Raw genomic sequence first — 144179 nt, 5'->3', positions numbered from 1 at the left:
GTGCGCAAATGCAACCTGAGTTTGTTTGTTTTTTGCACTTGAGTGGATATTTTAAATCAAAATTATCTCAAAATGCCGTGATTATAGTAGTAAAAAGTATTTTACACATTAAATAAATATAAGCAGTTGAGAAATAAAATGTGTGTGTTACAATATATCGAATCCATGCATTTAAAGTGACAGTACAACAATTTTTAGAGTATAAACCTGATGCTGCTTTTAATGTTAATCAAACCACAAAGAAAATCATCATTTTCTTGTCATGACTGAATAACCTTTGTAACTTTAATAAGAATTAATTCCTAATACACAGACTATGCAGTATTATCTGATTACTTTATTTAGTTTCTGTACTCTACCTGAAAATTACAGACCAACCTGAAAACATGAACAGCACTGTTTATTTCTGTAATGGTTTTGTTATGTGTTCTGGTTGTATTCTGTGTATTTTTGTATTTTGGACTTTTATTTTGACATCCTGTTCTGTTCTGGCTTTTATTTTGATATACATCCTGCCATGTTTCACTTCTCACTTCCTGTTTGTTCTTGTATATAAGTCACATCCTGTTCACCTGCTCCGGGCTGATTATTACATCGCCCCATCCTGTCTGTATCTGCCTGTTAACTGTATCTGTTTCTGTTAATCTGTATCTGCCTGTTTTTTGACCTGTGCCTGTTTATTTGGATTTTGCCTGTATTGCCGCCTGCCCTGATATATTTTGCCTGTCTTTGGATTTACGATTGTGGATTACCCTCTGGATTTGTTTGCTGGCCCTTTTTGGGATTTTACAATAAACACCTTTTGCACATGGATTCTCCTTTTCTCCACTTTCTTTAAAGCAACCCGTTTACAATTTCATTTGTATGTTTGATCTATTGTATTTATTTGTGCTATTGCTCATAATCAGATTTTTTTATTTCTGACCATTTACTTGTCTTTAACAATATTTGAAATGTATATGAGTTAGTATTCATTTATAAGGGTTACATGAGTTAAAACAATAACAAGGCATATTTTATTTTATATACAGTACTGTGCAAAAGTCTTAGGCCACCATGCCAGAATTAGATTTGTTGTTTTTGCAATGTTATAGTGATCATATATAATTATTAATATAATACATTCAGAAAATACAGGAAATGTGTATGTAGTTTTAAAAACTGTATAAAAATGTAAACTGATGTGTCAAGTTTTTAGGGTAAACTCCCCTTCCACTTGAGCAGTAGCAGGAAACTGCAGGATCTCTTAAACCTAAATGAAATTAAATCCTATTTTTTAATTTTAAAGAAATGTGTCTTTTTACTTCATTCTGCTCAAAAAAGCTCAAGATGTGTTTAGTGCCAAGAGAGGTCACACTAAACACAGACGATGCCAAAAGACGAAATTTTGTCCTGAAAATGTAATATATATATATTATAGTCTGGTGCTGTTGGCCTAAGACTTTTGCACAGTACTGTACATCATCATCTACCATGTTTAAACCAAAGAGATATGGCGAAAGAGAGTAGTCAGGAGATAAGTGATGATGTCAGCATGTACCTGTAGGATGTCGGTGCTATGAATAATGTGAGTACCAAGCAACATCTCCAGGTGCTCCTTTGAGAACTAGGACAAAAAAACGTATGTGCACCCCTGACTATGACCTAAACAGTGAAAGGGTTGCTATTGCTTGCTGGGACTGCCTGCAGTTATTCTAATTCAGACCATCCAGGTTAAAAAAGCATCTCAAATCAGTACTGTTTACTCAACTCATGCATTCAAGATGAATGAAACACTACTTAAAATCACTTGCTCTCTGCTATAGTTCTAGTAAGCCTTTGTTTCACTGTGTTTTTGGCACATCAAGAATTCAAGAGAAAAACTTGTCTGCAAATCCAGTTGGCTGGCAGCCTAAAACGTGTCTTTGATTCCCAAAACTGCCGTCCAGGTAGGTAGATCATTTAATTTTAAGACACAGCCTTATGCTGCAGCAATTAAAATTCGATGTGGGCTATTCCAACTTGTCTATGAGCCAATGTTGCAAAAGAAATCCATGTGGTTAGATGGTAATGTTGTTACAGAAACTTGCAAAAATGACAAAATGGCAACGTTAGCATTTATTCAGCAGGTTATTCTCAACAGAAAACATCATTAAAGGGGACATACCATGAAAATCTGACTTTTTCCATGTTTAAGTGCTATAATTGGGTCCCCAGTGCTTCTATCAACCTAGAAAATGTGAATAAGATCAACGCAGTAACTTAGTTTGGTAAACCATTCTCTGCAAGCATGTGAATAAACAGGTAATAGAAATTTGGCTACCCTTGTGATGTCAGAGGGGGAAAATACCACACCTTAACTGCACTTTCAAACCACGGCACTGGATTTAGTACAGAGATCAGCTCATTTGCATATTAAATGATACACCCAAAACGGCACATTTTTGCACTCAAAGTGGATATTTTAACATGTTATAATAAATTATCTATATGCTATTTTTAGCTAAAACTTCACATGTGTACTCTGGGGACACCAAAGATTTATTTGACATCTTGAAAAAGTCTTGTCAAATGTCCCTTTAAACTAAAAAATGTCTCTATGTTTGCTAAACAGATTTTATTTGTGTGTCTTATGTTTTCTAAAAGTGAATGTTTTGGGTGCCATCATGCTCTTTTGAAGTCACATATCTGCAAGATTGCGGGTAAGTTTACACAATAACAATGTACCACAAATGCTGTATTTTTAGTAGGCCTGGTTGTGTATAGTAGTTGGCAATGTCACTTAAAGGTGCTCTAAGCGAATTTACGCATTTTAGACCATAAAACATTTTTTGTTACATACAGCAAACATCTCACTATCTGTTTGCTGCCTGTCCGCTGATCAAACTGTAAAAAAACGCGATCTCTGTAGACAGCCTAGGCTCCACAAACTGCAATAAAAAAGTGGCCAAACCTACCACCAGAAACCATAACAAAGTGTTCCAGCCAATAAACGACAAGAATGATTTGGGGGTGGGGGTTAGGCGTGTTCATGAAAGCACGGAAGGGAAAGGGAGGGGGAGGAGTTAGCTACGCTCCGTTTGTTTGAAAACAGTTCAAACATCAACAAAAAGTAACGTCACACAGATTTTGCTTAGAGCACCTTTACATAAAGAAAAAATGTGCATGCGCAAACTGCAACATTTTCACAAATTCACGTTTTTTGTTGACATGGAGATGATAATGATAAACTTGCACTTTGAAGCACTTTGACACTTTCAGACCCCAAAACATTGTTGTGTAAATGCATGACACAATTATTTTTAGTATTTGTTGTCATTTTGAGACATTCTTGTGATCCATTTAGAACTCTTCTGGTTGTTTTTGCTACATACTTATGGTGTTTTTCCATTGCATAGTACACCACGGTTTAGGTCGCGTCAGCTCACCTCACTTTGGCTTGGTTAACAGTGGGAGGGATTATAGGCATGTCGTTATATTTGCGCTGCCTACTGCTGTGACATCATACAAGTGAACGCGTAGTTGTACATTTCCATACATTCATTTATTTCTCAGTCCACCACAAATGTTTGCACATCGCGTTTATCACTATCTCCGTCTCAAATGACCGTTTCTGTACAAACACCTGTGGCGTGAGTCTGCTGAGCCTCATTTAAGTCGCATTTAAGCATATGCGGACGTGCGTGTTTTGAAAGTGCCACCACAAACTGCAACTCTGGAAAAAACTGTTATGGTGTTCCTGATTCTCTACCTGTGGATGTTTTTCATCGATAAAATGCAGTTTGGATGATAGATGATAACAGGTTTACTCGAGACAACGCAAGCTAGGTCCTGTCCCAAATGACACACTCCGGACTTGTGGTCCTCCTCAGAGTCCACACTTTGATGACATCACGTAGTCCAGACTTTAGGGACCCTTAATGCGAGTCCACGTGGGTGCAACGGAGTCATATTTTGGGACAGACTCGAGCGTCACACTGGAAATAGGTAGAGAAGTTGCCCGTCAGTGTGAGCTCCTCCCTTCCATCGTCTCATTGGTCTGATTGCTCTTTCGCAAGGACTTCTGGGTTGGTAAAGTGCGCGAAGCCTGCTGCGGTGCGGGCTTCGCTGAAGACCGCATCAAGGGGGCAAAGGAGGCGCTGATGCGCACACTTCAAAGTGTAAAAATGACAGATGGGACACCCTACGGACTCGTGGACTAAGCGAGCACGCGCAATTTAAGGCCACGAGACCGAAAGTCCACATGAAGTGCGCCATTTGGGACAGGGCCCTAGCATGAAGGTACAGCTAATCTTTTACATTATAGCGATGACGCTGGTAGTGACGATTCTCTCAGACCAATCAGTAATCTACAGTGTTTTCGCGTCACGTTTTGGTATCAGCTCGGGTCGCTTGGAACCGCGACAGAGGTGGTACGAAAAAAATATCGGGTCCGACCCAAACCGTGTGGTATTATGCAATGGAAAAGTGCCATTAATAAACTTCAGACAATTTTTAATATTCATACTGTAACTTGCACTGCTCAAGGCAGTTGGAGTTCGACCCTAGTGTGAACACTGGAAGTTCTGCTTGTTCATTAGCATTTTTATGTATGTGTGTGTGTGCAGATTTTCCTGACACAGGCCAGCCCTGGCCTTGCTGATTGCTGATGACGCTTGCTGTTTTGGGAGCTGAGCAGACTGCAGTGTTGTGGTACTGTTCGTTCCTGGAAACTCAGATAAAGTTCTGTTCTTACACAAGCACGAGACATCGGATAGCACCGGGGCTCGTCCCTTTTATCTGCTGTTCTATTACACATTAATATTCATAGAGGAATAAAATACCAATGCACCCCCTCCTCATTTTTTCTCTTCCTCTAAAGGCGATGACAATAGTCATGCATGATCACTCTTAAGAGTTCAAAACAGATGAACCAACACACGCTGAGACGTGCTGCTTTAACATTTACAATTTCCACTGTACATTCTTGGTCTTTTAAGCATACAATCATCTGCAATGACTGGAAATTACTTATTTTCATGTAATGCTGGCAATGGGGATGCAATGTGCACATTTCAAGTCGATATAGCTGAAAGAAGTTTTATCTAGATGCAAATGAGCAGTGATGTAATGTGATGACACGGCCTTTTATGAAGAATTGTTATTCTGGGTTATTTTATTGTTCAGTATGATTTAGCTTTATTCATTGCTTTTCACTCCAGAATGTAAATTTGTATCAGCAAGGACTCCTTGCCAATTCATTTTTTTTAGCAATTCAGTCAAATTTTGACTGTAAATTTTGACTGCAGAGTTGTGCAATCCACCATTAACATTATAGGACATGGTGATCCATTTGACTTCCACTGTATGTTCCTACAGAAACATTTTTAGGTATTTTTGTTTAAGGAAGTTACTTCAGATATTTCCTGGCAGAGCTTGTACACACACACACACACACACACACGCACACACACACACACACACACACACACACACACACACACACACACACGCTTACTTTCATAATCCTTTTCTCACTATCGTGGTATTAATACACTGCCTGTCTCACGACGGGGTTAACACTTCAGAACACTAAACACTGTTGACATGGCGACACCCCATGAACTGTAACCTGAAACGACTTTGTTACTATCACAGAGAGAGAGAGAGAGAGAGAGAGAGAGAGAGAGAGAGAGAGAGAGAGAGAGAGAGAGAGAGAGAGAGAGAATGATAAATGAATAATACAGAGCTGAAGAGGTCTTGAGATGGTTGGACCTTCACAAAAAACATAAACACGAGGTGAATTCAGCAAATTTACTACTCTGCTGTAACTGTTTGTGATTTGTCTCTTCTTCACAGTCATTCACTAACCGTCTACTAACCAGTTTAACCAGGTGCTCATTGTGTCATAAATATTTATAAAGTTATTTATCTATGTAAATTTGGCTAATAACTGTATAGAGTGCACACCATTGACAAAAAAACCCACAATGCTATTTGCCTTGAATACCAAACTATATTAGTGTCAGCAGAACATTTACACCAAATTAACTTCTTCCCTGTCAGCCCACCATTATTTTTTGTGATTTTCACAAAAGTTTTACAACAAGAAAATTTTCTTTTAAAAATATATAAACATACAAATATATCAAATGAAAGAACAGACCCTCTGCTTTCAAACAAATAAACAAACAAACAGACAAAACAGGAAAAAAACCTTTCATCCTATCTATATTTATCTATTAACTCTTAAATATGGGAATTTTTCTTTAAAAATATATTTTTTTAGCAAAAAGCTTAAATAATTGCATTATGGTAAAGGAATTTTGTTAGAGATCAGATTCAGAACGATTATCAAAACATACACAGAGTTTGCAATTAGTAAATAACGTTTTTGCTTCATTTTTTTTCATAAATTGGATAATGTAAATAAACTTTTATGCAAATGTTTTCTCTTAATTGACAAGATAACTTGTCAATGGTGGGGAAAGAGTTAAGATTGTGTGCCTTTTATAGTGATCATAGCAGCAGTTCTTAATGTGTGTTTTAGGGAAAGGCAGGATAGGCAGGAATTATCTAAAAAACTTTTTTACAAATTTGTTTAAACTGTCTTTATATACCAATACATAATTCAAATGTAAGTACTCTAAAAAAGAGAGTATAAAACGCGAGTGTCTGTAGACCTTTCACGACGAAACAAATGATTGGCTTGCGCGACTGTCACTCTCTCTCGCAACTATGGCTACCACCCCTGTTGCTACGGGATCTGCCCACACATGCGCACACCCGATTGATTTGAACGTGCACAAGGCACTCTAGTAAGAGCAAAAGTATGGCAGAGAAAGTGCATTCAGAACTCACAGTACCTGCATATCCAGTCGGCGAAGGCAAACAAGGCAAAGAAGGAATAAACGAAGAAATCAAACGAGAAGCGTGGCTTTTCCTCAAGTCGACGATGCGGCAGCAGTATTTTATTCGGTGTGTAGTCCTCATCAGAGTCAACAATGCTTTCATCATGGAAACTCTTACATGCAAAACACAGTTTATGTTATGAATCTTCCACGAAATTCAACTTCATCATGGTGTAATTGATGGTAATGAAAAAACTATCAATGCAACCTGTTTTTAGCTTTGTCTTATAAATATAACTAGCTCATTTGTTACCGAATCAAACAAAATATATTTTAAACTTTACCAGTATCGATATGCTAGCTTAATAGTGAGTACTTAAAGCTATCGTATTTGTTTATATTCATAGTGATAAAGTTAGGTGTATTATTACATGTGATTGTGACATGATGTTACTAAATGCACCGCGCCCCCTTCTCTCCGCTCATCTCAGGTAAATGCTTCTCCCAGCAGAGCCGGTCAGCGTCAGGCGTTCATGTGTTTTGGGGGCGTGGCTTTACAAGAAGTAACCCAGAAGGGAGGGGGTGGAGTGAATGGAAAAATTAGCTGTGATTAAAACAGTCGTGAGAGGTCTACAGACACTCGATTTTATACTCCCTTTTTCAGAGTACTTACATTTTACTTATGTATTGGTATATAAAGACAGTTTAAACAAATTTGGAAAAAAGTGTTTTAGACTTTTTTAGACTTAAACCTGCCTACTCTGCCTTTAACTAAACAGGCAGACCACAATTTAAGAAGTGAGTAATAATGATTACTGTAACAACATAGGGTTAAGGTTTGGTTTAGGGTTAGCTGCATGTAATTATGCATAATTTACTGTCATTACTGTATGTAACATGCAACAAACCCACTGTAAACTAAAGTGTTACCAAATTTGAATTCATTTTCTTCTACACATTAATTGAAAGGTCGTGTTAGATCTGGTCTCCACACCACAGACAAAATAAAAAAACGATCCAGCCCCGGACACCAGATCACGTCAGAAAATAAACGTTTACTTTGTTAAAGCATCTGTCAGATACAGAACTGATCAATCGTTGCTAGAGGAGAGCATAAACAGAGTCGTAAACAGAGTCGTGAGACGGAGGTTTTAGATGATAAAATAGAACAGAGTTTTATTGATGGACAGTTAGTTTCAGTTGCATATGCCTCAATGTTCAAACCTCGTCTACCCAGGAATACAGCATGCAACTTGTTATATCCAAATTTGCTCAGCTGCATCATCCCTTAGACCTTGGGCTTTCATAAACATTCTCTTTATCTATCTTGTTTACACACAGACAGAACAGTTCTATGAAACTTCCCAAATGTGAAACTGAACCACCAAGAGACATATAAAATATAGAAATACAATGAATTAATGAATGATATGATAAAATACAGAAATATAATAATGAAAAAATGAATAAAAAACAATAATGAATAAATGAATTAATAAACAAAAATGTAATAATAAAAATGATAATAATGAAATTGATAATGATAAAATAATATTAAATAATCAAATAAAATAATTAAATGGATAATAACTAATGATTATAAAATGATTATGATGATTATGTAAATAAATGATTAAACATTAAAAAAACACAATAATAAAAACATTCGGCACGTGAGGATCTAAGGTAGGATCCTTCACTCCCCCCTCTTAATCATATATGACAAAATTAAATGATTATTGCAAGCAACCCTTCATAATCTTTATCAAAATGTATCTTTAAAAAGCTTGGATGGCGCCTATCCATACTTTTCCATTCTACATATTCTTAAAAGAACAGGTCATTTCCGTCATTCCGCATACCAGCGTCGGTTGAGGGAGTGTGTCTTACACTGGATAATGGCCTTGATGGGCCTGTCACAGTCAAGTGTCTAATAAGACAAATCAACACTTTTATAGCAATGTACAAGAGCAAGATGATAAACACTCCTGAAATTACAACTACCAAAGGTGCCTTCAAATGATTCCACAGTGGTCCTAATATTGATGTAAACCATACGTCCCAATCAGATGAGAAAAGACCATGGTCTTCATTTAGTTTAGCTATTTGTTCGTGTAAAACTTTAGCCAGATTATGAACCACTTTCCCGGAAGCGTCCGGAATATAAAGGCAACATTCGGCTGCAATTACCTTACATGTGCCCCCCTGAGAAGCCAACAGCATGTCAAGTGCCATTCGATTTTGCAAAACAACCTTTCTAATTGCATTTACTTCGTCCAAAATATTAGCAATAGAAATGAGAGTGGCGTTCGCTGTAGCCTCAAATGCTTCATGTAAAGCTTGTACTTCATTTTGTAAATCAGTTACCCCTAAGAATGGAAAAAGTCTTCTTAACCATTTCTCAGTATCAGAAATCAAACGTTAAGTATGTCTTATGATTAAGTGCATAATCCTCTGACACTACTCACATCGCTGATAAAAGGTACAAATAACAGGTTACCTTTCAGCCCATAGGAAGAAATGGATAAGCTTTTTTACCACAAACGAAGTGTGTACCATTAGGAGCAAATAGTGTTTCATTTGTCATTATCAGAAGAGCTTTGTCACATCTGGAAAACTGGAAACGCATTTCTAGTTTGTAATGTTTACCCCGTTTCCTTCAATATCAGAAAGAATTCCCTTTAAATTTTACATTTATAGCAAATAGATGGTTTGATTCAGTACTGTTGTACGCAGACCAATACTAGGAATTACTTGGATAAGATTACTTTTTGTAGTAGCAAACACTGCTTATGAATAGCAGACTGCTTTTCCATGAATAATCGACAACCTTAAAAACACATCTGTAAGGATTTAACATTATCAGTGGTTCAATAATAATACACTTGACACCAACTTCGCCTTGTGATTTGGTACAATTAGAATCCCCCAAAGATTATGAAAATATACTCTTTACCATCCCTAAATGCTTATGCTATGGCCATTTCCAACTTTAACAATTTCAGCCATTTTCAGCATCTCTTCCCAGCAATAGGGCATAGTAAGATAAACAAATTGTCTGGTAAGGTTGCAACTTTGATAGCAAAACCATCAACTGGTGATTACCAGTTTTCAAAGATGGAATAGAGATGTCGATTATCAAATCAATTACTGTAGAATTTTACAAATGTTACCCATGTTACTTTGTTCAATGATGGAGACTAAATCAGACAGCGGTAATGGACGTACATACAGATGTCGATTTTTGAAGAAAAGATTAACATACCCAACAATTGGAAATATTAAGCATCTTAGCGTATGTATGAGCTAGAGTTACTGCCGAATTAAGATTACTGTGATTTCTTATCATGAATGGAATAATGGATCTGAATCGTGATCAGAAATCAACACAGCAAAAACATTGTTTTTGTGTTAATTTGGCTCATACACTTCAATGTCATAATTAAAAATGACCCATTTACCTAGTTTTAATCTGGATAAATCTTGTAAAACAGCCAAATGGCTTAAATTTTAAAACAAAACCATGTGTTAATTAATAGCCAATACAAATACTGAGTGCATACAGTTAGAGTGAATCCATGAATCATTCTGAACAGATGTGAAACACACATCACATCTAATATATCTCTGACTCTGTGTCATGTCATGAAGACAACACTTGCAACCATGTCAGTTGTGATTCTTGAAACTCAGAATGTCTCTGTTCATGGAATCAACCGGAATCCACGAAGTCTCGCCAGTCTGTCCTTCCGGCAGAATCTCGAAGTACAGCGGAGTTCCAACTGCTGTCTGCTGGAGGTTGGCACCAAGTAGACTCGTAAACATGATAAGGCTTTATTTTTCAGCGATTTTCTTGAAGGCCGCCGACATATATCTCTGCAAAAACATAAAAACAAAAGAAAGGAAAACAAGAGAGCTCCATGGCCAAAAAACAACTTTGTATAAACAGATTTGTTAGGAAATATCTTGTTTTGACTATTGCTAGGAAACAACTAGTTTTGACTATTGCTAGTAAATAACTAGCTTTGACTCCCATAGAAACTATAGACACCCTCAGACGACTAGGCTGGTTCTGGAGGAGCTAAACATTTGCCCCCCACCCCCCTATCTTCAACATGAGGGTGACCCCCTCGTCCTAAAAAAAACGAGGTTCTTCTCATGCACTACTCCATCCCACAGCATTTCGTCTGTCTAAGATTTGGGGAGTATAAGCTAATTTTGCATCTAGGTTTACCTAGCAACTTCACTGCTGATTTTTATTGTTGAATTTTATTGTTTTATTGCTGAAGGGGTACCTAGTAGGACCGCATAAGGATCGTCCCATCTTGGTTTTAGACCTGAGTGTTGTAAATTTTTATAAATTATTTGCCCTGGCACAATATTATGTTGTCCATAATTTTTACAGCATCCTGAACCTAATTTTGCTTTTTGTACCACTTCAGTCAAAGCCATACAAAATGTAAAAAGAGAATCTGATATTAAATGTAAGTTTACTTCTGCAAGGTCTGAAGTTCATGGCAGCTATGCCATTGAATCTCCAAAAGCCTACAGACTTCCTGACATACCTGACCAGTAAAGCATTTACCCTGATCAGAATCAATGTTTCATTTCATCTGGAATGATGTCTCGAACCAGCATATTAGCCATAAAGGCAGCAAAGCCTTTCTTTGTGAGGAAAACCTTTACACCAAACGAGAAAATTATCAGTTATAATTGTAATATCTTGACAACCCTCGCACTTAGGTAAGGTTATAAAGTCACTCTGCAATTCACCAAACAGCCCTGAGGTGTTCTGCTTACAACTGATAGAATTTGGGTGCAGAATTGTGTTTTGAGAAGTTACGCATCCGCAAACAATTTCTTTTGCTTGTTTCCTATTTCCTAAAACCCTTCGCCCACCAATTTGCCTTAAAATGTGAACACATTTGAAAAACGCCTAAGCGTCCGACACTGTGTATCTGTGTGACCAAATAAGGAAAAGACTATTTGGATTTACATATTGGTGTTAAAATTTCCAAATATTGTCATTTGCCAATTTGCAACTATTTTCAAACCATTCTCATTTCTCCTCTCTGGAGCATTGAATTTGAAAATCATCTTCTCATCTATGTCTGTGAGCTGTTTGTCACCATAGATGACACTTCTGAGCAGTAAGAGTTTCTCTGCCGTTCATGCGGCTGGCAACCGTAGCTGCCTGGTCAGCAAGGTATTCCCTTTAATCTCACTAGAAACTCCCTTCAGGTGGGCTTTTACCACAACCTGTTCCCGGGACATCTCAGGAAACCTCTCTGCTGCCAACCTGCTCGAGATATATGCACAGCTCCACAGGCATAACAAAATATTAAAATATAAATGTTAGTTTTGTTACTAGCCAATTCACATGTTTTTGTGATTTTGCCTTTCATTTCCCTTTTGTCCACAAAGATACACATCATTGTAACAAATTGGAATTTTTAAGTGGCAAATTGTCTAAGAACACTTAATATTTGTATAATATCTATACAGTCACAATCATGGCTGTTTGGAATTGCTTCAGACAGACCAAGTTATTTAGCTGGATTTGATGGTGTGCCTTTTTCAATGTCATACGAGCAGCTCTCTCTAAAGATAATAAAGCATAAACAGAATATGGCAGATAATGGTTATCTTTTGACCAAGCAAGGCCAAATGCACTGCCTGAATCGCTCGTAAACAAGACCCCAGCTTTGTAAAACAAAGTCAAGTTATTGTGAATAATACCCATACAGTACAGGCTTATTTCTATCTTCTTGTATTAAAACAGATGTCATATAACCCCTTTGTTTCCTTTACATACAATGTAAAAGACTTTCTGTGATTAATCATGTCAAGTGCAGGAGCTTCGCATAAGGCTTCTTTCAATCCCTCAAAAGCTATGTTAGCTTCAGGAGTCTAGTTAACTGAGTCTTGGGCCTTTGGATGACCTTTGTTTAAGGGTTGTGATTTTTCTGCATACCCTTTAATCCAGTTATGACTGTAATTACTTAAACCAAAAAAAAGAAGAAATCTCAGCTCTTGAATAGTTGTTAATAGATGCTTTTTTATTGCCTCACAGCGACTAGGTGTTTTTTTGTCTTTTACCCTGCGATACACTTTGAATTTGGGTCAAAGATTACTACTGTTACTTCTTTATTGTACAAGAAATCAAATAGCCTGACGTCTCTCTCATGTTCAGGTTTGTCTTCTGAACAAATCAATATATCATCAATATATTGAAAGATGACTGATGTTAAATCAAAATCTTTCAAATGTCTTTGATGTCTTAAATGTATTTTGCAAGACTGCTGATATCAGGTTGACCTTAATTGTAAAAGCAAATAATGATAGAATTTCTTTTACAATAGGTACAGACCAAAATCCATTAGTCATATCAAACACTGTAAACCATTTGTGTTCCGGTTTAATTAAGCTGGAAATCGTTGATGAGTCAGACACAAAAGGTCTTATCTTATCAATGTATTGGTTTGCTTAGCTACTCTATAATCAACTGTGAGTCTCCATGATCCATAACTGCTATGTTACATTTCAACTTTTAAATTAATCTGAATTCAAATTGATCAACACATTCAAACCCAAACGGCTGAATAATATCACTTACTACACTGCAACAGTGACTACATGTGGGACAAACTGAAAAATGAGAGGAAGATTTAAATATCATGGATGAGTTCACATTTATGTTACGAACCCCTGTTTAAAATATGCTTGTTGAAAAGGGTTAAGCAACATAAATGACACGTGACACTCACTCACACATCTCATTTCCCCTATTCTCGACAGGTGATTAAACTTAAATTATACTTAAACCGAAAAAACTTAACACAGAGAAACATCAAAATAAAACTCAAGTTATCTCGATTGGCCAACATCATGACGTACACAGAATTCACAGCTGCATACCGCACAGCAAAGCTGCTGCCTAGGCCATAACACCGAGTTTCTCTGAGAAATGTCAAAACAAACTTTCTCCTGTTGCATGAATAGTTTAGTTTCTGATGTTAAAGAAACTTCTGTAAGAAAATCAGATGGAAAGATTGTTATCTCTGCTTCTTATCAATTGGAAAATAAAATATGTATTTAAAATATGGACCCTAACATATAGAGTAGGCACATAAGCACTCTCTCTCAAAGCTTTAAAGAGAGAAGAGAAAAGCTTATCGTTGTTTTGTTTTTGCTTCAGCAATTGCTGGAAGAACAGATACAGCGCCTCTCAAACCACCCCCTTTGCTCACACAAACGTTCAGTGATTCTTCAACACTTTCATTTATCCTTCATTTACAACTTGCAAATTCATTCTAAACTACTTACTGTTTTATCTTCCTACATCAAACCAAACCTAAAGTTTTATCCAAACATCTCTTTTAGCTCTATCGTCAGTTAAACGTTCACTACTCAAAGTTTCACCAAGAACTTCTTCAAACTTTTTCTGTCTGCTCATGGCAGATTGACTGAAACTATGCTGAACCATCTCTGACCAATAAAGAAAAATAAATCTCTTTCAGAGCTTCCAAACAGTTAAAACTGATCATGGATTTAACATTCCCTACTTCCTTTGACCATCATAAACTTACTCCACTTACTCTAACCTTCATACACTTACTTTGAGCCCTCAACTCTATGAAAAACAGCACACTGTCTTTCACACACACACCATTCGTATCTGAACATAAATTTATTGAGCATATTTTATTTAGTTAACAAAATGAGAGTTGAAACACTTTATCATTTATTTTACCCATCAAAATTTTAGAGAAATATTCTGTGGTTGTGTACGCTCCTGTGGAGCTTAATGAAATAGTCCTTTTATCAGACAGTGGATAGCAGCTGTAATCTTAACAATAATTTGGAAGATTCAACCACAAACTTATAATCCTGTCCCTTAACTGTTATGTTTATACATGGCAAATTTCGAAAAGCAACTTCCTTAAACATTGTACAATTAGACGGCATATATCATATATATTATGGTATAACTGGCATTTGCAAAGGCAGATCTTCATTGCCAAGCACAGCATAGAAGTAGCAAAACCAAAATACTCATCTGAACTCACAAAGGACATGATTTACCCTTTTTACAAACATCATTGTCTGTGTCAAAATCTGAAACTGGTTGTATCGATGTCACTACCAGTGTCGCATGTATCGATGTCACTACCGGTGTCGCATACATTTAAAATCTGGTAAAACCGACGTAATTTGCTTTTGATCAACAAAGAGTTGTAACTTAAACATAAGCCATTTTAGATTTTAGTTTATTTTCAACTGAGATTTTAACTTTTGACTATCTATCTTATAACCCCTTCAGCATTCCCTCCATAACTTCTTTTATCTCTGTTATGTTTGTCTTGATTTTACATTTTCACTTTTCAATTTCTACATTTAGACAAAGTGACAAAAATCCAAGGGATACGCTTCAATTCTCGGGTTTTCATTTTTTGAACTTTACACATGTTTTTTAACTATTTAGATACGTCTTTAATATGTCTTTATTTTTGTCTTTGTAACCTAAAGACCGCCCAACATACTTTTGATGTTATATTATATTTGATGTTATATTTAGCAACTGAATTTTTCTTTTTCCTCTTGTTTGATCTTAAAGCACTCTTTCAGCTGTTGTTTTAGCTTTTTAATTATATCATCTAGCTTGATTTCAGTCTCTGACTGCTCCATTATCAAAGTAATATAATCTGACCAGTAGACAAGCTACCAAACACAGTACGTACTGAATTTTCCAAAATGTCAGAACAGAACACACTCACTCTTGCTTTTGCTTAAGTGGATGAGTCAGGAGAGAGGACACCGGACCAGCCGAGGTTAACACTCCGTCTTCACTCGCGGCTTGGAGTCAGAAGCCAGTGGTCTGGAAACATTTACATCTGGATGTGCGAGAGAAAATCCCGACTCCTCGTTCGGATAGAGACAACAAAACTTGTTATTCTATCCTGCCGACTACGCCAAAACTGTTAGATCTGGTCTCCACACCACAGAAAAAATAAAAAAACGATCCAGCCCCGGACACCAGATCACGTCAGAAAATATACGTTTACTTTGTTAAAGCATCTGTCAGATACAGAACTGATCAATCATTGCTAGAGGAGAGCATAAACAGAGTCGTAAACAGAGTCGTGAGACGGAGGTTTTAGATGATAAAATAGAACAGAGTTTTATTGATGGACAGTTAGTTTCAGTTGCATATGCCTCAATGTTCAAACCTCGTCTACCCAGGAATACAGCATGCACCTTGTTATATCCAAATTTGCTCAGCTGCATCATCCCTTAGACCTTGGGCTTTCATAAACATTCTCTTTATCTATCTTGTTTACACACAGACAGAACAGCTCTATGAAACTTCCCAAATGTGAAACTGAACCACCAAGAGACATATAAAATATAGAAATACAATGAATTAATGAATGATATGATAAAATACAGAAATATAATAATGAAAAAATGAATAAAATATAGCTGCAAGCAGCGATACCGGGGTCAAGCCAAACATGGCAAAAAATGATTCATACGTGATGACTGTCATGATTTAAGATCTAAGTTTGCAAAGTTTTATGAAAAAATAACATTTTTTGTATCTTGAGACCACTAGGTGGCGCTTTGCCGAAACAATAGATGGTGACTCAGGTCTTGATTGTGATGACACCCACCAAATTTGGTGTAAATACAATAAAGAGATGCAGAGATATAGCCTTTAAATGACTTGACCACTAGGGGGCACTGACCAAAAAATAAATTGTGACTCAGGTCTTGATTGTGATGACACACACCAAATTTGGTGTAAATACAATAAAGAGTTGCAGAGATATAGCCTTAAATGACTTGACCACTAGGGGGCACTGACCAAAAAATAAATTGTGACTCAGGTCTTGATTGTGATGACAAACACCAAATTTGGTGTAAATACGATAAAGAGATGCAGAGATATAGCTTCAAATCTCTTGACCACTAGGGGGCACCGGAAAGTTTACAAGTCCTCCCAGAACATGTTGCTGATGAACCATACCAAGTTTCATAACAATACGCAATTGCGTTTCTGAAATACTTGAACTTAAAGAAAAATTCAAAATGGCCGACACACAAAATGGCCGACCAAAAACCATTTTGTATAGTTTGAATCGCCATGTCTCACGAAATCTAACAAGACCAGTCTCATAATTTTACATTCAAATTTGCAGTAGTTATAAGCAAAAATAGACATTTTGTATATCTCGTGACCAGTAGGGGGCAGTGTGACGAAATGGTACATGCACCCTTACGTCATCACTGTTATGATATATACCAAGTCTCATATTAATACACAAAAGTTTTGCGAAGATACAGGCTCAAACACATTTTGGCGTGCTCGCCCTCGCATTCTTTGATGCTTTATACGACAACGGATAGGTCTACCGAAAAGCTTTTGATAACTTTTTATCTGGAGTGTCTCTAGATGATGCCTACCAAAAATCAAGCCAATCAAACGAGTGCTCTAGGAGGAGTTCGAAAAAGTAGGTGTTCAATATAATTCAAAATGGCCGACAGGAAGTAGGTTTGACTCAGACATATTTGGTACAGTAGGACTCAGCACGAGCCAAGGAATCAATAGAGTGAAGTCTCATGTCAGTGTGGCAATTTAATCAAATGAAATAAAGATTTTAAACAATTTCTTTACATATCCTGACCACTAGGTGGCGCTGTCCTAAAGATTTATAGGTCCGCTTAGAACATGTCACTGATGAACCATGCCAAATTTCATAGCGATACGCCATTCTGTTTGTGAAATACTGAACTTAATGGGAAAATTCAAAATGGCCGACACCCAAAATGGCCGACCGAAAACCGTTTGATATCGTTTGACTCGGCATGCCTCAAGGAATCTAACAAGACCAACTTCATGATTTTAGACTCAAGTTTGAAGTAGTTATAAGCAAAAATAGGCATTTTTTGAATCTCGTGACCACTAGGTGGCGCTGTGACGAAATGTTGCAGGCACCCTCTGGTCATGACTGTAATGACATATACCAATTTTCGTGTCGATACACCAAAGTGTTGCGAAGATACGGCCTCACGTCCGTTTTGGCGTGCTCGCCGCCGTATATGTTGTCACGGTATACGAGAACGCATTGGTCTATCAAAAAGCTTTTGATAACTTTTTGTCAGGGGTGTCTCTAGATGCTAGATACCAAAGGACATGCAAATCGGACAAACGCTCTAGGAGGAGTTCGAAAAAGTAGGTTTTACGGAAAATTCAAAATGGCGGAAAGATGTGCATGACACAAATGACATCAATGTGTGCATTTGAATCATCATGAGCCAAGGATTCAGAGGAAACAAGAATTTAGTTTCTAGGACCGATGGGTCAGAAGTTATGAGCATGAACATAAGTGGATTTTTGGACTGTTGGTGGCGCTAGAGGGTTTGAGTCAGACACACCAAAGTTGCTATAGTAACTTCTGAGACTGTCCTCTACATGTGTGCCAAATTTCATAACTTTCCTACGTACGGTTCTATGGGCTGCCATTGACTTCAATGGCGGAAGAACAAGAAACTGAATAATAAATATAGCTGCAAGCAGCGATACCGGGGTCAAGCCAAACATGGCAAAAAATGATTCATAAGTGATGACTGTCATGATTTTAGATCTAAGTTTGCATTAGTTTTATGAAAAAAATAGCATTTTTTGTATCTTGAGACCACTAGGTGGCGCTTTGCCGAAACAATAGATGGTGCCTCAGGTCATGACTGTGATGACACATACCAAATTTAGTGTAAATACGATAAAGCAATATGGAGATATAGCCTTAAATGACTTGACCACTAGGGGGCTTTGACCAAACAATAAATTGTGACTCAGGTCTTGATTGTGATGACACCCACCAAATTTGGTGTAAATACAATAAAGAGATGCAGAGATATTGCTTCAAATCTCTTGACCACTAGGGGGCGCCGAAAAGTTTACAAGTCCTCTCAGAACATGTTGCTGATGAACCATACCAAGTTTCATAACAATACGCAATTGCGTTTCTGAAATACTTGAACTTTCAATACTTGAAAAAATTCAAAATGGCCGACACACAAAATGGCTGACCAAAAACCATATGGTATTGTTTGACTCGGCATGCCTCACGAAATCTAACAAGACCACTCTCATAATTTTACATTCAAGTTTGCAGTAGTTATAAGCAAAAATAGACATTTTTTATATCTCGTGACCAGTAGGGGGCAGTGTGACGAAATGGTGCATGCACCCTCAGGTCATCACTGTTATGACATATACCAAGTCTCATATCAATACGCAAAAGTTTTGCGAAGATACAGGCTCAAACACATTTTGGCGTGCTTGCCCTCACATTCTTTGATGCGTTATACAACAATGGATAGGTCTACCGAAAAGCTTTTGATAACTTTTTGTCTAGAGTGTCTCTAGATGATGCGTACCAAAAATCAAGCCAATCAAACAAGCGCTCTAGGAGGAGTTCGAAAAAGTAGGTGTGCAATATAATTCAAAATGGCCAACAGGAAGTAGGCTTGACACTGACATATTTGGTACAGTCGGACTCAGCATGAGCCAAGGAATCAGTAGAGTGAAGTCTCATGTCAGTGTGGCAAATGAATCAAAGGCTTTAAAGATTTTAAACAATTTCTTTACATATCCTGGCCACTAGGTGGCGCTGTCCTAAAGATTTATAGGTGCGCTCAGAACATGTCACTGATGAACCACGCCAAATATCGTAGCAATACGCCATTCTGTTTGTGAAATACTGAACTTAATGAGAAAATTCAAAATGGCCGACACCCAAAATGGCCGACCGAAAACCGTTTGATATCGTTTGACTCGGCATGCCTCAAGGAATCTAACAAGACCACCTTCATGATTTTAGACTCAAGTTTGAAGTAGTTATAAGCAAAAATAGGCATTTTTCGAATCTCGTGACCACTAGGTGGCGCTGTGACGAAACGTTGCAGGCACCCTCAGGTCATGACTGTAATGACATATACCAAGTTTCGTGTCAATACACAAAAGTTTTGCGAAGATACGGCCTCACGTCTGTTTTGGCGTGCTCACCGCCTTATATGGTGTCACTGTATACGAAAACGCATTGGTCTAACAAAAAGCTTTTGATAACTTTTTGTCTGGGGTGTCTCTAGATGTTACATACCAAAGGACATGCAAATCGGACGAACGGTCTAGGAGGAGTTCGAAAAAGTAGGTTTTACGGAAAATTCAAAATGGCGGAAAGATGTGCATGACACAAATGACATCAATGTGTGCAATTGAATCATCATGAGCCAAGGATTCAGAGGAAACAAGAATTTAGTTTCTAGGACTCACGGGTCAGAAGTTATGAGCATGAACATAAGTGGATTTTTGGACTGTTGGTGGCGCTAGAGGGTTTGAGTTAGACACACCTTTGTTGCTATAGTAACTTCTTAGACTGTCCTCTACATGTGTGCCAAATTACACAACTTTCCTACGTACGGTTCTATAAGCTGCCATTGACTTCAATGGCGGAAGAACTAGGATGAATAATAATAAGAAAACTAACAGATACAATAGGTGTCTACGCCACTTCGTGGCTTGACCCCTAAATATAGCTGCAAGCAGCGATACCGGGGTCAAGCCAAACATGGCCAAAAATGATTCATACGTGATGACTGTCATGATTTAAGATCTAAGTCTGTATTATTTTTAGTAAAAAATAGCAATTTTTTGTATCTTGAGACCACTAGGTGGCACTGTGCCGAAACAATAGATGGTGCCTCAGGTAATGACTGTGATGACACATACCAAATTTGGTGTAAATACGATAAAGCGATACGGAGATATAGCCTTAAATTATTTGACCACTAGGGGGCACTGACCAAAACAATAGATGGTGATTCAGGTCATGATTGTGATGACACTCACCAAATTTGGTGTAAATACGATAAAGAGGTGCAGAGATATAGCTTCAAATCTCTTGACCACTAGGGGGCGCCGAAAAGTTTACAAGCCCTCTCAGAACATGTTGCTGATGAACCATACCAAGTTTCATAACAATACGCAATTGCGTTTCTGAAATACTTGAACTTAAAGAAAAAATTCAAAATGGCCGACACACAAAATGGCCGACCAAAAACCATTTGGTATCGTTTGACTCGGCATGCCTCACGAAATCTAAAAAGACTAGTCTCATAATTTTACATTCAAGTTTGCAGTAGTTATAAGCAAAAATAGACATATTTTATATCTCATGACCAGTAGGGGGCAGTGTGACGAAATGGTGCATGCACCCTCAGGTCATCACTGTTATGACATATACCAAGTCTCATATTAATACGCAAAAGTTTTGCGAAGATACAGGCTCAAACACATTTTGGCGTGCTCGCCCTCGCACTCTTTGATACGTTATACGACAACGGATAGGTCTACTGAAAATCTTTTGATAACTTTTTGTCTAGAGTGACTCTAGATGATGCCTACCAAAATTCAAGCCAATCAATCAAGCGCTCTAGGAGGAGTTCGAAAAAGTAGGTCTTCAATATAATTCAAAATGGCCGACAGGAAGTAGGTTTGACTCAGACATACTTGGTACAGTCGGACTCAGCATGAGCCAACGAATCAATAGAGTGAAGTCTTATGTCATAGTGGCAATTTAATCAAATTAAATAAAGATTTTAAACAATTTATTTACATATCCTGACCACTAGGTGGCGCCGTCCTAAAGATTTATAGGTGCGCTCAGAACATGTCACTGATGAACCATGCCAAATTTCGTAGCGATACACCATTCTGTTTGTGAAATACTGAACTTAATGAGAAAATTCAAAATGGCCGACACCCAAAATGGCCGACCGAAAACCGTTTGGTATCGTTTGACTCGGCATGCCTCAAGGAATCTAACAAGACCACCTTCATGATTTTAGACTCAAGTTTGAAGTAGTTATAAGCGAAAATAGGCATTTTTCGAATCTCGTGACCACTAGGTGGCGCTGTGACGAAACGTTGCAGGCACCCTCAGGTCATGACTGTAATGACATATACCAAGTTTCGTGTCGATACACCAAAGTGTTGCGAAGATACGGCCTCACGTCCGTTTTGGCGTGCTCGCCGCCGTATATGTTGTCACGGTATACGAGAACGCATTGGTCTATCAAAAAGCTTTTGATAACTTTTTGTCAGGGGTGTCTATAGATGCTAGATACCAAAGGACATGCAAATCGGACAAATGGTCTAGGAGGAGTTCGAAAAAGTAGGTTTTACGGAAAATTCAAAATGGCGGAAAGATGTGCATGACACAAATTACATCAATGTGTGCATTTGAATCATCATGAGCCAAGGATTCAGAGGAAACAAGAATTTAGTTTCTAGGACTCAGGGGTCAGAAGTTATGAGCATGAACATAAGTGGATTTTTGGACTGTTGGTGGCGCTAGAGGGTTTGAGTCAGACACACCAAAGTTGCTATAGTAACTTCTGAGACTGTCCTCTACATGTGTGCCAAATTTCATAACTTTCCTATGTACGGTTCTATGGGCTGCCATTGACTTTCGGCGGAAGAACGAGGAAGAAAAATAATAATAAATATAGCTGCAAGCAGCGATACCGGGGTCAAGCCAAACATGGCAAAAAATGATTCATACGTGATGACTGTCATGATTTCACATCTAAGTTTGCAATATTTTTATGAAAAAATAGCAATTTGTTTGTATCTTGAAACCACTAGGTGGCGCTGTGCCGAAACAATAGATGGTGCCTCAGGTCATGACTGTGATGACACATACCAAATTTAGTGTAAATACGATAAAGCGATATGGAGATATAGCCTTAAATGACTTGACCACTAGGGGACACTGACCAAACCATAAATTATGACTCAGGTCTTGATTGTGATGACACCCACCAAATTTGGTGTAAATACGATAAAGCGATACGGAGATATAGCCTTAAATGACTTGACCACTAGGGGGCACTGACCAAACCATAAATTATGACTCAGGTCTTGATTGTGATGACACCCACCAAATTTGGTGTAAATACGATAAAGACATGCAGAGATATAGCTTCAAATCTCTTGACCACTAGGGGGTGCCAAAAGGTTTACAAGTTCTGCCAGAACATGTTGCTGATGAACCGTACCAAGTTTCATAACTATACGCAATTGCGTTTCTGAAATACTTGAATTTAAAGAAAAAATTCAAAATGGCCGACACACAAAATGGCCGACCAAAAACCATTTGTTATCGTTTGACTCGGCATGCCTCACGAAATCTAACAAGACCAGTCTCATAATTTTACATTCAAATTTGCAGTAGTTATAAGCAAAAATAGACATTTTTTATATCTCGTGACCAGTAGGGGGCAGTGTGACAAAATGGTGCATGCACCCTCAGGTCATCACTGTTATGACATTTACCAAGTCTCATATTAATACGCAAAAGTTTTGCGAAGATACAGGCTCAAACACATTTTGGCGTGCTCGCCCTCGCATTCTTTGATGCGTTATACGACAACGGATAGGTCTACCGAAAAGCTTTTGATAACTTTTTGTCTAGAGTGTCTCTAGATGATGCATACCAAAAATCAAGCCAATCACACGAGCGCTCTAGGAGGAGTTCGAAAAAGTAGGTGTTCAATATAATTCAAAATGGCCGACAGGAAGTAGGTTTGACTCTATCATATTTGGTACAGTCGGACTCAGCACGAGCCAAGGAATCAATAGAGTGAAGTCTCATTTCAGTGTGGCAAATGAATCAAATGCTATAAAGATTTTAAACAATTTATTTATATATCCTGACCACTAGGTGGCGCTGTCCTAAAGATTTATAGGTGCGCTCAGAACATGTCACTGATGAACCATGCCAAATTTCGTAGCGATACGTCATTCTGTTTGTGAAATACTGAACTTAATGAGAAAATTCAAAATGGCCGACACCCAAAATGGCCGACCGAAAACCGTTTGTTATCGTTTGACTCGGCATGCCTCAAGGAATCTTACAAGACCACCTTCATGATTTTAGACTCAAGTTTGAAGTAGTTATAAGCGAAAATAGGCATTTTTCGAATCTCGTGACCACTAGGTGGCGCTGTGACGAAACGTTGCAGGCACCCTCAGGTCATGACTGTAATGACATATACCAAGTTTCGTGTCGATACAATAAAGTTTTGCGAAGATACGGCCTCACGTCCGTTTTGGCGTGCTCGCCGCCATATATGTTGTCACTGTATACGAGAACGCATTGGTCTATCAAAAAGCTTTTGATAACTTTTTGTCTGGGGTGTCTCTAGATGCTACATACCAAAGGACATGCAAATCGGACGAACGGTCTAGGAGGAGTTCGAAAAAGTAGGTTTTACGGAAAATTCAAAATGGCGGAAAGATGTGCATGACACAAATGACATCAATGTGTGCAATTGAATCATCATGAGCAAAGGATTCAGAGGAAAGAAGAATTTAGTTTCTAGGTCTCACGGGTCAGAAGTTATGAGCATGAACATAAGTGGATTTTTGGACTGTTGGTGGCGCTAGAGGGTTTGAGTCAGACACACCAATGTTGCTATAGTAACTTCTGAGACTGTCCTCTACATGTGTGCCAAATTTCATAACTTTCCTACGTACGGTTCTATGGGCTGCCATTGACTTTTGGGTGGAAGAACGGGGAACAAGAATAATAATAATAATAATAAGAAAACTAACAATAACAATAGGGTTCTACGCCCCTTCGGGGCTTGACCCCTAAATATAGCTGCAAGCAGCAATACCGGGGTCAAGCCAAACATGGCAAAAAATGATTCATACGTGATGACTGTCATGATTTAAGATCTAAGTTTGCATTACTTTTATGAAAAAAAAATAGCAATTTTTTTGTATCTTGAGACCACTAGGTGGCGCTTTGCCGAAACAATAGATGGTGCCTCAGGTCATGACTGTGATGACACACCAAATTTAGTGTAAATACGATAAAGCGATACGGAGATATAGCCTTAAATGACTTGACCACTAGGGGGCTCTGACCAAACAATAAATTGTGACTCAGGTCTTGATTGTGATGACACCCACCAAATTTGGTGTAAATACGATAAAGAGATGCAGAGATATAGCTTCAAATCTCTTGACCACTAGGGGGCGCCGAAAAGTTTACAAGTCCTCCCAGAACATGTTGCTGATGAACCATACCAAGTTTCATAACAATACGCAATTGCGTTTCTTAAATACTTGAACTCATAGAAAAAATTCAAAATGGCCGACACCCAAAATGGCCGACTGAAAACCGTTTGGTATCGTTTGACTCGGCATGCCTCAAGGAATCTAACAAGACCACCTTCGTGATTTTAGGCTCAAGTTTGAAGTAGTTATAAGCGAGAATAGGCATTTTTCGAATCTCGTGACCACTAGGTGGCGCTGTGACGAAAGGTTGCAGGCACCCTCAGGTCATGACTGTAATGACATATACCAAGTTTCGTGTCGATACAATAAAGTTTTGCGAAGATACGGCCTCACGTCCGTTTTGGCGTGCTCGCCGCCATATATGTTGTCAATTTATACGAGAACGCATTGGTCTATCAAAAAGCTTTTGATAACTTTTTGTCTGTGGTGTCTCTAGATGCTACATACCAAAGGACATGCAAATCGGACGGACGGTCTAGGAGGAGTTCGAAAAAGTAGGTTTTACGGAAAATTCAAAATGGCGGAAAGATGTGCATGACACAAATGACATCAACATGTGCAATTGAATCATCATGAGCCAAGGATTCAGAGGAAACAAGAATTTATTTTCTAGGACTCACGGGTCAGAAGTTGTGAGCATGAACATAAGTGGATTTTTGGACTGTTGGTGGCGCTAGAGGGTTTGAGTCAGACACACCAATGTTGCTATAGTAACTTCTGAGACTGTCCTCTACATGTGTGCCAAATTTCATAACTTTCCTACGTATGGTTCTATGGGCTGCCATTGACTTCAATGGCGGAAGAGGAAACATAATAATAATAATAATAATAATAATAATAATAATAAGAAAACTAACAATAACAATAGGGTTCTACGCCCCTTCGGGGCTTGACCCCTAATAATAATAAGAAAACTAACAATAACAATAGGGTTCTACGCCCCTTCGGGGCTTGACCCCTAATAAATATAGCTGCAAGCAGCGATACCGGGGTCAAGCCAAACATGGCAAAAAATGATTCATACGTGATGACTGTCATGATTTAAGATCTAAGTTTGCATTAGTTTTATGAAAAAATAGCAATTTTTTCATATCTTGAGACCACTAGGGGGCGCTGTGCCAAAACAATAGATGGTGCCTCAGGGAATGACTGTGATGACACATACCAAATTTAGTGTAAATACAATAAAGCGATACAGAGATATAGCCTTAGATGGCTTGACCACTAGGGGGCACTGACCAAACAATAAATTGTGACTCAGGTCTTGATTGTGATGACACCCACCAAAATTGGTGTAAATACGATAAAGAGATGCAGAGATATAGCTTCAAATCTCTTGACCACTAGGGGGCGCCGAAAAGTTTACAAGTCCTCCCGGAACATGTTGCTGATGAACCATACCAAGTTTCATAACAATACGCAATTGCGTTTCTGAAATACTTGAACTTAAAGAAAAAATTCAAAATGGCCGACACACAAAATGGCCGACCAAAAACCATTTGGTATCGTTTGACTCGGCATGCCTCACGAAATCTAACAAGACCAGTCTCATAATTTTACATTCAAGTTTGCAGTAGTTATAAGCAAAATTAGAAATGTTTAATATCTCATGACCAGTAGGGGGCAGTGTGACGAAATGGTGCATGCACCCTCAGGTCATCACTGTTATGACATATACCAAGTCTCATATTAATACACAAAAGTTTTGCGAAGATACAGGCTCAAACACATTTTGGCGTGCTCGCCCTCGCATTCTTTGATGCGTTATACGACAATAAATAGGTCTACCGAAAAGCTTTTGATAACTTTTTGTCTAGAGTGTCTCTAGATGATGCATACCAAAAATCAAGCCAATCACACGAGCGCTCTAGGAGGAGTTCGAAAAAGTAGGTGTTCAATATAATTCAAAATGGCCGACAGGAAGTAGGTTTGACTCAGACATATTTGGTACAGTCGGACTCAGCATGAGCCAAGGAATCAATAGAGTGAAGTCTCATGTCATAGTGGCAATTTAATCAAATGATATAAACATTTTAAACAATTTATTTACATATCCTGACCACTAGGTGGCGCTGTCCTAAAGATTTATAAGTGCGCTCAGAACATGTCACTGATGAACCATGCCAAATTTCGTAGCGATACGCCATTCTGTTTGTGAAATACTGAACTTAATGAGAAAATTCAAAATGGCCGACACCCAAAATGGCCGACCGAAAACCGTTTGGTATCGTTTGACTCGGCATGCCTCAAGGAATCTAACAAGACCACCTTCGTGATTTTAGGCTCAAGTTTGAAGTAGTTATAAGCGAGAATAGGCATTTTTCGAATCTCGTGACCACTAGGTGGCGCTGTGACGAAACGTTGCAGGCACCCTCAGGTCATGACTGTAATGACATATACCAAGTTTCGTGTCGATACAATAAAGTTTTGCGAAGATACGACCTCACGTCCATTTTGGCGTGCTCGCCGCCATATATGTTGTCAATTTATACGAGAACGCATTGGTCTATCAAAAAGCTTTTGATAACTTTTTGTCTGGGGTGTCTCTAGATGCTACATACCAAAGGACATGCAAATCGGACGGACGGTCTAGGAGGAGTTCGAAAAAGTAGGTTTTACGGAAAATTCAAAATGGCGGAAAGATGTGCATGACACAAATGACATCAACATGTGCAATTGAATCATCATGAGCCAAGGATTCAGAGGAAACAAGAATTTATTTTCTAGGACTCACGGGTCAGAAGTTGTGAGCATGAACATAAGTGGATTTTTGGACTGTTGGTGGCGCTAGAGGGTTTGAGTCAGACACACCAAATTTGCTATAGTAACTTCTGAGACTGTCCTCTACATGTGTGCCAAATTTCATAACTTTCCTACGTACGGTTCTATGGGCTGCCATTGACTTCAATGGCGGAAGAGGAAACATAATAATAAATATAGCTGCAAGCAGCGATACCGGGGTCAAGCCAAACATGGCAAAAAATTATTCATACGTGATGACTGTCATGATTTAAGATCTAAGTTTGCATTAGTTTTATGAAAAAATAGCAATTTTTTGTATCTTGAGACCACTAGGTGGCGCGGTGCAGAATTAATAGATGGTGCCTCAGGTCATGACTGTGATGACACACACCAAATTTAGTGTAAATACGATAAAGCAATACAGAGATATAGCCTTAAATGACTTGACCACTAGGGGGCACTAACCAAACAATAAATTGTGACTCAGGTCTTGATTGTGATGACACCCACCAAATTTGGTGTAAATACAATAAAGAGATGCAGAGATATAGCCTTAAATGACTTGACCACTAGGGGGCACTGACCAAAAAATAAATTGTGACTTAGGTCTTGATTGTGATGACACCCACCAAATTTGGTGTAAATACGATAAAGAGATGCAGAGATATAGCTTCAAATCTCTTGACCACTAGGGGGCACCGAAAAGTTTACAAGTCCTCCCAGAACATGTAGGTAATGAACCATACCAAGTTTCATAACAATACACAGTTTCGTTTCTGAAATACTTGAACTTAAAGAAAAATTCAAAATGGCCGACACACAAAATGGCCAACCAAAAACCATTTGGTATCGTTTGACTCGGCATGCCTCACGTAATCTAACAAGACTAATCTCATAATTTTACATTCAATTTTGAAGTAGTTATAAGCAAAAATAGACATTTTTTATATCTCGTGACCAGTAGGGGGCAGTATGACGAAATGGTGCATGCACCCTCAGGTCATCACTGTTATGACATATACCAAGTCTCATATTAATACGCAAAAGTTTTGCAAAGATACAGGCTCAAACACATTTTGGCGTGCTCGCCCTCGCATTCTTTGATGCGTTATACGACAACGGATAGGTCTACCGAAAATCTTTTGATAACTTTTTGTCTAGAGTGTCTCTAGATGATGCATACCAAAAATCAAGCCAATCACACGAGCGCTCTAGGAGGAGTTCGAAAAAGTAGGTGTTCAATATAATTCAAAATGGCCGACAGGAAGTAGGTTTGACTCAGACATATTTGGTACAGTCGGACTCAGCATGAGCCAAGGAATCAATAGAGTGAAGTCTTATGTCATAGTGGCAATTTAATCAAATGATATAAAGATTTTAAACAATTTATTTACATATCCTGACCACTAGGTGGCGCCGTCCTAAAGATTTATAGGTGCGCTCAGAACATGTCACTGATGAACCATGCCAAATTTCGTAGCGATACGCCATTCTGTTTGTGAAATACTGAACTTAATGAGAAAATTCAAAATGGCCGACACCCAAAATGGCCGACCGAAAACGGTTTGGTATCGTTTGACTCGGCATGCCTCAAGGAATCTAACAAGACCTCCTTCATGATTTTAGACTTAAGTTTGAAGTAGTTATAAGCGAAAATAGGCATTTTTCGAATCTCGTGACCACTAGGTGGCGCTGTGACGAAACGTTGCAGGCACCCTCAGGTCATGACTGTTATGACATATACCAAGTTTCGTGTCGATACACAAAAGTTTTGCGAAGATACGGCCTCACGTCCGTTTTGGCGTGCTCGCCGCCATATATGTTGTCAATTTATATGAGAACGCATTGGTCTATCAAAAAGCTTTTGATAACTTTTTGTCTTGGGTGTCTCTAGATGCTACATACCAAAGGACATGCAAATCGGACAAACGGTCTAGGAGGAGTTCGAAAAAGTAGGTTTTACGAAAAATTCAAAATGGCGGAAAGATGTGCATGACACAAATGACATCAATGTGTGCAATTGAATCATCATGAGCCAAGGATTCAGAGGAAACAAGAATTTAGTTTATAGGACTCACGGGTCAGAAGTTGTGAGCATGAACATAAGTGGATTTTTGGACTGTTGGTGGCGCTAGAGGGTTTGAGTCAGACACACCAATGTTGCTATAGTAACTTCTGAGACTGTCCTCTACATGTGTGCCAAATTTCATAACTTTCCTACGTACGGTTCTATGGGCTGCCATTGACTTCAATGGCGGAAGAACAAGAAACAGAATAATAATAAGAAAACTAACAATAACAATAGGGTTCTACGCCCCTTCGGGGCTTGACCCCTAAATATAGCTGCAAGCAGCGATACCGGGGTCAAGCCAAACATGGCAAAAAATGATTCATACGTGATGACTGTCATGATTTCACATCTAAGTTTGCAATATTTTTATGAAAAAATAGCAATTTGTTTGTATCTTGAAACCACTAGGTGGCGCTGTGCCGAAACAATAGATGGTGCCTCAGGTCATGACTGTGATGACACATACCAAATTTAGTGTAAATACGATAAAGCGATATGGAGATATAGCCTTAAATGACTTGACCACTAGGGGACACTGACCAAACCATAAATTATGACTCAGGTCTTGATTGTGATGACACCCACCAAATTTGGTGTAAATACGATAAAGCGATACGGAGATATAGCCTTAAATGACTTGACCACTAGGGGGCACTGACCAAACCATAAATTATGACTCAGGTCTTGATTGTGATGACACCCACCAAATTTGGTGTAAATACGATAAAGACATGCAGAGATATAGCTTCAAATCTCTTGACCACTAGGGGGTGCCAAAAGGTTTACAAGTTCTGCCAGAACATGTTGCTGATGAACCATACCAAGTTTCATAACTATACGCAATTGCGTTTCTGAAATACTTGAATTTAAAGAAAAAATTCAAAATGGCCGAGACACAAAATGGCCGACCAAAAACCATTTGTTATCGTTTGACTCGGCATGCCTCACGAAATCTAACAAGACCAGTCTCATAATTTTACATTCAAATTTGCAGTAGTTATAAGCAAAAATAGACATTTTTTATATCTCGTGACCAGTAGGGGGCAGTGTGACAAAATGGTGCATGCACCCTCAGGTCATCACTGTTATGACATTTACCAAGTCTCATATTAATCCGCAAAAGTTTTGCGAAGATACAGGCTCAAACACATTTTGGCGTGCTCGCCCTCGCATTCTTTGATGCATTATACGACAACGGATAGGTCTACCGAAAATCTTTTGATAACTTTTTGTCTAGAGTGTCTCTAGATGATGCATACCAAAAATCAAGCCAATCACACGAGCGCTCTAGGAGGAGTTCGAAAAAGTAGGTGTTCAATATAATTCAAAATGGCCGACAGGAAGTAGGTTTGACTCTATCATATTTGGTACAGTCGGACTCAGCACGAGCCAAGGAATCAATAGAGTGAAGTCTCATTTCAGTGTGGCAAATGAATCAAATGCTATAAAGATTTTAAACAATTTATTTATATATCCTGACCACTAGGTGGCGCTGTCCTAAAGATTTATAGGTGCGCTCAGAACATGTCACTGATGAACCATGCCAAATTTCGTAGCGATACGTCATTCTGTTTGTGAAATGCTGAACTTAATGAGAAAATTCAAAATGGCCGACACCCAAAATGGCCGACCGAAAACCGTTTGTTATCGTTTGACTCGGCATGCCTCAAGGAATCTTACAAGACCACCTTCATGATTTTAGACTCAAGTTTGAAGTAGTTATAAGCGAAAATAGGCATTTTTCGAATCTCGTGACCACTAGGTGGCGCTGTGACGAAAAGTTGCAGGCACCCTCAGGTCATGACTGTAATGACATATACCAAGTTTCGTGTCGATACAATAAAGTTTTGCGAAGATACGGCCTCACGTCCGTTTTGGCGTGCTCGCCGCCATATATGTTGTCACTGTATACGAGAACGCATTGGTCTATCAAAAAGCTTTTGATAACTTTTTGTCTGGGGTGTCTCTAGATGCTACATACCAAAGGACATGCAAATCGGACGAACGGTCTAGGAGGAGTTCGAAAAAGTAGGTTTTACGGAAAATTCAAAATGGCGGAAAGATGTGCATGACACAAATGACATCAATGTGTGCAATTGAATCATCATGAGCCAAGGATTCAGAGGAAAGAAGAATTTAGTTTCTAGGTCTCACGGGTCAGAAGTTATGAGCATGAACATAAGTGGATTTTTGGACTGTTGGTGGCGCTAGAGGGTTTGAGTCAGACACACCAATGTTGCTATAGTAACTTCTGAGACTGTCCTCTACATGTGTGCCAAATTTCATAACTTTCCTACGTACGGTTCTATGGGCTGCCATTGACTTTTGGGTGGAAGAACGCGGAACAAGAATAATAATAATAATAATAAGAAAACTAACAATAACAATAGGGTTCTACGCCCCTTCGGGGCTTGACCCCTAAATATAGCTGCAAGCAGCAATGCCGGGGTCAAGCCAAAAAGGGCACAGAAGAAAGTAAAGTTTAATTGGATAAGCAGATTGAAGAACCTAGATAAACCTAATCATTTTAGATGAAAAAAACAAAAAAGTTATCAACCAAAATAATTTAAGTTCTTGTCTACTGCAATCATTCTTCTGTTATTGACAATCATGGAACATTAGAGCACTGAAAGACATGTGAGTGGTGTTTGCAGTGGCAAAACATGGGTCACATCATGTTACAACAAGTTTAATTAGTCAAAAGAGACCATGCCCGTGTCTCTACGATGTTCTGATGCAGAGATATAGCTTTTGCAAAAACGGTTGATAAGGTATTCTCAATGGTTGCTAGGGAGTGAATTGGCAACATCCAGTGATTATAGTCAAAGCCATGAAAGGAATAATCCATGATGACTCATGGTTTTAGATGTGTTGTTGCAGTAGTTTTAGGCAAAAATACCATATTCTATCTCAAAACCAGTAGGTGGCGCAATGAAAAAATTGTGCATGCAACATCAGGTCATGATTGTGTTACATCTAGCTAGTTTTATGACTATACACTTTAGTTTAGTTAAGAAACAGTTGTATGACCATAAGGCTGGCTTGTTATCAAAGGTTTTTTTCAATAATAAGGCCATCTAGTGGTGCAAGTATACAATTTTTGTTGTGTAGCCTCAGAATGTGCTCATGCATCAGCGTATCAAATCTGGTGAAAAAATATATTTTCGTTACGAAGTTACAACAATTTAGGTGTAAAAAACACAAAATTTGAAGGTAATTTTTGGTTTTTTGCAATTTTTGGCCATTTCTGATGGAAATTTTAATATAATGCCAATAGAACTTTTTGTTCAGAAGGTAAGGTTAGTTTCTTCCTATGGTGTTTTCGAGTCGATCGGAAAAACGTTCGCGGAGATATTCACGTGTGTTTTTTAAGCGCTATTTTGCTGCGCAGGGTTAACCATAAGGCGAATTCTGGCATGTTTGGTATCGTTGCACTCGGCAACTATTCAGAACTCCAAAGAAACAAGTCCCGTGAAAATACGTCAATCGGAGCCAAAGTTATAGGCGTGTAAAACTTAAGTCTGACCACTAGGTGGCGCTGCAACAAAACTGTGCATGCACCCTCAGTTCCTGACTGGCATCAAAAGTACCAAGTGTCGTGTCAATAGGCATAAGTTTGACGAAGATACAGCCTAAAATCTGTTTTTTTGCGCTCTACGTAAAATTCGTTAAGGCGGTATACGACAACGGATTGCTGTATCGAAATTCTTTTGATAACTTTTTGCCATGAGGTTCTCAAGATGATACATACAAATTTTCGTGGCAATTGGACAAAAGCTCTAGGACGAGTTCGAAAAAGTAGGTTCTACGAATAATTCAAAATGGCGAAAAATGTTCATGACGGACAATGATGTCATAGGGTCCTCTCTAATCGTCTTGAGCCAAGGAATCAGAGGAAATAAGAATTTCGTTCCTAGGACTTACGGATCAAAAGTTATACGCAAAAACGTAAGTGCAAATTTGGACTGTTGGTGGCGCTAGCGGGTTAGAGATAGAGACTCCAAATTTGCTGTGGGGACACATTTGACTGTCCTTTATCAGTGTGCCAAATTTCATAACTTTCCTACGTACGGTTCTATGGGCTGCCATAGACCGCAATGGCGGAAGAAGAAAAATTTACTAACAGAAACAATTGCCAATATAGCTGCAAGCAGCAATGCCGGGGTCAAGCCGAAAAGGGCACAAAAGGATGTAAAATTGACATTGGATAAGCAGATTGAAGAACCTAGGTAAACCTAATAATTTTAGATGAAAAAACAAAAAAGTTAACAACAAAAATAATCTAAGTTCTTGTCTACTGCAATCGTCTTTCTGTTATTGACAATCATGGAACATTAGAGCACTGAAGGACATGTGAGTTGTGTTTGCAGTGGCAAAACATGGGTTACGTCAGGTTACAACATGTTTAATTAGTCAAAAGAGACCATCCCCATGTCTCTACGATGTTCTGATGCAGAGATATAGCTTTTGCAAAAACGGTTAATAAGGTATTCTCAATGGTTGCTAGAGAGTGAATTGGCAACCACCAGTGATTATAGTCAAAGCCATGAAAGGAATAATCCATGATGACTCATGGTTTTAGATGTGTTGTTGCAGTAGTTTTAGGCAAAAATACCATCTCAAAACCAGTAGGTGGCGCAATGACAAAATTGTGCATGCAACATCAGGTCATGATTGTGTTACGTCTAGCTAGTTTTATGTCTATACACTTTAGTTTAGTAAAGAAACAGTTGTATGACCATAGGGCTGTCTTGTTATCAAAGGTTTTGTTCAATTATAAGGCCATCTAGTGGTGCAAGCATACAATTTTTTTTGTGTAGCCTGAGAATGTGCTCATGCATCAGCGTATCAAATCTGGTGAAAAAATATATTTTCGTTACGAAGTTACAACCATTTATGTGTAAAAAAACACAAAATTTGAAGTTACTTTTTCGTTTTTTGCAATTTTCGGCAATTTCTGATGAAAATTTTAATATAACGCCAATAGAACTTTTTGTTCAGAAGGTAAGGTTAGTTTCTTCCTATGGTGTTTTCGAGTCGATCGGAAAAACGTTCGCGGAGATATTCACACGTGTTTTTTAAGCGCTATTTTGCTGCGCAGGGTTAACCGTAAGGCGGATTCTGGCATGTTTGGTATCGTTGGACTCGGCAACTATTCAAAACTCCAAGAAAATAAGTCCCGTGAAAAAACTTTGCTCATAGCCAAAGTTATTGGCGTATAAAACATTTGTCTGGCCACTAGGTGGCGCTGCAACAAAACTGTGCATGCACCCTCAGTTCCTGACTGGCATCACAAGTACTAAGTTTCGTTTCAATGGGCCTTAGTCTGTCAAAGATACAGCCTAATATCAGTTTTTTTGCGCTCTACGTAAAGTTCGTTAAGGCGGTATACGACAACGGATTGATGTATCAAAATTCTTTTGATAACTTTTTGCCCTGAGCGTCTCTAGATGACACATACCGATTTTCGTCGGAATCGGACAAAAGCTCTAGGACGAGTTCGAAAAAGTAGGTTTTACGAATAATTCAAAATGGTGGGAAATTTTTCATGACGGAAAATGACGTCATAGGGTCACTTCGAATCGCCTTGAGCCAAGGAATCAGAGGAAGCAAGAATTTTGTCTCTAGGACTTACGGATCAGAAGTTATAAGTAAAAATATAAGTGCAAATTTGGACTGTTGGTGGCGCTAGCGGGTTAGACATAGAGACTCCAAATTTGCTGTGGGGACACATTGTAGTGTCCTTTATAAGTGTGCCAAATTTCATAACTTTCCTATGTACGGTTCTATGGGCTGCCATAGACCGCAATGGCGGAAGAAGAACCAGAATAACAATAATAAGAAAACTAACAAATACAATAGGGTTCTACGCCCCTTCGGGGCTTGACCCCTAAATATAGCTGCAAGCAGCAATGCCGGGGTCAAGCCGAAAAGGGCACAGAAAGATGTAAAGTTGCGTTTGGATAAGCAGACTAAAGAACCTAGGGAAACCTTATGATTTCAGATGAAAAAAACGCAAAAGTAATCAACAAAAATAATCTATGTTCTTGTCTACTGCAATCGTCCTTCTGTTATTGACAATCATGGAACATTAGAGCACTGAAAGACATGTATGTGATGTTTGCAGTGGCAAAACATGGGTCACAACATGTTACAGCAAGTTAAATGAGTCAAAAGAGACCATCCCCATGTCTCTACGCTGTTCTGATGCAGAGAAAAAGCTGTTGCAAAAACAGTTGATAAGGTATTCTCATTGGTTGCTAGACAGTAAATTGACATCCACCAGTGATTATAATCCAAGCCATGAAATGAATAATCCATGATGATTTATGGTTTTAGATGTGTTTGTTGCAGTAGTTTTAGGCAAAAATTACCATTTTTTATCTCAAAACCACTAGGTGGCGCTGTGACAAAATTGTGCATGCAACTTCAGGTCATGATTACGTTACATTGAGCTAGTTTTATGTCTATACACTTTACTTTAGTGAAGAAACAGTTGTATGACCATAGGGCTGGCTTGATATCACAGGTTTTGTTCAATTATAACGCAAACTAGTGGTGCAAGCAAGCAATTTTTTTTGTGTAGCCTCAGACTGTGGTCGTACATCAGCGTATCAAATCTGGTGAAAAAATCTCTTTTCGTTGCGAAGTTATAACCATTTATGTGTAAAAAATAAAAAATTTAAAGGTAATTTTTCGTTTTTTGCATTTTTCGGCCATTTCTGATGAAAATTTTAATATAACGCCAATAGAACTTTTTGTTCAGAAGGTAAGGTTAGTTTCTTCCTATGGTGTTTTTGAGTCGATCAGAATTACGCTCGCGGAGATATTCGCGCGTGTTTTTTAAGCGCTATTTTGCTGCGCAGGGTTAACTGTAAGGCGAATTCTGGCAAGTTTGGTATCGTTGGACTCGGCAACTATTCAAAACTCCAAGGAAACAAGTCCCGTGACAATACATTGACTGCAGCCAAAGTTATAGGCGTGTAATACATTAATCTGACCACTAGGTGGCGCTGCAACGAAACTGTGCATGCACCCTCAGTTCCTGACTGGCATCACAAGTACCAAGTGTCATGTCAATAGGCCTAAGTTTGACGAAGATACAGCCTAAAATCAGTTTTTTTGCACTCTACGTAAAATTTGTTAAGGCGGTATACGACAACGGATTGGTGTATTGAAATTCTTTTGATAACTTTTTGCCATGAGTGTCTCTAGATGCTACGTGCCGATTTTCGTGGCAATCGGACAAAAGCTCTAGGACAAGTTCGAAAAAGTAGGTTTTACGAATAATTCAAAATAGTGGAAAAATTTTCAGGACGGAAAATGACGTCATAGGGTCCTGTCGAATCGTCTTGAGCCAAGGAATCAGAGGAAACGAAAATTGTGTTTCTAGGACATACGGACCAGAAGTTATAAGCAAAAACATAAGTGCAACTTTGGACTGTTGGTGGCGCTAGCGGGTTAGACATCGAGACTCCAAATTTGCTGTGGGGACACACTGGAGTGTCCTTTATCAGTGTGCCAAATTTCATAACTTTCCTACGTACGGTTCTATGGGCTGCCATAGACCGCAATGGCGGAAGAAGAATAACTAATAATAATTGTAAAAAGAAAACTAACAAATACAATAGGGGTCTTCGCCCCTTCGGGGCTTGACCCCTAAATATAGCTGCAAGCAGCGATACCGGGGTCAAGCCAAACATGGCAAATAATGAATCATACGTGATGACTGTCATGATTTAAGATCTAAGTTTGCATTAGTTTTATGAAAAAAATAGCAATTTTTTCGTATCTTGAGACCACTAGGTGGCGCTGTGCCAAAACAATAGATGGTGCCTCAGGGCATGATTGTGATGACACATACCAAATTTAGTGTAAATACAATAAAGCGATATGGAGATATAGCCTTAAATGACTTGACCACTAGGGGGCACTGACCAAACAATAAATTGTGACTCAGGTCTTGATTGTGATGACACCCACCAAATTTGGTGTAAATACAATAAAGCGATACGGAGATATAGCTTCAAATCTCTTGACCACTAGGGGGCGCCGAAAAGTTTACAATTCCTCCCAGAACATGTTGTTGATAAACCATACCAAGTTTCATAACAATATGCAATTGCGTTTCTGAAATACTTGAACTTAAAGAAAAAATTCAAAATGGCCGACACACAAAATGGCCGACCAAAAACATTTGGTATCGTTTGACTCGGCATGCCTCAAGAAATCTAACAAGACCAGTCTCATAATTTTACATTCAAGTTTGCAGTAGTTATAAGCAAAAATAGACATTTTTTATATCTCGTGACCAGTAGGGGGCAGTGTGACGAAATGGTGCATGCACCCTCAGGTCATCACTGTTATGACATATACCAAGTCTCATATCAATACGCAAAAGTTTTGCGAAGATACAGGCTCAAACACATTTTGGCGTGCTCGCCCTCGCATTCTTTGATGCGTTATACGACAACGGATAGGTCTACCGAAAAGCTTTTGATAACTTTTTGTCTAGAGTGTCTCTAGAAGATGCATACCAAAAATCAAGCCAATCAGACGAGCGCTCCAGGAGGAGTTCGAAAAAGTAGGTGTTCAATATAATTCAAAATGGCCGACAGGAAGTAGGTTTGACTCAGACATATTTGGTACAGTCAGACTCAGCATGAGCCAAGGAATCAATAGAGTGAAGTCTTATGTCACTGTGGCAATTTAATCAAATGATATAAAGATTTTAAACAATGTATTTACATATCCTGACCACTAGGTGGCGCTGTCTTAAAGATTTATAGGTGCGCTCAGAACATGTCACTGATGAACCATGCCAAATTTCGTAGCGATACGCCATTCTGTTTGTGAAATACAGAACTTAATGAGAAAATTCAAAATGGCCGAAACCCAAAATGGCCGACCGAAAACCGTTTGGTATCATTTGACTCGGCATGCCTCAAGGAATCTTACAAAACCACCTTCATGATTTTAGACTCAAGTTTGAAGTAGTTATAAGCGAAAATAAGCATTTTTCGAATCTCGTGACCACTAGGTGGCGCTGTGACGAAACGTTGCAGGCACCCTCAGGTCATGACTGTAATGACATATACCAAGTTTCGTGTCGATACAATAAAGTTTTGCGAAGATACGGCCTCACGTCCGTTTTGTCGTGCTCGCCGCCATATATGTTGTGAATTTATACGAGAACGCATTGGTCTATCAAAAAGCTTTTGATAACTTTTTGTCTGGGGTGTCTCTAGATGCTACATACCAAAGGACATGCAAATCGGACGGACGGTCTAGGAGGAGTTCGAAAAAGTAGGTTTTACGGAAAATTCAAAATGGCGGAAAGATGTGCATGACACAAATGACATCAACATGTGCAACTGAATCATCATGAGCCAAGGATTCAGAGGAAACAAGAATTTATTTTTTAGGACTCACGGGTCACAAGTTGTGAGCATGAACATAAGTGGATTTTTGGACTGTTGGTGGCGCTAGAGGGTTTGAGTCAGACACACCAATGTTGCTATAGTAACTTCTGAGACTGTCCTCTACATGTGTGCCAAATTTCATAACTTTCCTATGTACGGTTCTATGGGCTGCCATTGACTTTTGGGTGGAAGAACGAGGAACAAGAATAACAATAATAATAATAATAATAATAATAATAATAAGAAAACTAACAATAACAATAGGGTTCTACGCCCCTTCGGGGCTTGACCCCTAATAATAAATATAGCTGCAAGCAGCGATACCGGGGTCAAGCCAAACATGGCAAAAAATGATTCATACGTGATGACTGTCATGATTTAAGATCTAAGTTTGCATTAGTTTTATGAAACAATAGAATTTTTTGTATCTTGAGACCACTAGGTGGCGCTTTGCCGAAACAATAGATGGTGCCTCAGGTCATGACTGTGATGACACATACCAAATTTAGTGTAAATACAATAAAGCGATACGGAGATATAGCCTTAAATGACTTGACCACTAGGGGGCACTGACCAAAAAATAAATTGTGACTCAGGTCTTGATTGTGATGACACCCACCAAATTTGGTGTAAATACAATAAAGAGATGCAGAGATATAGCCTTAAATGACTTGACCACTAGGGGGCACTGACCAAAAAATAAATTGTGACTCAGGTCTTGATTGTGATGACACCCACCAAATTTGGTGTAAATACAATAAAGAGATGCAGAGATATAGCCTTAAATGACTTGACCACTAGGGGGCACTGACCAAAAAATAAATTGTGACTCAGGTCTTGATTGTGATGACACCCACCAAATTTGGTGTAAATACGATAAAGAGATGAAGAGATATAGCTTCAAATCTCTTGACCACTAGGGGGCACCTGAAAGTTTACAAGTCCTCCCAGAACATGTTGCTGATGAACCATACCAAGTTTCATAACAATACGCAATTGCGTTTCTGAAATACTTGAACTTAAAGAAAAATTCAAAATGGCCGACACACAAAATGGCTGACCAAAAATCATTTGGTATCGTTTGACTCGCCATGCCTCACGAAATCTTACAAGACCAGTCTCATAATTTTACATTCAAATTTGCAGTAGTTATAAGCAAAAATAGACATTTTTTATATCTCGTGACCAGTAGGGGGCAGTGTGACGAAATGGTGCATGCACCCTCAGGTCATCACTGTTATGACATATACCAAGTCTCATATTAATACGCAAAAGTTTTGCGAAGATACAGGCTCAAACACATTTTGGCGTGCTCGCCCTCGCATTCTTTGATGCGTTATACGACAACGGATAGGTCTACCGAAAAGCTTTTGATAACTTTTTGTCTGGAGTGTCTCTAGATGATGCATACCAAAAATCAAGCCAATCACACGAGCACTCTAGGAGGAGTTCGAAAAAGTAGGTGTTCAATATAATTCAAAATGGCCGACAGGAAGTAGGTTTGACTCAGACATATTTGGTACAGTCTGACTCAGCATGAGCCAAGGAATCAAAAGAGTGAAGTCTTATGTCATAGTGGCAATTTAATCAAATGATATAAAGATTTTAAACAATTTATTTACATATCCTGACCACTAGGTGGCACTGTCCTAAAGATTTATAGGTGCGCTCAGAACATGTCACTGATGAACCATGCCAAATTTCATAGCAATACGCCATTCTGTTTGTGAAATACTGAACTTAATGAGAAAATTCAAAATGGCCGACACCCAAAATGGCCGACCGAAAACCGTTTAATATCGTTTGACTCTGCATACCTCAAGGAATCTAACAAGACCACCTTCATGATTTTAGACTCAAGTTTGAAGTAGTTATAAGCGAAAATAGGCATTTTTCGAATCTCGTGACCACTAGGTGGCGCTGTGACGAAACATTGCAGGCACCCTCAGGTCATGACTGTTATGACATATACCAAGTTTCGTGTCGATACAATACAGTTTTGCGAAGATACGGCCTCACGTCCGTTTTGGCGTGCTCGCCGCCATATATGTTGTCAATTTATACAAGAACGCATTGGTCTATCAAAAAGCTTTTGATAACTTTTTGTCTGGGGTGTCTCTAGATGCTACATACCAAAGGACATGCGAATCGGACAAACGCTCTAGGAGGAGTTCGAAAAAGTAGGTTTTACGGAAAATTCAAAATGGCGGAAAGATTTGCATGACACAAATGACATCAATGTGTGCAATTGAATCATCATGAGCAAAGGATTCAGGGGAAACAAGAATTTAGTTTCTAGGACTCACGGGTCAGCAGTTATGAGCATGAACATAAGTGGATTTTTGGACTGTTGGTGGCGCTAGAGGGTTTGAGTCAGACACACCAATGTTGCTATAGTAACTTCTGAGACTGTCCTCTACATGTGTGCCAAATTTCATAACTTTCCTACGTACGGTTCTATGGGCTGCCATTGACTTTTGGGTGGAAGAACGAGGAACAAGAATAATAATAAGAAAACTAACAATAACAATAGGGGTCAAGCCCCGCTAGGGGGCACTGACCAAAAAATAAATTGTGACTCAGGTCTTGATTGTGATGACACCCACCAAATTTGGTGTAAATACAATAAAGAGATGCAGAGATATAGCCTTAAATGACTTGACCACTAGGGGGCACTGACCAAAAAATAAATTGTGACTCAGGTCTTGATTGTGATGACACCCACCAAATTTGGTGTAAATACAATAAAGAGATGCAGAGATATAGCCTTAAATGACTTGACCACTAGGGGGCACTGACCAAAAAATAAATTGTGACTCAGGTCTTGATTGTGATGACACCCACCAAATTTGGTGTAAATACGATAAAGAGATGAAGAGATATAGCTTCAAATCTCTTGACCACTAGGGGGCACCTGAAAGTTTACAAGTCCTCCCAGAACATGTTGCTGATGAACCATACCAAGTTTCATAACAATACGCAATTGCGTTTCTGAAATACTTGAACTTAAAGAAAAATTCAAAATGGCCGACACACAAAATGGCTGACCAAAAATCATTTGGTATCGTTTGACTCGCCATGCCTCACGAAATCTTACAAGACCAGTCTCATAATTTTACATTCAAATTTGCAGTAGTTATAAGCAAAAATAGACATTTTTTATATCTCGTGACCAGTAGGGGGCAGTGTGACGAAATGGTGCATGCACCCTCAGGTCATCACTGTTATGACATATACCAAGTCTCATATTAATACGCAAAAGTTTTGCGAAGATACAGGCTCAAACACATTTTGGCGTGCTCGCCCTCGCATTCTTTGATGCGTTATACGACAACGGATAGGTCTACCGAAAAGCTTTTGATAACTTTTTGTCTGGAGTGTCTCTAGATGATGCATACCAAAAATCAAGCCAATCACACGAGCACTCTAGGAGGAGTTCGAAAAAGTAGGTGTTCAATATAATTCAAAATGGCCGACAGGAAGTAGGTTTGACTCAGACATATTTGGTACAGTCTGACTCAGCATGAGCCAAGGAATCAAAAGAGTGAAGTCTTATGTCATAGTGGCAATTTAATCAAATGATATAAAGATTTTAAACAATTTATTTACATATCCTGACCACTAGGTGGCACTGTCCTAAAGATTTATAGGTGCGCTCAGAACATGTCACTGATGAACCATGCCAAATTTCATAGCAATACGCCATTCTGTTTGTGAAATACTGAACTTAATGAGAAAATTCAAAATGGCCGACACCCAAAATGGCCGACCGAAAACCGTTTAATATCGTTTGACTCTGCATACCTCAAGGAATCTAACAAGACCACCTTCATGATTTTAGACTCAAGTTTGAAGTAGTTATAAGCGAAAATAGGCATTTTTCGAATCTCGTGACCACTAGGTGGCGCTGTGACGAAACATTGCAGGCACCCTCAGGTCATGACTGTTATGACATATACCAAGTTTCGTGTCGATACAATACAGTTTTGCGAAGATACGGCCTCACGTCCGTTTTGGCGTGCTCGCCGCCATATATGTTGTCAATTTATACAAGAACGCATTGGTCTATCAAAAAGCTTTTGATAACTTTTTGTCTGGGGTGTCTCTAGATGCTACATACCAAAGGACATGCAAATCGGACAAACGCTCTAGGAGGAGTTCGAAAAAGTAGGTTTTACGGAAAATTCAAAATGGCGGAAAGATTTGCATGACACAAATGACATCAATGTGTGCAATTGAATCATCATGAGCAAAGGATTCAGGGGAAACAAGAATTTAGTTTCTAGGACTCACGGGTCAGCAGTTATGAGCATGAACATAAGTGGATTTTTGGACTGTTGGTGGCGCTAGAGGGTTTGAGTCAGACACACCAATGTTGCTATAGTAACTTCTGAGACTGTCCTCTACATGTGTGCCAAATTTCATAACTTTCCTACGTACGGTTCTATGGGCTGCCATTGACTTTTGGGTGGAAGAACGAGGAACAAGAATAATAATAAGAAAACTAACAATAACAATAGGGTTCTACGCCCCTTCGGGGCTTGACCCCTAATAAATATAGCTGCAAGCAGCGATACCGGGGTCAAGCCGAACATGGCAAAAAATGATTCATACGTGATGACTGCCATGATTTAACATCTAAGTTTGCATTAGTTTTATGAAAAAAAAGCATTTTTTTCCTATCTTGAGACCACTAGGTGGCACTGTGCCAAAAGAACAGATGGTGCCTCAGGTCATAACTGTGATGACACATACCAAATTTAGTGTAAATACAATAAGGCGATACGGAGATATAGCCTTAAATGACTTGACCACTAGGGGGCACTGACCAAAAAATAAATTGTGACTCAGGTCTTGATTGTGATGACACCCACCAAATTTGGTGTAAATACAATAAAGAGATGCAGAGATATAGCCTTAAATAACTTGACCACTAGGGGGCACTGACCAAAAAATTAATTGTGACTCAGGTCTTGATAGAGGGTTTTCACGACGCGTCATCAGAGCGGAAGACGCCATATTGGAGGCACTCCGCATCACAAAGAGCACAGACATGTATATGCCGAACGTCGACAAGGAAAATGGTTAATTATTGCCGTGTTTGAGATGGTACCAACAGCACATATTGAGAAAAACATTTGGATTATTATCGACATCCAAAAGTTATTAAAAACCAGGGAAAGGAATGCAAGAAATGATCAGAGGCGGCGCTTGTGGTTGGTAAAGCTCAGGAAAAAGGGTAGTATTGTATTAGAAATATGATTGAAGTACATAAAGTATAAAACAATTATGCTTCTACTTGTGCTTTATTTAAAGAGTATTTAATATGTACTTTAGTGTATGCACAAAATGTACTTAAACACAAATAAAATTTGCGCTGCTATGCCTTAATGCCAGTGTGCTTAATTGCTCATAACACATTTTCTATTGTAATGATAATAATATTTTTAATAGTAAATGGTAAAAACAATTATTGCTTTTATTTTTTACTGTGCTTATTTTACTGTAAAGCACTTTGGTAGGACACTGGCTATTTTAAATTTGCTATATAAATAAAGCTGACATTGACATATGGGCTCTGCATGAAAACTAGGTAGGTCACTAACTTATATCGGGATATGCAACTGAAGGAAGAATCGCCGGGTCGTCACGGATCCTAGAAGAGGGAGCTCGTAGGAATCTGCATCGCCTATAAATTGTAATTTCTCGAAATATCGTGCCTTTTCTTGTGGTCCAAGTCCTTCCCTATATGCCTTTGCATCTTGGACGCGTTTTCTGTTGTTTAGACATGTCTACATTCACTTAAAGTATCCAAAGCGCATAATATTCCATTGTACTCCGTTCAGTTCTTTACACCGAGTGCCTCCACGATGGCCGCGCATCCGGGTTACCGCCCAGAACGTGACGTCGGTGAAAACCCTCTATTGTGATGACACCCACCAAATTTGGTGTAAATACAATAAAGAGATGCAGAGATATAGCCTTAAATGACTTGACCACTAGGGGGCACTGACCAAAAAATAAATTGTGACTCAGGTCTTGATTGTGATGACACCCACCAAATTTGGTGTAAATACAATAAAGAGATGCAGAGATATAGCCTTAAATAACTTGACCACTAGGGGGCACTGACCAAAAAATAAATTGTGACTCAAGTCTTGATTGTGATGACACCCACTAAATTTGGTGTAAATACGATAAAGAGATGCAGAGATATAGCTTCAAATCTCTTGACCACTAGGGGGCACCGGAAAGTTTACAAGTCCTCCCAGAACATGTTGCTGATGAACCATACCAAGTTTCATAACAATACGCAATTGCGTTTCTGAAATACTTGAACTTAAAGAAAAATTCAAAATGGCCGACACACAAAATGGCCGACCAAAAACCATTTGGTATCGTTTGACTCGGCATGCCTCACGAAATCTAACAAGACCACTCTCATAATTTTACATTCAAGTTTGCAGTAGTTATAAGCAAAAATAGACATTTTTTATATCTCGTGACCAGTAGGGGGCAGTGTGACGAAATGGTGCATGCACCCTCAGGTCATCACTGTTATGACATATACCAAGTCTCATATCAATACACAAAAGTTTTGCGAAGATACAGGCTCAAACACATTTTGGCGTGCTCGCCCTCGCATTCTTTGATGCGTTATACGACAACAAATAGGTCTACCGAAAAGCTTTTGATAACTTTTTGTCTAGAGTGTCTCTAGATGATGCATACCAAAAATCAAGCCAATCACACGAGCGCTCTAGGAGGAGTTCGAAAAAGTAGGTGTTCAATATAATTCAAAATGGCCGACAGGAAGTAGGTTTGACTCAGACATATTTGGTACAGTCGGACTCAGCATGAGCCAAGGAATCAATAGAGTGAAGTCTTATGTCATAGTGGCAATTTAATCAAATGATATAAACATTTTAAACAATTTATTTACATATCCTGACCACTAGGTGGCGCTGTCCTAAAGATTTATAAGTGCGCTCAGAACATGTCACTGATGAACCATGCCAAATTTCGTAGCGATACGCCATTCTGTTTGTGAAAAACTGAACTTAATGAGAAAATTCAAAATGGCCGACACCCAAAATGGCCGACCGAAAACCGTTTGGTATCGTTTGACTCGGCATGCCTCAAGGAATCTAACAAGACCACCTTCGTGATTTTAGGCTCAAGTTTGAAGTAGTTATATGCGAGAATATGCATTTTTCGAATCTCGTGACCACTAGGTGGCGCTGTGACGAAACGTTGCAGGCACCCTCAGGTCATGACTGTAATGACATATACCAAGTTTCGTGTCGATACAATAAAGTTTTGCGAAGATACGGCTTCACGTCCGTTTTGGCGTGCTCGCCGCCATATATGTTGTCAATTTATACGAGAACGCATTGGTCTATCAAAAAGCTTTTGATAACTTTTTGTCTGGGGTGTCTCTAGATGCTACATACCAAAGGACATGCAAATCGGACGGACGGTCTAGGAGGAGTTCGAAAAAGTAGGTTTTACGGAAAATTCAAAATGGCGGAAAGATGTGCATGACACAAATGACATCAACATGTGCAATTGAATCATCATGAGCCAAGGATTCAGAGGAAACAAGAATTTATTTTCTAGGACTCACGGGTCAGAAGTTGTGAGCATGAACATAAGTGGATTTTTGGACTGTTGGTGGCGCTAGAGGGTTTGAGTCAGACACACCAAATTTGCTATAGTAACTTCTGAGACTGTCCTCTACATGTGTGCCAAATTTCATAACTTTCCTACGTACGGTTCTATGGGCTGCCATTGACTTCAATGGCGGAAGAGGAAACATAATAATAATAATAATAATAATAATAAATATAGCTGCAAGCAGCGATACCGGGGTCAAGCCAAACATGGCAAAAAATGATTCATACGTGATGACTGCCATGATTTAACATCTAAGTTTGCATTAGTTTTATGAAAAAAAGCAATTTTTTTGTATCTTGAGACCACTAGGTGGCACTGTGCCAAAAGAATAGATGGTGCCTCAGGTCATGACTGTGATGACACCTACCAAATTTAGTGTAAATACAATAAAGCGATACGGAGATATAACCTTTAATTGCATTGACCACTAGGGGTCACTGACCAAAAAATAAATTGTGACTCAGGTCTTGATTGTGATGACACCCACCAAATTTGGTGTGAATACAATAAAGAGATGCAGAGATATATCCTTAAATGACTTGACCACTAGGGGGCACTCACCAAAAAATAAATTGTGACTCAGGTCTTGATTGTGATGACACCCACCAAATTTGGTGTAAATACAATAAAGAGATGCAGAGATATAGCCTTAAATGACTTGACCACTAGGGGGCACTGACCAAAAAATTAATTGTGACTCAGGTCTTGATTGTGATGACACCCACCAAATTTGGTGTAAATACGATAAAGAGATGCAGAGATATAGCTTCAAATCTCTTGACCACTAGGGGGCACCGGAAAGTTTACAAGTCCTCCCAGAACATGTTGCTGATGAACTATACCAAGTTTCATAACAATACGCAATTGCGTTTCTGAAATACTTGAACTTAAAGAAAAATTCAAAATGGCCGACACACAAAATGGCCGACCAAAAACCATTTGGTATCGTTTGACTCGCCATGCCTCACGAAATCTTACAAGACCAGCCTCATAATTTTACATTCAAATTTGCAGTAGTTATAAGCAAAAATAGACATTTTTATATCTCGTGACCAGTAGGGGGCAGTGTGACGAAATGGTGCATGCACCCTCAGGTCATCACTGTTATGACATATACCAAGTCTCATATTAATACGCAAAAGTTTTGCGAAGATACAGGCTCAAACACATTTTGGCGTGCTCGCCCTCGCATTCTTTGATGCGTTATACGACAATGGATAGGTCTACCGAAAAGCTTTTGATAACTTTTTGTCTGGAGTGTCTCTAGATGATGCCTACCAAAAATCAAGCCAATCAAAGGAGCGCTCTAGGAGGAGTTCGAAAAAGTAGGTGTTCAATATAATTTAAAATGGCCGACAGGAAGTAGGTTTGACTCAGACATATTTGGTACAGTCGGACTCAGCATGAGCCAAGGAATCAATTGAGTGAAGTCTTATGTCATAGTGGCAATTTAATCAAATGATATAAAGATTTTAAACAATTGATTTACATATCCTGACCACTAGGTGGCGCCGTCCTAAAGATTTATAGGTGCGCTCAGAACATGTCACTGATAAACCATGCCAAATTTCGTAGCGATACGCCATTCTGTTTGTGAAATACTGAACTTAATGAGAAAATTCAAAATGGCCGACACCCAAAATGGTCGACCGAAAACCGTTTGGTATTGTTTGACTCGGCATGCCTCAAGGAATCTAACAAGACCACCTTCATGATTTTAGACTCAAGTTTGAAGTAGTTATATGCGAAAATAGGCATTTTTCGAATCTCGTGACCACTAGGTGGCGCTGTGACGAAACGTTGCAGGCACCCTCAGGTCAAGACTGTAATGACATATACCAAGTTTCGTGTCGATACAATAAAGTTTTGCAAAGATACAGCCTCACGTCCGTTTTGGCGTGCTCGCCGCCATATATGTTGTCAATTTATACGAGAACGCATTGGTCTATAAAAAAGCTTTTGATAACTTTTTGTCTGGGGTGTCTCTAGATGCTACATACCAAAGGACATGCAAATCGGACGAACGCTCTAGGAGGAGTTCGAAAAAGTAGGTTTTACGGAAAATTCAAAATGGCGGAAAGATGTGCATGACACAAATGACATCAATGTGTGCAATTGAATCAACATGAGCCAAGGATTCAGAGGAAACAAGAATTTAGTTTCTAGGACTCACGGGTCAGAAGTTATGAGCATGAACATAAGTGGACTTTTGGACTGTTGGTGGCGCTAGAGAGTTTGAGTTAGACACACCGAATTTGCTATAGTAACTTCTGAGACTGTCCTGTACATGTGTGCCAAATTTCATAACTTTCCTATGTACGGTTCTATGGGCTGCCATTGACTTCAATGGCGGAAGAGGAAGAATAATAATAATAATAATAATAAGAAAACTAACAATAACAATAGGGTTCTACGCCCCTTCGGGGCTTGACCCCTAATAATAAATATAGCTGCAAGCAGCAATTACCGGGGTCAAGCCAAAAAGGGCACAGAATGAAGTAAAGTTGAGTTTGGATAAGCAGACTAAAGAACCTATGTAAACCTAATGATTTCAGATGAAAAAACGCAAAAGTAATCAACAAAAATAATCTATGTTCTTGTCTACTGCAATTGTCCTTCTGTTATTGACAATCATGGAACATTAGATCACTGAAAAACATGTGAGTGGTGTTTGCAGTGACAAAACGTGTCACAACATGTTACAACAACTTAAATGAGTGAAAAGAGACCATCGCCATGTCTCTCTGATGTTCTGATGCAGAGAAAAAGCTTTTGCAAAAATGGTTAATAAGGTATTCTCATTGGTTGCTAGAGAGTAAATGGACATTCACCAGTGATTATAGTTCAATCCTTGAAAGGAATAATCCATGAAGACTCATGGTTTTAGATGTGTTGTTGCAGTAGTTTTAGGCAAAAATACCATATTCTATGTCAAAACCAGTAGGTGGCGCAATGAAAAAATTGTGCATGCAACATCAGGTCATGATTGTGTTACATCTAGCTAGTTTTATGACAATACACTTTAGTTTAGTTAAGAAACAGTTGTATGACCATAAGGCTGGCTTGTTATCAAAGGTTTTGTTCAATTATAAGGCCATCTAGTGGTGCAAGCACACAATTTTTTTTGTGTAGCCTCAGAATGGGCTCATGCATCAGCGTATCAAATCTGGTGAAAAAATATGTTTTCGTTACGAAGTTACAACCATTTATGTCTAAAAAACACAAAATTTGAAGGTAATTTTTCGTTTTTTGCAATTTTCGGCCATTTCTGATGAAAATTTTAATATAACGCCAATAGAACTTTTTGTTCAGAAGGTAAGGTTAGTTTCTTCCTATGGTATTTTCGAGTCGATCGGAAAAACGCTCGCGGAGATATTCACGCGTGTTTTTTAAGCACTATTTTGCTGCGCAGGGTTAACCGTAAGGCGAATTCTGGCATGTTTGGTATCGTTGGACTCGGCAACTATTCAGAACTCCAAAGAAACAAGTCCCGTGAAAATACGTCAATCGGAGCCAAAGTTATAGGCATGTAAAGCATATGTCTGACCACTAGGTGGCGCTGTGACGAAACTCTGCATGCACCCTTAGTTCCTGACTGGCATCACAAGTACCAAGTGTCATGTCAATAGGCCTAAGTTTCACGAAAATACAGCCTAAAATCTGTTTTTTTGCGCTCTACGTAAAATTCGTTAAGGCGGTATACGACAAAGGATTGCTGTATCGACATTCTTTTGATAACTTTTTGCCATGAGTGTCTCAAGATGATACATAGATGGTGCCTCAGGTCATGACTGTGATGACACATACCAAATTTAGTGTAAATACGATAAAGCGATACGGAAATATAGCCTTAAATGACTTGACCACTAGGGGGCACTGACCAAACAATAAATTGTGACTCAGGTCTTGATTGTGATGACACCCACCAAATTTGGTGTAAATACGATAAAGAGATGCAGAGATATAGCTTCAAATCTCTTGACCCCTAGGGGGCGCCGAAAAGTTTACAAGTCCTCCCAGAAGATGTTGCTGATGAACCATACCAAGTTTCATAACAATACGTAATTGCGTTTCTGAAATACTTGAACTTAAAGAAAAAATTCAAAATGGCCGACACACAAAATGGCCGACCAAAAACCATTTGGTATCGTTTGACTCGGCATGCCTCAAGAAATCTAACAAGACCAGTCTCATAATTTTACTTTCAAGTTTGCAGTAGTTATAAACAGAAATAGACATTTTTTATATCTCGTGACCAGTAGGGGGCAGTGTGACGAAATGGTGCATGCACCCTCAGGTCATCACTGTTATGACATATACCAAGTCTCATATCAATACGCGAAAGTTTTGCGAAGATACAGGCTCAAACACATTTTGGCGTGCTCGCCCTCTCATTCTTTGATGCGTGATACGACAACGGATAGGTCTACCGAAAAGCTTTTGATAACTTTTTGTCTAGAGTGTCTGTAGATGATGCATACCAAAAATCAAGCCAATCACACGAGCGCTCTAGGAGGAGTTCGAAAAAGTAGGTGTTCAATATAATTCAAAATGGCCGACAGGAAGTAGGTTTGACTCAGACATATTTGGTACGGTCGGACTCAGCATGAGCCAAGGAATCAATAGAGTGAAGTCTTATGTCAGTGTGGCAATTTAATCAAATGATATAAAGATTTTAAACAATTTATTTACATATCCTGACCACTAGGTGGCGCTGTCCTAAAGATTTATAGGTGCGCTCAGAACATGTCACTGATGAACCATGCCAAATTTCGTAGCGATACGCCATTCTGTTTGTGAAATACTGAACTTAATAAGAAAATTCAAAATGGCCGACACCCAAAATGGCCGACCGAAAACCGTTTGGTATCGTTTGACTCGGCATGCCTCAAGGAATCTTACAAGACCACCTTCATGATTTTAGACTCAAGTTTGAAGTAGTTATAAGCGAAAATAAGCATTTTTCGAATCTCGTGACCACTAGGTGGCGCTGTGACGAAACGTTGCAGGCACCCTCAGGTCATGACTGTAATGACATAAACCAAGTTTCGTGTCGATACAATAAAGTTTTGCGAAGATACGGCCACACGTCCGTTTTGGCGTGCTCGCCGCCATATATGTTGTGAATTTATACGAGAACGCATTGGTCTATCAAACAGCTTTTGATAACTTTTTGTCTGGGGTGTCTCTAGATGCTACATACCAAAGGACATGCAAATCGGACGGACGGTCTAGGAGGAGTTCGAAAAAGTAGGTTTTACGGAAAATTCAAAATGGCGGAAAGATGTGCATGACACAAATGACATCAACATGTGCAACTGAATCATCATGAGCCAAGGATTCAGAGGAAACAAGAATTTATTTTCTAGGACTCACGGGTCACAAGTTGTGAGCATGAACATAAGTGGATTTTTGGACTGTTGGTGGCGCTAGAGGGTTTGAGTCAGACACACCAATGTTGCTATAGTAACTTCTGTGACTGTCCTCTACATGTGTGCCAAATTTCATAACTTTCCTATGTATGGTTCTATGGGCTGCCATTGACTTTTGGGTGGAAGAACGAGGAACAAGAATAACAATAATAATAATAATAATAAGAAAACTAACAATAACAATAGGGTTCTACGCCCCTTCGGGGCTTGACCCCTAAATATAGCTGCAAGCAGCGATACCGGGGTCAAGCCAAACATGGCAAAAAATGATTCATACGTGATGACTGTCATGATTTAAGATCTAAGTTTGCATTAGTTTTATGAAAAAATAGCAATTTTTTCGTATCTTGAGACCACTAGGTGGCGCTGTGCCGAAACAATAGATGGTACCTCAGGTCATGACTGTGATGACACATACCAAATTTAGTGTAAATACAATAAAGCGATATGGAGATATAGCCTTAAATGACTTGACCACTAGGGGGCACTGACCAAACAATAAATTGTGACTAAGGTCTTGATTGTGATGACACCCACCAAATTTGGTGTTAATACGATAAAGAGATGAAGAGATATAGCTTCAAATCTTTTGACCACTAGGGGGTGCCGAAAAGTTTACAAGTCTTCCCAGAACATGTTGCTGACGAACCATACCAAGTTTCATAACAATACGCAATTGTGTTTCTGAAATACTTCAATTTAAAGAAAAAAATTCAAAATGGCCGACACACAAAATGGCCGACCAAAAACCATTTGGTATCGTTTGACTCGGCATGCCTCACGAAATCTAAAAAGACTAGTCTCATAATTTTACATTCAAGTTTGCAGTAGTTATAAGCAAAAATAGACATTATTTATATCTCGTGACCACTAGGGGGCGCTGTGACGAAACGGTGCATGCACCCTTACGTCATCACTGTTATGACATATACCAAGTCTCATATCAATACGCAAAAGTTTTGCAAAGATACAGGCTCAAACACATTTTGGCGTGTTCGCCCTCGCATTCTTTGATGCGTTATACGACAACGGATAGGTCTACCGAAAAGCTTTTGATAACTTTTTGTCTGGAGTTTCTCTAGATGATGCATACCAAAAATCAAGCCAATCACACGAGCGCTCTAGGAGGAGTTCGAAAAAGTAGGTGTTCAATATAATTCAAAATGGCCGACAGGAAGTAGGTTTGACTCGGACATATTTGGTACAGTCGGACTCAGCACGAGCCAAGGAATCAATAGAGTGAAGTCTCATGTCTGTGTGGCAATTTAATCAAATGATATAAAGATTTTAAACAATTTCTTTACATATCCTGACCACTAGGTGGCGCCGTCCTAAAGATTTATAAGTGCGCTCAGAACATGTCACTGATGAACCATGCCAAATTTCGTAGCGATACGCCATTCTGTTTGTGAAATACTGAACTTAATGAGAAAATTCAAAATGGCCGACACCCAAAATGGCCGACCGAAAACCGTTTGGTATCGTTTGACTTGGCATGCCTCAAGGAATCTAACAAGACCACCTTCATGATTTTAGACTCAAGTTTGAAGTAGTTATAAGCGAAAATAGGCATTTTTCGAATCTCGTGACCACTAGGTGGCGCTGTGACGAAACGTTGCAGGCACCCTCAGGTCAAGACTGTAATGACATATACCAAGTATCGTGTCGATACACCAAAGTGTTGCGAAGATACAGCCTCACGTCCGTTTTGGCGTGCTCGCCGCCGTATATGTTGTCACGGTACACGAGAACGCATTGGTCTATCAAAAAGCTTTTGATAACTTTTTGTCTGGGGTGTCTCTAGATGCTAGATACCAAAGGACATGCAAATCGGACAAACGCTCGAGGAGGAGTTCGAAAAAGTAGGTTATACGGAAAATTCAAAATTGCGGAAAGATGTGGATGACACAAATGACATCAATGTGTGCAATTGAATCATCATGAGCCAAGGATTCAGAGGAAACAAGAATTTAGTTTCTAGGTCTCACGGGTCAGAAGTTATGAGCATGAACATGAGTGGATTTTTGGACTGTTGGTGGCGCTAGAGGGTTTGAGTTAGACACACCAATGTTGCTATAGTAACTTCTAAGACTGTCCTCTACATGTGTGCCAAATTTTATAACTTTCCTACGTACGGTTCTATGGGCTGCCATTGACTTCAATGGCGGAAGAACAAGGATGAATAATAATAATAATAAGAATATAGCTGCAAGCAGCGATACCGGGGTCAAGCCAAACATGGCAAAAAATTATTCATACGTGATGACTGTCATGATTTAAGATCTAAGTTTGCATTAGTTTTAGGAAAAAAATTCAATTTTTTCGTATCTTGAGACCACTAGGTGGCGCTCTGTCGAAACAATAGATGGTGCCTCAGGTCATGACTGTGATGACACATACCAAATTTAGTGTAAATACGATAAAGCGATACGGAGATATAGCCTTAAATGACTTGACCACTAGGGGGCTCTGACCAAACAATAAATTGTGACTCAGGTCTTGATTGTGATGACACCCACCAAATTTGGTGTAAATACGATAAAGAGATGCAGAGATATAGCTTCAAATCTCTTGACCACTAGGGGGCGCCGAAAAGTTTACAAGTCCTCCCAGAACATGTTGCTGATGAACCATACCAAGTTTCATAACAATACGCAATTGCGTTTCTGAAATACTTGAACTTAAAGAAAAAATTCAAATTGGCCGACACACAAAATGGCCGACCAAAAACCATTTGGTATCGTTTGACTCGGCATGCCTCAAGAAATCTAACAAGACCAGTCTCATAATTTTACATTCAAGTTTGCAGTAGTTATATACAAAACTTGACATTTTTAATATCTCGTGACCAGTAGGGGGCAGTGTGACGATATGGTGCATTTACCCTCAGGTCATCACTGTTATGACATATACCAAGTCTCATATAAATACGCAAAAGTTTTGCGAAGATACAGCCTCAAATACATTTTGGCGTGCTCGCCCTCGCATTATTTGATGCGTTATATGACAACGGATAGATCTACCGAAAAGTTTTTGATAACTTTTTGTCTAGAGTGTCTGTAGATGATGCATACCAAAAATCAAGCCAATCACACGAGCGCTCTAGGAGGAGTTCGAAAAAGTAGGTGTTCAATATAATTCAAAATGGCCGACAGGAAGTAGGTTTGACTCAGACATATTTGGTACAGTCGGACTCAACATGAGCCAAGGAATCAATAGAGTGAATTCTTATGTCATAGTGGCAATTTAATCAAATGATATAAAGATTTAAAACAATTTATTTACATATCTTGACCACTAGGTGGCGCTGTTCTAAAGATTTATGGGTGCGCTCAGAACATGTCACTGATGAACCATGCTAAATTTCGTAGCGATACGCCATTCTGTTTGTGAAATACTGAACTTAATGAGAAAATGCAAAATGGCCGACACTAAAAATGGCCGACCGAAAACCGTTTGGTATCGTTTGACTCGGCATGCTTCAAGGAATCTAACAAGACCACCTTCATGATTTTAGACTCAAGTTTGAAGTAGTTATAAGCGAAAATAGGCATTTTTCGAATCTCGTGACCACTAGGTGGCGCTGTGACGAAACGTTGCAGGCACCCTCAGGTCATGACTGTAATGACATATACCAAGTTTCGTGTCGATACAATAAAGTTTTGCGAAGATACGGCCTCACGTCCGTTTTGGCGTGCTCGCCGCCTTGTATGTTGTCACTGTATACGAGAACGCATTGGTCTATCAAAAAGCTTTTGATAACTTTTTGTCTGGGGTGTCTCTAGATGCTATATACCAAAGGACATGAAAATCAGACGCACGCTGTAGGAGGAGTTCGAAAAAGTAGGTTTTACGGAAAATTCAAAATGGCGGAAAGATGTGCATGACACAAATGACATCAATGTGTGCATTTGAATCAACATGAGCCAAGGATTCAGAGGAAACAAGAATTTAGTTTCTAGGACTCACGGGTCAGAAGTTGTGAGCATGAACATTAGTGGATTTTTGGACTGTTGGTGGCGCTAGAGGGTTTGTGTCAGACACACCAATGTTGCTATAGTAACTTCTGAGACTGTCCTCTACATGTGTGCCAAATTTCATAACTTTCCTATGTACGGTTCTATGGGCTGCCATTGACTTTCGGCGGAAGAACGAGGAAGAAAAATAATAATAATAATAATAAGAAAACTAAATATAGCTGCAAGCAGCGATACCGGGGTCAAGCCGAACATGGCAAAAAATGATTCATACGTGATGACTGCCATGATTTAACATCTAAGTTTGCATTAGTTTTATGAAAAAAAGCATTTTTTTCCTATCTTGAGACCACTAGGTGGCACTGTGCCAAAAGAACAGATGGTGCCTCAGGTCATAACTGTGATGACACATACCAAATTTAGTGTAAATACAATAAAGAGATGCAGAGATATAGCCTTAAATGACTTGACCACTAGGGGGCACTGACCAAAAAATTAATTGTGACTCAGGTCTTGATTGTGATGACACCCACCAAATTGGGTGTAAATACAATAAAGAGATGCAGAGATATAGCCTTAAATGACTTGACCACTAGGGGGCACTGACCAAAAAATAAATTGTGACTCAGGTCTTGAATGTGATGACACCCACCAAATTTGGTGTAAATACAATAAAGTGATGCAGAGATATAGCCTTAAATAACTTGACCACTAGGGGGCACTGACCAAAAAATAAATTGTGACTCAGGTCTTGATTGTGATGACACCCACCAAATTTGGTGTAAATACGATAAAGAGATGCAGAGATATAGCTTCAAATCTCTTGACCACTAGGGGGCACCGGAAAGTTTACAAGTCCTCCCAGAACATGTTGCTGATGAACCATACCAAGTTTCATAACAATACGCAATTGCGTTTCTGAAATACTTGAACTTAAAGAAAAATTCAAAATGGCCGACACACAAAATGGCCGACCAAAAACCATTTGGTATCGTTTGACTCGGCATGCCTCACGAAATCTAACAAGACCACTCTCATAATTTTACATTCAAGTTTGCATTAGTTATAAGCAAAAATAGAAATTTTTTATATCTCGTGACCAGTAGGGGGCAGTGTGACGAAATGGTGCATGCACCCTCAGGTCATCACTGTTATGACATATACCAAGTCTCATATTAATACACAAAAGTTTTGCGAAGATACAGGCTCAAACACATTTTGGCGTGCTCGCCCTCGCATTCTTTGATGCGTTATACGACAACAAATAGGTCTACCGAAAAGCTTTTGATAACTTTTTGTCTAGAGTGTCTCTAGATGATGCATACCAAAAATCAAGCCAATCACACGAGCGCTCTAGGAGGAGTTCGAAAAAGTAGGTGTTCAATATAATTCAAAATGGCCGACAGGAAGTAGGTTTGACTCAGACATATTTGGTACAGTCGGACTCAGCATGAGCCAAGGAATCAATAGAGTGAAGTCTTATGTCATAGTGGCAATTTAATCAAATGATATAAACATTTTAAACAATTTATTTACATATCCTGACCACTAGGTGGCGCTGTCCTAAAGATTTATAAGTGCGCTCAGAACATGTCACTGATGAACCATGCCAAATTTCGTAGCGATACGCCATTCTGTTTGTGAAATACTGAACTTAATGAGAAAATTCAAAATGGCCGACACCCAAAATGGCCGACCGAAAACCGTTTGGTATCGTTTGACTCGGCATGCCTCAAGGAATCTAACAAGACCACCTTCGTGATTTTAGGCTCAAGTTTGAAGTAGTTATAAGCGAGAATAGGCATTTTTCGAATCTCGTGACCACTAGGTGGCGCTGTGACGAAACGTTGCAGGCACCCTCAGGTCATGACTGTAATGACATATACCAAGTTTCGTGTCGATACAATAAAGTTTTGCGAAGATACGGCCTCACGTCCGTTTTGGCGTGCTCGCCGCCATATATGTTGTCAATTTATACGAGAACGCATTGGTCTATCAAAAAGCTTTTGATAACTTTTTGTCTGGGGTGTCTCTAGATGCTACATACCAAAGGACATGCAAATCGGACGGACGGTCTAGGAGGAGTTCGAAAAAGTAGGTTTTACGGAAAATTCAAAATGGCGGAAAGATGTGCATGACACAAATGACATCAACATGTGCAATTGAATCATCATGAGCCAAGGATTCAGAGGAAACAAGAATTTATTTTCTAGGACTCACGGGTCAGAAGTTGTGAGCATGAACATAAGTGGATTTTTGGACTGTTGGTGGCGCTAGAGGGTTTGAGTCAGACACACCAAATGTGCTATAGTAACTTCTGAGACTGTCCTCTACATGTGTGCCAAATTTCATAACTTTCCTACGTACGGTTCTATGGGCTGCCATTGACTTCAATGGCGGAAGAGGAAACATAATAATAATAATAATAATAATAATAATAAGAAAACTAACAATAACAATAGGGTTCTACGCCCCTTCGGGGCTTGACCCCTAACAATAACAATAGGGTTCTACGCCCCTTCGGGGCTTGACCCCTAAAAACTAACAATAACAATAGGGTTCTACGCCCCTTCGGGGCTTGACCCCTAATAAGAAAACTAACAATAACAATAGGGTTCTACGCCCCTTCGGGGCTTGACCCCTAATAATAAGAAAACTAACAATAACAATAGGGTTCTACGCCCCTTCGGGGCTTGACCCCTAAATATAGCTGCAAGCAGCAATGCCGGGGTCAAGCCGAAAAGGGCACAAAAGGATGTAAAATTGAGATTGGATAAGCAGATTGAAGAATCTAGGTAAACCTAATTATTTTAGATGAAAAAACAAAAAAGTTATCAACAAAAATAATCTAAGTTCTTGTCTACTGCAATCGTCCTTTTGTTATTGACAATCATGGAACATTAGAGCACTGAAGGACATGTGCAAAACATGGGTCACATTATGTTATAACAAGTTTAATTAGTAAAAAAAGAGACCATCCCCGTGTCTCTACGATGTTCTGATGCAGAGATATAGCTTTTGCAAAAACGGTTAATAAGGTATTCTCAATGGTTGCTAGGGAGTGAATTGGCAACCACCAGTGATCATAGTCAAAGCCATGAAAGGAATAATCCATGATGACTCATGGTTTTAGATGTGTTGTTGCAGTAGTTTTAGGCAAAAATACCATATTCTATCTTAAAACCAGTAGGTGGCGCAATGACAAAATTGTGCATGCAACTTCAGGTCATGATTGCGTTACATCGAGCTAGTTTTATGGCTATACACTTTAGTTTAGTAAAGAAACAGTTGTATGACCATAGGGCTGGCTTGATATCACAGGTTTTGTTCAATTGTAACGCCAACTAGTGGTGCAAGCATACAATTTTTTTTGTGTGGCCTCAGAATGTGCTCATACATCAGCGTATCAAATCTGGTGAAAAAATATCTTTTCGTTACGAAGTTACAATCATTTATGTGTAAAAAACACAAAATTTGAAGGTAATGTTTCGTTTTTTGCAATTTTCGGCCATTTCTGATGAAAATTTTAATATAACGCCAATAGAACTTTTTGTTCAGAAGGTAAAGTTAGTTTCTTCCTATGGTGTTTTCGAGTCGATCGGAATAACGCTCGCAGAGATATTCACGCATGTTTTTTAAGCGCTATTTTGCTGCGCAGGGTTAATCGTAAGGCGAATTCTGGCATGTTTGGTATCGTTTGACTCGGCAACTATTCAGAACTCCAAAGAAGCAAGTCCCATGAAAATACGTCAATCGGAGCCAAAGTTATAGGTGTATAAAACATTTCTCTGGCCACTAGGTGGCGCTGCAACGAAACTATGCATGCACCCTCGGTTCCTGACTGGCATCTCAAGTACCAAGTGTCGTGTCAATAGGCCTAAGTTTGACGAAGATACAGCCTAAAATCTGTTTTTTCGCGCTCTACGTAAAATTCGTTAAGGCGGTATACGACAACGGATTGGTGTATCGAAATTCTTTTGATAACTTTTTGCCGTAAGTGTCTCAAGATGATACATACCAATTTTCGTGGCAATTGGACAAAAGCTCTAGGACGAGTTCGAAAAAGTAGGTTTTACGAATAATTCAAAATGGCGGAAAATTTTCATGTCGAAAAAAGACGCCATAGGGTCCAATCGAATCGTCTTGAGCCAATGAATAAGAGAAAGCAATAATTTTGTTTCTAGGACTTACGGATCAGAAGTTATAAGCAAAAACATAAGTGCAACTTTGGACTGTTGGTGGCGCTAGCGGGTTAGACATAGAGACTCCAAATTTGCTGTGGGGACACATTGGACTGTCCTCTATCAGTGTGCCAAATTTCATAACTTTCCTACGTACGGTTCTATGGGCTGCCATAGACCGCAATGGCGGAAGAAGAAGAAGAATAACTAATAATAAATATAGCTGCAAGCAGCAATGCCGGGGTCAAGCCAAAAAGGGCACAGAAGAAGGTAAACTTGAGTCCGGATGAGCAGTTTAAAAAACCTAGCAAAACCTCCTGATTTCAGACAAATTAATATAACAGTAATCAGCAAAAAAGCTGTGTTCTTATTCAGTGAAATCTCTCCCTCACGTCTTGAGGAGCATTGACAACTAGAACACTGAAGGAAATGTGAGTGGTGCTTGCAGTGGTAATACTCAGCTCACAAAATGTTACTGTGGTGTTAATGAGTCAAAAGAGCCCACCCCCATGTCTCTACGCTGTTCTGATGAAGAGATATAGCTCTTGCAAAAACAGTTGATAAGGTATTCTCATTGGTTGCTAGACAGTAAATTGACATCCACCAGTGATTATAATCCAAGCCATGAAATGAATAATCCATGATGACTTGTGGTTTTAGATGTGTTGTTGCAGTAGTTTTAGGCAAAATTTTCAATTTTCTATCTCAAAACCACTAGGTGGCGCTGTGACAAAATTGTACATGCAACTTCAGGTCATGATTACGTTACATCGAGCTAGTTTTATGACTATACACTTTAGTTTAGTGAAGAAACAGTTGTATGACCATAGGGCTGGCTTGATATCACAGGTTTTGTTCAATTATAACGCCAACTAGTGGTGCAAGCAAGCAATTTTTTTTGTGTAGCCTCAGACTGTGGTCGTACATCAGCGTATCAAATCTGGTGAAAAAATCTCTTTTCGTTGCGAAGTTATAACCATTTATGTGTAAAAAATACAAAATTTAAAAGGTAATTTTTCGTTTTTTGCATTTTTCGGTCATTTCTGATGAAAATTTTAATATAACGCCAATAGAACTTTTTGTTCAGAAGGTAAGGTTAGTTTCTTTCTATGGTGTTTTTGAGTCGATCAGAATTACGGTCGCGGAGATATTCGCGCGTGTTTTTTAAGCACTATTTTGCCGCACAGGGTTAACCGTAAGGCGAATCCTGGCATGTTTGGTATCGTTGGACTCGGCAACTATTCAAAACTCCAAGGAAACAAGTCCCTTGTAAATATGATGATCATAGCCAAAGTTATAGGCCTATAAAACATTCGTCTGGCCACTAGGTGGCGCTGCAACGAAACTGTGCATGCTCCCTCAGTTCCTGACTGGCATCTCAAGTACCAAGATTTGTGTCAATAGGCCTAAGTTTGGAGAAGATACAGCCTAAAATCTGTTTTTTTGCGCTCTATGTAAAATTTGTTGACGCGCTATACGACAACGGATTGGTTTATCGAAATTCTTTTAATAACTTTTTGCCATGAGTGTCTCAAGATGATACATACCAATTTTCGTGGCAATTGGAGGAAAGCCCTAGGACGAGTTCGAAAAAGTAGGTTTTACGAATAATTCAAAATGGCGGAACAATTTTTATGACGGAAAATAACGACATAGGGTCCAATCGAATCGTCTTGAGCCAAGGAATCAGAGGAAGTAAGAATTTTGTTTCTAGGGCTTACGGATCAGAAGTTATAAGCAAAAACATAAGTGCAACTTTGGACTGTTGGTGGCGCTAGTGGGTTAGACATAGAGACTCCAAATTTGCTGTGGGGACACATTGGACTGTCCTTTATCAGTGTGCCAAATTTCATAACTTTCCTACGTACGGTTCTATGGGCTGCCATAGACCGCAATGGCGGAAGAAGAATAACTAATAATAAATATAGCTGCAAGCAGCAATACCGGGGTCAAGCCGAAAAAGGCACAAAAGGATGTAAAATTGAGATTGGATAAGGAGATTGAAGAACCTAGGTAAACCTAATGATAACGGATAAAAAACCGGCAATGTAACCAAAAAAAAAAATTTATGTTCTTGTCTACTGTGATTGTCCTTCTGTTATTGACAGTCATGGATTATTAGAGCCCTGAAGGACATGTGAGTGGTGTTTGCAGTGCTAAAACGTAGGTCACATCATGTTACAGCAAGTTAAATGAGTCAAAAGAGACCACCCCCGTGTCTCTACGATGTTCTGATGCAGAGATATAGCTCTTGCAAAAAACGGTTGATAAGGTATTCTCATTGGTTGCTAGGGATTGAATTGGCAACTACCAATGGTTATACTCCAAGCCATGGAGGAATAATCAAGGAATAATCCATGAAGACTCATGGTTTTAGATGTGTTGTTGCAGTAGTTATAAGCAAAAATAGCCATTTTCTATCTCAAAACCACTAGGTGGCGCTATGACAAAACTGTGCATGCAACCTTAAGTCATGACTACGTTACATCTAGCTAGTTTCATGACTATACACTTTAGTTTAGTTAAGAAACAGTTGTATGACCATAAGGTTGGCTTGTTATCAAAGGTTTTGTTCAATTATAAGGCCATCTAGTGGTGCAAGCATACAATTTTTTTTGTGTAGCCTCAGAATGTGCTCATGCATCAGCGTATCAAATCTGGTGAAAAAATATATTTTCGTTACGAAGTTGCAGTCATTTATGTGTAAAAAACACCAAATGTAAAGGTAATTTTTCGTTTTTTGCATTTTTCGGCCATTTCTGATGAAAATTTTAATATAACGCCAATAGAACTTTTTGTTCAGAAGGTAAGGTTAGTTTCTTCCTATGGTGTTTTCGAGTCGATCGGAAAAACGTTCGCGGAGATATTTACGCGTGTTTCTTAAGTGCTATTTTGCTGCGCAGGGTTAACCGTAAGGCGAATTCGGGTATGTTTGGTATCGTTGGACTCGGCAACTATTTAGAACTCAAAGGAAACAAGTCCTGTGAAAATATGTCAATCGGAGCCAAAGTTATAGGCATTTAAAACATAAGTCTGACCACTAGGTGGCGCTGTGACGAAACTCTGCATGCACCCTTAGTTCCTGACTGGCATCACAAATACAAAGTATCGTGTCAATAGGCTTAAGTTTGGCGAAGATACAGCCTCAAATCCGTTTTTTTGAGCTCTACGTAAAATTTGTTGACGCGCTATACGACAACGGATTGGTTTATCAAAATTCTTTTAATAACTTTTTGCCTTGAGTGTCTCTAGATGGTGCATACCGATTTTCAAGGCAATCCGGCAAAAGCTCTAGGACGAGTTCGCAAAAGTAGGTTTTATGAATATTTAAAAATGGCGGGAAAATTTTCATGACGGAAAATGACGTCATAGGGTCCAATCGAATCGTCTTGAGCCAAGGAATCAGAGGAAACAAGAATTTAATTTCTAGGACGTACGGGTCAGAAGTTATAGGCAAAAACATAAGTGCATTTTTGGACTGTTGGTGGCGCTAGTGGGTTAGATATAGAGACTCCAAATTTGCTGTGGGGACACATTGGACTGTCGTTTATCAGTGTGCCAAATTTCATAACTTTCCTACGTACGGTTCTATGGGCTGCCATAGACCGCAATGGCGGAAGAAGAATAACTAATAATAATAATAATAAAATTAAGAAAACTAACAAATACAATAGGGTTCTACGCCCCTTCGGGGCTTGACCCCTAAATATAGCTGCAAGCAGCGATACCGGGGTCAAGCCAAACATGGTAAAAAATGATTCATACGTGATGACTGTCATGATTTAAGATCTAAGTTTGCATTAGTTTTATGAAAAAATAGCAATTTTTTCGTATCTTGAGACCACTAGGTGGCGTTGTGCCGAAACAATAGATGGTACCTCAGGTCATGACTGTGATGACACCCACCAAATTTAGTGTAAATACAATAAAGCGATATGGAGATATAGCCTTAAATGACTTGACCACTAGGGGGCACTGACCAAAAAATAAATTGTGACTCAGGTCTTGATTGTGATGATACCCACCAAATTTGGTGTAAATACGATAAAGAGATGCAGAGATATAGATTCAAATCTCTTGACCACTAGGGGGCACCGGAAAGTTTACAAGTCCTCCCAGAACATGTTGCTGATGAACCATACCAAGTTTCATAACAATACGCAATTGCGTTTCTGAAATACTTGAACTTAAAGAAAAATTCAAAATGGCCGACACACAAAATGGCCGACCAAAAACCATTTGGTATCGTTTGTCTCGCCATGCCTCACGAAATCTAACAAGACCATTCTCATAATTTTACATTCAAATTTGCAGTAGTTATAAGCAAAAATAGACATTTTTTATATCTCGTGACCAGTAGGGTGCAGTGTGACGAAATGGTGCATGCACCCTCAGGTCATCACTGTTATGACATATACCAAGTCTCATATTAATACGCAAAAGTTTTGCGAAGATACAGGCTCAAACACATTTTGGCGTGCTCGCCCTCGCATTCTTTGATGCGTTATACGACAACGGATAGGTCTACCAAAAAGCTTTTGATAACTTTTTGTCTGGAGTGTCTCTAGATGATGCCTACCAAAAATCAAGCCAATCAAACGAGCGCTCTAGGAGGAGTTCGAAAAAGTAGGTGTTCAATATAATTCAAAATGGCCGACAGGAAGTAGGTTTGACTCAGACATATTTGGTACAGTCGGACTCAGCACGAGCCAAGGAATCAATAGAGTGAAGTCTCATGTCAGTGTAGCAATTTAATCAAATGAAATAAAGATTTTAAACAATTTCTTTACATATCCTGACCACTAGGTGGCGCCGTCCTAAAGATTTATATGTGCGCTCAGAACATGTCTCTGATGAACCATGCCAAATTTCGTAGCGATAGGCCATTCTGTTTGTGAAATACTGAACTTAATGGGAAAATTCAAAATGGCCGACACCTAAAATGGCCGACCGAAAACCGTTTGATATCGTTTGACTCGGCATGCCTCAAGGAATCTAACAAGACCAACTTCATGATTTTAGACTCAAGTTTGAAGTAGTTATAAGTAAAAATAGGCATTTTTTGAATCTCGTGACCACTAGGTGGCGCTGTGACGAAATGTTGCAGGCACCCTCAGGTCATGACTGGTATGACATATACCAAGATTCGTGTCGATACACCAAAGTATTGCGAAGATACGGCCTCACGTCCGTTTTGGCGTGCTCGCCGCCATATATGTTGTCACTGTATACGAGAACGCATTGGTCTATCAAAAAGCTTTTGATAACTTTTTGTCAGGGGTGTCTCTAGATGCTAGATACCAAAGGACATGCAAATCGGACAAACGCTCTAGGAGGAGTTCGAAAAAGTAGGTTTTACGGAAAATTCAAAATGGCGGAAAGATGTGCATGACACAAATGACATCAATGTGTGCATTTGAATCATCATGAGCCAAGGATTCAGAGGAAACAAGAATTTAGTTTCTAGGACTGATGGGTCAGAAGTTATGAGCATGAACATAAGTGGGTTTTTGGACTGTTGGTGGCGCTAGAGGGTTTGAGTCAGACACACCAAAGTTGCTATAGTAATTTTTGAGACTGTCCTCTACATGTGTGCCAAATTTCATAACTTTCCTACGTACGGTTCTATGGGCTGCCATTGACTTCAATGGCGGAAGAACAAGAAGCAGAATAATAATAAATATAGCTGCAAGCAGCGATACCGGGGTCAAGCCAAAAATGGCAAAAAATGATTAATACGTGATGACTTTCATGATTTAAAATCTAAGTTTGCATTAGTTTTATGAAAAAATAGCATTTTTTTCGTATCTTGAGACCACTAGGTGGCGCTGTGCCAAAATAATATATGGTGCCTCAGGTCATGACTGTGATGACACATACCAAATTTAGTGTAAATACGATAAAGCGATACGGAGATATAGCCTTAAATGACTTGACCACTAGGGGGCACTGACCAAACAATAAATTGTGACTCAGGTCTTGATTCTGATGGCACCCACCAAATTTGGTGTAAATACGATAAAGAGATGCAGAGATATAGCTTCAAATCTCTTGACCACTAGGGGGCGCCAAAAAGTTTACAAGTCCTCCCGGAACATGTTGCTGATGAACCATACCAAGTTTCATAACAATACGCAATTGCGTTTCTGAAAAACTTGAACTTAAAGAAAAAATTCAAAATGGTCGACACACAAAATGGCCGACCAAAAACCATTTGGTATCGTTTGACTCGGCATGCCTCAAGAAATCTAACAAGACCAGTCTCATAATTTTACATTTAAGTTTGCAGTAGTTATAAGCAAAAATAAACATTTTTTATATCTCGTGACCAGTAGGGGGCAGTGTGACGAAATGGTGCATGCACCCTCAGGTCATCACTGTTATGACATATACCAAGTCTCATATTAATACGCAAAAGTTTTGCAAAGATACAGGCTCAAACACATTTTGGCGTGCTCGCCCTCGCATTCTTTAATGCGTTATACGACAACGCATAGGTCCACCGAAAATCTTTTGATAACTTTTTGTCTAGAGTGTCTCTAGATGATGCATACCAAAAATCAAGCCAATCACACAAGCGCTCTAGGAGGAGTTTGAAAAAGTAGGTGTTCAATATCATTCAAAATGGCCGACAGGAAGTAGGTTTGACTCAGACATATTTGGTACAGTCGGACTCAGCATGAGCCAAGGGATCAATAGACTGAAGTTGTATGTCATAGTGGCAATTTAATCAAATGATATAAAGATTTTAAAAAAATTTTTACATATCCTGACCACTAGGTGGCGCCGTCCTAAAGATTTATAGGTGCGCTCAGAACATGTCACTGATGAACCATGCCAAATTTCGTAGCGATACGCCATTCTGTTTGTGAAATACTAAACTTAATGAGAAAATTCAAAATGGCCGACACCCAAAATGGCCGACCAAAAACCGTTTGGTATCGTTTGACTCGGCATGCCTCAAGGAATCTAACAAGACCACCTTCATGATTTTAGACTCAAGTTTGAAGTAGTTATAAGCGAAAATAGGCATTTTTCGAATCTCGTGACCACTAGGTGGCGCTGTGACGAAACGTTGCAGTCACCCTCAGGTCATGACTGTTATGACATATACCAACTTTCGTGTCGATACAATAAAGTTTTGGGAAGATAAGGCCTCACGTCCGTTTTGGCGTGCTCGCCGCCATATATGTTGTCAATTTATATGAGAACGCATTGGTCTATCAAAAAGCTTTTGATAACTTTTTGTCTTGGGTGTCTCTAGATGCTACATACCAAAGGACATGCAAATCGGACAAACGGTCTAGGAGGAGTTCGAAAAAGTAGGTTTTACGAAAAATTCAAAATGGCGGAAAGATGTGCATGACACAAATGACATCAATGTGTGCATTTGAATCATCATGAGCCAAGGATTCAGAGGAAACAAGAATTTAGTTTCTAGGACTCACGGGTCAGAAGTTATGAGCATGAACATAAGTGGATTTTTGGACTGTTGGTGGCGCTAGAGGGTTTGAGTCAGACACACCAATGTTGCTATAGTAACTTCTAAGACCGTCCTCTACATGTGTGCCAAATTTCATAACTTTCCTATTTACGGTTCTATGGGCTGCCATTGACTTCAATGGCGGAAGAACAAGAAGAAGAATAATATATAATAAATATAGCTGCAAGCAGCGATACCGGGGTCAAGCCAAACATGGCAAAACATGATTCATACGTGATGACTGTCATGATTTAAGATCTAAGTTTGCATTAGTTTTATGAAAAAATAGCAATTTTTTCGTATCTTGAGACCACTAGGTGGCGCTGTGCCGAAACAATAGATGGTACCTCAGGTCATGACTGTGATGACACATACCAAATTTAGTGTAAATACAATAGAGCGATATGGAGATATAGCCTTAAATGACTTGACCACTAGGGGGCACTGACCAAACAATAAATTGTGACTAAGGTCTTGATTGTGATGACACCCACCAAATTTGGTGTTAATACGATAAAGAGATGAAGAGATATAGCTTCAAATCTTTTGACCACTAGGGGGTGCCAAAAAGTTTACAAGTCCTTCCAGAACATGTTGCTGACGAACCATACCAAGTTTCATAACAATACGCAATTGTGTTTCTGAAATACTTCAATTTAAAGAAAAAATTCAAAATGGCCGACACACAAAATGGCCGACCAAAAACCATTTGGTATCGTTTGACTCGGCATGCCTCACGAAATCTAAAAAGACTAGTCTCATAATTTTACATTCAAGTTTGCAGTAGTTATAAGCAAAAATAGACATTATTTATATCTCGTGACCACTAGGGGGCGCTGTGACGAAACGGTGCATGCACCCTTACGTCATCACTGTTATGACATATACCAAGTCTCATATCAATACGCAAAAGTTTTGCAAAGATACAGGCTCAAACACATTTTGGCGTGTTCGCCCTCGCATTCTTTGATGTGTTATACGACAACGGATAGGTCTACCGAAAAGCTTTTGATAACTTTTTGTCTGGAGTGTCTCTAGATGATGCATACCAAAAATCAAGCCAATCACACGAGCGCTCTAGGAGGAGTTCGAAAAAGTAGGTGTTCAATATAATTCAAAATGGCCGACAGGAAGTAGGTTTGACTCAGACATATTTGGTACAGTCGGACTCAGCACGAGCCAAGGAATCAATAGAGTGAAGTCTCATGTCTGTGTGGCAATTTAATCAAATGATATAAAGATTTTAAACAATTTCTTTACATATCCTGACCACTAGGTGGCGCCGTCCTAAAGATTTATAGGTGCGCTCAGAACATGTCACTGATGAACCATGCCAAATTTCGTAGCGATACGCCATTCTGTTTGTGAAATACTGAACTTAATGAGAAAATTCAAAATGGCCGACACCCAAAATGGCCGACTGAAAACCGTTTGGTATCGTTTGACTCGGCATGCCTCAAGGAATCTAACAAGACCACCTTCATGATTTTAGACTCAAGTTTGAAGTAGTTATAAGCGAAAATAGGCATTTTTCGAATCTCGTGACCACTAGGTGGCGCTGTGACGAAACGTTGCAGGCACCCTCAGGTCAAGACTGTAATGACATATACCAAGTTTCGTGTCGATACACCAAAGTGTTGCGAAGATACAGCCTCACGTCCGTTTTGGCGTGCTCGCCGCCGTATATGTTGTCACGGTATACGAGAACGCATTGGTCTATCAAAAAGCTTTTGATAACTTTTTGTCTGGGGTGTCTCTAGATGCTAGATACCAAAGGACATGCAAATCGGACAAACGCTCTAGGAGGAGTTCGAAAAAGTAGGTTTTACGGAAAATTCAAAATGGCGGAAAGATGTGCATGACACAAATGACATCAATGTGTGCAATTGAATCATCATGAGCCAAGGATTCAGAGGAAACAAGAATTTAGTTTCTAGGTCTCACGGGTCAGAAGTTATGACCATGAACATGAGTGGATTTTTGGACTGTTGGTGGCGCTAGAGGGTTTGAGTTAGACACACCAATGTTGCTATAGTAACTTCTAAGACTGTCCTCTACATGTGTGCCAAATTTTATAACTTTCCTACGTACGGTTCTATGGGCTGCCATTGACTTCAATGGCGGAAGAACAAGGATGAATAATAATAATAATAAGAAAACTAACAATAACAATAGGGTTCTACGCCCCTTCGGGGCTTGACCCCTAATAATAATAATAAGAAAACTAACAATAACAATAGGGTTCTACGCCCCTTCGGGGCTTGACCCCTAATAATAAGAAAACTAACAATAACAATAGGTGTCTACGCCACTTCGTGGCTTGACCCCTAAATATAGCTGCAAGCAGCAATGCTGGGGTCAAGCCGAAAAGGGCACAAAAGGATTTAAATTGAGATTGGATAAGCAGATTGAAGAACCTAGGTAAACCTAATTATTTTAGATGAAAAAACAAAAAAGTTATCAACAAAAATAATCTAAGTTCTTGTCTACTGCAATCGTCCTTTTGTTATTGACAATCATGGAACATGAGAGCACTGAAGGACATGTGAGTGGTGTTTGCAGTGGCAAAACATGGGTCACATTATGTTATAACAAGTTTAATTAGTAAAAAAAGAGACCATCCCCGTGTCTCTACGATGTTCTGATGCAGAGATATAGTTTTTGTAAAAGTGGTTGATAAGGTATTCTCAATGGTTGCTGGGGAGTGAATTGGCAACCATCAGTGATTATAGTCAAAGCTATGAAAGGAATAATCCATGATAACTCATGGTTTTAGATGTGTTGTTGCAGTAGTTTTAGGCAAAAATACCATATTCTATCTAAAAACCAGTAGGTGGCGCAATGACAAAATTGTGCATGCAACATTAGGTCATGATTGTGTTACATCTAGCTAGTTTTATGACTATACACTTAGTTTAGTTAAGAAACAGTTGTATGACCATAAGGCTGGCTTGTTATCAAAGATTTTGTTCAATTATAAGGCCATCTAGTGGTGCAAGCATACAATTTTTTTTGTGTGGTCTCAGAATGTGCTCATGCATCAGCGTATCAAATCTGGTGTAAAAATCTCATTTTGTTGCAGAGTTATAACCATTTATGTGTAAAAAACACCAAATTAAAAGGTAATTTTTCGTTTTTTGCAATTTTCGGCAATTTCTGATGGAAATTTTAATATAACGCCAATAGAACTTTTTGTTCAGAAGGTAAGGTTAGTTTCTTCCTATGGTGTTTTCGAGTCGATCGGAAAAACGCTCGCGGAGATATTCACGCGTGTTTTTTAAGCGCTATTTTGCTGCGCAGGGTTAACCGTAAGGCGAATTCTGACAAGTTTGGTATCGTTGGACTCGGCAACTATTCAAAACTCCAAGGAAACAAGTCCCGTGACAATACATTGACCACAGCCAAAGTTATAGGCGTGTAATACATTAATCTGACCACTAGGTGGCGCTGCGACGAAACTGTGCATGCACCCTCAGTTCCTGACTGGCATCACAAGTACCAAGTGTCATGTCAATAGGCCTAAGTTTGACGAAGGTACAGCCTAAAATCAGTTTTTTTGCACTCTATGTAAAATTTGTTAAGGCGGTATACGACAACGGATTGGTGTATTGAAATTCTTTTGATAACTTTTTGCCATGAGTGTCTCTAGATGCTACGTGCCGATTTTCGTGGCATTCGGACAAAAGCTCTAGGACGAGTTCGAAAAAGTAGGTTTTACGAATAATTCAAAATAGTGGAAAAATTTTCATGACGGAAAATGACGTCATAGGGTCCTTTCGAATCGTCTTGAGCCAAGGAATCAGAGAAAATGAGAATTGTGTTTCTAGGACATACGGACCAGAAGTTATAAGCAAAAACATAAGTGCAACTTTGGACTGTTGGTGGCGCTAGCGGGTTAGACATAGAGACTCCAAATTTGCTGTGGGGACACACTGGAGTGTCCTTTATCAGTGTGCCAAATTTCATAACTTTCCTACGTACGGTTCTATGGGCTGCCATAGACCGCAATGGCGGAAGAAGAATAACTAATAATAATTGTAAAAAGAAAACTAACAAATACAATAGGGGTCTTCGCCCCTTCGGGGCTTGACCCCTAATAATAATTATTATAAAAAGAAAACTAACAAATACAATAGGGTTCTACGCCCCTTCGGGGCTTGACCCCTAATAATAAGAAAACTAACAAATACAATAGGGTTCTACGCCCCTTCGGGGCTTGACCCCTAATAATAAGAAAACTAACAGATACAATAGGTGTCTACGCCACTTCGTGGCTTGACCCCTAAAAACAATAATGAATAAATGAATTAATAAACAAAAATGTAATAATAAAAATGATAATAATGAAATTGATAATGATAAAATAATATTAAATAATCAAATAAAATAATTAAATGGATAATAACTAATGATTATAAAATGATTATGATGATTATGTAAATAAATGATTAAACATTAAAAAAACACAATAATAAAAACATTCGGCACGTGAGGATCTAAGGTAGGATCCTTCACTCGTGACCCTAAAGCGGAGAATGTTCGAATGTTTACGTGTTCAAATGAAAAACATATCTGATCACCATAGCTGTTGTGTTTTAAATGCTCATCTCTAGGAGGCTGGTGTGCTGCTAGCTGGTAACTATAGGATCCATAACTAGCTTAACCAGCTTTACTGGTGAAAACATGCCTATGCAGATCCTACCAGCATCAGCACTAGAATTTATCATCCTACACCACCATGGAAATCCATTATTTAACAGGTTTTAATGAAATGTTTCATTTCTGTGACACTACTGGCATAAAAGAGAAAATGTAACCTGTTTGTTTCAGTGGCCTGACATTAAACTTAAAAATTTTGTAAAGAATTGTTTACAGTGCGGTGTTTAAATCAATGAGGATTTAACTTATTATTATTTACGTGTATCTCGACCTTTAAGACCAAGTCCGGACCCTATGTTACACGTGCGTTTTCTCTTTTAGCTGTTCACTTTCTTTTAAGCCCTAAATGGTCGTGTTTATGAAGATACTCGCAAAGACCAGAATTTGAATGACGCATATATGTATTTAAGGCCAATGAAGCGGCAAAAATGCTCACAAGCTTAATGAGCAGCGGTTGCGCGACTTGCACGCTCAGAGCCGATCCTGACCTCCCTGGGGCCCTAAGCAAAATTCTGCTAAGGGGCCCTCCTACCTGACCCATGAGCCATGGTACCTGACCCGGGCCGTGAGCCATGACCTGTGAGCTCTGACACACATTCACACTTGAGACCCTACTGCTCTCACTACATACAAAATATGGTTACCAGTGTTGGGAGTAACGCATTACAAAATATAATATATTACAGTAATATATTAGTTTTTGCTGTAACGCATTAATATAACGCATTACTAATAAAATTTTGGTAATATTGTACTTGTTACAGTCTTAGAAACGCACGTTACAACAATGCATTTCAAAATTAGACTGTGTTATTTAATTTTTTTATTTTTGACCAATGCCGCGCGACCAGCATCCACACAGGAAAAAGCTGTGGGTAAAATGGTATGTCTGTTTCCGGTGCTGTATGCAGCATGTTCATTTTTCTTTAATTTTGTATTTAAACTGCGTTTTGGACACACTGTGCGTCAAATATACACGCGTATCTTAAAGAGCCGCTTCTGGGAAGTCCGCGGCTGTATAAGCATTGACTAAAAAGGCCGCAATCAGGTCCAGCACTGCTGCACACGCATGTAGGGTAAAAAATAATTCTGCGAATGAGAGCACTAAGTAAAAGCAACAGAAAGTCTCACATGCTGCTTGAAGACTTTTAGAAAGCTTGTCAGTAAAATCCATATCAACACCAGCAATGACAAGGTAAGCTAACATTGCTATGGTTACAGTCCATATAATAGATGGCTATTCCTATGCTATCTACAGTTTTATTACAAACAGCAACCTAAACTACAACGTAACATTAATGTAGACTTAAACATGGTTATCTAAATATAATTTAGTACATTTAAACATCACTGTTTAAAGTTTTTACCAGCCTTTTTATGGTAGCCTATATGCATTGTTTGGCAAAAAGCAGTGTTCCTCTGTTTGTCTGTGTTTATGTTAGTCTACATGTAATCCTTATATTGTACTGAAATGAGCTGTATTCCTTGAGGGCTAATCCTCCAATAGCACTTTTTCATAAGTTGTGTCAACCCAGTCCATGACAGGTTTGTGCTGTGAATCTGAAAGTAATCACTTAAGAATAGAAATGAAAAGAGGTGTCTTGCCATGTTATTAGGCTATAGGTTGCATTATAGTGGGCTCTATTGTGTTTGGTATGTGTACCATAATTTACCAGACTTTTACCAGATCATTTGTCTATGTTTATGATTCTGACAGTGATTTTTACTGTATTTTGCCATAAGTCTTCACTCTGCCTATTAAAGCTCGAGGGCCAACATAACATAACTTCTAGATTTATAAGCAGCAATAAACTACATTTTAACATTTTGTAATGCCTAGTCATACTTCTGTTATTTTGATGAAAGTAACGCAAAAGTAGTGTAACTCATTACAGTTCAGAGACAGTTATATTGTAATGTAACTAATTACTTTCAAATGACAGTAATTTGTGATATATAATGTATAACACTTTGGAAGTAACTTGCCCAACACTGATGGTTACTACTATAAATCACACTCTTAATATTTATATTTTAAGTAGTGAAAACTGAATTCTTGATATCAAAAATCCATATCATGTGAATGTATTAAAGCTAAATGGCTTGCCATACCTAACTGTTTATAGTTTGCATAAGAGCAATACTTGATACCTGATGGTTAGGGTACTTACTGAGGGATGTGCATTCATTTTGACCTAAATCCATTGGTTTCCATATTGCATTAACGTTGTCATTTAGGAGTGCTATCGCGCTATTTTTGTTATGTTCCCCACAGATGTTGCTGCTGAAAAAACGCGTGTGTTATTTCTTGCACAATTGCACGCGCATATGAACGCATATTCACGCGCGGCGCGTTATCGAGTGTTTATGTTTATAAATGGCACACGGATAACCGCGCTACGCGTGAATATGCGTTCATATGCACGTCATTTGGCGTTTATTCACGCGAATATTCACGCAATAAATTGTTGTGTGACAGACAGGCTAAGAGATCCACTGGCACCACCACACACAGCTAATTTAGCAAGTCAGATAGAGAGAGACCGAATCACATCAACTTAACTTTACTGTTTGCTCTTGCTGACATGACATCAAACTTGAAGAGAACACAAGTTTACCTGATTGCTGTTCTCGCATTTCACTCTCATTTTGGTTCCTTTTTCTTTTATCATGGCCAGATGGATAGCTCCTCCGCTTCATATTATCATCTCAGTAAACAGTAACACGCGCTGTAAAATGAGGCAGGGGGAGGCGGGGCCCTACGTCATATGCGGGGCCCTACGCAGTCTGCGTAGTACGCGTATAGGGCCGATCGGCTCTGTGCACGCTCATCACATACAGAAAGAGCCCACGCATATTGATATGTTGTTTGTGTTTCAATGGCTTATAATAACTTGTTTTAAAACTGCAGTGCTTAAATACGTGTACAAACGTTAAGTTTCCGTGACCACGCCCACAGGAGCGTGACTTGGGCGCGTTACCTCGATAGAGACGATAGTCCAAAATCTCTACCGGTTGACAAATTTCTACCGGTTAATAATGTCTACCGGTTTATCGCCCACCCCTACTTACTAAATGTAAATTCAATTTGGTTAAACTTAAAAATTGAAGGCAGCAAAGATTTTTTTTACAGTATGGGGAAAATATGGGAATATGTGGCAGGACATTCTTTTTCTCTGACCATTGGAAGACAGTGGTAATGTTTGGGGAAACCATCTGAAACCATATTCCGTTAAGTGATGCTAATGACCCAGAAATTACACAGCGGTAAAAGAAGGGAGAACTGGAAGTAAAAACTATTATTTGTTGAAGTTATAACAGCAGCATAGATGTTTTTTAAGTGCAGCACATTCCACCAGCATCATCCCTTAAGCAACCCATTACAGTCGGATTTAGCAAACTCAAATCACACTACACCCCAACGCTTCTCTTCTGAAGTTAAATAAAGAATAAAATACAGGAGAAGATCATGTTTATGGTGCAGTGTGAGGAGAGGGGGTGACTTTAGCTCTGCCCTTGAGTGACGTGTTTCATTTGAATAAAAAAATTAAAGCCATGCCAAAATTAAAGAATGCTGACATACTTTAATCTTTCCCACATACAGTGATTTTGCAGCAGCGAGCCACACACACTAACACATTCACACACATCCCTATTGCTCTCAGTATCACCTGGAGTTGTGTTATTGCTGGACGGGTTACATCTTGTGTGTAAGGCTTTTCGGTGCAGTGCATACAGGCTTACTGAGATCAATAATATCACATCCAATACAGGGCTCAACAATAAAGATGGCCAGTTGACAGAACTGTCACAATTCTCATAACAAATGCGTTTTTATGTCTTGAGCAAAATAATGATAATGATATTAATGACCATAATGATAATAACAACAACAACCACAACAACAACAACAACAAAACTAAATCAACTTAACTAAATTAGGTTAAACCAATCATATAAACTATTAAAAAGTATGGGTTAGATCAGGTAAAACTAGAGGTCGACACGGGTCCAAAAATTTGTATCCGAACTCTAAGAGACCTATAGCCTGGTTAAAACCAGACCATTCTCAGTAGTAACTGAGTTATGGTCTGGCAAAGCTTCATAGACAAATAATTTCCAAAGGGGCGTCACCAACGGACGTCTCTCAAATGACTCTGTGTCCAATTGGATAGACCTAAAACCAATCACAGTGATGAAGGAGATGAGTAGATATGAAGACTTCAAGTGTTGTTCTTTGCTCGGGTTTTAACAAAAAGAAAAAGTTTAAATCGCTTAAAACAGACGCGATAGCTGATTCGAACGAGTGATGTTCCACGGCGGCATCCATCTTTGTGATGTACAAAATCTGCTTCACCATAACTTTGCTGTCCTCATCGTGTAAAGCCCGCCCCAACGTTTCTGATTGGTGCCGCGATTTCGACGGATTAGAAATGGGCTTGAATGGGCTCTTTGCCAGACTTACTTGCAGAGCAAATCTAAATTTGCCGAAAGTTATCTGGGCTTTTCCAGGCTCAGAGACCTATGAATGTGCTACATGAAACTAACCTGGACCTGTCTAATATTTGATAGTTGAACCTGCCCCTGTGCAGAACTGAGAAATGCTATTAATTCACTACCCGAAACCAACACGGACCAGTCTATTTTTTCAAATCTGGACCCAAACCAAGCCGGAAAGACAGAACAAATTAAAAAATAACTGAAGATTGCATCAAAAAAAAAAAAAAATTTCCACATGACCTTGCATACTTTAGATGCGACATGCCTGTTTTTAATTAACCGTACTTTAAAGGCGGCACAATGTTTGAAAAACGCTTTGGAAAAGGGAGTCGGGCCGATTACCAAAACACACTTGTAGCCAATCAGTAGCAAGGGGCGTGTCTACTAACCGATATCCTTGCCGGGGTTGCGTATGTGTGGGGCGGGTCTATCAAAAGAAGGTCCAGATTCTATTGGGGTAGGGACATGTATGTTTAGGTGATTTCTAATATCAACATTGGCTTTCAAACATTGTGCACTCCGCCTTAAGTATGCACTGCATGTAATAAACGTAACAATCTGCTTTAGAAGGTCCAAACAGAAGAGGTGCCCTCTTTATACTCCTTTTCTTTGTGCATTTTTATATCCTTCATAAAGGTCGTCTGGGTTTTCTCAGATCGCCTGGGGTATTACAGACCCGAGACCCGAAGTAATTAAACTGGGACCCATCCAGAACCGGCTGACCATTTCAAATATACACCCGAACCCGTACGGGTCCTCCGTGAAGACCTCTAGAAAAAACTGATCCTAAAGGTATTTTATATTACCACTTTTAAAAGGTTTGCGAGGTCTGTAAGAATTACTTGTAATGCCTTTTGGGTTTAACAAAACAGTTGTTTTGCATGGTCATTTTACGGCAAAAATTATTTAAAATACTATCTAGCTACTTACAATACTATCTTTCTGTGCCTTTTAAACAGAATGAAAGAATCTGCCAATTGATACATGCAGTCGAAATGTGCCAAATATGTTGCTAAAGGGATGTTTATAATATTTGTTGTGAGACCACTGGAAATATTGGCAGGGTCAGTAAATATCTGAATTACTGCCCTGATCTGGCCCAAAAAAATAAATCTTTATTGTTGAGTCCTGAAATGTAATGTCCTCAATCCATCATAGAGCATTTTACCCTACTGTTGAGTTGTGCAGACAGTTCAGAAGAATTTTCCATCATACTTTCTCTCAAAATACACTGCACAAGTCTTGAGAGGCTGTCCTGTACATTGTCCAATTGTCTTACCAAGCTGAATAAAAACTGAGATAGTATACAGGATTAGATAAATAATTCTGTTCACTTCAAAAAAAAAAAAGGTTTCGTTTTGCCTTATTGATTCTTCACCTTCGCAACTTTCTCTCTTAGGTGCCTAATGCATCACCCTGGCCTAAGTATTTTACTAATACTAGAGCATTGTTTGTGAGCTAATATGCATACTAATGCACACTAATATGCATTTAACCAAGGCAAGACCCCAGATTCCTCAGAACGAAAGAGGCTGGGATCTTTGACCCAATCAAGTCCCTTTCTGTCTTTCTTGTCTTCTGCTCCTCATCTTAACCTAAAAGCAATACGTTGACACATTCTAAAAAAGTGCACTTAAAAATCCCAAATCCTTTAAGAAGGTGCAGCTCAATCTTTGCTCCTGGCATGTAATGTTAAAGTTTTCAAGCATTCCTCTGTCCTCAGGTCACACCTGCATGCCTGGTTTGTTAAGGTCCCCATTGCCATGGTTACCCCCACCTCCGCCCCGGTTGACCATCTCCTCATCCTCGCTGTCTAGCTGCTCACTCTTCCTCTTGCTGTACCGCTCGTACAGGACCATAAGCACGCCCATCACCCACGCTGACACCGTGCCAGCGCTGAAAATGACGAAACCGATGGCGATGAAGAACAGGTAGTCCCAGTAACCCAGGCCCTGGTGGCATTCTGATCGGAGCTGCATTCCCACTTCGGCTAGTCGCTGGCCCAGCATGTCCGGAGGTCCCTGGCACACTGTCTGCCCCTCATCTAGACAACACAATAAGTGGGGTAGGGTGTTACAAAGATTTACATTATTTTACATTAGAGAAATAACCGTCTAACATGCTTACTAAAATGGGTCAGGGTAAGGTTCAGGGCTGGTGCCAAGAAATTACACAGTACACTAATTAACTAGGACTGTAAAATAAAGTTCTACCAAAAAGCATTTGATACATTGTACTTATTATGCACTGATGTGTTTTTCTGGGTTGGTTTAAGAATAGGGACAGGTTTAGGGTTAGGGGTGGGTTTAAAGCAGGGATGGGCAACTTCTGTCCTGGAGGGCCAGTGTCTTGCAGAGTTTAGCTCAGACTTGCCTCAGCACACCTGCCTAAAAGTTTCTAGGATGCATAGTAAAACCTGTATTGGGTGCTTCAGGTGTGTTTCATTATGATTGGAGCTAAACTCTGCAGGACACCGGCCCTCCAGGACCGAAGTTGCAAATCCCTGGTTTAAAGGGATAGTTTGCTCCACAATGAATGAAAATGAACAATGAACCAAAAAGTCCAAGTGCCATCAGTGGTTCCCTCAGAATATTGTGAAGTGACAAGAGCACTTCATGCACAAAAAAATAACTAACCACTTAATTCAACAATTAGTTGTCCCTTTGGGCGTTCACGAGCAGACTCCTGACAAAGTTGCCAAGCAACCACTGATAGCACATGGACTTTTTTGGGCTTGAATAGTGACTATTGAATAACAGTCTATGGGACAGTCACAAGCCTGCTGGTTTTAATAAAAATACCTAAAAATGTTTTCTGAAGATGATCTAAGGACTTACAGGTTTGGAACAACACGGGTAAGTGATTTATGATAAACATTTTCATTCTGGAGTGAACTATCCCTTTAAGATTTGGGTTAAGATCAAGAAAGTAACTAAAAGCAGATACTTTAAATGTACAACAAGTACAGTAAAACACATACACTATGTACAGATTTGTATGTTTTTCTTTTGTAGAAAAATACCGGGTAAGAACACTATATAAAGTAGGTACAAGCTTTCTTACGAATCCTGTTTAACTCTTTCCCCACCATTGACGAGTTAAACATGATTCGGAAGAAAGCTTTGACCTACTTTATATACACCGGTCTCGTCAATAAGAGAAAACATTTGCTTAAAAAAGTGTTCCTGATGAATTTTTATTTGAATCTGTAATACCGCATTTATCCACTAGATTTATTAAAAAAACAGAAGCAAAAACGTTAAATGGGTGGTTCAATGGTATTTCAAGCATTCTGACTTATTAACACAGTTATAGAGTTGTTTCCTCATGCTAAACGTAGGCAAAGTGTCAAAAAAGCAGCTTGTTACAGAGTATTTCTGTGCCGAATGCACTTTGCCAGGGTTCGTACAAGTTTCGGGAAGTTTTTTTCGATTACAGGTCCAGCTGACGTTTCAGGGGTTTTCTATACGTATCACTTCTTTATATGGGCACTTCCCCCGGAAAACCCCACCCACCTGTCAATCAGTGGGAGACGCTAGCACTTATCACATGACACAGCTTAGTTTAAATTTCAAAACTCAACAATGGCACGAAAGAAGAAGTGTGTTTTTGGATGTAAGGAGAAGAAAGCCAGCATTATGGAAACAATTGATATAGTTTATTATCTGGGGTAGCAGCGGAGTCTTGCGTGTGTGTTTGATGCGCTGGATTTTCCCAACCGGGTCATGACGAGTTGAACGCGGTAAGTAAGACTTCTGTCTTATGTTGGAAATAGGCGCGTGCATATTTTATAAATGACACGAACATTGTGAATCATTAAGTTAAACAGTGTTGTATAGTGTTGCATGACTCGTACTCGCTCCTCCTGCGGTATAACTCCTCCTTCTTCATTTTTTCGTACGTTATCAGAAAGATTCGGTAAAGCTAATCTTTCTTTTATAAATCTGATTAAACTAAAGACTCTTCTGAGATATAAAGTATGTAATACTACTCTATAGGTACTCCAGATTAACATCAGAAATGCAGAAACAGCGTGTGTTACGTGAGCTTTAATTACTCATTTTAAACACTATGTATGTTTTGATAATCGTTCTGAATCTGATCTCTAACAAAATTCCTTCACAAAAATGCAATTATTTCAGCTTTTTGCAATTTTTTTTTTAAAGAAAAATACCCATGTTTAAGAGTTTATATGCAAAGAAATAAATATAGATAGGAAAAAAGTTTTTTCCCGTTTTGTTTGTTTGTTTGAAAGCAGAAGGTCTGTTCTTTCATTTGATATATTTGTATGTTTATACATTTTTAGAAGTGCATTTTCCTGGAAGGCATTTTGTGAAACTTTTGTGAAAATTTCCAAAAATGCTGGCGGGCAACTTTTCCAAAAATGGCTGGCGTTGAATGAGTTAATAGCATGTGGTAGACAACAAAGAGCTCTCAAAAAACAATTTATGGAATAACGCACTCATGGATTTGGCTTTTATCCGAAGCAACTCACTGAATTCCATTTCGTTACTGCTTGGCCTACAGCCGTGTTCTTCACATCCAACCCTGGAGAGCCAGTGCCATGCAGAGTTTAGCGCCAACTTTAATTAAACACACCTACCTGTGATTTTCTAGTGATCGTGAAGACATTGATTAGCTTGCTCAGTTGTGTTTGATTAGTTGGAGCTAAACTCTGCAGGGCACCGGCTCTCCAGGGTTGGATGTGAAGAACACTGACCTACATTAATGCTGTAGCATGTTATCGTTTTTTTTTTTACAGCTTTGTACAGAGTTTCTGTCCATGAAAAAACCCACCTAACCCAAATTAGCCAACACACACACACTCTCTGGCCCTCCAGCAGTGCCCCTAAGGAGGAAACAGGTCAGTAAACATCATCCCCATCTTACAGTCCAAAGCCCAACAGACCATCAGCCTGTCAGCTTAACATATCAGCCTGACAAAGATTTGCACAGTCACACACTAAATCACACACAGACTGACACCGGCCAAAGCTGAAGTTCATCTGTAATCTTTTCTAAATCCACCAGCAGTTGTTTCTCATTACATACGATATGTCATTTCTAAAATGAACAAGGAATGAATGAATAGCTCAGATGCAAAACCCTCTAAGTGCGTCTGACATGTTTTCTTGTAAATAGCCATTCTTATTCGACTCTGAATAGATTCTGCCAACAAATTTCTGAATGACCGGAAGCTGAGATAAAGTGCAAAATATTTGTCCAGAGTTTACTTAAATAGAAATGTTACAGAACTAGTTGAAGAACCAGTTTTCGGATACCTTTTCAATCTGTTGGTTATTGCAGCAAAGGTTCAGCAGTTGAAGAAATTATACTTTTTTTATACAGTATGTTTAACTTTACTACTCAACATTTTAAGTGGATCAAAAATGTTCATCAAAGTTGTCATAAGAAAAGAAAAGGTATTGGGTATTGGAGACAACTTTTAGGATCCCCTTTCAAATGTTGACTAGTGTAGTCTGGTCCTCTGGATGTTGTGTTCTACATCAAGGACCAGCTCGAAGTTTTCAGGAATAGGCTTTTTACTGAAAATTGTGGTGCAGAAATTACAAATATGAAAATCGCACAGTCAGCATGTCATTTAAAAAAAAAACGGTTATTTGACATGGTAGGAAAAACCAACCCATTAGACTCATGTTTGACAGACAAAGATGTGTGGGAAGTGAGTTCAGATCACTGATTTGCAGGCTTTGTGCTAAATTAAAGAGATTAGAGGTAGATAATGTCCTCTCATACAGTCAAAAATAGCAGAGAGACATTATGTAAGTCATTATGATGATTAGTGCGTCTCACACCCTGTGAAATGGGCCAGGAACAACCACCTGCCCCGGCAGAGACACTGTGACCTCTTGCTATAATTCATCTATTACCAAATCCATAAGGTCATATCAGGTCAGATACGGAAACAACATAAATTATTTAAAGCTTTTTGAAGTACTTTAGACAAGCCTCAAGGCATCTAAAGGGGTTTTCTGGGATAAATGCAAGTTAAGCTCCCATGAATTACTACAGAAAATAATTTCAATCAAAGCAAGTAGATTTACAGAATGTTAATGCTCCTACAATAGTGGTCTATCGTATATCAAAGTATATCTACAAAATACACTTTGGGCCAGATTTACTAACAGCTTACGACAGCCCAAATGCCTCTTTTGCCATTAAAACTACTTTCAGGAATTACTAAAGACACGCAGTGAAAAATAAGCATTATAAAGACCTAATCGTATATGCATTTTTAGGAGTTTCCCTTTCAGACGCAAAAATTATGGGAGGAGAGTATAAATCGTAGGAGTTTAAATGAATCACACAATACAATTTACTAAGGTTTGCGGTCATCAATTTAGTGGTATTTGCGCCATTATTTAACACCTAAAAATGTCTTTGAAGTCACCATGGAAGTAGCAATTGATTTATTTTCCCAGTGGTGACTTTTGAAAGAAAAAAGGTAGGGCTGGACTTGAATTCATCCATGGAGAACTGATTGGATCGTTTGAAGTTGGTGTCACGGCTAGTCCGTGACATGTTTTGTGTTTTGCACTTATCCGTTTCACCTGGACTCTCATGGACTCATTACGCCAACACACCACACCTGTTGTATGTTTGATTGTGTTTGTATTTATACGCCTTTGTTCTGTCAGCCTGTGCCGGATTGTTGTCATTGCTACCTCGTCTGTTCCCTGTATTGATGTTCCTGTGTTCCCTGTATTCACTGTGTCATTCCTCGTGTTTTTGTCATTAAATGTTATTTATTTTTGAACTTTGCATTTGGGTCCTGTCACTCCTCCCGAGTCATGACAGAATAATCCGGCCAAACTGGACGCAGCAAGTTCACGGAGGGCGGCTCCCCCAGGAGTTTCGTCGAGGGGGAGTAGTGACATCGGGGTTCATTCCCCATCAGCCCCGATGTCTCTTGGGGACCACCGTGAGCGATCGCTCGCTCCTGCGGGTCTGCGGGAGGAGGATCGGCTCAGGCGGTCCCCCAACGGTTGAGTTCGCCAGGGTTCCTACAAGTTTCAGAAAGTTTTTTTCCGATTACAGGTCCAACTGACGTTTCAGGGGTTTTCTATACGTATCACTTCTTTATATGGGCACTTCCCCCGGAAAACCCCGCCCACCCGTCAATCAGCGGGAGACGCTAGCACTTATCACGCGACACAGCTTTGTTTAATTTCAAAACTCAATAATGGCACGAAAGAAGAAGTGTGTTTTTGGATGTAAGGAGAAGACAGTCAGCCTTATGAAAACAATGAATATAGTTTATTATCCGGGGTAGCAGCGTGTGTGTTTGATGCACTGGTTTTTCCCAACCAGGTCACGAGTTGCATGCAGTCAGTAAGACTTCTGTCTTATGTTGGAAATAGGCGCGTGCATATTATATAAATGACACGAACATGTAGATACATAAGTTATAAGTGTTGTATAGTGTTGCATGACTCGTACTCGCTCCACCCGCGGTAGTAACTCCTCCTTCTTCATTTTTTCGTATGTTTCGTATGTTATACGTTACCGTTCGATTCGGTAAAGCTAATCTTTCTTTTATAAATCTGATTAAACTAAAGACTCTTCGGAGATATAAAAGATGTAATACTACTCTATAGGTTCTCCAGATTAACATCAGAAATGCAGAAACAGTGTGTGTTACGTGAGCTTTAATCGCTCCAATCTTTCCCAGACCCCGCCCACCTGCCATATCATATGACCAGAAGTAAAGATAGATCGTTTTGAGGAGGGAAGGAGATTTGCGTTTTTAATTGAAGATTGAGGGCACATACATAAAAAATATATTTAAAAATAATGAAGCTCATAGATAAGTCATTTGTAAAAAAATACCAGAATATTCCAAAACAAATAAATATTTTAAATTTTAATTTCATTGCGACTTAAATCCTACACTAGTTTGCGCTGCTTTTGCAAGATTGTATTTGTCCAACGCTATCTCATGGCAATTTGTATGTATTTTACGAGGTGGCCAGTCATTAATTCATACAACCACATTCATACATTTTTGTACGATTTTCATTTGCCCCAGTGATGTTGGGGTTAGTTGGGGTTGGTGTGTAAGTGTGTATTCAAAAGGTACAAACCCCAAAATAAACAATGATGCGAGTTATTGTCTCCAACGTAAATCTCTTTTCTAGGACTACAACAAACACACGGATTGTAGGCAACAGTTTACTCCCTGGGGTTTATGTTGTAGTAAAGACTGACATTATCATAAATCCTCCTGCTTTGACTCATAGCCTAAAAGTTAACTCCTGTTAGCATTGCATTGTGCACAAATCTTTTAAACATGGTAAGGAGCGTCACATTTCCGGCTGACGTCAGAGGTATTCAGGCCAATCACAACGTACAGATTAGGTGGCCAATCAGAGACACAGCGCTTTTTAGATGGGCTTCGTACAAAATCAAAGCGTTTGAGGAAGGCAGAGATATCTGGAGCTACAAAAGTGTACGGTATGTGGAAAATAAACCACGTGAACACATTGTATTATACCAATTACACAAAAAACATTGTATTTTAGCAATGAAATAGGTGCACTTTAATAATGATATGTTTTTGTGTGATTTACTTCGTATGAATTCCTTCGAATTAGACAACTTGTACAATACATACAAATTCATATTATATCAGGCTAGTTTGTCATTATGGAAACTATATTTTTGTGCCTATGTTCTTTAATGTGTGCCTTGTCAGTAAATCACCCGCAGAAATTTCCACTTACATTGAGAGGTACGTTGAGGAAAGATGTTTGGTACTAAAAGAGGTCATCTACATCCTTTTTTGTGACTATAACACTGCAGTGTGGGAGTGTAGAGTTAACACAACAATATGGTTTAGTGGTTGTAATGTAGTTATAGTTGCCGATACAGTCATAGTGTGAATGGCTCATAACTCCTTTAAATCTGCTTCTTTCTCATTTAATATCCTAACTCAAAATAGGCCTGTGCATTAGTTTTTCAAACCCCTGCCCAATGTGCCATATGACCTTACATGACATTCCAGACTGGAGGGGTTTCTCTGTGTGAGAACACATCACTTTCTCTCATTATCTTTTTTATTACCTCCATAACTGTGTTCTCACATAATCTCAGTTCCTCCCTCAATGATTATCTTTCTTGCTCTTTTTCTCTCTCTCGATTCATCCTACATTCCTTGAGGGCAAATTAGCTCAAAACACAGTCTCTCGCATCGTTCTTCGTCATTGCGCGAACATACACACACATTGAAGGATGGTACTCATTATAGGTTCATCAGAAATGTGCCATTACAGAAATAATCTCACTCTTTAACTTTACTCAGCTTCCAGTCTTCAAGATGACCAAATGTAAAGAGGAATAAGTGCAATAAAAGGTTAACCTTGAAGGTTGATCTTCCACTTAATATCTCACCAGGCTTTTGGACTAAAAATGAACAGGGCGGCAAAATATGCTGCTCTTCTGGGCCAGTCCAGTCAACCTGTGTGCAACGTAAGATGAAACATGGCCAGAAAAGGGAAATATTTTAGTTGAACACCCTGCATGGGCATAATAACACCCCGATAAATCCGTACAGAGAGTTATGTCCTGCTTGGGCTGTACAGCTACAGTCAGCTGTAATAATTAAAGTCCTGGAGAGGGGTTGCTTCTGGCAATGCCAATGCGCACACTCCTGTCAGATTCACCTTCTTTTAAATGACCTGGATACTTTGAGGGCAAACAAAGCTGTAAAATGTTTATGTATGGTATGAGATAGTGTCTGTCAATGTGGTTTGTTTAGGTGACCACATGCATACACAGATTTTCGACTTTTTTAGCTCAAACATGTCAGACCTCAGTTGTTTAAGTTAAGTAGATTTTTCTGCAGATTCTCCCAAAAATTTAAGGATAAATAAAAAATAAACAGTGACATACATTAAAAGTAAATCAATAACAGTTATTTTAAAAGCCTATTTGTTTGGGAACTACTTTCTTCCACCACGGATTTAAGGGTCGGAATGACAGGTAACACTTTCGGCTGTTTTGAATTTCATAATAACTCAATAGACGAAATAGCCATTTCTTAATATTACCGTTTCTTGGTTATAAAGTGTAGTTTTAAGATTAGTTCAGTTGAGAATATATATTTATAATATTCAAATCTGCAGTCGATTAGTAAAGATAGCGCCTATTTGAACATTTGCTTAGAAAGATTCGGTACGTGAGAACCAGACGCATCAGCAGACTCTGTGCACTGTTAACCCTGATATTGTCTTTACCTAAAGAAGTGAAGTAAACATCACTTAAATATTTTGTGTTTTGAAGCCAAAGCTTAAAAATGTTTAGTTGATTTAACTTTTACGCTTATAAAATCCATTAAACTAAAACATTCAAGTAGAATGAACTTAAAATTATTAGTTTATGTTGTGAGGAATACACATAATCCTTTGCGCCTGAATATTTGGATTATTTTCTGCTTTTTCACAGAATAAAACTGATACGAACTTTCACTACTTAAATATTTGTTAATAAAATGTCATATAGGTTTAAGCTCTTATATTATTGATGTTGTTTTGTTGTAAATTATAATTTTGTAAAGTCACTGTTCAGGTGATCAGTGTTTCCGTACATGAACAGTGTTCAGAACATTTTATTGTATTTCCCTCCACAGTACTGACAATGCATGTCAAAAACACAGTTTTGTGTGTGTTTCTGTGGAGAATCACGTTTATTCAATGACTGACTTAAAATCAGTCATCAATTTTGTGTTACAATACCATTTATAACATCAAAAGTAATATAAAGTGTTAAAACTAAAGTTATTTAGTGCAATGGGTTTCCTTGCCAATTTCTAGTAATGTCAACTAATCTGGGTTAAGAGTGCAGGAAAATGAGAAGAAATTAAAATATTAAGTCTATTCAACTTAAAATTGTTGTTAGAACAGTTTATATGTTTAAGTAAACTTCACTTAAAGTTGTTAAGTAATAATTACTTACATTTTTTAGGGCAACAAGTTTGCTTCATTTTTTTTAAGTATATTCAACTTATCCGGGCTTACAGTGTGTTCACTCACCCCGCAGATCACTGCCCTATCTGGGCTACATCTCTGACAGGGATGTAGGCCTATCTGTGTTCAATAATTAGATTAAACCCGCAGTATTTGGTGTCATGAAACTATTCCTTGTTTTTTTCATATTTAGGGTCTTTTGTGTTGTTATTGTTTTGGCGCGAAGTAAAAGTTAATAAAACTATATTTATATACTATTGCTTTTCCATTTAATCTTAACACGGTACGAGCACTCGCTTTATTGCTGGACTTTGTTCTTGTCAGTACTACATAAAACACCTTTTATAAGTCAGAGAGATGTTTCTGCTTCTGTTTTAATAGTCACGTCACGCGAAAATAAATTATCAAGTGTCCCAATGTAAAAGCTGCAGTGCTTACCTGCAGTTCCAAACAGTGGTTTTGTGTCCTTTTAATGGGAGAAGAGACGAATAAACAGATAGCTCCAGAGAAAATGATTGTTTTATTCCAAGTGTATTTTAATCATCCACACATCGTGCACTTAAAGCAACAATAAAAAGTTTTTGCTCTTTGCTCCCCCTACAGGTTGGAAGCGGAATTGTCTATTACCACTGTCGTAAATAATTTTACAATGCATTCTACAAAAAAAGAGATAAGGGCGGCATGTTTAGTATCTATAAACCGGTATTACAAAGCCAGGTCTTGCAACTCCTAGCCTCCTTCAGCTCTCGCCAACGAGTATAAGCCCGCCCGAGGTTCACTCTAGTTCGAGCTCTTTCTCTATCGTGCTCCCGTTTTCTTTCCTTCGCCTCCTCAGAAATTAAACCCTTCTTTTTCTTTGCAGGCTCCGCCATGATAACAATTGAAAATCTTGCATGAACGCTAGATAATGGTATCTTTCTTTTATACCTGCCAAGTATGCTCCACCCACAGCCTGCAGGGTGCTCCACTGCCGTAAAGCAAGTTTTTGTAGTTTTCACTCGAACTACAGGACCGCAACCCGACAGTTGGAAACTTCTTCAGTGCGGTTTTGTCCGAAAGAGGGCTGCAAAGTGAATGTGAAAGTGCAGTTCACCCTGTTTCGAGTGGATAAACGACGTTTGGAAATGTTATTTTAAGGTAAAAAAACTCTTTGGTGTTGCTTTAAGTTTACATCCAAGAGAGCTGATCTTCGACGGGATAATAACTTCCGATTGGGATTCACAGATTCACAAGCTAGTGAAATTATTAGACACACAGAGAGTGTTTAAAAACAGCGCATGTGTCTGTGTGTGCTCTGTTATCAGCTTTTCCAGTCGCAGATGAGTGAATAGCTCCTAAAGAAGCCCCGCTCACTAATACTAAAATGACCAGTAGGTGGTGAAATGATACAAACCAGGTTTTCTTGCAGCACTTTTCAGTTCGGGTGGCCCGCCTAAGCTGGGAAACCCTACCGCCTTAACTAGGTCGTTAAAAAAAAAGTCTGTCAAGTGCATCGCGGAGAATAGCGCAGATGCTCTTCTGCCCGCTCGCGACATGGTCAAAATGAGAAAGATGTGGTCCGTCATGTCTGTAAGATAGCCAGATGATAAAACATGCGTCCGTAGCATAGACCGTAAAAAAATATGGACGTAGTGTCCGTGACGTAACCCATTGGTTTGTGAAGATCGCTTTTGAAGCTTAAAGTAGGCGTTGCCTGCCGTCGCCATCTTGGCCGCACATCCCCGCGAATTACTCGCGGAAAACGGGTAAAGAGGCGGGACATGGGTGAAGCTGAGGTGAAACCACGCCCGCCTAGCGCGAGTCTAGTGACAGCAGTGGCTGTTCAACCGAAACTCAAGCGGCCACGCCCTTAATTATGCAGAAGTTTAAGGCTTAATATAATTTAAACGGATGCGTTACAAAAAAATTCACCCCCCTCACAGTTGTCATGAAGGGCAAAATTAGCTATATAGGCCAAAAACACTTTTTGTACCAGGCTGTAAACATATTATTTTCTACTGTAAAGTTGGTCATTTTTAACATGGGAGTTTATGGGAATTGACTCCTTTTGAAGCCAGCCTCAAGCGGCCAGTCGATGAATTGCAGTTTAAGTCACTTCCGTGTTGGCTTCATTAGAGCGATCGGAAGGTTGCCCCTCTGTCCGTAGTTACACTCCTTTAAGATAATGTAATTAATAGTGGGAAATAATCAGTTTTTACAATTTTTGCGCTATCTATCATCGTTCGCCAGACGTTCTACAACATCTGCTTTAGTTTGTGTTTATTAACCCTTTAGTTTCACTTCATCACGAAGCTATTCCCGTTAGAGGTAAAAACATTTAATTCATTAATAATCTAGTATGTGTTTATTTTCTGTCATAGTTTCTTTAAAATTAAGTTTTATTTGAGTGTTTTAAATAAAAATATTTTAATTTTGACCCCCCCACCCAACCCTACCACCTTAACACATTTTCTGCAGGAAACCCTGCAAACGGTGAAGCGGTTACTGTTATGTTATCAGTTCAAAATCGCATGTCTGGGAAGAGCTCTTAGCCAAACCAGAAAGAACTGTTGAACAAATATTTATATATATTTACACCACCTAGTTGTTGTTATCAGGATGTAAAAAGCAGCATAACAAAAGATGTGTCTTCAATGAAACGCCTATCCCATATTTCATTTAAAATGTAGTAGATTTTAAAAGTTTCCATTTAAACTTATTGCTGTAAAGAACTCTGCTTCAGCATCTGAGACGACGACAAAGTATTTTTCTCACACGTGCACTCAATATGTATCCTCTGGGTGCTAGTACTGCTAATTGGTATTGGCCATAAAGTGTACCATGGGTCTAATTAGATCATTAATACTTTATTATTAGCACATTAAGGATGTAGTGATGCAAATGATGTGTGACAGTCAGAGCTGCTTCACACACAGTACCTTCAAACACACACACACACGCAAAAAAGTTAACATTTGCTGCCATTGAGAAATATCTTATTATGAGTATTTTAACACTTTTATTATGCCTATTACTATAAATGTTTTACCAATTTCCATAATTGCAGGTCGTGTGTTGTGATAATTATAGTCCACTGTTGAACTTGGTAGATAAGTGCAGGCTGCAGGTCTTGTCCTTGTAAGAAGTCTGTATAATTATATTAAAGCAGGTTTTTATTTTAAAGTTGTATGAACCTTATGTAATTCCACATAACCAGGCTGGCTGTCATTGTAGCTTTTTTGACAAAGAAAAATGATTTCAATAACCACCACACATCTGATAAATCGAGTTCATTTCTACAGAGGTCTTTTTCATCAAACCCCACTCTTTACCAGGGGAATTCCCAAAATACAACAATAAACGATCTTGTACATCAGCTACAGGGAGTACCAACTCCACATGGAGTTTTCAAATCCAATTAGCTCCTCGAATACATTTAAAAATTTCATATTATGCGGCTAAGCAATCTGATTGTAATGTATTTTACATTATTAAAAGTATGTGCATGTAATGAGCTATCAACAGTGCTATTTTATTGAAAATTTCTGCTTTATTATAATTAAATAAATTTTTGTTTGTATTGCTTAACACTTTAGCCAAGCACAATGTCATCATAATTAAAGCTATCTATAAGAGAGGCTTTCACCAAAAATTTATGCAGTGATACCGTAAGTACACACTAAGCTATGAAACACATGGTGCCTATTCATTCATTCTGTCACTTCAACATAATGTAAATGCGCTTATCTCTTTTCCCATCAAACATGAAAAACATGAAAGTTTATTACAACTGAGCTTTTTATTTCATTTAAACTTTACTTTCCTCTTATTCTTGATTACCAGTTAGAGGTTTAGTAAGAGGTTTTAGTATTTTGAATTGATCTCACCAGTGTTTTCTATAGGCAGAGGAGTAGTTTGTGTATTTGTTAGGTCTGTGCATCATCTCAGACAAAAGTTTGACTGTACTGTATATAAACTGTACAGTAACAGTATCAGGCTATACAGTACAATTTACATGAACAGGTTGGAGTAGCATAGCACATATTGTTAGGTCTTGGAAGTTTATGATGATAAAATAATATCCTGGCAACTTTTGTTAAGATCTTTTTATAACTCCAGGAAACAATGTGACACTATTACAATCTATTTCTAAGAGATACAAATGAAAGAAAGTTAAAGCAGCAGTCTGTATAGTTTTGGCCTCTCTGAGGCTGTTTACACCTGATATTAAAATGCATTCTGGTAGACTGGATCAACAGGTGTAAAAAAAGAAAATTACTCAATAACTGATTTTTGTTTATTTTTTAATGAAAAAATGTTACGGATTGCAGCTTGTTAAAATCCCACATTTCTCTAAATTCATTCTCATTGCTGTTTAGGAAAAACAACTGAGGTCTGTTCCATAAATCAATCCTTAAAGACTGAACCAAACTTTTTCCCATTCAGCATAAACTTTGTGAAAACCCACAGGGGTGTTAATAGCTGTGAATTATTTATCTAGCCACAGTGTTTGCATCTAGCAAAGTGGGCTTGTGTCAATACTGCAGTGTAAAAACTGTCCCTACAGCTTAAATATTTAACTATGCAGAACTTTATCAGTCAGGTTTCTTCTTTTTTAGGCTTTTTCAAGTTCTTCCTCATCTTCTTTAGTTGGATGATGGATGGGCTATTATACCTATGCTATTGGTTAGCATTCCAATTCAAATTGCTGCATGACCTCGATTTGAAGACACATTTAAATTCCACCATCTTTGCCTAAGCCATTAGTGGTATGTAACTAAATATAGGAGTGCTTAAAAACAAGGTCTTTATGTGAACCCTGTAAAACAACTTCATAAGGGTCATTCCACCAAATCGGTGCCATTTCTGTCCACATAAAAATGCAAGAAAAATAATTATAAAATACATTTTATTATTAAGCAAAGTGTCCTGCATGTTAATCTAAAACCAAATTTAAACTAAATATTTTTAAAACTACACAGAACACTGAAAATTTAGATTTTTTATCTGTCCCTGCATGCTTTCTATCTCTATACTTTACCTTTAAATACAGTATAAAGCAAACAATTCTTTAGATATCTTTAATTTTTTGCATTTTGTGTGGGACCATATCCCATCTTTGCTTTAAATATTTTTTACCATTAAAAAGTCATAATATTTTAGATAAATGCACATTTTAGTTATGTCCCTAGGATATCACTCAGTCCTGTTACCCAACATGTTCCCCCCTCTGAAAATTTAGGAATATCCTGCAAGTCACATTTTCAAGAGGAAGTGACATCATTTGGATATTCTGAAGGTCATGTGAAGATCAAAAGTAACTTATCTCATCTTCTTTTCTGTATATTTTATAATATTGATGCTATGACTGTGAATGTCAATCTAAAGGAGGTCGCACACCGGGCGCGCAGCTCAGCACCTCGTCAAGTCGCCTCTAGGACAACTCGGAGGTATCGTACACTGGAATTGCACATTAAATAGCGCAAGCTTAGTCAGATCAAAATGCAAAATATGTTAGCAGCCAATGTTAATCTTTAATGATTTGGGACAAATATGATGTTATTTAACGTTAAACTATGTGAGTGGCGCTGTGTGGCGCGACAGGGATTTGAGCAACTTCCTGAGTCGTAGCTGGGCGCCGTGGACTGACGCCACCTGTCGGTGCCGGTGTGCGTAGACTCATAGAAAACAATATGTTCGATTTTTTTAGAAAGCGCGGTGCTGAGCTGCACGTCCGGTGTGCGACCCCCTTTAATGTTCAGTCCTGTTATATATTATTTCTTTGATGTTATCAGATTATTTTAAAATAAAACATTTTGGTAAATCACTAGAATTTGCTTAGTGTCTTAATGCTTTTAGCACTGCAGCTATATTTCATGTATTTGCTAAAACTTTGTTAAAATCTCAGTCCTGCTACTTTAAGTCCTGTTATCAAAATGCCTCCATATTAAAAAATCAACTAGTTCCCTTAGATTGACCAATACTCATTTTGAAAAGTAAAACATGTGTGTTATTAGATTTAGTGTTAAAAAAAGAAAAATATCAACTTTAATTTTGACAAGTTACAACATGCAAATGGCACCGATTCGTTGGAATGACCCATATACTGTAAAAAAAAGTGTTAACCAGCAAAACCTTGACTCTTCGTTGTCCAGAAGTTGATATGTTGGACCTCTCAAATGCAATAGGAAAAAGCCTTTTAATGTCAACAAAATCCAACACAAACACATTTTTTAAACATTCCTTGCACGTCTCCTGCAATATTGAAACTGCAGGTATTAACCCTACGGCTAAGTTTAAATGCATTCGGCTGAGCGGGCAGCTATATTTTAAGCCTGCCAATTATGTAATTGCAAACGTTAATCTTTAAAAGGTTAAAGTAGTAGGAGGTGGGAGACTTTTTGCATCTCAATGAGGAATGACTTTCTGTTAAGTGTGTTCTTTGGGTGTGTGTGTGTGTGTGTGTGTGTGTGTGTGTGTGTGTGTGTGTGTGTGTGTGTTATGTTATTGTACAGTTATTACACTCTGTATTGCATTTGCTTTATGCTACATTGACCTTTTTGCACAAGTCAAATGTGTACATCTGTGTTTTTCTGCTTTGCTGTTTTGAATTGTGTGATCTTTGTTTACCACGATGTCTCCAAATAGGACATGTTTCTGTATCACAACATTTTTATCAACATATCGGATTTTAAAGTTCGAGTTACAATTAAGCCTGAATTTTAGGTTGGGACTCGAATAACATTACATAAGATTTTATGCGTAGGTAATGGTTAGGGTTTCAAGGATCTTAGTTTCTTGAAAGCAACCTGTGTGTGTGTGTGTGTGTGTGTGTACCTGGTAATCCCTACGGTGTTAGTTAACACCCTTACTATTACCACATAAAGGACACATTCTTACCAAACACATCAGAGGAGACCATGAGGTAAATTATGATCATTGCCTGTCTGGTGACCTTCCTCTCAGTCTAAGGAGTATAAGCTTTCACATTATCTGCTAAGGTTACCAAACACATCATAGACCTCTTCAGTGCCTGTCTCAATGTCAATAGCAGAATAAAAGAGGTTCACAGATGAGGCAAAGTATATACTGCATATACATACACTGTGTAAACCCTTATCTATTTTTCTCTTCTCTCTAACACCGTTTTTCTTATGCTGCTGTGATCCCTTTCTTCATGAATATTTAACTTTTACCCTGGGCCCGCCCACTTCTCTGGCACAGTGCCTGTTTTATGCTGAGCTGACCCGGCCTGGCAAGCATTTAGTCAATCAGTGCAGCACATCATAAAGAGACTGGCAAAGTAATAGAAGAACATGCAAAGGATACTGAGGATTTAGGACAGAAGAAGTCTGAGATAGGACATGAGCAATAACACTGCAGAAAACAAACTGACACAAACTGTAAATGTTGCTGTCTTTCCCTTCATATAAATCTCGCTTAAGGGCATAATTCATACTGCTGCAGATATGAATCTCATCTCTCCACATCTGCCTCCTCAAAAATCTCGTACACACAACCACAATTGTGCATGCAAATATCATAGAACAGTGAAAGGATGAAGGTCATGTGACTTGTCTATTGTTTTTTTTAAACATTTCCCACTGACTAAGAAAAATTCACTAAGCCAAATTTGTAATGCATTTTATGATTGCATGCAATGCTGCCAGCTTTTGACAGATTTTAGACAAAAAATCCCACATATTATCCAATATTTACTTGTACAGGGTGTTTGGACAAATGTGTGTTGAGAGTGTGTGAACACAACCACCCTACAATGAAAACACGCTGTTTTCATTTTCTTGTTAATGTGATGTCACACTAACAAAGCCCTGCCCACAGCCGCTGATTGACTGGTTGTCTTTTCCCAAAAGCTTTTCTAAATGTGTTTGTAAGCATGTTGTAGCACTAATGCGGCTAAAGATAGTATTGTCCCAGACTGTATATTCACGAGAATCAGATCTATTTTTAACCGAAAGCTGTAGTTCAATTGCATTTAAAGGTACACACATGAAAACAGCACGTTGTTGCTCCCACCCAAATAATAATGGTACACAAGTTGTCACTGGGACAGTACCCTTTCAAAAAGGTACACTTTTGTACCCAAATGGTGCATATTAGTATTTCAAAGGTACATATTGGTAGTTCAAAGATACATATTTGTAACTAAATGGTACATATTTAGGACCTTTTTCAAAGGGTACTGCCCCAGTGACAGCTTTTGTACCTTTATTTTTGACAGTGTAGGGGCATTTTGGACATGCTATAATAAATTATTTGTGGGGTATTTTGAGCTGAAACTTTACATACACATTCTAGGCACACCTGAGATTTAGCATCTTGTAAAAATGGCCCTTTAAAATGCATCCTATACAGTAGGGGTTCTTAACCTTTCAAACTTCAAGGCCCCTCTACTGCCCACAACAATTTTTGAAGCCCACCCACTTACAGTTTCTAACGAATAAAATATACAAGAGCTTGGCATAACTAGACAGATGTATATTACAAAAAAAAAACACTACGGTACATTCACACAGGGCGAAAGCGTTAACGCTTCTTCTTTACTTTTAATGGGTGATGTCATGCATTGCCGAACTGAAATGTGGATTCGTCAACGTAACGTCACTGCTGTCGCTCGCAACTTTTAGGCACCAACGTGTGCGTCAGCCAATCAAATCGACTTATGCAAATAACCTAGTGCGAGCCATCCAATTACGTTAATGCAAGACCGGAGCATGTGTTGACGCCACTGTGATTGGCGGTACGCTTCAGACAAGCCTTCCGTCAAGCGTTAACGGTACATTCACACAGGGCGTAAGCGTTAATGCTTAACTGAAGGCTTGTCTGAAGCGTGGCCAACAGCCAATCACAGTGGCCGCTACACATGCTCCGGTCTTCCATAAACGTTATTGCCTGGCTCTGCCTAGGTTATTTGCATAAGGCGATCTGATTGGCTGACGCACGCGTTAAGAGGCATAACCTCTCTAAACTCGTGTTACCAAGTAAATGAATGACGTGTTTGTATTATAATCCAAAGTGAAAAATGAAACCAAGACCACCCAGCCCAGTTGGATCGGCATGGGATGGAACGAGAATGATTTGACAATGCAATGGAAAGCAGCTATAATTTTGCCACCTGCTGTCTGAAACAGTGATGATGATGAAGATTATGACAAAAAGTCTAACAACTTAGGCAGGTCTTTAAGGTTTGTAACAGAACTAGTAAACAGCAAAGTGAAAATTTCCACAAATTGTGTTGATCAGAATGAATTTTTTTAGTGTTTGTCAAGTTTCATGAATGATGCAGTTAGTTCTTGCTCTACCACATGGTCTCTCTCTTTCTCTTTGTGCTAGTCAACACTGTAAAACTGCTGACAGAGGAATCATCTCCCCAGCAGCTGATCCAGAAACAGTGTTGGCACTGAGAAATGTCATCATGCATTATAGACAAACTATATCACAATTATAAGGAGTCAAACCACTATTTACTATAGTTTATTATGAAACGCAATAGATTCATGCTTAATAATCTCTCTCTCTCTCTCTCTCTCTCTCTCTCTCTCTCTCTCTCTCTCTCTCTCTCTCTCTCTCTCTCTCTCTCTCTCTCTCTCTCTCTCTCTCTCTCTCTCTCATATATATATATATATATATATATATATATATATATATATATATAAAATTTGAGATGTTAAGCTAGCGGCTAGTTTCCTATTCTGATTAGACTTTTGCTTATAATTTCTATTAGAGCAAGGCAGTGAGACGTGTACAGTAAGCTGCCATGAGCCAGTCAACAGTCAGAAATGAGGACACATCAGGACAAACTGTGAATCCACAGTACAATTTAATGATGTGCACTCAGAATGCAAATGCACTGGCAAAACTCAACCTTAATGAGGATAAAGAACATGGCAACATGCTTATAAGCTATATAACTTATAACTAAAGCATCCAGAGCACAGTTAGCAGTTGCCATTAGTGGTCATTGTAATTACATGTGTAATAGCAGTAATGACAATTTATCCAGTTGGCTACTTTTGTTAAAGACATATGTAACATGCACAAAGACATATGTAACATGCCAAGTGGTGGCCATAACCTGACTACCAAGTAACTAGTCTCATGTAACCAGATCATCTTTTTTAAACAAATTTTTTGTGTGTCAAATATTGTCACATACTTTAGTGCAACTATTAATTTTTTTTTCATTATATCTAAATAAACAAAAAATAAATAGAAAATAATAAACATTAGGGTATTATAGAGAAATTGGTCTATAACAACCACAATCAGTGTGCGACTTGTCCATGTAACTAGACCTTTAAACTGTAAAGCGTCGCCGTCCAGAATACGGGACACCTAAGTTTGGATTAATATTGTTGATGTTAATTTTTATCTATCACTACAAACTATATATAGTTGGAAAGGTCTAATCCTCCAGAATATACATTTCAACAGTGTTTTATAAAATAAATTATGTAGGGAGAGTAATTGATTCATTTATGAAGAGAGAGTGCCTCAAAAAATTAATTTTCTGCTAAATGTCACTGTCCCACCAGCAGGACGACTACATTTACTTCAGTGTTTGCATATGAATTCTTATCTAATCATGACAAACTGTATATTGTTTGAAAGCTCCAAGAGTGTAGATTTAACTCAACAGGGTGGGGTGACGCTTAAACGGTTAAGGGGGTCGCACACCAGGACGTGCAGCTTAGCGCCGCGTCGCGTCTAGGACAACTCGGAGGTATCGTAAACCAGAAGTGCACATTAAATAGCGCGAACTTCGTCAGATAGCGTACTTCAAAATGCAAAATATACGTTAGCAGCCAATGTTAATCGTTAATGATTTTATGATGTTATTTAATGTTAAACTATGTGAGTGGCGCTCTGTGGCGCGACAGGCCCCATCTGTCGGCGCCGGTGTGTGTATACTCATAGAAAACAATGTGTTCGATTTTTTTATAACGGCGCGGCGCTGAGCTGGGCGTCCGTTGTGCGACCCCCTTTAGACTAAGGGCACATTCACATGACAACAAGTGTACAATAAGTTGCATTTTTTTTATTTCACGTACACACACAGGGCTGTCAAAATGATCCCGTTCACACGGATCTGTGAAAATGTCTAAAACACTCTTTCATATCGTGCCAGGCCACTACTTTGCAAATAAACACAAAAAGTGTCAAACAAGGAGAGACAATGAATGCACAGAATTTGTATTCACAGATTATGAGCTCAGGAGCTTGTCAACATGATGTTGTTTCCCTGTGGACCGATAAAAACCTGTACACCCTGACTCCCGTAAATTGCATAAAGGCAGCCAATCAGATTGAAGATTGTGTCCGCCAGCTCTTGCTATTTTTGTGTGCATCTGAATGGACTGTGATCAGTCTGTGGGTGTCTGAGGTTAATATAAAAGCTCTCGGTGATCCACTACCCTACTGTCCACTTTCTCACACAAAGCACTGAACTCTTAGATAATAATAGATGGTAACTGCAATTTATGTCCAAGAGCACACAATTAATATAGTTATATTACTTTATTCAGAGTCATTGATCTGTAGGATGTAGGATGTTTTATTAAAGGACCAGTATGTAAGAAATTTATATCAATTAATCAAAAATTGGCCCTGATATGTCACTAGACATTAAGAAATCATTTTCATTTCAAATACTTATATCTTCTTATGTAAACTTTGTGCATGCAAAAGACCACTGAGAAACAGGCTAATCTCAACATAACACCGACTGTGACTTACACAAATTACACACTAATTTAATTACAATGCTGTTACAAAGCAAAACACAAAGCTTTGACTGCAGAGTTAGCCCTATATGCTAGTTAATGCTATATGCTAACGTTTAGGCTGAAGTTTATGACATTACAGTTACGTTTTGCAGGTCCATACTGAATAAACACAAATACTACCATATACTTTATTGTTTCTTACCACTCAGAAACGTCCATAAATAATCTCCAAACAATTGGTTGTTCCAAAATCTGTATCTTTGTCTGATACAGGCTCAAACATATGTCTGTTTACTTAATTTGAGCCTCGCTGTGAAACAGCCAATCAGAGCCGAGCTCAACATTATTATTCATGACCCTTCCAAATAAGGTAATAACGGTCCATTTTATTTTAGAGAAAAATATTAGGGTTGTTTCTAAATAATTTTTGCACTTTTTTTTTCATTTTTGTTACATACCTTCCATAGATATGTATAAAGGCTAGATGTCTTGCTGGCCAATTGAGTGGCCAATTGAATGGAACGTCCGCATTTGGCGGCCATCTTACCACAGGGCACTCGCTCACTCGTAGCATTGAGTTGTAATGGTGCAGGTACTTTTAAATGACCATAACTTGCTTAATTTTTTACCGATAGCCATGTTAATAACGTTTGTAAGAAACGTCTCGGTTACGTATGTAACCCTCGTTCCCTGAAGGAAAGGGAACCAAACCGTTTGAAAATTGGTAGACAATTTAGCAAGTTATGGTCATTTAAAAGTACCTGCACCATTAAACTCAATGCTACGAGTGAGTGAGTTGTCTGAGGTAAGATGGCCGCCAGGTGATGACGTTAGAGACTCCGCCGTAACACATCTAGCCTTTATACATATCTATGCATACCTTATATGTAGATATCAGAGAACAATTTAACATCAATGCATTCGTTGGCACCTTTAATACAACAATTTCATCAAAGAAGGTTATTATATATTATAAGTAACTTGAATCCCAAATATAGACAAACCAAATTAGGCAATTTTTATGTTGTTTCGGTTAAAGGGATAGTTCACCCAAAAATGAAAACTTTGTCATTATTTACTAACCATTCTGTTATTTTTTGCCCTTCCGAACCCATATTTTTTTTTAGAAAATGTTGTTTTGGATTTTCTGGTTACTATGGGAGTGGATGGTCAGCACAGTGGTTCAGTGGCAAGAAGGTCCCCAGTTTGAGACTCAGGTAGGTGTGTGTTTTGAAAGTGTACTTCCCCTAGTGACAGCTTTTGTAGTATTTTTTATGTGTGGTGGCCACGTCTTCAAACATCGAAAGGACTAAAAGTGTTAAACAAATAATTCCACGCGCTGTATATTTATATATTTAATTTTGGTTCTGATACTGATATTATATCACTTACAATGACATCTACCAATACCAGTCATACCCCATAAACACAGACAAAAGGAGTGATACAAGCACAGAAATGTCCCTCTGCTGTTATACTAATTGTAAACGTTTTAGATCATTGCTTAACCAATCAAATTACAGGACAGGAACTAAGTGTGGTATAATTGTTTTTCACATACTCTACATATTCTGTTTTCATGCACTGTGTGCCCACAGAATGAGGTGGCACCTAGCAAACGTACCTTGAGCCCCAGGCTCGCCTTTAAATCAGACCCTATTAGCAGAAGCATCTGGCATCGCCACATGCCTCTGCATCCACTCAGTATGCAACACCCACACTCCCATACGCTGCATTTACTATGCCAGAGGACTCACAATTACCCCTCACATCTGATCATCCAAACACAAGCATCTATGTGTCAACACTTCAGCACACCACAGAAGGAAACAGAGTTCAATGATTAGCCAACCCCCTTTGTTTCTTATTTTTTTAAATGAGTTATTCTCCAATCCAAATTCAATATATTACAAATTGAAATTGTGTTTTGTTTACGTTTTCACATGGTGGAACATTCAACATGGTCAACTTAAAGGTCTAAAGGGGGTCGCACACAGGGATAGAAGTGCAGCGCTGCATCACTTCACATATAGGACGACTGAGAGGTATCGTACATCAGACACGTAGAGAGTCGCAGCAGAAAGCCGTAGACAGATGCCGCCAGGTTGCGTGCACTCATACACTCACAGAATATAATGTGTGACGTGACACGGCTCTGCACTTCTCATCTGGGGTCTCATTTATAAAGCGTGCGTATGCACAAATCTGTGCTGAAAACGTGCATTTGCCAGTTCCCACGCAAAGGTTGTGATCTATAAAAAACAAACTTGATAATGGGCTTGCAGGGTGGGATCTGAGGATGATTCATATATGCAAACTTGCAGGTGATCTATAAAAGGAACATTGCTTTGTTTTATAAGTCTTAATATTTTTTGGAATATCCCATCTTTAGCTTTTGGGCACACGTAAACTTTTAGTAAGGATCCTACGCACGTTTTATAAATGAGACCCCAGGTGTGTAGCCACCCTTTAGTCGCACGTGGTCACAAAAATTAAAGTCTCAAACTTAAACTGAGTCATAAAAAATATTGTGTGTTCTTTCTTAAAATAAAGGCTTATTCAAACACGCCCCCACATATCTAAGTCACTGTGTGGATAGCGGCCTTCGTGGTCAACACGTAACTTACGGTAAACTCCACTAAGAATAAGTAAAGCAAAATAAACAATGCGTAGATTAGCTAGGAAACCATTAGCTAAGAAAACATTTGTTATTTTCGACAAGGTATTTGTTCAAGAGTTCAGTTTAGCAAATAGTCAGACCATTAAAAAACTGAAGCTGGAAGTAAAGTTCGGACCAACACACGTCTGTCCGATGACACCGTCTATACACAAAGAAAGGTGTAACTGTTATTCTTGCTGTAGTATTGTTGCCACCGCCGCTGAGTCGTGGAGATGCTGTGCCTTGGGAGCTGATAATAAATATGGAATATCGAAAATTTCCATCAGATGCTTTAGGTACTCTCCCACTCACAATGCACTGGAAAGTTAGCCAATCAGAGCACATCGCGTTTCAGAAAGGCGGGGCATAGAGCAGCAACAATAAATAGGGGTGTGGCAGATCAGAAAACTCACGGTTCGAATCACATTACGGTTTTTGAGGCACCGATCGGATCATTTTTCTGCTCAGCAAAAGGTGTGGGGAAATCTAATAACAAATAAAGAAATCACAAACATTTATAAAAAAGAAGAAAGTTGCACATTAAGTAAGGTCTAAAGTTAGCATTAGGTACAGAAATCGAATCAAATGAATCATAACACTGTCTTCATTGTATAAATTAAATATAATTATTATTTATTAGAGCTACAGAAGTGATTTTCTCTTTATCTTGGGTTGTTTGATTAACATTAATGACACAGATTTAAGTAGGTTAATTGAGGTTACTGTGTCTTTAAGACCAAATAAGCACAGACTGGTTTCTGACTCTAACCTTAAGACATAAACAAATGTTTTTATTAGAAAAATACTGTGGAGATCATTTTGTTGGTATGTGCCCTGTCAAGAACAGAAAGATTTTATGTTCGCTTGCTTTTTGAAACGCGTCTCTCCGTGTATGCACTATTGAGTGCACTTAAATGTGTGCGCACACACAGAAAGAGGGTGAATTCAAAACGGCGCAACATAAACAGTCACCCCACATAAAAACGTTTTATTTGCTTCATTTGCCAAATGTATTTTAATTGACTACAGTAGTGGTTCTCAAACTGGGGGCCGGGAGAAGGTGCCAGGGGGACCCTAGTTTAACAACATTTTATAAAATACATTAATTTATCATGAATTCTGTGTTATTAAACCTAAAAAAATAAGGCTACAAACCAACAGCACTGCTTTGTATAATTTAATGTTTTGTTTAATTAAAATGTTACGTTTTAGAACTGTTTTTTGTCATAAATTTTCTTTAGGGGGGCCGCAAAGGAATGCACCGTATACAAGGGGGGGGGGGGCACACGCTGAAAAAGTTTGAGAACCACTGGACTACAGTATGCTACACAGTTTACACATTAAGAGTTCTGATCTTTGAAGGGTATAGGGATGATCACGTCTGACTGGAGCTGGACCAGACACATTCAACGGATGTGCGTCTGTGCGTACAGAAAGCTGCTTACTTTAGCGCCTTTTTTGGGTTAAATTGTTTTAAATCACTTGAATGTTAACATTTGCAAGCCTTTGAAACACGTGCAAATGACAAACTTTCCCTATTTAAATTTGCGTATTAATCCGCGAATCAAATGCGAGCCGAACTGTGGATCGTGATCGTACGGATCACGGATAAACTGCGATCCGTCACAGCACTAACAATAATATAAAGTATGTGGAAAATAATTCGTTTTTTACCTTAAACCTCGTCAACACATTGCATTACACCAAATACACAAAATAATGTTCTTTTTAGCAACGTCATATGACCCCTTAAATTAACAAGACCATATGTGTACACCAATTACGTGTACAATGACCATGGACAAAGGTGTCAGAACTAGAAAAGCAAAGTTGTTTGGTCTGATTTTGTTTGAAATGACATCACATTAATTCGTTCTTCTACTTCGTATAAAGTGTATTGCGGTCTTCTTATATGTTATATATTATAGTACAATATCGTACATTAGGATTATTTAAAATTAATCTTACTTTGAACTTCTGTAACCACAACACAAACTTTTGTTCCCACAACACAAATGTATGTGTGCGTCTGTGCGTGCATGTGTGTGTGTGTGTGATGTTGAAAATCGGGTAAGGCCAGAGGATGTGTTTGTGAATAATGAGCTTTCACAAATGCACCTGGAAAACTGTGCAAAAAAAAATCTACAAATCTGTTCACAGATTCCATTGGGACCAAGTAATGAATAACAAAAACAAATCTTTAAAAAAACAAACTCAAAGTTAAAATGTTGAGACTTTTAGGCCATATGCATTAGCTCTGAACAAATTGATAGTATAAGTCACTTCTAAAAGTTAACTAAAGCAGTGGTTCTCAAACTTTTTCAGCGTGCAGCCCCCCTTGTATATTGTGCATTCCTTCGCGGCCCCCCCACTTTTTTTTAAAACAAATTTGTTCGAAAACGTAACATATTAATAAGACAAAACATATTAAAGAATACAAAGTAGTCATGTTGGTTAATAGCCTTATTTTTTTTTTAGGTTTAATTACACAGAATTCATGATAAATTAATGTATTTTATGAAATGTCATAAAACTGGGGCCCCCCTGGCACCATCTCGCGGCCCCCAGTTTGAGAACCACTGAACTAAAGAAACTGACAGATGTCTTTAATATGACATTTTTCTATACTGGGATTTTTTTTCTGTACTGTAAAACTAAAGGCTATTAACTAAAAGTTTGAATAGTTAATACATGAGAACATCTCAAAACAACTGTCAAACACATTTAAATGTCAAACTATTTCATGGAGTCTTAAAGGTGCAGTGTGTAATTTTAAGAAGGATCTCTTGACAGAAATGCAAAATAATATACAAAACTATATTATCAGGGGTGTATAAAGACCTTTCATAATAAACCATTATGTGTTTATTACCTTAGAACAAGACCTTTTTATCTACATCCACCAGGGGTCCCCTTACATGGAAGTCGCCATTTTTGTGCCGCCATTTTTTAACAGAAGCCCTTAACGGACAATTTTTTTTATCAAGTTGTCTCTGACGATTACATGTTTGTGTGGTGGCGGCTACCGTAGCTTCTCTATGTGTTTCAAAAGCAAGGGGGGAGCAGTGGACTAAGCCGTTGGTTGCTATTCGCAACCTCACCACTAGATGCCGCTAAAATTTACACACTGCACCTTTAAGCTGGGAGACTTTTCATCCCTGATAAGAAATATAAAAAGAGAAACAGCAGAGGATAGGTCTGAAGAAATAGTTTTTGCTGATCAATAATAACTAAAGGGCCGTTAACCTAAAGGGGTCGCACACCGGACGTGCCGCGCCGTTTTAAAATACGCACAGTGGCGCCGACAGGTGGCGCCTGTCCGCAGCGCCCAGCTACGACTCAGGAAGTTGCTGAAATCCCTGTCGCGCCACAGAGCCCCACTCACATAGTTTAACATTAAATAACATCATATTTGTCCCAAATCATTAACGATTAACATTGGCTGCCAAAGTTTATTTTGCATTTTGAAGTCGCTATCTGACTAAGCTCACGCTATGTATTATGCACTTCCGGTGTACGATACCTCCGAGTTGTCCTAGACGCGACTTGACGCGGCGCTGAGCTGCGCGTCTGGTGTGCGACCCCCTTAGATGTTTTCAGCAATATAAAAATAAGTCTCTGGTATCCCCATAATGTGTCTAACAAGTTTCAGCTCAAAATACACTACAGATCTTTCATTATACGATGTTGAACATGGCCATTTGTGGCTGCAGTGAAAAACGCTTTTTGTGTGTGTCTCTTTAAATGCAGAGAAAGCTTCTGTTCCCCTCTCCGTATGCAAAGTAGGGGGTAGAGCACTTACACGTGCTTTGGACTAGATCAAAACATGCGTCTCTGGCAGAAGGTTGAACTAAACGCTTATAAGGCGGAGTCTGTGGGCGGTCATGGGTGGGGCGTGATCAGTGTGACATCACATTGATAGGGGATGTTTTGTGTAACTGTTACGGTTTAAAAGAGATTACAATGGATTTGTATAATGACAGGATGTTTTTGCACACACACTGGCAAATCATTTTCTCCTAGAAACACATTTAAAAGTGCATTTTCTAGGTTAGGGGCGGTTTAAGAAAGATAGTCATAAATCATCAAGTTATAACCCAGATTGCAGTAAAAACTTTTCCTTTCTTATACCAATTCCCTCTTAACTGAACATAGTTTATCTCATACTAAGACATTGATTTGAACAAAAGCATTTGGCAGACCTTTTCTGAGAATATTTTAGGGTGAGAGAGAGAGAAGAGAAAATATCCATGACTCACAGATGGTAAAGTGGTGTGAATCAGACACAGTGGTTGCCACTCAATCTACACACACTTAAAACCCCAAATGCAAAATAAAACCCACTCAAGCGTATTGTTACATATTCACACCGTGCATTCATTTCTACAGTTTTAGTTACTATACATTATAGTCCATTAAATTCTTCACACACAACATTACCGCTTGAGATTGTGAGAGAGGCATTAGCGCTCTTGTAAGCCAGTGTAGGATTATATAACGGGACAAGAATTCTCATATCCACTTTAAAAAAAGACATAATTAGCCATCTGCTCTCAGTGGACGCAGCAGCAACACCAAAACGTCAGAGAGTTTAATCAGAGGCGAGACAATGACAGACAGCGAGTCTTTCAATAGCCTGGGAAATGAGGTTTTTGCATTCTTCGGGATTTGCTCCCTGATAAATGTGGAAGGCCGGAGCTTATGTTCAATCTGAACGTCTGAGAACTTGAGAGACGTTGACTTATTTCTGGAAGGATGGATTGGGCAGCTTTTGTACATTGTTAATCTTTCTCTACTTTCCACAACAGCTTAATTATCTTATAACAGCTGATAAAGTACAAGGACCATATTGCACTGTAAAAAACAAATGGCACAGACTGAAACTCTCTCTCTTTCTCTCTTTCTCTCTGTGACCCCATTTAGAGTAATAACATCTGTCTCGACTGATCTGATCAAATGTACAGAACTAAATACAGTTACAAAATGGATCATGATTTAGTTTATTTAAAGGTGTATCTGCATCACATTTGTAGTGTTAACACTTAATACGTCCGACTGCACAAGATGATTGACAGGCTGTCACTCAACCAGTGCACTACAACAAAGATAACAAAGCTTTAAACTTTGCAGGTTATGTGTGGTTTAAAGAAAAGGTTGGAAAGGTCACTACATATACATGAACATCAATAAATGGTGATTTTAACATTCAGTGACACAGTCGCATAAAGCACACATGAAGTTCAGTTACAGCTGCTCGACTAAAATAACTATGAGCATTTCACTAGAAATATTGTGATTGTGGTGAGATTAAAATTTAAGCAGGGTACGACAACGCTACAATCCTCTATTAGGGTGTGATTTGATTTTGGTTACAAAGTATATGAACAGAAATATTCATGTTATTAAGTATTGATAGTAATGTAATTGGTCTAGAAAGATATAATAAAATTCATGTACACACAAAGGTAAATATTTTAAATACTTTAATAAAAGTGTATTTTAACATATGAAGAGCTCAGATGCAAAAGCGGCTAAATGCCACCTGTCAAAAATGAGATATTGGCTGTCTCGGTCCGTTCCCTAGCTCGTGAATCAGTATATTGTGCAGGTTCGGGCACTGCATCACTTCAAATTGGGACACTGTTCACTTATTTTCCTGTGACGTGGCTGCTTTAGTGTGTTGTGATCATTCACAGCTGTTTCTCATCAACAACCGGCAAAGCCAACATCTCTCTGAAATACTTTTATTATTCTCTTACATATCAGTGGATAAATTTGGAGGTATAAAACGTTCTTATCGCTAAGTAGTTTTTAACCTATTCCTTAACCTCTCTCTTAACTCTATGGCACGATTCCCAAAACATTTTTACGCTAAGTATATCTTCTGTAAGTCACACTTTCGTAAGGTTGGTCTGGGCCCGGATCCCCAAAACATTCTTATCGCTAAGTAAGGGATAATGTAAAGGCAGCCGCTAGTTATCGGGAAATAAGCCCCGACAGTGTGATCAGGTCTTGTATCACAGTGAAGGGGCTTATTTACCTGATAACTACCGGCTGCCTCTACATTATCCCGCTTATTACACAGCTACTTGCCACATAAGAAAAAAAACTGGACATGAATATGAATTTAAAACATTTTATTGGCATATTTGTTTTAAATTAACATTTTTATCCTTCCGCGAAACTTTGCACAGATGCATAAAATGATCGTAATACCTTATTAAGATCCTCTGCTTCATACTTGTCTGTCTCCATTTTTTTCTCTTTTAGCCAGTCTTTGAGAAGTTTTAATGCCCATTCTGTATTTTTTTGTGTGTTGTCTTCGTAGCTGTCATGCTCTATTTTGTCAAGTTCAGTCTCAGTAAGCTCTCCGTGTCTTGTCGTTGTTCGTTCTTCTATCCACTGTTTAAATGTTTTGTTTTTTCCGTACATGTTAAAATTAATGTCTAAATTTTCCATTCTTAATTGTGGTTGTCCAGTGTTTGTCACAAACAGTCATCTTTATTGGCGCGGAGCGATTTAAATCTTACAAGTAGTACCGGCTATGCGTTATTACTTTGGAGCGGTTATTATTTGAAAAGAACGAACCTGCAAATGTCTCAACTGATCAAATCAGAATCAAGCATGCCAGAGAGCCGTGTAATAAGTAGTTTTTAACCTATTCCTTAACCTCTCTCTTAACTCTATGGCACGATTCCCAAAACATTTTTACGCTAAGTATATCTTCTGTAAGTCACACTTTCGTAAGGTTGGTCTGGACCACTCGTAAGCTCTCTCTAAGTGTTGTTAGAGCGTAAAACGCTATCGCCGTCACTGTGCAGCAGTCTTTAGAAATTAGTGCAGCGCAGTACAAGTCAAACTATGGTATGTTGACAATGATTTTATTTTATGTAATTAAGATAAGAAAAGAGAATGACTTATTAATGTTTAGTATGTTGTTATATTAGTATTTAAAAAGAGTTTCGGATTTGTTGTTGGGTTTTTAAATGGTTACCATTGTGCAGATGAGTAAAGGATTTGCTTAGGATCAGAACAGTCTCATTGACATGTATTAGTTATTTAGTGTTGTTTTGATCAGAAAGCATTATACACATACAATTCCTGTATGTGTATAAATGCCTTGATTAGAAAGCATTTGCATTGGATAGTTTATGCCATAATCAGCTTCTGTTTCAGTTGAGTATTAGTTATGGTTAGCTTATTAATGTGTGTTGTTGCTGTAGTATAATAACTTTATAACAATAACATGATTTAAAAGTAGTAGCATTGGTGAATGTAACTCATTTATAGTTAAACTCAATTTAATTGTACTAAGGTAGCTAAAAACAATTAAGTTCAACTAAATTCCTATACCTATATTTAGATAATTTAATTGCGTGCAACCACTTACTTTTAGTTTTCAAACTAAAAACGGGTCTGCAGCATCTACAAAAGTCTCGAGTGAGTAAAAAGTTTCCGAGAGAGTTTTTTTTTTAGTTGTGTGGCCTTACAATGACCTAAGAGTGAAAGAGGGAGATGGGAAGAGAACGTAAGGCTAGCTAATTATCTCCACCATTAGACTTCAAGGGTGAGAAGGTCTTTATCAGGCTTATCAGCCCAGTTTGCTTTAGCGAGTTATTCAGGCTGTTAATTTGATCTGAAGACACAGTGGAACAAAGGGCACGGTGCTGGGATAGGATGCAAAGAGAGATCCTTCTCACCTTGCATAAGCACATAGCCTGAGTGACTTCAGAGGGCAAGCTGCCTCTTTACAATACCACACAACAGAAGACATAAAAGATGCAGTCTAGCAAAAAGTATTTGGTAAGAACATCAAAAAACAATGTCAGTGTGTATCTAAAATGATTTAAAGCTCAAAAGTATGAAAAAGCGGAGTCATTGTTTTTCTACAAAAATATTTTTGAATGTTTGTAAATGTTTTAAGATACTTTATTTTAAAGGCAAAGTACTTTAACATTCAATCATTCTTTAAAAGATATAGCAAGTTTTAAATACCTACAATTAAGCAAATTTGAATGAAAGTGTTTAATGAATGCATAATATGTACCGACCGAGCACATTCGGTTAATATCAGTGGCTCAATAAGCTCCCTTCTTTAGTAGTCTGGGCACTGATCAGGGAGTTGGCTATTTTAAGGGATGTCTCAATCGCAAAATCCTTCCAGTGCACTTGAAAATTCGTTCCCTTTGAATTCCCACAATGCAACGCAAATTCCAGTCCCTATGTTCCCTTACTGGAAATCACGTGACCTTTTATAAAGCTTATAAAGCCAACTCAATAAACTTCATGAAATGCTACAAGACATTTGTTTTAGTTTTAATATAAACACACATTGCTTTAGGGACCACAATTAACTATAATTTATTATAGCATGTTAAAATTGCCACTTTGTAGGTGTAAGCAAAAATGTGCCTTTGGGTGTGTCCTTTTAAAGGCAAATGAGCTGGGATATATCAAAAAGATATATCTTACCAAAGTTGTTTATGTTCCTAAGTGTGTTCCCCGAAGTGTCCCTTAGGACGCTTCTTAACACGCTGCCTCTAATTTCGACGTAATATTGGCGCTGTCCCAAGTGAAGGTGCTGAATTATTTGTGATCGATCGCTCCGGAATCGATTTTACATAAAATAAATCTATATTTTAATATTTACTCTCATTATTCAGTCTCACGCAAAGCATGAGAACTGGAAATCCCCACCCAGTTTTAGCAATATTGCTTTAATACAACACAAATTATTAATGTATTCCCAAATGAGTCAATTTCACATAGGTTAATGTAAAACACATGTGATATGCCTAGAAACCACTTATTATTTTTCATTAAAACCAAAAACGATATTGTAATGGAGCAAATGAGCACATTTTAACTATGTTAAATTGAATTAGGGTGAGAATCGTAATCTTTTTTTTTCAGTGCAGCCGCAACGACATTGTAAACAATAACATGGAGTTTCAGCTGTTTAAACGCTCTTTTTAAGCACATTATGTGTTTATTTGTGACACAAACACCCAAAAACCAGTATAACCGTATAAGTACTATAAACGTTTCGCAACTAATGAGAAAATATAACATGACAGCCGACTTTAACATGACAGCGTGTCATTTTCAAAGTGAAAGGGATTTTATTCTCTTAAATGGAGGGTTTGTCCAAAATAGTGCACTTAGTGCCACCAACCATTGCCAAAAATGCTTTACCAACTTGTTTTTAGCATGGATCCTGATAGAGAAATAGTGTAGAGCTCTGTTTTGTGATGCTTGCGTGCCCTGCCTGCTTTAATTATGTGCAGTAAAAACTCACACCAGTGGCTCAGTTATGAATTACAATACAAATGTATAACACTGGAGAAAGTTATATGCCAGTATAGACAAGGATCGTTTCATTTTAAAATGCCGTTTTGAGATGAATTTGCTCTAGTGTAAACAGCATCGCAAGTCACCTAAAACTACATCAATAGAATGTTTATTTTATTTCAAACTCTAAACTTTAGTGATATTTTAATCACACTTTTATATGCATAATTTAAAAGAACCCTCTTAAAGGGATAGTTCACTTAAAAATAAAAATTCTGTCATCATTTACTCACTCTTATGTTGTTACAAACCTGTATTAATGTATTTTTCTTATAAACACAAAGGAAGATATTTTGAGAAATGTTCATAATTAAACCGTTCGTGAGCCCCATTCACTTCCAAAGTATTATTTTTTTCTACTGTGGAAGTGTATGGGACCCATGAACGGTTCGGTTTTTGAGTGAACTATCCCTTTAAAATAACGTTTTCAAAAACATTTTTGTCCAGCTACATTTAACATCTTAAACATCTTGTTTTTAGTAGGATAATGTACAAGCTTAAGTAACTTTTCTTTTAAAGAAACTTTGACACAGAAAGGTTCTTATGTCATTACTTTATTTGTAAAAGTGCAAAACTGTGTAGTCTAGTGGTTGAAGATTTATGCTTGTAACTGATTACTGATACATTGTTGAACCACAGACCCTCATCATGCTGGGTTATTTTCAACCCAGCGCTGGGTCAAAAAGGGACAAAACCAACCTTTTGTTCACATATGGGTTGTGAACATGTGAACCCATTATTAGGTCAAATCAAATATAAACATTTTTGGGGGGTTGATTTAACTAAATGGCAGGGTTTGTCCCTGTTCGCTGTGTTAAAAATAACCCTGTATTTTTAGAGTGTCTATTTAAATTAGTACTCAACTATAGACTCGCTTAACGCTTTATTACCCACAACATGATTGCCAAAAGTGGGGATCCATTATCATAACTTCCTGCAGCTCAATTGGTAGAACATTGCGTTAGCAACACAGATGGTTGTGGGTTCTTTCCCAGGAACACACACAAAAGTGTAACTTGAAAGCAATGTAGCTTTAAATAAAAGTGCATGCCAAATGAATAAATGTAACTGTGGCTTTAGTATTAGCTATTTATTTATTTATGTGGTTATTTATTTATTTAGTATTATTAGTATTTAGTATTAACTATCACTTTGATGCCTGATAGAAAGCACCTAATATAAAAGTAACAGAAAGAGATGACCAATCAATCACCAATGCGTCCTTGAGCACATGTTGGATCTTCCCTTTAATAAGTTTACTGGTCACTTAACTAAGTGACTTTTGATAAACATAATTAGTTTACTGCATAACGCCTTTTAATTAGAATACAACTATCGGTCATGTCAAATACTGTGTTTGTACTGATGACCCTGAGGCACACCTCATCTTGGAACTTGAACTCTTCAATTTGAATCCAGAGGCACAGGTCTTCAGTGTCGCAGTCGCATCTCCAGGGGTTCCCGCTCATCCCCAGAGAGCGCAGCGCCGGAAGGGCGATCAGCGAGCTGATGTTTAGTGCCGTCAGGTTGTTGCGGCTGACATCCAGCACCTGCAACGCCGCGTTCTCCGCGAACGCGTCCGGATGGATCTCTGACAGCCCCGGGTTATCCGTCATCCTGAGCATGACCAGACTGGCCAGCGGGCCAAACGTCCGGTCCTCGATTTGCGTCAGCGTGTTGAACGACAGATCCAGGTAAGCGAGCTTGCGTAAGTTGCCAAAAGTGGACTCGGTGATCTCCGTCAGCGAGTTGTTGCTGCAGTCCAGGTACACCAGATCCGACAGGTAGTTCAGCTGCAACGCCGGCAGGTCACCTATCCGGTTGTTGGAGATGATGAGCTGCCGGGTGGCCAGCGGGAGATCCACGGGAAAGTCAGTTAACTGTTGCCCGGCGCACTGGACTACCAACTGGTCGTCGCACACGCAGCGGTCCGGGCAGCCGGCGGTCAGAGCCGGTGACGGTGCTACATCCATGACGAAGATAAAGAGGAACAACAACCTCAATGACTGCGCGCTTGGATCGGGCAGAACACGCATGATACCGCCGCCGGCTTCATCGACTGTGCGTGCAGTCGCGCATTCTTCATTGATCTGCGTGATCCGGCGCGCTCGGTAAGCTATTGCTGGTCTCGGTTGTAAATGTTACGGAGGAGATGCGGTTACTGTAGGATTCTTTTCCAAGCGCGCGCGCACGAGTCTCCTAAACCGCGAAGGTGACCGTGGCGAAGTGCTTGGCGTAAATCACTTTCTGTGATCGACAGCTCATTCTTGGTCCATCATCTTCGCGCAGTGTTATTTTAGGGTCCAGGGTGCGCCACTGGCTTTCTGGTCAGTTGAGGGCTAACACTTGACTCTCAAGTACATAAGTTTGATGCTGTACTGTCACGCTGTTGTTACGAGTCTTGAGGCGCACTATGCCACCTTGCTGTTCTTCTGAATTGTGATTTGCCAATGATGTGGTGCGCAGCTTCTCTCTGCAGCTGTGTGCGTGTGTTTGAGAGAGAGAGAGAGAGAGAGAGAGAGAGAGAGAGAGAGAGAGAGAGAGAGAGAAAATAAAATGTGCATAAGAAGTAAAACTACGTATCATATGCTACTATACTATATGTAGTTATATTATGCATGGTATTATTGTCAGCAGAGCTAGTGATTTTTAAAAGATTTATGTTGCACATTTAAGATCAGTTGTGTCTGACTCTTACACATACAGTCCAGCTAAAATATATAATAATCAGACGTGTATATGCATCTGTCTCAGTTATCTTTCCCAAAACAGTGCGTAGTGATCTCACAAGTCTCCATCACTGTCATCAGACAGGACAGAATGTACAGTGGCCGACTTTAACCATTTTGACTCTGTCTGTGTGGCGAGACAGATAGGGTGATCGAGAGAGACCGTTGCGCTTGAGCTGACACAGATGCAAACGTAACATGATCTCTGTGTTCTATAACATGGGGCTGTTCTATTATTGCAGTGAGAGAATCCGTGTATCCTTCTGTATCCTTTATAAACAAAGTGGGCAACCCATTGTAAAGTGAATCTATTCTTAGAGGATTTTGGTCGATTCCTTTTCGGCCTTTACACCAACAAGCCTACATGTAAAGATCGTAATCATAACAGTGATTCATTGGATTGCGTAACTTTTATTGTGGTGGAGTCACTTGCCTTAAGCAGTTTAGTTCTCCCACAGGTAAGCCGACTCACCAAGAGCTGTCATATGGAGGGCCAAAAGACATTTCCATAAAAATTACCTAAATTTTCCACCACACCTATCTTAGATGCTAACTAGATCTGCAAAGTGACTTTTTGGAGACCAGTACAGGGAAAACAAAGCCCTTAGTGAGTCAGACAGGTGTGAGGAGATAAAGATCCAGGCGACATTAGGGTTTTTGATGGTGCCCTGAAAGGTGCATAGGCATTCTGGGGTAAGTGCCAAGGTAAACCGAACGATTGAGCTCATTAGTGTAACTTTCATCCCTGGATCATTTCCAGAGTGTCAGCTTGCAGATGACGGAGTGTCAGGTGAAGTTGAGGAGGGAGACTTTGTTACTATTTAATGGGTGGGTCATTTATCAGAGGCCCTGATGTATGATCAGGCATAGCCTGCAGAGAGGAACTCAGAGGGAAATTTTATTGCTTGGAGTCTGCTTTTATATAGCCTATAGCTCAGAGCTTGGCTTGTGTGTAGTGCTCATATTTTAGAAAGACTGATGCAAGGAGGAATTGAATGTACAAAAAACAATGAAAAATTACCCTAAATTAATTGTGAGTGACAACATTTTGTTTATGCACATAACTCATACCAATACAGAATTTTTATGGGCTTTATGGAATTCAGTGTTACATTTAAGGATCCAGAATTAAAATACTATAAAAAGAAATACTATAATCTCATATACCTGATTCAGACTGATTCACACAAAGCACAGGTTGTGCACAATGATGAGACCTCTAATGCAGTGATTTCCAGCCAGTGTGTGCATCCAGAAAAGCAGATTCCAAAAATGTTTGCAGTGTTAAATCTATAAAAAAAGATTATAAAAAACAATAAGTCATTTATCTTATTTTTGTTATTTCCAGTTCAAGGGAAGAAAACTAAATTACGTAATATATGAAATATTTTTAAATGCATATTTGCAAATGATAGATTATGTGTGTTATATCTCTAAGTGACTTACACAGCACTGTAAAAAGTATAAAAAAGTTGGATCAACTTAAATACTTATGTACGTTATTTTTTTCATATTTTTCCCTTAAAGGTGCAGTGTGTAAATTTTAGCGGCATCTAGTGGTGAGGTTGCGCATTGCAACCAACTGCTAAGTCCACTGCTCACCCCTCACTTTTGAATCGGATAGAGAAGCTACAGTAGCCACCACCAGAAAAACATGTCAACGTCGGAGACAACTTAGTAATAAAAGTTTGTCCGTTAAGGGCTTCTTCACAAACATGGCCGCAGAAAATGGCGACTTCCACGTAAGGGACCCTCAGGTATGTAGATAAAAAAAGTCTCAAAAATATCGGTTCATTATAAAAAGGTCTTTATACACCAGCTTTGTATATTGTTTTGCATTTCTGTCAAGAGATCCTTCTAAAAATATGTATAATATGAATTAATAGGAAAACATTTTGTATCAATTAAGGACATTGGGCTTTTAAATATTTGTTTATTACTGATGGGGCTCTGCAAAAAAATTATTTAATCTGCCTTGACTAGTAAGGAGTTGCTTTAAATTTCAAAAATAAATCTTCAATAATTTTAGCTAATTTAACTTTATTTCATAATTTATTGCAAATCCTCACTAGTCAAGAAAGTTTAAATGAATTGTGAATTCAAGTTGATTAAACTTAAAAATTGAAGTGCAACAAGGATTTTTTTTTTACAGAAATGTTGTGAGACATTTGAGGTATTTGTATTTTATAGTGGAACAATATGAGAAGATAAGGTCATCTCATTTGTGATATTTATTTATTTAGTATTGGAAGGCATTGTTAGATTTTTGTTTTCTGTGCCACCTGTGGAAGACAGAAGTGCGTACACTTTAATAATGCTAAAGAGTTAACAAACTGGAGTCATACATATTTTGCTACAATTGACCATTATTTAAATAGCCTCATATTATTAATTATTTGTTAATTTGGTTTACCGATCTGGCAAGCCTGTTGCAAAGGTGCATGGTTGACCATTACCACCAGGTGTCGCAGGAGAGGCCAACATCATGTAAAACAACTTGGTCTGAAAACAGTTTCTGGATTTGTGTAAATGCGAGAAACAGTTACTGTTAGCATACTACTTGCCTATAAATATCATAGACAGTAAAAATATTTAGTTGGCGGGGACCAAGAGCAGGATGTAGAGTTAAGCGTTGACATTCAATGTACAGCATCTCTCTCCTCGCTGTCCGCGTGTACAGTGCGCTCTTTCAAGCTTTTTAATTCAATGGATGCTTATTACTTAAAGCGAAAGTAGATTAAATATTATTTAGATAGTTTTGCTGGGATGGTCTTAATTTGTTTAAGAGTTTAACCAATAAACCAGTATTATGACATATAATTTCGGAGACCGACAGTAGTATATCTCTTTTTGTAACTGCACCGTCTGGTCTGTCTTCGCACAGCGGGTGCTGGCGGTTCTTACTAGAGGGGATACAGCTACGGTCAAATCTCACGAGATGCTTTGTTTTGGGGGTAGGGTGAAAGATGAAAAACAGTGTTTCTGGCTAGATATGATACAGCTACGGGCTAAATTCCGCGAAATGTTGGGTTTATGGTTAGGTTTGGGTGTAGGATTAGGGTGAAAACAGCGCTCATCCGGCGAGATTTCTCAAACTATTGGCTGAATATAGCTGTATTCTTTCTAGCCATGTCTGCCGGGTGACCTCCCACCAACGCAGGGCGGAGCTGTATGCAAATATCAGGCGTGGCTTTTTTGACATTTTGCGGTTCTGCGCAGGTCGATACCACTATGACATCGAGTACCGCGATAGTAGATTGCTATTTGAAATTCTTCAGCTCGCTCTCGCGATACTTTAAAGTCATACGTCTGCGCAGCCCTGCATGACGTCGAACACGCCTTTGAAACGTGACCTAAGCGGAAAACGAAACGTGGTACCCACAATGCAACGCGGATGGATATATTTTCCAAATATTCTTGCTTGTTATTTATCAAATATGCATATATATGGCTTAGTAGATTCTGATCATATAATCTATGGTGGTATTGCTAATGCTTAGCTAAGTTTAAAATGTAGGCTAGTAATGAATGTTGGTCTTACCATTTTTAGGAAGTGTGTTGTCGTTGGTGTGGTACCCTCCAGTTTAACTCAGAAGGCAGGACACTCATGTTTTTCCTCAGATCGTATAAATCTTTCGCCTTTTACTAAAGATTTCCGTGGGGAAGAACACTATGAGTATAATATAATTTTTTGATGCCCTGCCGATTGGCGGGGCTTCCCAACATGGTTAAAAATAAGAATTTGGTTTGATCATTCCGAGATTACACACATATACTTACTTATTATTAACTAATCACGTTGTACGTTTTAGGAAATACTATATATCAGAAATAATTGATTATAAAGTTAGTTCGAATGTGTGTTGACCGCTGTGCGAAATGAACATAAATTCAGATTAGTGCCTTGTTGAATCTAAATTACGAGAAATTTAAGCCCCTGGTGGACAAAATGATAAAGTGCAGGAATAGGAATGGGTGGTGGCGAGGTTCTGAAAAACTGCCGTTGAATGGGAGCTCCTCACGTCTTTGTTCGTGTCTCCACTCCCTATTTTTTTTAATTATCGTGTTCCACAAAAGCAGTTGATAAACTCATGATTGTAATCTTGTACCTGGGTGTTCCTTATGTTAATGATGCACCTGCCGCAATGTTTTATGCATGATATTATAAATGGGGAAAGTGAAAGCCCAAAACCAAGAAGTCCCGCCTTCCAGTAAAATTGTGCTTTTTGAGTTGTGGTCGACATTTTCAGATAGTCCTTCCGAGGCGGAGTCAGACATTGTAGACATTGGGGGCTTAGCCCAAATCTAGGGGTTCCAAAGCATGGCCCCCTGCTGATATATTTTCTAAAGTATTTTTTAATCTAAATGTTCTCCGTATTATCATTCTGAAACTGTCTGTAACATAACAATTTTTGACAATGAGACTTTAACTTCTCTTATCCGAAAATAGGCAAAATATGTTTGATGTATTCCAGTTACTATGACGCTACATAAGAAAGAATAACAATTTTGACTTCACTAGCAGAACAATTTCTCACCTGCTCATGGAAAGGTTCTCGATCTCTCTCCACCTTCCTCTCTCCCAATTTGCACTGACAATTATCACACATAAGGATATTTTAATGTAAGAGATTGAGTATTCACATTTTATAACTGTCTATCAATGTATTTCTGAGGTGAAATCATTGCGAATTTCAGTGAAATGCATATGGACAAAACATAAGCTGCCTATAATATACTTTCTTCTTACTTCTGACGTCTTAAAAAAAAAAATCGGATATCCATCTATAAAAAGGGATATGTGCAATGAGCAACGTTGTTTCATAGTTTTAATTCACTGTGATTAAAATTGCTTTAAATATAACGTTTCCAGCGTCAGTGTGCAGCAAAGCAGGCAGACTAGATGAGAGCGCTAACAGTAGCCATTAGCCATGCAGATAATATATCAGTTGACACTATTTAACAGTATTTACATAACATATAAATATACACTTTTACAGTAATAACGAAGGCACTTTAATAATAAAGACACTTGGAAAAATGCGTTTACTGTGGGGAGATTTAGCATATTAAAGCAACACTAAAGACTTATTGCTCTTTGCTCCCCCTACAGGTTAGAAGCGTAATTGTTCATTACCACTGTCGTAAATACTGCAGCATAGCTGGCTCTGATTGGATTGTAGGTCTGCCGCAAAGCAAGTTTTTGTAGTTTTCATTTGAACTACAGGACCACTTCCCGACGGTTGGAAACTTCTTTAGTGCGGTTTTGGCCGATAGAGGGCTGCAAAGCGAATGTGAAAGTGCCATTCACCCTGTTTTGAGTGGATGAACCACTGAAACGTTTTTGGAAACGTTATTTTAAGGTAAAAAAACCTCTTTGGTGTTGCTTTAATTTGCCTTCAACACGCATCTCTCATTCGTTTTTGTTGGAGTCAGGGACCTGAGAGTTTAAAGCTGAATGCCGCCACTAGCGTACTGGATGAATTCATTTTACAAATCTGAAAAGATTCGGTGCTTTTGACAAAACATTCGGGCCTTGAGCCCCAGAACCCAGCCCCTCGCTCCGCCCTATGGTTACGACTGAAAGAGTCTTTTATTACAGTAAAAATTACCATGAAATACCTAGTTTTAGCGCAATTTGAGCTTAAGAAAAACATTCAGGGCAGAGGGTTTTCAAACTTTATGATAGCAGGGACCCCCAATATGATAAATCTTTCCTAAAATGCATATCCATATCGGTTTCACATAAAAACAAACGGCTTTCATGGAACAAATGTAACTCCCGTCTCCCGGTAAAATCCGCAAATAATTTAGTTCATGCGTCTGGTGAACTATCCAAATTTTGTGTAAAGGAATGTTTAAACTGTGTTGGATAAATAGTAATTGTGATAGTTGAAGACAGGAAATTGTTTACAATTGGCTACGGGTTCGTTCACACTTAACTTATTTAGAAAAATAAACTTTAATGCCTAAACATTAGTATTTTAAAGAAGTACCTCTTACCTTATGCGTTACACAATATGAGGAAGCAACCATGCATATTTCCAATGAATGTACTTAAAAGTAGACTGCCAATATGTTTTTGATATCAGGCGTATTCTGATAACACATTCCTCATTAAGTAGTTACTCTATCTTTTATCAATAATAAGAACCGCATCTGATGGAGCGTTTAGACCTGGAAGCGGTGTCTTGTGATGTCAGACTTAATAAGTGGATTATATAAGGTTGTGTACAGTATGTGTTTGTGGGTTTCATGTGCGCATACGGGATATCACCTTCCTCTTCCCTGCATACATTTATGTGTGTTAGCGTGTATATTTGTAACAATCTCGGTCTGACCACAAGGTCATTACCCATATCATGTTGGTTGACCTGTCTGATGTCAGTCTTTCCCTGTCTAATTTCTTCTGGTCTAAGACAAGCAGTTTTTTAGGTTCTAAGATTCAGGATCAGTTTCTGTGCTAACCTTGTCTGGGCAACCCATCACCCTGCCGTGGCCTCTCAGGCCATTAAACCGACAAGGTCACTGACCAACACGCGAGCCAAGTCTGATCTTATTGTTGGGATGCAGGTAGTGTAGCCACTTGGAGGGGTATGGAGACACCTCTGCTAGACCTTTTCTTCCACTACAAGTATTGATGTCTTCTTAAAAGAAACAAGAGTGGCAAGAATCCGTCTACTTTAGATGAAATTCAGGACACTGTTTCTGGTGTACAGTACAGCTAGTGATCTTTAATCTCTTATTAATTTGTCCACCATATCTCTGCTTCACGTTCAGCTACTTCTGGTATTTTTTTTCCTCAGAAAGAGACCCTGCTTGTCCAGGTCAAGATATTTTCCATTTAAACACTACTGTAGCTCAGCACAAAAACTCACATGAACTAATTTAATAAGGGGTCTTGTGATGCTGTTGAGTAATGCAATTACAAAATGAAATGTAATCTGAGGTTTAGAGGAAAAGGAGTAATGTGGTTTCTTATACTTCATTTATTTCTGCTTTGTGATTGGTTTCTCCTGTGTGCATATATAACCTTACTTGTTCTTTACCCAGTTCTCTGGTTTATCCTTCGTGGTTTTGTTCTGGCCTTGGATTATTATAATAAACCTAGCAGCATTTGGATCTGCTTCTCTTTCTTGCCTGCCTTAGCCTGACATTAGTTGCAGTCAGACAGTCAATAGCTGCTCTATAAACCTCTTAACATATTTTGTCTTTTGTTTGAAAGAGCTTCGTCAAAAAAGCAGCAAACCGCTTACACGAAAAACTTCACGCCACGGTGCACAGCAAGAACCGACAGGCGAGTGATATTAAAGCGATTCAAAAGCAGGATCCTTTGAATAGGCTTGTTCGACTTCATGAGGCGCCGCAAGAACCGACAGCCGGATGACGTCAAAGTACCGCGAGAACGATTAGAGAAATCATACAAAGTCTAATTTTTCTCGCTCTCGCGGTACTTTGACGTCATTCGGCTGGCGGTTCTTGCAGCGTTGCATGAAGTCGAACAAGCCTTGTGATTTCTCACATCGCTCTCGCGGTACTTTGTTCTTAATGTAAAGCCGGACAGGACACACCCGAATAAAACAACTTTTTTAAGCATGGATTTTATCCTATTTTGAAGAGGAAAGTAGATGCCACGTGATAAAAGAACAAACACGCACGCACGCGCACAAACACACGTGCCTAGTCTGCACTTAGCTACCTTGAAAATGTGTACGACTTTTCAGACAACTATATCACAAAAATGCTGCAGTCTTGTTCCTTAAAATCTTTCGATGGAATGTTGTGGAAGTATTGTTATGATGAGAAAGTAGGAATTTGTTTAGGGTAACATTTATCCTCCATGTCCTGATGCTTCTGTCCTCTCCCTATCCATTTAATCTGAGGTCATAATGTCACGGAGGTTTATGTGTTCACCATCTGGGTTTATATGGCTTATTAATCTTCACACACGCCATTAGACTTGTAATGGAGAAGACAGCTTGGCTTCATGTGAACTTTACGCCTACAATGATTATGATCAGCAGATTATGATCATATCTAGCCCTTTGGTTTTATTTTTATCACCATCTACACCCACTGTAGGGCTCTTCAGTGTCCTTTGGCACCCAGCACCTTGTTCACATCTGTGGAGTGCCGTGTGTGCTCACGTGGACAAACTGACAGTCTAATCCAAGTGTACATTATTGAACACATGTAACACAATAGTTACAGAATGAAAGAATTAGATCATTAAAGACAGAAAAAACATAATGTAGTAATGTTATGATTCAAGAAAGCAGTGGTAATAATATTAGGTTTGAGTGCAGGGTGACCACCACCCAAGAATCCAAATGTGGGCCAAGTTTGTGTGGGACGATGTGGGACGTTACATTGAAACATTAAAAGATAACCTTGCCATTAGTAATTGCCAAGTCTTGGCATTCTTTCTTCATAGTAATTCTTCAAAGCTCATCTTTTTATCATTTGCCCTCACTGTTACATACTAAATATTGTTGTGTTGAGGAGTATATTATTGGTGACTGTCTAAAAGCAGGCAGACCCGGATAACTTTTTCTCTTTTTTTAAGGGCCATTTATATAAGATGGAAACACATGTTTAGTTTAATATGATGCCTGAAATTTATTATTAATTCACTAAATGACAGAAAAAAAGTAAAAACTGTTTTATTAGATAATATTCTGTTGATAAGGACAATTGATGTTTTCAATAATTCAATATATTCTATTGTATATATGTGCTTAATAATTTTCCAGGTTTTTTTGTGGTTTCTTCTCTTAAACAATAAATTGGGACTAAAGAAATATGGCTTGACGTACCTGTTTTATGCAAAACATTACAGGTTTTTAAGTGAACCACTTGGTCAGTTATGCTAAATAATCAGGCCTTAGCAACCACGAGGTGACATGTAGTTTTATTTTCTATGATTTTTTTCTTGATAGAGGTCAATTAATGGAGGGAACAAAGAGAAGTGATAATATGATGCTCATCTCCAGCAGGAACGACTATAGACCTGCAGCAGTGAAGTGCTGATTCAGGGAATTTTACTGCAGATGAAGCATTTTTAACTTGCCTGAGGAAAAGTTAGTGCAGTTAAAATTAAAGCAAGACAAAGAATAGGCCAAGAGAGAGATGAACATTTAGGCCTGGTTTCACATACAAGGCTTATGCTGCGTCCGAAACAGCCTACTACTTACTATATAGTACGCGAAAAGCAGTAGGCGAGGCGAGTAGTATGTCCGAATACATAGTATTCGAAAAACAGTATGCGAAAAGTACCCGGATGACCTACTACTTCCGGCTAGATTTTGCAGTGTGCATACGATGGACGCTTCACTATCCCATGATGCCCCGGGAGAGGAGTTATCCAACGAAGAAGACGAGGCATGCGGTTGTTTTCGCGCTGAAATGACATGACGTGATGACGACGTATATCACGTGATGTAGCAACATGGCGGATGTAGTACGTCCGAATTTCATTCATACTACCAGGATTCATACTATACAGTACCTACTGTTTTAACGCTAAGTAAGTAGGTACTTCATCTAATTCAGTACCTACTATACAGTATGCGGTTTCGGACGCAGCCTTAGTTTACTAGGACTAGGCCCAGGGGCGGAGCGGGGGGGGGGTGGCTTTTGGGGCTCGAGCCCCGAATGTTTTGTCAAAAGCCCCGAATCTTTTCAGATCTGTAAAATGAATTCATCCAGGACGCTAGGTGGCGGCACTCAGCTTTAACTCTCCGGTCCCCCACTCAACTGAAAATGAATAAGAGATGCGTGTACTTGTGTTGAAGGCAAAATAACATTCTGAATCTCCCCACAGTAAACGCATTTTCAAAGTGTCTTTATTATTACAGTGCCTTCGTTATTACTGTAAGTGTATATATATAGTTATGTGATGTAAATACTGTTAAATAGCGTCAACTGATATATTATCTGCATGGCTAACGTCTAACTTACTGTGGTGCTCTGGTCTAGTCTGCCCCATTGGTCATTGGTAAGGTTGTATTTAAAGTACATTTAATAACAGTGAATTAAAACTTTGAAAAAACTTGCTCATTGTTGCATATATACTTTTTATAGATGGATATACGATTTATATTTTTAAAGACGTCATAAGTAAGAAGGCGAGAAAGTATATAGTTAGTTAGGTATGTTTTGTCCATATGCATTTGAAATTCGCAATGATTTTACCTCAGAAATACATTGATAGACAGTTATAAAATGTGAATCCCCAATCTCTTACATTAAAATATCCTTATGTGTGATAACTGTCAGTGCAAATAGGAAGAGAGGAGGGTGGAGAGAGATCACAGACAGACAGAAAGAGAGAAAGAGAGAGAAACGCTTCCATGAGAAATTGTTCTGTCAATGAAGTCAAAAATTGTTATTCTTATGTAGCTTTATAGTTACTGGATTAGCCTTCAGCAAACATGTTTGCCTATTTTTGGATAAGAGAAGTTAAAGTATCATTTTCAAAATTTGTTATGTTGCAGTTTCAAAATGACAATACCAGTGTTGGGTAAGTTACTCAAAAAAGTAATTAATTACTAGTTACTAATTACATCTTCAATCATGTAATTAAATTACTTTACAAATTACTCCAAAAAGTATTCAATTATTACTAAGTACTTTCTAAATCTTATTTAGTACATGATACAAGGATAGGCTTGAAATGGCTCGAAGAAACAATATATAAAAGTACATCAATTTTTCTGGTCCCACTTTAGGGTTCATTTCTCTCTATTAATTAACTATTAACTACTTTTGCCTCAATATACTCCAACTACCGCTTATTAATACTAAAGTAGTTGTTTATTTTAAGTATTTGTAGAAATGGGGAGGGTTAAGGATGTAGAATAAGGTTTTGCAGAATCAGGCATTAATATGTGCTATTTAAGTAGGCCTACTAAAAAACTGTCAACATCTCAGTAATATTAAAGGCGGAGTCCACGATGTTTGAAAGCCAATGTTGATATTTGAAATCACCCAAACAAACACGCCCCTACCCCAATAGAATCTGGACCTTCTGTTTATAGACCCGCCCCACACATACGCAACCCGGCATTTGATTTGATTTGATTGGCTATAAGTGTGTTTTGGTAGTCGGCCCGTCTCCTTTTCCAACGCGTTTTTCAAACATCGTGGACTCCGCCTTTAATGCTAATAATCAACCAGTTAATAGTGAGAATTGTAAACTAAAACCATGTTAAATCCACTATTTATTATAGTATACATAATTGTTCTACAGTCCATAGACAGTATTTACTTACATCAGAAGTAACTGTAATTCGATTACAATAAAAATAAGAGTAATCCCTTACATTACTTTTTCAAGTAATTAAATTACAGTAACAAATTACTTAGTAACTAGTTACACCCAACACTGGACAATACAGAGAACACTTAGATTAAAAAATAGTTTATAAAGCTGCCGTAAATGGAGAAAAAATATCAACAGGGGACCAACCTTTGAAACCCCTAGATTTGGGCTAAGCCCCCAATGTCTACAATGTCTGGCTCTGCCCCTGACCACACTGAAAAAACGAACTTTTTGGTGTAGTAATATTTATTAGATTAACTCTCATAATTTCTACATAATAATATTAACATTTATTGAGAACTAGATTTTCCTAAGTAAAATGATGATAAATACACAATTAATTAATGTAAAAACTGAACTGTGTGGGAATAGTAAGTCTTATTAGATATTTTCTTGTATTATTTAAGTAAAATTTACTTACATTTATTTGCACATGTTGTAAGGAATACCCACAATTCTTTGCGCCTGAATATTTTTATTTTTTAAACTTTATCACAGAATAAGAACTGATAAGAACTTTAACTACTTAAATATTTGTTAGCAAAATGTCAAAAAGGTTTAAGCTCTTATATTATTGATGTTGTTTTGTTGTAAATAATAATTTTGTGAAGTCACCGTTCAGGTGATCAGTGTTTCTTTACATGAACCCTGTTCAGAACATTATATTGTAATTCTCTCCACAGTGCTGATAATACATGTCAGAAACACAGTTTGTGTGCGTTTCTGTTCTGAATCAAGTTTATTCAATGACTGACTTCTTGTCAGTCATGAATTGTGTGTTATAATGCCATTTATAACACTTAAAAGAACTAGGTCCATATTTATATGTTAAAGAAAATAACAAACAGAAAATACGATTTATTTAATATTATTAGGACAGCAATGCTTCAATTAAAAAAAAAAACCTAATAGACTTTACCTAAACGATTAAAATAAATCTAACTTCTAAATAAAATAATTAAGTAACATTTAATTAATTATTTAACATATGTTTTATCATGCAATTTTAAGTAAATTTTATTTGATTTTAGTAGGTAAGTTTTACTTATAAAAAAGCAGTACATTTTACTTAAAAAAAGTTCGTGCAAATTGTTACGAGGATTTTTTTAAGTAAATTTTACTAGTTGTTTTTTTTCAGTGTAGGCCTTAGTTAAATTAAGATGTTTAAGCATTTTTTTATAAACATACATTAGAAAAATATGTTACTAGTGTGTATCTTGAAATATGCCAGTGCCACTGATTTTCTTAAAATCTTATGTTGAAGTTATTTTCAGTTGAGACAGCTCAAACACATGTTTTAGGACTAGCCTTAAGCCTTGTCTGTGAAATCAAGGGCCAGTTGTTCAAAAAGTTTAATCTGAATCAAAATTATCCAAATTTGGAAATCCCATGTTTTGCTATCTTGGATCAGGTAAACCTTTTCCCTCTTGTCCTGGTTTTTCAAGGTAAAATTGGATTGGATCAATGTGATCAGAATCTTTTTCAGATTAGCAAATCTGGATTACTAGTGTTGTAAATGGGATCACATGTCAATGTTGACTATTAGCTATGTAAAAAACAGCAGGTAATTTGGTCAGTATGGGGTCACTAAGTGATTTTACTTGAAGAGACAATAAAACAACACAACTTTCCCTTACTTTTTTATTTCAATTCGACCTTCAGTCTGTTCTTTTGGCTGACAAAAACCCCCAAAATGAATGTGTTTATGTATTATCTATATTTGTTTAAAGAGCACTATGGTCCGATTCTCGTTTTTACATTTCCTTTGGTGTGTAAGTGTGTATTAGTACATGTTAACGATATGCAAAAGGTACAAACCCCAAAGTAAACGATGACGCAAGTTATCGTCTCCAAAGTAAATCTCTTTTCTTGGACTACAACAAACACACAGATTGTAGGCAACAGTTTACTTCCTGGGCCTGTTGACGTAGACAAGGCCGACATTATCATAATTCCTGTCACTTTGGACTCAGCCTGTAAGTTAAATGTCAGCATTGCATTGTGAGCAAATCTTTCAAACATGGTAAGGAAATAATATGGATTTTTTCAGAAAACTTCTTGCATAAAATAGATTCAAGAATTTCAATGACCTGTATCTATGTATGTATATTTTCAAACACTTCCCAGGGCCTTGAATTTTTTTTAACCAAATTCACAAACTTTCAAGGATTTCAAGGACTTGTGGGAACCCTGTACAAATATGTTTGGTATGTGGAAAATAATGTGTTTTTTGAACCATGAAAACACATTGTATTATACCAAATACACAAAGTAACGTTTTTTTAGCAATGAAATAGGTGCCCCTTAAGTCATAAAGAGGCTAAATGTCCAGTAGTTTACATTTGTAGATATGTCGGTTGTTAAACCTACTTTTGACAGTTTAGTCTCTGATGATTGTGATTGTAATCAATATACAGTACAGTGCCAATAACCGTTAAAAGTTAAAGATTACTTTAGTTAAAATTAAATGTTAATTTTTTTTGTTTGCTATCAACTCTTGTATGAGAGATTTATGGACTTTTTTAATTGACTGAAAGGTGTAGCCCAATGTTTGATTATCATTATAAGGACTGAACTAATCAAAAGCCAGTGTTGGGGAAAGTGACACTTAAAAGTAATGCATTACAATATTAAGTTACTCCCAAAAAAGTAACTAATTGCGTTACTTAGTTACTTTTCATGGAAAGCAATACTTACGTAACTTTTTAGTTATACTTTTCCATTACTTTTTCTTGGCTGAGGCTTGATCTCTTTCAGGCCTTGCAGGTGTTTTTTATAACTGAAAAGTTCTGCATTCAGAAATGGCATATTTCATCACAAAAATGTCAAACTCTGGCCTGCCATCTCAGTTTCTGACTCAAACAGTTCCCACACAGGTGTGTACGCATAGAGTGCATAATGTGACAACGTTTAGTTTAATTCAGTACATCATTTTTTTTATCGAATTAAACTAAAAAAGTATCTTGCATTACTTTTTTAAAAAAGTAACTAAAATATTGTGTACATTTAAAAAGTAATGTGTGACTTTACTTGTTACTTCAGAAAAGTAATATTATTACGAACCAGTTGTTCAAAAGTAATCCATTTGGATTTCGGCTATCGGATTAGATCAAAATTTCAAAATGGGTTGTTAAAAAAAAAAAAATGTATTGTGAATTTGGATTGGATCACAAAATCCAATCTAGGTTTTGATCTGGATCAGATCGTCACTTTGTGTTGGTCAAAACATTTGAGTAAGATTGGGATTTGTTTGATCCCAAAAAGTAGGATTATTCTGATCCCATCAGAAGGGTGGATTTCAGGAACAAAAATGTAATAAAACTTCCAATAAAATGTTACTAAAACATAGAAACCTAGTTAGTCTACAATACAACATTTCTATTATGTAATATTTATAAATTTATCATTTGTTTGTTAAAACTAGTTATATTTCCTAATGAAACTAGACCTAGTCCTGATTTAAAATAATCCCTGTCCGGGAAACTACCCCTTAGTGACCCTATACAAACTGAACTATCTGCTGTTTCTTATAGCTAATAGTCAACACTGACATGTGATCCCATTTATTCCAGATTTGCTAATCTGAAAAAGTGTGTATTTGGATCAGGGTGATCCAGTCCAATTTTGCTTTGAAAAACCAGGACAAAAGTGAGATGGTTTACCTGATCCTCGATAGCAAAACATGGGATTTCCAAATCTGGATCATTTTGGAACAAAATTTCAACAAACAAATTATAATTTTTTTAAATATTACATAATAGAAATGTTGTATTATAGACTAACTGTAGGTTTCTATGTTTTAGTAACATTTTATTGGAAGTTTTATTACATTTTTGTTCCTGAAATCCACCCTTTTGATGGGATCAGAATAATCCTACTTTTTGGGATCAAACAAATCCCAATCTTACTAAAATGTTTTGACCAACATAAAGTGACGATCTGATCCAGATCAAAACCTAGATTGGATTTTGTGATCCAATCCAAATTCAGAATCCATTTTTTTGTTTTGAACAACCCATTTTGAAATTTTGATCTAATCCGATAGCTGAAATCCAAATGGATTACTTTTGAACAACTGGCCAAAAGTGACAATTTGATGCAGACCCAATACAAATTCAAAACCTTTTTTGTTTTGATCAACCATTTTGAAATTATCTAATCCAATAGCCGACATCCAGATGGATTACTTTTAAACATCTGGCCCCATGGGTTACAGCTTGAATCTAGTCCAAGACTAAAGCGCTTGTTTGAGTTGTCCTAATTAAAATCAGCATGCACTAACATACCTTAAAATTAGGGGTGTCAAAAGATTAATCGCGATTAATCCCATCCAATATAAAAGTTTCTGTTTACATAAATTATTATTTATATATATAAAAACACACACAATGATGTATATATTTAAGAAATGTTTGCATTTATATACTGCATATACACATTTAGAAATATAAATATTTTGTATATAAATATATATTTTTTTCTTAAATATATACATGATTGTGTTTTTATATACAAATAATTTTACACAGTACACACACCTATGTTATGTAAACCGAAACTTTTATTTTGGATGGGATTAATCGCGATTAATCTTTTGACAGCCCTACTTAAAATATATCAGTGCCATCGTTTTGTCTCAAGATGCACAACAGTAACGCATTTTTAAACGGTATGTTTGTAAAAACTCCTTAAATTTCATAATATAACCAAGGTCTATTCCTGGATTAATCTAAACCCTGCTAAACTTAAATCTGGATAATCTCTGTAGTAAATCTGACTAGTACAATCGTATACAAATAATAGCCAGATATTTCTACAATCAAATCATAACAAGACTTTGTTTCACAGTGAATACGGCCACCTAGTGGCCTGTTCCATATAGTGAGGCATATCTGTGTTTTTCATCTTGAGCCACAGCACTGCACAGTGCACATTAGTCTGTCATCAGTCTGGTAATCCAGTCCTTAGAGACCTATTATTAATTTATTATCAATCACAGAAAGAGTTAAACCTGAATTACAGTTTAATAAAATTATATCGAATTTAGAATTAGGATAAACTGGGATCACAAGGTGAACAAACACAGATGAATCATGCAAAGTAAAATCAAGAGTGCGTAACAAAGACAATTGGGTTCATTTCTTTTGTGTGCACAAGAAAAAAAACAAGCAAAATGACAGATTGAAACCGCAACAGCGCAAAACAACATGCAAAACAAAAACGCACATCAAGAGTAAGTCAAATTTTAATAGTGCTTTAATAAAGTTCAACAAAGGCAAAAAACTTGGTTTTCAAGCTACTTAAGAACTATACTTACATAATACAGCCTTCATAGAGATGCGAATCAGTGACAAACATTTTGGTGAATCAGTAAATGAAACCATGTACAAACAGTAAACTGACTTGGTTACATAAGAAAAAGCCAAGCGAAATGTAGATAGGATTTATTGTTAAAAGGCCCTCGCCTTCTCAAACAAAGACCTGATATCTAAAATAAATCTGAAAGGCACAAAACAAGGAGCATGATAAATGAACTACCCTAAAACCTTTCAATCTTTAGTATGAAATTCAGAATAACAGTAGTGAGTTGCTGAACATACAAACACGGGTGGGGGACTGTATAGTGTCGGACTGTAAGGGAAAGTTTAAAAAAAGACTGAACACAAACTTCGTACAGAGGGGGAAATATTTGCAATACACAAATCAGAGCACGTGTTGAAATCCTCCTCAGCAGAGCACAGACTTAAAAAGGAGCACTTCTTTCATAAGAGCACAGTTCGGTTTCATCCCCCAAAATATGACGCTGCCTGAGCTTCAGGAATAAATACAAACTAGAAGTGTAAAATAAAGCTGACCAGTATTAAGGTAGGAAGGGTGGGGTAGCCTGACCGAGCACTTCATCGACACCTAATGCAGTAAACTGCGCGCACACACACAAACACACACTTATGATTGAGAACAACACAAACTCTGTGATGCACGGCCCAAACATGCACCATACCAACAGAGCAGATCTTTAGCCAGAGTACACGTTAGAAAATTCGATGCTAGACACAAACACATTTAGTGACAACATTACACTTGACTTGCTTGTTCATTGGTATCTCTGCTGTTAAACATACAAAGGTGTAAAAACACAGCAAATTTCAAAGAAAACAACTGGTACACAGTTCTTGGTTGTTTTAGTGTTTGTATACGTTGAAAAATGGTGACGAAAGGGTCCTCGCGTTGGACGATACGCTTTAAACTAACTCTGCTACGAAAATCACCAACAAACACTTAAAACTGCATTAAAAAGGCCATCCTAACACATCAGAAACAACCTTTAAGTTAGCGCTAGGCGCTAAAATTGGCTCCCTGCACCAAATACATTTTTATACATTTGAGGGGGAAGTGAATTGTTGTAAATAAAAGGTCTCCTGTAAAACGATTTGGGTAAAAAGGGTCATCTTAAAAAAAAAAACTACTTTTGAATAATTGGATGGCACACAATTTTGTGCAGATATCACTCAAACAGCACAGTAGCACTGAGATTTTACTCTTCAGTCCTCAATCTGGGAAGATTCCTCCTGAAATGTACAGTTTCAGGTCTCGTTGCATCTCGCCCCGACAGTTTTGGGTTTTGACCTTTCGACTTTTACCACTCCGCATCCCCAATGGCTTTGGAGAACACGTAATCCCGCCCGTTCAGATTCATTATCCCATCTTTCAGGTGAAATTTCCATTTGTTCTTACTTCTGTGAATCTAAAGCAAAGATATTTTGTCAATTTCATTAAAAAGATCAAAGAGAGGCTTGTTTGGCTAAAATCATTGGGCTTATTTTTGTCAAATCAATTTGTTTAAATACATTTTCCTTTTTAATAAAAATAATAGTTCAGCCAAAAATGAAAAACCTGTCATCATTTACTCACCCTAAAGTTCTTCCAAACTTGTATAAATTGTTTTATTCTGCTTAAAGGATTAGTCAATTTTCTTAAAAAAAATCCAGATAATTTACTCACCATTATGTCATCCAAAAATTTTGATGTTTTTATTTGTTCAGTCGAAAGAAATTATGTTTTTGAGGAAAACATTCCAGTTTTTTTTTCTCATTTTAATGGACTTTATTGGACCCCAACACATAACAGTTTTAATGCAGTTTACAATTGCAATTTCTAAGGACTCTAATCGATCCCAAATGAGTCATAAGGGTCCTATCCAGCGAAACGATTGTCATTTTTGACAATAAAAATAAAAATATGCACTTCTCGTCACCACAACTTCTCGTCTATCTCCGGTCCTGTGATGCGTCAGCGCGACTTCACGTAATTGCGTAATGACGCTGAAAGGTCACGTGTTAGATATATGAAACTCACATTTGCGGACCATTTTAAACAATAAACTGACACAAAGACATTAATTAGTATCATTCCACATACAACATTATCGGAACGGTCCTCTTTCTCCACACTTGTAAACACTGGGGCGTAGTTTCGCATACATCATCTATGACCTATTGACGTGATGGCGTATTGCGTGAGGTCGCGCCGGCGCGCCACATGACCGGAGACGGACGAGTAGTTGTGGTTTAAAAGTGCATGTTTTTTAGTTTTCTTGTCAACAATGACAATCGTTTCGCTAGATAAGACCCTTATGCCTCTTTTGGGATCGTTTAGAGTCCTTTGAAGCCTTTGTCCTTTGATTTTAAACTGCATTAAAACTGTTACGTGTTCGGGTCCATTAAAATGAGAAAAATCCTGGAATGTTTTCCTCAAAAAACATAATTTCTTCCCGACTGAACAAAGAAAGACATCCACATTTTGGATGACATGGTGGTGAGTAAATTATCTGGATTTTTTTTAAGAAAATGGACTAATCCTTTAACACAAAAGAAAAGAAAAAAAACAATCTGGGGCACCATTGACATACATTTTTCAAAATATTTTTACTTGTGTGAAGTAAAACAAAGAAATATATACAAGTTTGAAACAACTTGATGGTAAGTAAATGACCGCATTTTCATTTTTGGTTGAACTATCCCTTTAAGCTTGCGGGTAAATTTTAAAATAAAAATTACCCACAACATTCAAAAATGTTTTTGTAGTCATTCTAACAAAACACTAAAAAAGACGCAATGCAGAACGAAATCACGTTGCATAGGACCACCACAAAAACAAACACAAATAAACACCATCAACAAACACTCACCTTGTCATACTGGCAAACCACCACATTCTCCGTGTCAAACAGCTCCTGGTCTTCTTCATCACTAACATCATCACCACTGTTTAAAGGCTCCTAAATATAAAACAAAACTTTAAAACAAAACCAGGCTGATCGGAGATCTGGCACCAAAAACACCCTGTATAGCACGCACCTCTTCCACCTGTCCGTCCTCTGCGCCATCTTTTTCCTTATCTTCGTCGTCGTCCTCATCATACTCCTCCTCCTCCTCATCATCATCTGAGGATGTGTCTCCGGCACCATCCACCTGGAGCATCATGGGAGGTTGTTGCGAGGCCTGCTGTTGTTGTTGCTGCTGCTGCTGCTGTACCGGTTGCACTTGAGGTTGAGCCTGCACCTGCGCAGCTGCTTGTCCAGGCTGTGCAGCCATGGCTGCTGCCTGCATGACCTAAAGGCATGATGGGATTTAATACAAGAGCTCCTCATACATTTTTAATATCAGGTCAACGGTCAATAAAATCTTAATGCCAACCGATAGGTCCAAGATCTACTTCTAAAGCATGCCATGCAAAGAGGTTGTGCATGACCTGAGTGTTCTGCGGGACTTTGTTTCCTGTAAGGACAATCTGCTGTGGTTGGATGATGACTCCGGTCTGCTGAGAAATTCCACCCTGAAGAGGGGTCAACACCTGCACAAACATGTGTTTGGTTAAAATCATACATGAGCTCGGAAGGAATCACGTATACCACCTCCGCATTTACTGATTACCACATATTTTGCTGATAACAAAACAAAACAAATGAACTTGATTGAGACTTTTTGGTTTTGTAATTCATTTGTAAAACTGAGTTTGATGCATTTCACTCACATCAGCCAAATGCATTCAAAACGTGGCCTAAACAAGTTCCACGCAAATGTTTTTGTTTTGTCGCTAACTTGAGATATTATAACATAAACCCTGCCAACTATCCTAACTACCACACCCTGTAACCTGTTCTTCATCAGCTCTGATATTTGCTTCGTAAACAAACAACCAAGAGAGCTGACAGATGCTTTGCATTATTTACTACAATGGGTGTGATACAGCCCTCTGCACAAGGAAATAAATCAACTGGTATCTGCCTTCTCAATCTGTAAATGTAATCAAAATGACATTATTTTGGCATCCATTGATTGAACAAGAACAAATGTCACTCATGTTTTTGATAGCGCCACAGAACCACTGCGTTACGAATCTAAATAGAGCTTAGGCATAGTTTGACTCTGCATAGTAAGCCCACTGTTTACCTGCTGTATGACAGGGGCCTGCACTCCACCAGCCTGCATCTGTGGCAGGACCTGCTGCTGCAGTAACATTTGCTGCTGAGGCTGAATGATGTATTGAGTTCCATTGGCCGCTCTGACCACCTGCAAGAGCTGACCTGAAAGACCAAAAGAAATACAGAAGCTTCTTTAATTTAATAAATTGGTTTACGTCATTAACATGTCCTCAATGTTCTTGCCAACCTGTATAAAATACAAAATAAATCATATTTTAGTTCTTATTTATGCATTTACAATGAATGGGGGACTGAAGCTTATAAAAGCAAGATTTTAAAGGGACATTCCACTAATTTTCCAGCTCCCCTAGAGTTGAACATCGATTCTTGCAGTTTTGGAATCCATTCAGCTGATCTCCGGGTCTGGCGCAACAACTTTTGGCATGGCTTAGTATAGTCCATTGGGTCTGATTGGACCGTTGGCATCATGCTAGAAAAATAACCAAAGAGTTTCGATGTTTTTTCTATTTGGGGCTTGACTCTTCTGTAGTTGCGTCGTGTGCGGAGATCGACAGAAGATTGGAGGTTGTGATTTTCTAGGCAGATAGCTATTGGGAACTATATTTTCATTCTGGTGTAATCAGAAACTCTGCAGCTGTAACAGGGCCGCAGGAGGCGTAGTGAGAGTATGCAGCAGCCGAAAATAGTCCCCTGCTATTGAAAGTTACTAAGGGCATTGTGCCTCCTGCAGCCATGTTACAGCTGCAAAGCCTCTGATTATTATGCCAGAATGAGAGTATAGTCCTAGCCATATCTGCCTAGAAAATCACACATTTTAATTTTCTGTCGGTCTTAGTACAGGATGTAACTACAGAAGAGTCAAGTTTTAAATAATAAAAAATATCAAAACTCTTTGGTTATTTTTTAGTGTGATGCTAATGAACTAATCAGATTCAATTGATTGTGCTATGCTATGCTAAAAGTGCTAGTGCCAGATCTGTAGATCGGCTGAATTAATTCCAAAACAGCAAAGATCAAATGTTAAACTCTAGGGGGGCTGGAAAATGTGCGTTTTTTTTAAAAAAAGTGGAATGTCCATTTAAGCCCAAATCTTCATTGATGCCCAGGCCCTTTGAAATTTCTTGTTTGTCCGCCCACAAGCTCTCTCATGGAAGGAAAAGCATGCAATACGTCTTGGTGTCACAAGCGTGGGATATCTGATGATAATGATGATATTATTATTAATGAAAAAAGTCAATAATAAATCATAACAACAAACTATAATGGGCAAACTATCATCATGAAGGCTTATCATCACCCATATGTCTTACTATCGTTGATAGACGATAGGATCATCTATCGGCACAACCCTACACTGTAAAAAATTTGCTGTAATTTTTCAGCTGGTTGCCAGTAACTTACTGTAGAAGATAAAGTCTAAAAATGTTTCATGTTCATTTGACTTTGAACAAAATGTTGCCAGTAAATAACATAAATGTAAAATCTACGGTAAGTTACTGGCAGCTAGTTGCCAGTAAAACCCAGTAATACTGTAATTTCTACAGAATTTTTTACAGTGTAGGTGCCACTACAATTACTTTACTGCTACCAATCCCGTCAAGAGTCTCCATTATGCCAAATCATAAATATTAAACATGTCAGACTCTTGATCGGGCTACCTCCCAAAGGACACCGTAACCAATGAGTGCGAGCAAGCTTCAACCGGATACTATTACGGCTAAAACACGATTGCTAAAAACATGTCACGAAATCTCTCTATGGTCTCTTACTAATTTAAAATCAGTTAAGAACTGAACGTCGTCTAGTGTCCCATGCCAAAGTTTCATAAAATGAAGTGGTTCAGACAATGTGACCCTATTTGTGAAAACCTAGCTAATGTCATTTTTTTGTGATTAACTTTTCTACATAAATTGTCATACATGACTGTGTATGGTTTAAAATTAAACTTTGATGCTTCTAATATCATAAGGCTGGAATTCACAGACATGGTCACATTTAAATTAGTTTAAAATTTCTTAGATTTTCTTAAAACTTCAGCAGCAATTTCTCACACGATAAATTGAGGTTGTGAAAATCATTTGAGGCATTTCTAGAGAGACAGAAAATCTCACACAGTCTGTATAACATGGTCCTGCTACCATATTAGTTCAAACATCCCCAAGCATGATAACTTACCCTGATGGGTGATAAATTGTGCTACACCTGTGGGTAATGCCAAAGTTGCCGCTGTAGCTGCTGCACTCTAGTAAAACAAACAGATTTAAAACACAAGTGAACCTTCAGATAAGACACACATTATAATAAATAAATAAAAAGAGTTTGTTTGGATTATTTTTGACACCATTCAAGCTTCTGTATACCATTCAAGTATAAAAAATATAGTTAACTATATCAAGCCACGTATATGTGCGAGTATATATTTTATATAGTTAACCCTGCTTTTAGGTCTTTGTTGCTAAAATACTTAATTTCTTCTGAAGTATAAACTGATTACCGTGAAACCCAGCACATGCTTCATTTTGACACAAAGAACAAAATGTTGGTTGATCTTTTAATATAACAAATGTCATCCTAGAATGGCATATTCTGCAATGTGCAAAACAATCAGTCCCTTGAATTTATAAGTGCAAACACCTCCCAAAATTGAAACATGAACAATAATTCATGTGTTAATTCCTTGCTGGAATTTTCTTTGTAATCCAATTTGCAGTCAACAGCTCAGTCTAAACCATTTTTCAAGGCAGACTCCTCTTACCCTCCATCTGTTCCCCTGATCGTTTCAGTAGTGGCATTAAAGTCTAACACTAATCCTTACAAACTGCAAAAGCATTTCAAAATGGTCCCATACTCACCATTCCTGTTGTGTTCATGTGCTGGAGATGCTTGGGATCTTGAACAATGACCTGCTGCTGATGAGCTGAAATGGAAACATTGTGCCATTTATATGAGATCATCAACACTAGGGACAACAGGCTGTAGTGCATTAACAAACATAAAATAAATAAATAAATAAATAAATTAAAACAAAACCACAATCTTTTAGGGTGGGTAGACTGTTGCTTACTGGTCCGAATTAAAAGAAGCCTGGTCAACCAAGTGCAGTATTTGAAACAGTCTTAAATATTCTTGTGAAATATAATTTAATCTTTTCACATTATACAAGCCCTCTCTTCAAGACATTTTGAGGTATTAATAATTGCCCATACCACAATATGTGCAGGACAAGTTACGCAACAGGTGAACCCAGATGCAAAAAAAAACATTTTTATTTCTTGTACTCCTTCAGGTTGGGCCTTACCCTGCTGCGGAGGCAGGAGCACTTGCTGTGGTTGGCTTTGTGGCTGTGTCTGCTGAGCTTGTTGGGCCTGCTGTTGTTGAGCTTGCAAAGCGTGCTGCTCATCTGTGTGAAACCCTTCCACCGCTTTGGACTGCATCAGCTTATTTTCCCATAACTGCATTGCAACAAGACACATTCTTAACATACCATCTATTAAAGCTAATATACTCCAGTAGCTACAATGTTATAGTGCAATACAGTACTAAAAAGGCCAAGGGTTTGATACCCAGGCAAGAAGCGAAATGATACAGAATCTTAATGCATTTTAATAAAATGTAATGTTTATTCATTGCAATACTTTTCCCAAATGTCTTACCGTTTTAAGCTCCATCAGGACCTGTTCATCAACTCCCTCATCCAGGAAAAGCTCACGGACTTCACTGATGACATCTTCCATCACCGATTTATACAGTTTAGGCTATAATAAAAGGCAAACCATTGTAATCTGTGTGCATTACGTAAGGAATAATTGACGACAAGACGTTAAATTATTATTAAATAATGCACACCCAAGGCGGTAGTGTGCATTTTTTTCAAATAATTCAAAAGATCGGAGTCAATTATTCCGCTTGTACCACGGTTACCACAAACATTGCTCTGGTAGTCATTTTAAGACATTTGGCAGGTTGGGTGTGCACAGTGGCGGCCGGTAACTTCTTTGTCGAGGGCGCACAATGCGAAGCTCATCACAACATGTATGTAGTCCGTCATATGTGTGGCTCATCATTTCAAAATACGTGTTTGGCGCGTCATGTAAACTTAAGCACATCACGCGTGATGTCAAGACATGAGCCTGCCACACACGCGTCTAAAGGGTTTATTATAAAAGAGACGCTCATGTTTGCCAGATACTCGCTTTCTCTCATGTGTAATCAGAGTTTAGAGTTAAATTTGTGTTTTGCGAGTTTTTTGGCAACACAAGTCTCTTTTACCATACATCCCCTCGATACACGTGCATCAGGCTTGTTTTTTGACAAGAGGCATGATGCACATGGTTCACATGACACAACGGACACATATTTTGGCCATGTACCAAATGGCACACTCTGGACTTATGGACTTCCAGAGTCCACACTTCGATGATATCATGTAGTGCAGACATTAGGGACCCTTGACGCCTGTCCTCAAAGGCGCACCGGAGTCGTATTTTGGGACAGACTCGAGCGTCAACGCCAGAAATAGGAAGAAAAGTTGTCCATCAGTGTGAACAACTCCCATCCCGTCATCCGATTGCTTTTTCGCAAGGACTTCTGGGTTGGTAAAGTGCATGAAGCGTGCTGCAGTGCTGGCTTCGCCAAAGACTGCATCAAGAGGGAGCTAATGAGCACACTTCAGAGCATAAAAATGACCGATGGGACAACCTACGGACTCGTACACTAAGCGCGCACACGCAATTTAAGGTCACAAAAACAAAAGTCCACATGAAGTGCGCCATTTGGGACAGGGCCTTAAAATTCACACCCATCAAAAGAGAAGTCACCGGCCGCCACTGGGTGTGCGGTTTACGGAAAAATAAACACCCACGGAACATCTCAACCAATCAGAATAAAGCATTCAACAGGCCCATGATAATAATGAATTAACAAATTCTACATTATTTAGCAGCACATCACTTAGAAAGCCAATTTGAGGACTTGCAGCTATACCGCAGGTGCATTGTTCAATGTGGGGCAGAGAATCTTGACAGCACTTTACAATCTATACAAATGATTGTTAATGGATCAGGGCCGTAACCACAATAGGCATTGAGGGAAACATGCCTCTCCCAATAACCAGAAACTTTGATCTTTTTAATATCCCTAATTGTTTTGGTCCAACCCCCAATGTTCAAATGTGGTTACGGCCTAGTAATGGATAGTCGTATATTCAAAACGATCATCATCATCATCATCAACTGATCAACAAAGAATTTTTTTTTTAAATCAACAATGCATTTCCATGTTTTAGTCATTTGTTATTGTTTGACAAGGAGCTTCAAATAACTAGACATTTTTTATTTACTACAAAAATCTATATTATTGTGTATTTATTTATTTATTTATGATTTCATCTAAAACCGTTTCCACATAAATGTTTACCAAAAATATATATACTGAATATAGAATCATTTAAAATAAATTAAAAATAATAACTTGGCAGAATAAATAAATATGCTACGGTGTGTAGACAAGGGTCGAAGCTCTAAAAAACACATCTCGTTCCGGAACTGCCCGTATCCGGAACGTGATGCGTCTATTTGTAGCGATTTTAGCCGCCGCGCAGCCCATAAACAGCAACTGGACCTCTGCAACCGCGCTCAACGGATCGCGAGTAAACGAACAAAAATACGCAATGTTAGCACACGTCCACTTCCGGAAGCAGTCATTCCGGAACAACCGTGCAAATATTTTCATCTGCCCAGAAAACCACCATTGCTACGCTAGCACTAATACGTTTCCCCGAGCCTTATAAACGTAGGTCAACCCTGTACAAGAGCACGGAGCCTGTGTCCTGTCCGTGGCGCGCGGCCCGAACGCTCACTATTTAAAGCGCGGTCTGGTGTTTATATGCAGAGCCGTGACGTAGCGCCAGCTAGCACCTTCCCATCCCAGGCAGTCTATATTAGAGCGCCGGTATGGCTGTATAAAACCAGGCGTCTGAAAGAAGGAGGGTCAGAGGCGGAGAGAGACACATAGAGACGGAGAAGGGCGACGGTATCCATGATGAAACAGCATTTGCCTTCGCTGTAATACTCGGGTTAATTGTGAAAGTCTGGGTTTATTTGCATGGGTTTCGATACTATGGGGGGGCATGTGCAACTAGATACATTAAAAATGATATGTGAGGAAGATCAGCTCAAATATGGCGCAGTCGTAGTTTGTACAGCAAATCCAATTCTGCTCTTTTTGTGTTAATGTGTGTCTACTGTCCGCTAAAATGATAGAGTGTGTTTAAGAACCAAGCTGTAAAATCGACTTGCATTAAGAAATAATTGAATATACAGTTTATTTCCCGTATCTAACGTTAACAGGTTTTTAGTCGACCGCGGGTAAATGTAACAAAATCCGCGTTTTGTTATAAAAATACATTTTATATCACAATATATACATTAATTTAATGAATCGGCATCAGATTCGCGGCATTTTCCCCAGAATCACCGGATCAGATGCAGCCGTATGTTCCCTTAAACACTCACACACTTCCTTAAACAGCTTAAATGGATCAGATTTGTCGTGTGTGCTGCTAATATCTTTTATTTTTGAAATTGCCAAGTTATGGGTTTGGTTAAAATGTATTGCATCTAGCCACAATGCTTGGACACGTGTGTGATTTAGAGTATGAGTGCCGTTTGTCTGATCCTTACCACTTGGTTCGAGTTAGCCGAGCTCGCCATTATGAGCGCAGTGGGGGGAAAAATACACAGCAAATATCAAGCGAGAAGCCAAAAAAGCATTTAAAAAAAACACGGAAACATCTAAAACGCAGAAGACGATTGTTTAAAAGTTGCCGGTCTAAGTATTGGAAATAAAAACACAGCTCTTTACGGTCTTATTCACAGTCCCAGGGCTGCTGCTCCCCAGCCGTCCGTCTTCTTCAGTCCTCTGCCTTTATATACTGAGCTGCGAGAGACACAGGGCAGGGTCAAGCAGGCATTGGACGAACTATCGCGAGATTTGAACGCGCTCGATATGCAGATCCTGAATCGGTGTACTTCCGCGACAAATGATTGTCGGATTATAATGGACTGGTACAGAGACTGTTCCTGAACCAGCCAACAAAGCCTCGTTTTGGCTGTCAACGTAAGCCGGGAAGTAAGACGTAACGCTTCTATTCTGTCAAAATAAACAAGGTAACTTACTTATTATTAACCGACATACTCTGAGCAGATGTTGCATAGAAATGTTACATCTATCATCATGAATAACAATCATAACAATTCTTAGATTACTGAAAAGTGCATGTTAACAGGAGTGAAGAGGTTTGCGGTCATGTAAATATCTTACTACAATTAAGTTCTTTGGAAATAATCATATCTCTGTGGGCATCTAAACGTAGAGATATTTCCATGTGTAGTAGTAACCACAGGAATAATTTAAATGTAATTGTTTAGCATTATTTAATTAGGTCAACATGAATTATAGCAGTGGTTCCCAACCTTTTTCACTTTAAGGCCCCCTAGTTGCTCACAACAATATTTAAAGGCCCCCCACTCACTCAATTATTTCCAAATTAAATTAACTAGAGCTTGAAATGACTAGACAGATGTATATTTGCTGCTAAAATGGCCAAAAAAAGAAACATCTTGATTTAATGCTTGTTGTGTCAAATTTTTAATAATTATACATAATCTTGAAGCCCCCTTGGAAATCTGCTGAGGCCCCCCGTGGGCCCCGGCCCCTGGTTGGGAAACACTGCATTATAGTAATTATAAATATAAGCTTTGTGAGCATCAGTAAAAGTTTGCACTTTTTGTAATAGTTGTCCTCAATACATTCCATCATATAGTCACTGTCGCAAAGGGGTCAAATATGTAAGATACTAAAAAAGCAATGATCGTGTAAAAAATTGGGCAGTTTTATTGATTGTCTTGTATCATTGAACAATACAATAAAGCATATAAACGTTTTAACTGGGATATGTTGGTAAACTCAGATATTATGTGCTCTATCTGAACATTGTAAATAGCTTATTCAGGGGAGTACCAACTAAAACAAAAAATTGTGTTATTTGTGTAATTATTAATGTTTTGCAGATTCTGCTAGCTGTATGTAAATATATTACCCTTCCAGTATACATGTTTAAATATTTATACAGAGTTACCATTACTGGAAACATAAAGAGGATGAGCCTAATGGAGTTGTTATTAATATTTTCACCACACGGGGGCAATGTATACCAGTTAATTATCAACCACTTGTCTCAACTTCTCACATTCTTATGCGTTTGTCTTAAATTCAGATTTCTTCAGTGCCTAAAAAATCAGGAATGTCAACTTTGGATGTTAAAGAAATTAAAATAGAAGTCAAGAAATTGCAACTTATTCAATTTGCAAACATGAAAATTAATACCTTTACCATCTCACTAGAAAGTTGTGTAGACCTTTCCCAGAGAGGACAGTAATTAGTTCACTTGTGGTTTCTTTTCTTTTTTATGTAAAGTTGCATGAAACAATGCAACATTGTAAAACGTGCTGTGTATAAATACATTTGACTAGAGGATGTAGCCTATAGTGTAGGCCTATTTGCCCAGTTTTCCTATTAAAGTTTCATGTCATGCATTTATAAGATTTAGTCTTTATCTCATTACACTTCATTGAAACTGAGAGATTATTTTTGCACAAACGTTTGGCTCATCTGTAACCGACAGGACACAAAACACACTTGATGTATAAGTGTATAAAAGGTAATAAAATACCTGTACCATTGGACTTTTTCAAACAAAGACTCAGACAAAGACTAATAAAATGCATCAAGCACAGATCGCTTGCTTATGGCTCGCTTATGGCTCATGGAGTTGCATAGCACCAGATCTGGCTGC

The 144179-nt window shown here is 38.4% G+C and overlaps 2 protein-coding genes and 1 non-coding gene across 4 annotated transcripts; 1 reads left to right on the top strand and 2 right to left on the bottom strand.

Moving 5' to 3' along the window:
* Nucleotides 1–74187: 74187 nt before the first annotated feature.
* Nucleotides 74188–114304, bottom strand: lrrc52 (leucine rich repeat containing 52). Its single transcript, XM_073855850.1, has 2 exons — nt 113211–114304; nt 74188–79146 (listed from the first exon to the last, which is right to left on the bottom strand). Exons 1-2 carry the CDS (start codon nt 113862–113864, stop codon nt 78832–78834), a joined length of 969 nt encoding a protein of 322 aa, XP_073711951.1. The 5' UTR covers nt 113865–114304; the 3' UTR covers nt 74188–78831.
* A 3854-nt stretch (nt 114305–118158) lies between these two features.
* Nucleotides 118159–118274, top strand: LOC129430189 (U5 spliceosomal RNA). Its single transcript, XR_008639441.1, has one exon. It is a non-coding gene; the product is annotated as a U5 spliceosomal RNA (small nuclear RNA).
* A 12844-nt stretch (nt 118275–131118) lies between these two features.
* On the bottom strand, nt 131119–142267 carry gtf2a1 (general transcription factor IIA, 1). 2 transcript variants are annotated; one of them, XM_055186281.2, is made up of 10 exons: nt 142006–142267; nt 138979–139080; nt 138624–138777; nt 138178–138242; nt 137501–137567; nt 135333–135466; nt 134632–134733; nt 134238–134492; nt 134069–134158; nt 131119–132625 (listed from the first exon to the last, which is right to left on the bottom strand). In XM_055186281.2, exons 1-10 carry the CDS (start codon nt 142033–142035, stop codon nt 132518–132520), a joined length of 1107 nt encoding a protein of 368 aa, XP_055042256.2. In that variant the 5' UTR covers nt 142036–142267; the 3' UTR covers nt 131119–132517. The 2 variants fall into 2 exon arrangements, with proteins under 2 accessions (XP_055042256.2, XP_055042257.2); XM_055186282.2 differs by lacking the exon at nt 142006–142267 and adding an exon at nt 140301–141183.
* Nucleotides 142268–144179: the final 1912 nt, after the last annotated feature.

The sequence above is a fragment of the Misgurnus anguillicaudatus genome, chromosome 18 (genome assembly GCF_027580225.2).
Source record: "Misgurnus anguillicaudatus chromosome 18, ASM2758022v2, whole genome shotgun sequence".
In the NCBI taxonomy this organism is placed as follows: domain Eukaryota; kingdom Metazoa; phylum Chordata; class Actinopteri; order Cypriniformes; family Cobitidae; genus Misgurnus; species Misgurnus anguillicaudatus.
This window is presented reverse-complemented; position numbering and strand designations above follow the sequence as displayed.

Coding starts and splice junctions, on each gene's coding strand:
- gtf2a1 (XM_055186281.2), bottom strand. CDS start 142,035: ATGGCGAGCTCGGCTAACTCGAACCAAGTG. Junction 138,778..138,978: donor TCCTGATGGAGCTTAAAACG/GTAAGACATTTG, acceptor GTTGCAATGCAG/TTATGGGAAAATAAGCTGAT. Junction 132,626..134,068: donor TGGTTTGCCAGTATGACAAG/GTGAGTGTTTGT, acceptor TCTTTGCTTTAG/ATTCACAGAAGTAAGAACAA.
- lrrc52 (XM_073855850.1), bottom strand. CDS start 113,864: ATGCGTGTTCTGCCCGATCCAAGCGCGCAGTCATTGAGGTTGTTGTTC. Junction 79,147..113,210: donor AGTTCAAGTTCCAAGATGAG/GTGTGCCTCAGG, acceptor TGTCTAGATGAG/GGGCAGACAGTGTGCCAGGG.